Source organism: Mytilus edulis, chromosome 5 (assembly GCF_963676685.1).
Source record: "Mytilus edulis chromosome 5, xbMytEdul2.2, whole genome shotgun sequence".
Taxonomy (NCBI): Eukaryota; Metazoa; Mollusca; class Bivalvia; order Mytilida; family Mytilidae; genus Mytilus; species Mytilus edulis.
In genome coordinates, this window is record NC_092348.1 from 62,957,664 (window position 1) to 63,079,559 (window position 121,896).

At 31.3% G+C, this 121,896-nt stretch overlaps 5 protein-coding genes across 7 annotated transcripts in view; 3 read left to right on the forward strand and 2 right to left on the reverse strand.

Annotated features, from left to right (window-relative positions):
• Window positions 1-4,108, forward strand: part of LOC139522476 (kunitz-type serine protease inhibitor bitisilin-3-like) — a 4,135-nt gene extending 27 nt beyond the window's left edge. The window contains exons 1-4 of the mRNA XM_071315977.1: window positions 1-171; window positions 801-977; window positions 3,059-3,238; window positions 3,930-4,108. The exon at window positions 1-171 is cut by the window's left edge and continues 27 nt beyond it. Of these exons, the coding sequence (XP_071172078.1) occupies window positions 78-171; window positions 801-977; window positions 3,059-3,238; window positions 3,930-4,018 (540 nt within the window). The 5' untranslated portion in view covers window positions 1-77 and the 3' untranslated portion in view covers window positions 4,019-4,108. The remainder of the gene's footprint in view (window positions 172-800; window positions 978-3,058; window positions 3,239-3,929) is intronic.
• A 13,575-nt stretch (window positions 4,109-17,683) lies between these two features.
• On the forward strand, window positions 17,684-22,290 carry LOC139522477 (kunitz-type serine protease inhibitor bitisilin-3-like). The gene is made up of 4 exons (XM_071315978.1): window positions 17,684-17,844; window positions 18,819-18,995; window positions 21,257-21,436; window positions 22,113-22,290. Exons 1-4 carry the CDS (start codon window positions 17,751-17,753, stop codon window positions 22,199-22,201), a joined length of 540 nt encoding a protein of 179 aa, XP_071172079.1. The 5' UTR covers window positions 17,684-17,750; the 3' UTR covers window positions 22,202-22,290.
• Window positions 22,291-54,609: 32,319 nt separating this feature from the next.
• LOC139524167 (TBC1 domain family member 31-like) lies at window positions 54,610-95,011 on the reverse strand. Of its 3 annotated transcripts, XM_071318785.1 has the most exons (24): window positions 94,860-95,011; window positions 89,695-89,790; window positions 89,148-89,303; window positions 88,219-88,334; window positions 87,375-87,553; window positions 85,205-85,353; window positions 84,572-84,731; window positions 83,089-83,289; window positions 81,209-81,355; window positions 80,535-80,761; window positions 79,915-80,048; window positions 79,071-79,204; window positions 66,035-66,214; window positions 65,136-65,315; window positions 64,341-64,393; window positions 63,660-63,812; window positions 61,943-62,078; window positions 61,281-61,373; window positions 59,847-59,987; window positions 58,852-58,968; window positions 58,164-58,241; window positions 57,585-57,747; window positions 56,059-56,145; window positions 54,610-55,233 (listed from the first exon to the last, which is right to left on the reverse strand). In XM_071318785.1, exons 2-24 carry the CDS (start codon window positions 89,769-89,771, stop codon window positions 55,103-55,105), a joined length of 3,192 nt encoding a protein of 1,063 aa, XP_071174886.1. In that variant the 5' UTR covers window positions 89,772-89,790; window positions 94,860-95,011; the 3' UTR covers window positions 54,610-55,102. The 3 variants fall into 3 exon arrangements, with proteins under 3 accessions (XP_071174886.1, XP_071174887.1, XP_071174888.1); XM_071318786.1 differs by lacking the exon at window positions 54,610-55,233 and having other exon boundaries at window positions 56,079-56,200; XM_071318787.1 differs by lacking the exons at window positions 54,610-55,233; window positions 56,059-56,145 and adding an exon at window positions 56,344-56,420.
• A 192-nt stretch (window positions 95,012-95,203) lies between these two features.
• Window positions 95,204-105,163, forward strand: LOC139524168 (derlin-1-like). The gene is made up of 8 exons (XM_071318788.1): window positions 95,204-95,570; window positions 97,609-97,708; window positions 98,964-99,028; window positions 99,667-99,693; window positions 100,121-100,216; window positions 101,027-101,079; window positions 101,733-101,843; window positions 103,079-105,163. Exons 1-8 carry the CDS (start codon window positions 95,412-95,414, stop codon window positions 103,212-103,214), a joined length of 747 nt encoding a protein of 248 aa, XP_071174889.1. The 5' UTR covers window positions 95,204-95,411; the 3' UTR covers window positions 103,215-105,163.
• An 8,746-nt stretch (window positions 105,164-113,909) lies between these two features.
• On the reverse strand, window positions 113,910-119,576 carry LOC139524170 (uncharacterized). The gene is made up of 2 exons (XM_071318789.1): window positions 118,955-119,576; window positions 113,910-116,362 (listed from the first exon to the last, which is right to left on the reverse strand). The coding sequence occupies exons 1-2, from the start codon at window positions 119,454-119,456 to the stop codon at window positions 114,396-114,398; spliced, it is 2,469 nt and encodes an 822-aa protein (XP_071174890.1). The 5' UTR covers window positions 119,457-119,576; the 3' UTR covers window positions 113,910-114,395.
• Between the last annotated feature and the right edge of the window lie 2,320 nt (window positions 119,577-121,896).

Genomic DNA, 121,896 nt, shown 5'->3' on the forward strand with positions numbered 1-121,896 from the left:
ATGAAGAAAGTCTTGCCATCATATTCAAGAGTTTTTGGGAAATCTTGAATAATTGAAACGACTTTCTAGAGACGAAGATGAAGTTTGCGATTGCATTTTTGTTTTTGATCCTGATGGTAGAAGTGTCATTCTCATACCACTACAAACATAGTGACCATGTTAATTCATGTGGTATGTTATTTTTGTATGTTTGTAACCATTGCTATAATAATTTTGTACATACTATTCTCCTTTCATTGTTAATTTAATTGTAAAGTGATGATAATACGACATGAATGCCATTTCTAGCATACTGATTAGTCTGATTCCACATGAATTTTTGACGAAAAGTATAAATACAGCAGCAAATGATGCAAACATAAACATAAACATGTACAAATGTGATGGAAATTGGATATTTGCGCGTGATTTTTTTTTTTTCGTTTTTCTACAAAAGGATTTAAATGATTTTAAATATTTCACAGAATCGTATTTAATGACCGACCAAGAAGTATATTTAATTATCGTGAGGGTATGAAACCATAAGTGTCAATACCTGATTCTAAAACACAGGCAATTTAATTAGATTGAGACTCCTTGATATATTGTGCTGACAAAGTGATGTCATTAAATTATCATACAGTCTATTGTGTAATATTGGCTTTTTAGTAGAAAATTTGTATTATTGACTTTTTTTTTGAAAATTATATTGCAACAGTAAGGAACATTGCAAAACTGGAAATACGCTTTCTTAGGTATTTTTTTTCTTGACATGCTATGTAACAAGTTGATACTTTCGTAATCAATATCTTGTCTTTTAGTATGTGGACTGGAGAAAAACGAAGGATATTGCAGTAAAAAAGAACATTGTTATTCAAAGGGAAGGTACTTCTACTACGATTCCAAGTCAGGAAAATGTAGACCTCTACGTTACAAAGGATATGGCGGTAATGCAAATAAATTTCACAGCAGGAAAGAATGCAGACACGCATGTCGAAGTAAGTTATTGAAAATATGTATTAGCATTCGAATTTGTAATTGTTCAAATAATACATATGGCAATTTGATCTCGAATGTGAAATATTGACCAGTTTCCATTATCTAAAACGTTCTGAGCTCTACCAAGTGTTTATTGACAGTCAGATTTATTGCCCCGACACGACATTTTTTTTTCATTTTGTCTTTTATCGTGAAAACTATTATAGATAGAGAAAAACTTTATGAAGGAAATATAATCAGCAAAACAAGATTCACAAATGATTATTATGGTCAAAATCGTCAGTTGACCAAATAGAGTTTTTGATATTTTTGCGTTTTATTCTGAATCTCAAACATTACAATCGATATTTTGTCAAGAATTCTATCATTGTCTACAATGTTGGAGAGAGTACATTGTTGATTATGCACATATACCTAGGTGAGCGAAAAATATTTTTAAGACCTCTATTTTTCATTTTTTAACTTTATTCTTTACTTGAATTTGTTTTCATAAAAAAATAACCAAAATAATCATGGCATAATTTAAGGATAGTCACCTTTCATTAATTGTCCCATTGCTTTCTATGTTACATTGAGCAATTTCAAGCAGTAACATCTCTTTGTCTTTTGAAAGTTTAAGTAAAGTGACAGTCTAAAAATGTACGCACGGTCAACGCTTTTACAACCCTATAAAGTTACAAAAAGAAGCATTCAATACTTATAATTACATTTTTTAGCTAGGATCATGAAAACACGATTTTTATCAAGTTTTATTTCATTCACCTGTGCACTTTATTGTGGGACCTCGTGTCATCATGAATGATAAATTTTATTGTCTAATACAATTGCTTACGGAATAACATGTGTTGTGGAGTTAGCCAATCAGAATAACGTATTATAATGAAACATACATCTAATGTAATTATTTACATATAACAAAATACTGGTACTTGATGTCTGAAATCCAGGCATAATATACCGCTTTTTAATTTGCGTACATTTAAAACAATTCAAATTCATAGCAAAAAAGTGTTCTACAATGATCATCATTCATTCAGCTTTCATTAAATAAAATAAAAAAATTCTACATATTTTGAAAGCTACACCCATGCGTTCAACGGTTGGACCTATTTTGTTTGAAACATGTACCTCTTTCTGGAATGTTCTTTCAGACCGAACTTCATTAGTCGTGGTACAAGTTAAAGTTATGAACAAAATTGCCCATCGGCAGAAATTATTGTTTTTAATTTGTCTGTATATTCCCGATACTTCATTTATCTTTACTTTGAGAACGTAAAATGTTTTTTTATTGTAATTTGCGCATCAATATTCTCCTTTTTTATTTTACCGTTGTTGTAGTTATTGAGATGACAATTTTTTTTATTAGAGCGTCACTGATGAGTCTTTTTTTTTTAAACAAAATGCGAATGTGGCCTGAGTTTCTCTAAAAAGTTCTTAAAAAAAGGTGATGTTGATTCTTTCATATAAAAATATAAATAGATATCTATCAAAATAAATATCCGAAAAATAGAAGTGCCATGTAAAAAATATATCTTGAAGTATCGCAAATATTTTCAATGATTTCCTATATTATTGTCATACCAAAAATAGAAACTTGTACTTTGATTTTCTCTAACACTGGTAGTCAATTCATCAGATTTCCATTGTGTGTGTTGTCATTGATTGATATTGCGTTTGTATGTATTGTACGCGGCTATAGAATTAATGTCTCAAAGTAAATCTGTATCACACATTTATTGCTCATCTGTTTAGTTTTTTACAGCTCTCCAAAGGTTATCATAAATTTCAGATCATAATTTTAGTTCGAAAGTTAGTTATATACTTTGTATAAAAATAAACTACACTGTCCTTTTGTTTTATAGTATAAATGTAAACCAAACCCAATTTAAACGACAACCCCGCGTCAAACAATAAAGAAGTTCAGTTGGCTAACATATTTCATTTCAAACTCTAAATCTATAGTCAATGTATTTATTGATTTGAAAGATCAGATCTGCAACCACCAATAACAATAAAACATATGAGGTACATAACAATAAAACATATGAGGTACCTAAATATTTTTCTCAAATGATTTCAGAGGGATATGGTAATAAATGTGAGGTATGTCCAGCACCTACATACGTATACTATACCAAGTGTGGTTGCTATAGCAAGGGTGATTGTAATTGTTCACCTGGGTATTATTGCTGTCCAGTAACATGCGGCGGTAACGGTCAAGGTTCTTTTGAAGGATACTCATGCAGGAAGCCAATACAAGGTACGTCTAAGTGAAAGAACGATAAATATTTGAACATAAGGACAAAAAAGATATTAGATCTATATCAAACCAACCCTTTTCTCATTTTTTCAATCGATGATTGATTGATTGTTGGTTTTGAACGTGACAATCAGCAGTATATCGTGGTGGTCAGTTTTAATTAATGGAGAAATCTAACTGTCAGTAGAGAACAACTGACCATATCAAAACATACAATCCTTCTGAATTCAGATTGGTGTCAAACCCTCTATTAATGGAGGAAGCCGGAATACTCGGAAAGAACCACCGACCGTTATAGGAAAACTGTCAATCCCTGTCAATTGAGATTGAAGTCGAAACTGCCACATACAGGTTTCAAATAGTAACATAAATAGTTATATATATGAAGCATTTCGAAAAATAAGTCGCACATACTCTCTAACTTTGTTCTAAATATAACCTTTTTAATTTTTTGATTTGAGCATCACTGATGATTTTTTTATTGACGGAAAGTGTCTGGCGTGCACAATTTTAATCTCTGTATCTATGATTAGTTTTTGTACTATATTTTTTTGACAGTTTAACTTTAATACTATTAACATTATATTATCTGTATATGTGTTATTATTGTTTGAAGTTAGTCACGCATAACTTGTTTTATCCGTTGAACAACCAAACTATCGTTATTATATTGCTTTTATCCGATGTTTAGTAAAATGTGCCAGGGGTCATGGACAAGGTACATGTGGAGGTGGCGGAAAACATAAAGGCAACGATGGTACTGTTGGAGATAAAGGATAATTGAGCCATAAACCACATGTTTTGATTACGATTGAAGACAGAAGAAGTTATTTGGAACACCATCATAAGTATGCAAAGATTTAAGTCGATTGGAGATGAATAAAAAATTCTTCTAAACAGTGTTCATTTATTTTCACTGACTGCAGTACATACTTAAGTCTATAGTATTATTTATATTCAATATATATATATCGTAGTCTATTTTATGACCACATTAGGATTTGAACAGGTTCTTTTAAAAACTTTTTGTGGACATAACACATTGTTTATACAAAATGATAACAAACAAAAAACAAGAGAATGTTAATTAAACTGTAATTGCTTCTTTTTTGGAGATTTTTTTGTATAGATATAGGAAGATGTGGTGTGAGTGCCAATGAGACAACTTTCCATCCAAATAACAATTTATAAAAGTAAACCATTATAGGTCAATGTACGGCCTTCAACACGGAGCCTTGTCTCACACCAAACAACAAGTTATAAAAGGCCCCAAAATTACTAGTGTAAAACCATTCAAACGTGGAAAACCAACGGTCTAATCTATACCAAAAACGAGAAACGAGAAACACGTATAAATTATATAAACAAACGACAACTACTGTACATCAGATTCCTGACTTAGGACAGGTACAAACATTTGCAGCGGGATTAAACGTTTTAATGGTACCAAACGTTCTCCCTTTTTCTGAAACAATAGTATAACATTACAACATAGAAAACACACCATAAAATATCAATTGGTATGTATAGATATCACAAAAATATGTTCTTTAGAAAGCAATGTCTTGTGGTCTCGGTATACTTTTTTTCATTTTTTTGTTTGTTTTTTGTTTAGCGGCTTCTATTTCTTCCCCAAATCATTATTAATTATTCTTAGATTTGCAGAGCGTTTTCAAATTTTGAACGTTAATTGAAACCATTAAATGTGTATTGAAAATATGTACTTGTAAGACAAAAATATCTTGAGATTTATTTCGAAATGAAGTGATAGAATATAAACTGATGTGTTATTTTTTGTGGGTCAGTTGTTTGTTATTTTCCAACCTGAACCAAATAATAGCCAAATACAGTACGAATCTACTAAGGATTTATAGAGTTATATCATCTCTTCTAAAATTTTACATACGGCTTCTTGGTTTGGTTGATTGTTATCGAAATGATAAGACTTTTTTCCACTAGTAGAAAGACACAATTCAAAGACACCTATGAGAGTACATATGAATTCATCTCCGATTAGATCTTAGATGTTTCTCAATTTCAAGATTTCTGTGGTTGTTTTGTCTATTCAATGATTTGTTTTGGGTATGGTGTTGTCTTTGGGTTATTTATTAATGATATTTGATTGCTTCATAGTATATTTTTGTTTTTGTAACATGATAGGATTATGCAGTTTGTCAAAAATAAGTTGCAGAGGAATACGTTAGTATGTCCACATTTATTTGTGAATCCAAATTTGAAATTAGGAGATTATTTTGCTTATAGTGAAAGAAAAAAAGATTTATCATCAGTCTTTCAGAATATACCTTCATTTCTCACTTTATAATAATAAATACATATTTTTTCTTTTGGTAATTACATAAAAAGATACAATGAAAATATCTCGAAGATAAAACTTCACATTTTTATTTATCAAACGATATATAGCCAGTTTGATAAAGGTGTATTAGCTGTAATTAATGAAAATAGAAAACCGTATGATCTATCAGCATTTAGCTCGTATTTTAGCCTAGACGTCATCTAACATAAACATATATATAAGTAGACCGGGTTAATTTGTGTCATTACGCTCACCCACATCTGTATTTCATGCCATGAAAGAAATAAAACATAGATTTACCAGGTCATGAATGATTTCTTTTGGTCCGAATATGGTGTTGCCATTCTTTCATTCTAATAACTTAACTTGCAAAGTGCATGCGAAATCCATTTTCTGACATCGTTAAAGTTAGGGTTATGTAAATACGGGTTTGTCTGATTTTGAATTATTGACTTGCACGTCAATAATTTGGGATGAGTTGATCGTGTTTGACCAAATTGAATCTATCTGACGGCTTATAGCGAAACAGCGTTTCATTTTTCCGTGTTAATTTCTGTTTGAAACAAAAAAAATTGTACCTTAAATTTTGGTTTGATATGATATGGTTTGATAAATTGATATACTAAGTAATATGAATCAAAATGAGAATTTAAGTCAAACCTGCACTCATGAAATTGACAGCTTATATATATATAAAACAAAGAAGATGTGGTATGATTGCTAATGAAACAAGTGTCCACAAGAGACCAAATTACACAAAAAATTAACAACTATAGGTCGCCGTATGGCCTTCAACAAAGAGCAAAGCCCATAACGCATAGTCAGTTTGAAAAGGCCCCGAAATGACGAATATAAAAAAAATCAAACGAGAAAACTAGCGGCCTAATTTATATGCAAAAAATAAACGAAAACAAATATGTAACAAATCAAGAAACGACAACCACTGAATTACAGGCTGCTGACATAGAACAGGCACTTACATATAGATTAAACATGTTAGCGGGATCCAAATCCATCCCCTACCATGGGACAGTTGTGCAAAAGTACAACATAAAAACAAACTATAAATGACACAGGTGATTTTCTTCTAATATATTTAATGTTGGTAAAATAATAAACCCAAAACGGGAAAGATTGTGCTTGCTACTCATATAATGAAGACATAATCTTTTAATTAGTTTAATTGAAGTCTGGAGCCGGCATGTCAGTAACTGCTAGTAGTCCTATATTAATTTATGTATTTTTTTCATTTTGTCTAGTTTCTTTTGTTACCTATTTTGCAATCGGACTTCTCTTAAACTGAGTTTTACTGTGCGTATTGTTGTGTGTTTGTTTTTTCTACATTGGCTAGAAGTATAGGGTGAGAATTGAGATCTCAAAAACATGGTTAACTCCACTGCATTTTTGGCGCCTGTCCCAACTCAGGAGCCTCTGGCCTTTGTCAGTCTTGTATGCTTTTTAATTTTAGTTTTTTGTGTATAATTCGGAGTTTATTATGACGTCCATTATCACTGAACTAGTAAACATATTTGTTTAGGGGCAAGTTGTAGGATTCATCCGGGTGCGGGAGTTTCTCGGTGCATTGAAGACCCATTGGTGGCCTTCGGCTATTGTCTGCTCTATGGTCGGGTTGTTGTCTTTTTGACACATTCCCCATTTCCATTCTCACTTAAATCAAAATCAGTTTAAAAAGGCTTAACTCATCAGACGGATACAAATAGAAATACATTTAACAAAAACACAGAGTGGACGTAGCCGGGTACTTGTATATCCCAACAACAAAAATACACTAATTACTAATCTGAGAGTACTCGCAGCTACTGACAGCTAGTTCAAGGCCACTAACAACTAATAAAAAAATAATTCATCTAAGACTAAATTTTCAATCAGTACACATTTAACATTCAATGGATTTAGTGTAAAGACGTCAATAACATAAAAGATGACCTTGTGCAATGCCAAGATACAAATATCGACAGATTGTAGATAATGCTGATTATAGATGTTAACGTTTTTGAGGAATCATATTCTACCTTGGGGTTCAATCAGATGTGATCAGATTCACAAATAATCTCATGTTATAGAGCAGTTCTTCGTGTAGACCTTTTTGTGTAATCACTTAGCATCACTTTGACTAAACTTGGTTTAAATAGGTCGATAAGTTTAATATAAGTTATCATAAATTCTTTTATAACATTTTCCCGATTAATACGGATACAAAGTGATAGGTATATTTCATCGTGGGCATTGGGTCAGTGGATCTTAAAACGAGGTATAATAGCATTGGGTGAACAATTCGAAACGTATGAAAATACTTTTGAACCTCTAGTGTAAATCAAAGTAAAATCGTGCAAGTACGCTAACACTGACAGCCGGAAAAACGGATACCATGGATGAGTTACAGTTCAATTGCTGTATCATCAACCCTATGCTAGTAATGGAAAGCAAACGGAGTAAATGAAGTCTTCTAACTCATTTCCTTTAGGTTAGCAAAAAACCCCTGAAGCTATATCTACTGAATAGTAATACAATATGATACATAAACTATTGAGAACTGATTTTTATGCCTCACCTATAAGTATTATGAATTTTGGTTTGTGCTTTCGTTGGTCTGTCCTCCGTTCGTTCGTCCGTCCGTCCATCTGTTCGTCCTTTCGTCCGTTTGTCCCGCTTCAGGTTGATGTTTTGATCAAAAGAAGTTTGTATGAAGTGAAAGTCTTATCAACTTAACACTTAATACACATGTTCCCTATGGCATGATTTTTCTTATTGTAATGCCAAAGTGGAGTTTAGACTTCAATTTCGCGGGCCACCGAAAAAAGCAAACGATAGAGCGAGTGAGTCATCCGTGAACTACGGACACATTCTTGTTTCATACAAAAATTAAGCACAGATTTGTTGTAAACATTGAAAAATATCATCCAAAAACTCTGAGAGAGAGAAAAAGAACCATATTTGGATTTCTTTGATTATTTTGGTCAGCATAAGAATTACATTAAAAAAAAAGCATATTTGATATTTAGGTATACAACAACTATAATTTTACATATCAACAAAACATGTCATAAACTAAACAGTAAGCTTTGAGGTCTCTTATACAGTTCTTGGTAAAAATAAATAACAGTTCTTAACTTGTTAAAACGTAACGTGTTTTTTTTTAAATCTGAAAAAAAGGTCGAAAATTGAAACTTCATCAGAGTAACATCAGAGTAACATTGTTCAATTATGTCGTCATCCTTTCAACCATAGATATTTCTTAACAAAATTATACTAACAAACATGAAAAGTGACACGTTGTATTATAGATTCGTGTAATAACTCTCATCAGTCGGAAAAAATAATGTTAAAACGATATCTACAGTGTAATCTATTAAGAATGATTTCTAATATGTATTTTTGTAAAACATTTTTACATTTTAAAAGCCTTTATTCATTATGAATAAAAGAATTCAATACTTTTTCAACCATGGGAACATTGTATATTCAAAACTAATGATAACAGAATCTAAATTTCGAATTTCACCAATTTCAGACTCAGTCATCTTGTATATAAAGTCATATGATACTTCCAGTTCAAATTAAAGTGAATAAGATTTACCATAAAATACGTGTTCATGTACCTTCTCTTGTAAGAAAAAATCCTTCGTCTGATTAAAAGCTTCAGAAATGTACTTCTTTTGAAATGTGGCCTTTCCGTTCTCTAAATCGCCGATAGCTCTTCCGTATGCAATAAAATCGGAAACACGGGAACTCTTGTTGGCACCTCGATATCTACACAGTCTAAATAAGTAGGAAAACCCGCTAGGATAAAAAGAAAAAAAAGGTATTACACAAACGTGGAAGTTAGATAGTTTTAATTGATTTTGAAAGGAAAATTTTAATACACCAATTCATTACAAACCGTTACGACAAAGTTTAATCAACCTATAGAAACATATAGATAATGTTTAACTTGTTATTCTAATCAGCTTCAATACTACATGTACTAACATTTACATATGTTATATCTAGGTATATAATGACATTGCTTTGCTAGATCAAATTCATATGCCAAAACTTAATCTTACAAACTTATTTAAATAAAACAAATATGGTAAAACGTTGTTGCCACAATTCAAATGATAAATTCGGATAACAAAAATGTAGTTACAACAAATAAAGGCAAAAGTAGTATACCGATGTTCCAAATTCATAAATCGTTCGAGAAAAAAACAATCAGGGTTACAAACTAAAACTGAGGGAAACCCATCAAATATAAGAGGAGAACTACGACAGAACAGAAACACAACATTAAAATGTAACACACACAGAAACAAACTATAATATAACGATGGCCATTTTCCTGACTTGGTACAGGACATTTTAACCAAACAAATGGTGGGTTGCACCTGGTTTTGGGGCATGCTAAACCTCCCGCTTTTATGGCAAAGTTAAAAATAACATTAAAATGACAACATTAAGTGACATGACTACAAAACAAATAGACGGAAGAACACACGAATAATAGCTAAGAAAAGGTACCAGGTTTTAAATTTAATACGCCAGACGCCAGACGTGCATTTCGTCCACACAAGACTTATCAATGACACTCAGATGAAAACAGTTCGAAAACCAAAACAAGTACAAAGTTGAAGAGCATACAAAAACATTTACAATCTGTTTAGGATAATTTCTATGATGTATTTTTTGTTAATTAGTATCATATTCTAATAGCCGTCATTCGTTTAGAATGAACGAAAATCATCACTTGTTAAACCATGAAAATAATATTTTATTTAAACTACTGAACTCTTAACCCTAATAATATTGTTCGTTTAAAAGTTTAGAAATTTTTAGAAACTAAGGTTTCATCTCCTTCAGGCAAAGTTGAACTTAGATCAATGCTAATGTCCTTTAAAATCGTATAGCTTTTCAACTGTTTCGGTACTTATAAACCCACGGCTTAATATTTGCATTGATCGTTCCTATAGAATGTCAGTACAGAAGAGCGCTTCGGACGCAGACAATTTATAACATGTTACAGCCCTTTTCATAATGCTAGTAAGACACATGTTTGGTTTGGAGTCTTTGTTCACTCCTTGGTTTTGATTGTTATTGTCTAAATAAGACTGGAGTCGAGTACACCCGCACAAACTCTAAATCGCCGATAGCTCTTCCGTATGCAATAAAATCGGAAACACGGGAACTCTTGTTGGCACCTCGATATCTACACAGTCTAAATAAGTAGGAAAACCCGCTAGGATAAAAAGAAAAAAAAGGTATTACACAAACGTGGAAGTTAGATAGTTTTAATTGATTTTGAAAGGAAAATTTTAATACACCAATTCATTACAAACCGTTACGACAAAGTTTAATCAACCTATAGAAACATATAGATAATGTTTAACTTGTTATTCTAATCAGCTTCAATACTACATGTACTAACATTTACATATGTTATATCTAGGTATATAATGACATTGCTTTGCTAGATCAAATTCATATGCCAAAACTTAATCTTACAAACTTATTTAAATAAAACAAATATGGTAAAACGTTGTTGCCACAATTCAAATGATAAATTCGGATAACAAAAATGTAGTTACAACAAATAAAGGCAAAAGTAGTATACCGATGTTCCAAATTCATAAATCGTTCGAGAAAAAAACAATCAGGGTTACAAACTAAAACTGAGGGAAACCCATCAAATATAAGAGGAGAACTACGACAGAACAGAAACACAACATTAAAATGTAACACACACAGAAACAAACTATAATATAACGATGGCCATTTTCCTGACTTGGTACAGGACATTTTAACCAAACAAATGGTGGGTTGCACCTGGTTTTGGGGCATGCTAAACCTCCCGCTTTTATGGCAAAGTTAAAAATAACATTAAAATGACAACATTAAGTGACATGACTACAAAACAAATAGACGGAAGAACACACGAATAATAGCTAAGAAAAGGTACCAGGTTTTAAATTTAATACGCCAGACGCCAGACGTGCATTTCGTCCACACAAGACTTATCAATGACACTCAGATGAAAACAGTTCGAAAACCAAAACAAGTACAAAGTTGAAGAGCATACAAAAACATTTACAATCTGTTTAGGATAATTTCTATGATGTATTTTTTGTTAATTAGTATCATATTCTAATAGCCGTCATTCGTTTAGAATGAACGAAAATCATCACTTGTTAAACCATGAAAATAATATTTTATTTAAACTACTGAACTCTTAACCCTAATAATATTGTTCGTTTAAAAGTTTAGAAATTTTTAGAAACTAAGGTTTCATCTCCTTCAGGCAAAGTTGAACTTAGATCAATGCTAATGTCCTTTAAAATCGTATAGCTTTTCAACTGTTTCGGTACTTATAAACCCACGGCTTAATATTTGCATTGATCGTTCCTATAGAATGTCAGTACAGAAGAGCGCTTCGGACGCAGACAATTTATAACATGTTACAGCCCTTTTCATAATGCTAGTAAGACACATGTTTGGTTTGGAGTCTTTGTTCACTCCTTGGTTTTGATTGTTATTGTCTAAATAAGACTGGAGTCGAGTACACCCGCACAAACAGGTTTCGAACTCACAACCTCAGTGTTGACTGGCTAGTGATTCAGTAGTAACTACTTATACCACTCGGTCACCGACGCCCCTTGAATCACAGTGCAACTTTAAATTAAAATAAATAAAGAATATGTTACATGTTTCATACATTACATTTTTAAAACAAATTCTTATATTAAAATATGTTACAAAAGTAATTACAACAACATCTACAGTTTTATCTGTGCAGAATGATCAAATTTTAAGGTTTGCAATAACATGAACTATACGATGGGTACAACATGTGGAGCAGGATCTGCTTTCCCTTCCGAAGCACATTTAATCACCCCGAAATCTTGGTGGGGTTCGTGTTGCGTAGTCTTTAGTTTTCCATATTGGGTCTTGTGTACTATTATTTGTCCGTCTGTCTTTTTCATCTTTTGCCATGGCATTGTCAGACTATTCTCGCTTTATGAGTTTGACTGCCCCTCTTGTATCTTTCACCCCTCTTTGACTACATTTCAGAAGGTTAATTGATGCTGATAAAGGTTGCATTTCTGTAAATATTGACTATGCAATTTCCCATAGGAACTCCTTTTACGGCTAAAACTGTACCACTTTTACTATGAAGTTTTGAAAAAAATCTTATCCTAGAATTGAAAGTTCATATGAACCACAATTTTTTTCAAAGGTCAAAATATAGGACTGTGCGGCATATTTTCAACGTTTATATGCCCTGAACTTCTCAGAGTTTAAACTAACACTAATTTTCTTAACTACCCCTACCTCGAAAGAAAGGTTACCATAGATTTCAATGTTAACAATATGCACATGTCAATTTATTGGTAACATTCCCAAGTTATGTCTCTGTGAGATGGAACACAGAGAGCATAACTGGGAACCAGTATGTAAACAAAATTAATTTTCTATGAATATTGAAGATCTCCCCAAAAGAGGCGTGTTTTGAGAAACAGCTGTATTTCCAAAGTGCAACCCATAGGAATATTCATCGTTTGTTAAACAATGAAAAATATTTAATATTGAAACATATATAATTTGAAATTTGAATTTCGAGTTTAGTTAAATATTTTCCTCTACTCAGGAGTCATTTCTTAGGTTGTTTAAATGTAAAGAATCATTTTAAGCTATTGTTAGAAAGCTTGAAGTATATTTTTTAGTCACGTTAATAAGGTTTACTCAAACTGCAGTAATAAAGACCTAAGAGTATTATCGTAAATCGTAAGAAACATTCCTGAATTTACAATTGAATTCTTTGTATTTACTTTTTGATTCTGGTATTTAACATTTTAGATGGCTGCTTCCTTCCATTGTACGAAGGAAGTCGTGCTGCACCAGTTAAAAGAATCCAAAAATACAGTAGGGATATTCTCAAAATAAAAACTTTGAGAGGTTTTTTTTTATATCTTTTATTACCTAGTATGCTCCAAATTTATGTTTAAATTCTTTCAAAATAATTCACAGAAATTTTAATATTCCAGAATTTTCAAAATACCTGCATTTTTTTGCTGTAAATTTATATAATATTAAAAACAATGTATCGGTGATATTTTCATAAAAAATTCTTACACATAATTTGCTTGTAACCTATTTATGTCGAACTTTATTTAAAAAAGACAAGGGTCTATGTACATATTTACAAGCTATTTATTAGAATAAGTGCAAAACATTCATTTTCCAGAATGTCACATTTTGACGTCGCTGAAAATTACTAGTATATTTTATGTAAGCGACACAATGACATCAAAAGCAATGTTTTCGTTCGCTAATGCATTATTTGAATGTTAGCACGATTTAATATTTTAATATTCTCGTCTAAACTGCATGTTTATGAAATGACTCACCAGCATGTTACAAATAAAACCATCAGTAGTATACCGGTGTTCAAAAGTCATAAATCGATTCAGAGCAAACAAATCCGGGTTACAAACTTAAACCGAGGTGAACACATCAAATAAAAGAGGAAATTAAACAGTAACACCGAAGTGTAACAAAAACAAACGCCAACACACATATTTGATAACAACTACCATATTCCTGAATTGGTAAAATTTTCCCGATTTCTTTTATATGAACTTATGAATACTAGTATCAATTATCATTAATTATGACCATCCACGCTTCGAGTATAAGTGTTTCTATCAAAAATATTTATAAACGAGATTATATTGTTTTAATTAGAATAATGAAGTTTCATTTCAGCATGTCTGTTCATTACTAAAATAAAAATACCCTTTTAACTTTTTTTTTCATTTGAGCGTCACTAATGAGTCTTTTGTAGACGAAACGCGCGTCTTGCGCAAATACAAAATTTCAATCCTGGTATTTATGATTAGTTTATTCATATGCTTCAATACAACATTGTTTTTCGTTTGGTCACCACAGAAAATAATAGATCTGGCCCTTGGTCAATTCTACTTCTGTTGTCTCACGAGGGGATCATCGTGTTCAGTATTTGGCGTTTTTAATTGACATTTTTATCAGATAAAAGTTTTATTTGGAAAAAATCTATTTCACCATGCAAAAATGACCATACCCTAGTTTAACTGTTCATCTTTTTAGAAAAAAAACCCAAGCAGATGAGAGATTTCTGTCAATAGGACAAAGATCTAAAAAGTAAGATAGCAAAAATGCCGAATTCAAAGGAAAATTCAAAACAAAATCCCTTTATCAAAGGGTAAAACCGAAAGCTCAAACACATCAAACGAATGGATTACAACTGTCATTTTTCTGGATTGGTACAGATATAAAAAAATAAAGACAAGAATAAAAAAAAATGACCGTAGCTCAATAACACAATAAAATTCAAAGCAACGGCAAAGTATTTTCCAAAAATTGACTAAACAGTAAAGGTAGAAATATACAAAGACAGATGGTATATTGCTGCTAAGTTGGGGGTAAATGATAATTGCATAATTCAAATCGAATCGTTTGTCATAGATTTTGGTACTTAGATGATCGGTTCTGTCAAATTAGAGGTATAAGTCTTATATTGAGACAGCGGAAGGCATGAATGTAATTACTTGAATTCCTGGTTTATGTAAATGAAGACAGTTCAATATAAAGGACAAAAGTCATAGACGTCATACATTTGTACAATATAGTAAGTAATAGCCCGAAGATTACAAAATGGAAATAATGTCAAATAGACACTGTTTAATGACCATATAGTCGTCTCTTTGTCTGTCTTTCGGTCCTATGTTGTCGAATCAAATGGTTTACTGACTGTAACTTGAGTTTCCTTTTTCTTGAATAACAGATAGAGGGGGTCAAATATTAGTATCGCTTTCACAACAACAACAAAAAAAGGTTTCCACGTGGTAATTGATCTTGAAAGGGTTAAGTACACACACACATGTCTATCCCCGCCACATTCAATATGTGCATGTAGTCCAGTTGTTGTCGTTGGTTTATGTCTGTCATATTTGTTTTTTCGGAATTGTTTTGTTATAAACTAGACCGTTAGTTTTCTAATTTGAATTTACATCATTCATGTTGTGGTTTGTATAGCCTTTCCCGGATGGGTTTTTATCATTGTTGAAAGCCGTACGATCGCCTTTAATTGCTCACATTCACTTTATTTTAACTCTGTTGGATAGTTATCCCAGTGGAAGTCATATCCTATCTCCTTATTTTTATGTTATCTTTAAAATCTAAAAATTAATATCAAATCCTGTTTACATACAGTCGGACAACCAGAAGCCTCTGAGTGGGAATATCCTAATCATAAGTGTCTGTCAGACAAGTTGCAATGGCGGCCAATTTTGGTGTCATTTTTCAATGATAATTTCAAAATATCGAAGTTTCCAGATGGTATTCAAAACAAGTTATTGCTCTTCTTTAATTTATTTGAACAACTATTTATTTATATTATAATAGTTCATTTCAACAAGTAAATCAGCGAATAACAACGAACACTTAAAATTAATTTAAGACAAAACACAAATACAGCACAATCGTACACGATTGTCCTTAACCTTGGCTAGTTTTTTCGCATATGTTCAACATAACATTATTATATAATTAAAAAATGTATCTTTGAAATAGGTATAGCAGGAATTCCTGAAATAAAAAAGGATAGTACAACAAGCAAAATCAACCATAACTCCTTCCTTTTTGAAAAAGTGAAATCACAAAAATACTGAATTCCGAGGAAAATTCAAAACGAATAGTCGCTTAACAAATGGCAAAATCAAAAGCTCAAACCCATCCAACAAATTGATAACAACTGTCATATTCCTGACTTGGAACAGACATTTTCTTAAGTTTTATATCTAGCTAAACCTCTTATTTGTATAACAGTCGCATAAAATTCCATCATATTGTCAACGATGTGTAAACAAAACAAACAGACGAAATTGGTTGAAATGTCAAAAATGGGGTTCAGCAGTCAACATTGTGTTATTATCTTAATCACTATAAAATAAACACATATGTAAAAAAAACCATTGACACAATAACAAATAACCGTTTGTGTAGCTTTACTCTTGTTTTACATACATAATTAAGATTTGATATGAATGCCAATGAGACCAATCCCATCCAAGTCAAAATTTATAAACAGAAAATAATTAGATCTAAAGGTTTCCAACATGACTAGAACTAGAAAGCCAACGGTCTAAACTAGATAAAAAAAAACAAGAAACGAGAAACATATATGAACCACCCCCCCAAAAAAACGACAACTACCGATCAACAGGATCCTAACTTAGACAGGTTCACAAAAATGCAGTTGGTCTAAATGTTTAAACAGGCGCTAACCTTCATTCTAATCTACGAAAATAGTGTAGAATTACAACATAAAAATACTCAATATGCATTTAGAACCTTAGAATTAAGTTTTGCGCCGACTGCGAAAGTATGGTGACCGGTTAAGGCCATTTCGCGTTTTCGCATTTCATATTATATAAGGCGAAACGCGAAGTCGAAAACGCGATATCGAAAAGAAAAATATTTCGCGTTTTTGCGTTGTCGACTTCGCGTTTTCGCGTTTTCGACTTCGCGATTTCACCTTTTCGACTGAGAGAAGATGAAACGCGAAAACGCAAAAACGCGAAATGGCATTAACCGGCCAGCATACGACAGAGATGCATTATTTCAGTTTGAGCTATAAATTTGGTCATTAAAAGTAAATTTTGAGTATCAAACAAATTAATGTTATAAACATTTAAGGAATCCAAACTCAGAAAAAAATACGATCAGAAAAGGACACAGTCGAAGGAAGGGAGAACTGTAACAGTCGTCGATTGAAGACGATACTTCCATGGCATGCTTTATCCGATAAAGTATATTTTGGAAAAGTTTGATAATATTTTTTTCTCTTTTTGTAAAGCCAATTATCATCGTACCTTTTCACCCCCTACCTTTTAAATCTGTTGTTCACTTGATTTCAGTGCAACATAATTATGTAACACATTTTCTGAATTGTAAACTATGTATGACATATCGGTGAAGGTTTGGTACTACATGTATCAAATTACTCAAGTACTTGAAAGGAATTGTTTTACCAAATTAACCCTTACAAGACAGCTGTTGTCTTGACATTTGTAGTATAAAACTGACGAAGACAGTCTTGCCATCATATTCAAGAGTTTTTGGGAAATCTTAAATAATTAAAACGACTTTCTAGAGACGAAGATGAAGTTTGCGATTGCATTTTGGTTTTTGTTCCTGATGGTAGAAGAGTCATTCTCATACGGCTACAAACATAGTGATCATGTTAATTCATGTGGTATGTTTTTTTTGTATGTTTGTAACCATTGCTATAATTATTTTGTACATAATATTCTCCTTCCATTGTCAATTTAATTGTAACGTGATGACACGACGACATGAATGCCATTTCTAGCATACGTATCACAAAAGAAAAAACAAATTAAAAGGGAATTTCACCCGTCACATCCGATGTATAAATAAGAAATGTATCCGGATATGGTGAAATTACTCCCAAATGAATGACTTATATAAGAAAGGATATGTAAATATCTCACCAACATCTAATCGTTAGAAATGTAAATGTAATATTTGACACTAGACGTTGACCAGACGCCAATTAAATAGTCAAGTTCACTTTTTTTTAACTATGAAATAAATTCATATAAATGTCTGCTAAGGGAATATATTAATTTTATTTCAATTTCTGCATACTGATTAGTCTGATTCCACATGAATTTGTGACGAAAAGTATAAATACAGCAGCAAATGATGCAACAATAAACATAAACATGTTCAAATGTGATGGAAATTGTATATTTGCGCGTGATCTTTTTTTTCGTTTTTCTACAAAAGGATTTAAATAATTTTAAATATTTCACAGAATCGTATTTAATGACCGACCAAGAAGTCTGTTCAATTATCGTAAGGGTCTGAAACCATAAATGTCAATACCTGATTCTAATACACTGGCAATTTATTTAAATTGAGGTTCCTATTCAGAAAGTCTTAAATGGGATTATCTTTATTACTTATATGACTTCCATTCCCAATTTTAGATCAAAACTATTGAGAACTCCTAGATATATTTTCATTAAATACCAGACAGTTTATTATGTATTATTGGCTTTTTTGTAGAACATAAAATTGCAATTATAAGAACGGACGCGCAACTGGAAAGACAATTTCTAAGATGTTTCTTACTTACTTGACATGCAATTTATCAAGTTGATACTCTCGTAATCAATATAATAATTTAGATTTGTCTTTTAGTGTGTGGACTGAAGAAAAACGAAGGATATTGCAGTAACAAAGAACATTGTTATTCAAAGGGAAGGTACTTCTACTACGATTCCAAGTCAGGAAAATGTAGACCTCTACGTTACAAAGGATATGGCGGTAATGCAAATAAATTTCACAGCAGGAAAGAATGCAGGCACGCATGTCGAAGTAAGTTATTGAAAATATGTATTAGCAGTCGAATTTGTAATTATTCAAATAATACATATGGAAATTTGATCTCGAATCTGAAATATTGACCAGTTTCCATTATCTAACACGTTCTGAGGTCAACCAAGTGTTTATTGACAGTCAAAATTTCCATGGCGACGTCTCATAAGATTTATTGCCCTGAAACGATTTTTTTCCCATTTTGTCTTTTATCGTGAAAACTATTATAGATAGAAAAAAACTTGATGAAGCAAATATAATCAGCAAAACAAGATTCACAAATGATTATTATGGTCAAAATCGTCAGTTGATCAAATAGAGTTATTGACGCTTTTTGCGTTTTACTCTATATCTCAAACATTACAATCGATAGGAGGAAACTTGAATTTGAAAAAAATTATTAGCAAGACAATATCTACATCTACAATAGGAAGGAAATTTTCGTCGACTATTTATTGGATTCATTGCCCTTTAATGACAATATTTACTATTTTTTAGCGTCTTGCCTTAAATGAACAAAATATAAAAGATACATAAAAATATTAAAAAGCAAAAATTGTCAGCAGGTCAAGATCCACTAATTAGTCAAATTTTATTCATATTGTACATTGTCGTTAGTAGATCGTCACTCTTTATAGGAGCGATTTCCTTTAAAAAGGATTTTTACCCTTTTCTGTGTTTTGATTGAAAACTAAAAAAACATATGAAGAAACTAAACAGACAAAAAGGTCAGCATTACATGAACATCAAAAAAGAAATTTTTGACATGCATTCTATCATTGTCTACAATGTTGGAGAGAGTACATTGTTGATTATGCTCATATACCTAGGTGAGCGACACATATTTTTAAGACCTCTATTTTTTTTAACTTTATTCTTTACTTGAATTTGTTTTCATAAAAAAATAACCAAAATAATCATGGCATAATTTAAGGATAAACACCTTTCATTAATTGTTCCATTGCTTTCTAGGTTACATTGAGCAATTTCAAGCAATCACATCTCTCTTATCTTTTGAAAGTTCAAATAAAGTGACAGTCTTTAATTGCATGTTAAAGTAAACCCTTATGGAGTTTTGTACGGAAAACATCGACATACCTTTAATTACATATAACAAAATAATGGTACTTGATGTCTAAAATCCAGGCATAATATACCGCTTTTTAATTTGCGTACATTTTAAAAAAAAATTATTTTTCAAATTCATAACAAAAAAGTGTTCTACAATAATCATCCGTCATTCAGCTTTCATTAAATAAAAATAAGAAAATCTACATATTTTGAAAGCTACACCCATGCGTTGGACCTATTTTGTTTGAAACTTGTACTTCTTTCTGGAATGTTCTTTCAGACCGGACGTACATTAGTCGTGGTACAAAATAAAGTTATGCACAAAATGGCCGATCGGCAGAAATGATTGTTTTTAATTTGTCAATCATCTTTACTTTGAGAACGTAAAATGTTTTTATTGTAATTTGCGCATCAATATTCTCCTTTTTTATTTTTAACGTTGATGTGGTTATTGAGATGACAATTTTTTTTATTAGAGCGTCACTGATGAGTCTTTTTTTGTTAAAACAAAATGTGAATCTGGCCTGAGTTTCTCTAAAAAGTTCTGAAAAAAAGTGATGTTGATTCGTTCATATAAAAATATAAATTGATATCTATCAAAATAAATATCCGAAAAATAGAAGTGCCATGTAAAGAATATATCTTGAAGTATCGCAAAAATTTTCAATGATTTGCTATATTATTGTCATACCAAAAATCGTAACTTGTACTTAGATTTTCTGTAACACTGGTAGTCAGTTCATCAGATTTTCATTGTGTGTGTTGTCATTGATTGATATTGGGCTTGTATGTATTATACACGACTATAGAATACATGTCTCAAAGTAAATCTGTATCACACATTTATTGCTCATCTAGTTAGTTTTTTATAGCTCTCCAAAGGTTATCATAAATTTCAGATCATAATTTTAGATCGAAAGTTAGTTATGTACTTTGGATAAAAATAAACTACACTGTGCTTTTGTTTTATAGTATAAATTTAAACCAAACGCAATTTAAACGACAACCCCGCGTCAAACAATAAAGAAGTTCAGTTGGCTAACATATTTCATTTCAAACTCTAAATCTATAGTCAATGTATTTATTGATTTGAAAGATCATATCTGCAACCACCAATAACAATAAAACATATGAGGTACATAACAATAAAACATATGAGGTACCTAAATATTTTTCTTAAATGATTTCAGAGGGATATGGTAATAAATGTGAGGTATGTCCAGCACCTATATACGTATACTATACCCAGTGTGGTTGCTATAGCAAGGGTGATTGTAATTGTCAACCTGGGTATTATTGCTGTCCAGTAACATGCGGCGGTAACGGTAAAGGTTCTTTTGAAGGATACTCATGCAGGAAGCCAATACAAGGTACGTCTAAGTTGAACATAAGGACAAAAAAGATATTAGATCTACATCAAACCCACCCTTTTCTCCTTTTTTTTAATCGATGATTGATTGATTGTTGGTTTTGAACGTGACAATCAGCAGTATATCGTGGTGGTCAGTTTTTATTAATGGAGGAATCTAACTGTCAGTAGAGAACAATTGACCATCGACATCAAAACATACAATCCTTCTGAATTCAGATTGATGTCAAACCCTCTATTAATGGAGGAAGCCGGAATACTCGGAAAGAACCACAGACCGTTATAGGAAAACTGTCAATCCCTGTCAATTGAGATTGAAGTCGAAACTGCCACATACAGGTTTCAAATAGTAACATAAATAGTTATATATATGAAGCATTTCGAAAAATAAGTCGCACATACTCTCTAACTTTGTTCTTAATATGACCTTTTAATTTATTGATTTGAGCATCACTGATGATTTTTTATTGACGGAAAGTGTCTGGCGTGCACAATTTTAATCTCTGTATCTATGATTAGTTTTTGTACTATATTTTTTTGACAGTTTAACTTTAATGCTATTAACATTATATTATCTGTATATGTGTTATTATTGTTTGAAGTTAGTCTCGCATAACTTGTTTTATCCGTTGAACAACCAAACTATCGTTATCATATTGCTTTTATTCGATGTTTAGTAAAATGTGCCAGTGGTCATGGACAAGGTACATGTGGAGGTGGCGGAAAACATAAAGGCAACGATGGTACTGTTGGAGATAAAGGATAATTGAGCCATAAACCACATGTTTTGATTACGATTGAAGACAGAAGAAGTTATTTGGAACACCATCATAAGTATGCAAAGATTTAAGTCGATTGGAGATGAATAAAAATTTCTTCTAAACAGTGTTCATATATTTTCACTGACTGCAGTACATACTTAAGTCTATAGTATTATTTATATTCAATATATATACCGTAGTCTATTTCATTGACCACATTAGGATTTGAACAGGTTCTTTTGATAACTTTTTGTGGACATAAAACATTGTTTATATAAAATGATAACAAACAAAATACAAGAGAATGTTAATTAAACTGTAATTGCTTCTTTTTTGGAGATTTTTTTGTATAGATATAGGAAGATGTGGTGTGAGTGCCAATGAGACAACTTTCCATCCAAATAACAATTTATAAAAGTAAACCATTATAGGTCAATGTACGGCCTTCAACACGGAGCCTTGGCCCACACCAAACTATAAAAGGCCCCAAAATTACTAGTGTAAAACCATTCAAACGGGGAAAACCAACGGTCTAATCTATATCAAAAACGAGAAACGAGAAACACGTATAAATTATATAAACAAACGACAACTACTGTACATCAGATTCCTGACTTAGGACAGGTGCAAACATTTTAAACGTTTTAATGGTACCAAACGTTCTCCCTTTTTCTGAAACAATAGTATAACATTACAACATAGAAAACACACCATAAAATATCAATTGGTATGTATGGATATCACAAAAATATGTTCTTTAGAAAGCAATGTCTTGTGGTCTCGGTATACTTTTTTTTTATTTTTTTCATTTATTTTTATTTATTTTTTTGTGTTTTGTTTAGTTGCTTCCATTTCTTCCCCAAATCATTGTTCATTATTCTTAGATTTGCAGAGCGTTTTCAAATTTTGAACGTTAATTGAAACCATTAAAAGTGTATTGAAAATATGTACTTGCAAGACAAAAATATCTTGAGATTTATTTCGAAATGAAGTGATAGAATATAAACTGATGTGTTATTTTTTTGTGCGTCAGTTGTTTGTTATTTTCCAACTTGAACCAAATAATAGCCAAATACAGTACGAATCTACTAAGGATTTATAGAGTTATATCATCTCTTCTAAAATTTTACATACGGCTTCTTGGTTTGGTTGATTGTTATCGAAATGATAAGACTTTTTTCCACTAGTAGAAAGACACAATTCAAAGACACCTATGAGAGTACATATGAATTCATCTCCGATTAGATCTTAGATGTTTCTCAATTTCAAGATTTCTGTGGTTGTTTTGTCTATTCAATGATTTGTTTTGGGTATGGTGTTGTCTTTGGGTTATTTATTAATGATATTTGATTGCTTCTTAGTATATTTTTGTTTTTGTAACATGATATAGGATTATGCAGTTTGTCAAAAATAAGTTGCAAAGGAATACATTAGTATGGTCACATTTATTTGTGAATCCTAATTTGAAATTAGGAGATTATTTTGCTCATAGTGAAAGAAAAAAAGATTTATCATCAGTCTTTCAGAATATACCTTCATTTCTCACTTTATAATAATAAATACATATTTTTTCTTTTGGTAATTACATAAAAAGATACCCTGAAAATATCTCGAAGATAAAACTTCACATTTTTATTTATCAAACGATATATAGCCAGTTTGATAAAGGTGTATTAGCTGTAATTAATGAAAATAGAAAACCGTATGATCTATCAGCATTTAGCTCGTATTTTAGCCTAGACGTCATCTAACATAAACATATATATAAGTAGACCGAGTTAATTTGTGTCATTACGCTCACCCACATCTGTATTTCATGCCATGAAAGAAATAAAACATAGTTTTACCAGGTCATGAATGATTTCTTTTGGTCCGAATATGGTGTTGCCATTCTTTCATTCTAATAACTTAACTTGCAAAGTGCATGCGAAATCCATCTTCTGACATCGTTAAAGTTAGGGTTATGTAAATACGGGTTTGTCTGATTTTGAATTATTGACTTGCAAGTCAATAATTTGGGATGAGTTGATCGAGTTTGACCAAATTGAATCTATCTGACGGCTTATAGCGAAACAGCGTTTCATTTTTCCGTGTTAATTTCTGTTTGAAACAAAAAAATTGTACCTTAAATTTTGGTCTAATATGATATGGTTTGATAAATTGATATACTAAGTAATATGAATCAAAATGAGAATTTAAGTCAAACCTGCACTCATGAATTTGACAGCTTATATATATAAAAAAAAGAAGATGTGGTATGATTGCTAATGAAACAAGTGTCCACAAGAGACCAAATTACACAAAAATTAACAACTATAGGTCGCCGTATGGCCTTCAACAAAGAGCAAAGCCCATAACGCATAGTCAGTTTGAAAAGGCCCCGAAATGACGAATATAAAAAAATTCAAACGAGAAAACTAGTGGCCTAATATATATACAAAAAATCAACGAAAACAAATATGTAACAAATCAAGAAACGACAACCACTGAATTACAGGCTGCTGACATAGAACAGGCACTTACATATAGATTAAACATGTTAGCGGGATCCAAATCCATCCCCTACCATGGGACAGTTGTGCAAAAGTACAACATAAAAACAAACTATAAATGACACGGGTGATTTTCTTCTAATATATTTAATGTTGGTAAAATAATAAACCCAAAACGGGAAAGATTGTGCTTGCTATTCATATAATGAAGACATAATCTTTTAATTAGTTTAATTGAAGTCTGGAGCCGGCATGTCAGTAACTGCTAGTAGTCCTATATTAATTTATGTATTTTTTTCATTTTGTCTAGTTTCTTTTGTTACCTATTTTGCAATCGGACTTCTCTTAAACTGAGTTTTACTGTGCATATTGTTGTGTGTTTGTTTTTTCTACATTGGCTAGAGGTATAGGGTGAGAGTTGAGATCTGAAAAACATGGTTAACTCTACTGCATTTTTTGCGCCTGTCCCAACTCAGGAGCCTCTGGCCTTTGTCAGTCTTGTATGCTTTTTAATTTTAGTTTTTTGTGTATAATTCGGAGTTTATTATGACGTCCATTATTACTGAACTAGTAAACATATTTGTTTAGGGGCAAGTTGTAGGATTCCATTGGTGGCCTTCGGCTATTGTCTGCTCTATGGTCGGGTTGTTGTCTTTTTGACACATTCCCCATTTCCATTCTCACTTAAATCAAAATCAGTTTAAAAAGGCTTAACTCATCAGATGGATACAGATAGAAATACATTTAACAAAAACACAGAGTGGACGTAGCCGGACGATGACCTTGTGCAATGCCAAGATACAAATATCGACAGATTGTAGATAATGCTGATTATAGATGTTAACGTTTTTGAGGAATCATATTCTACCTTAGGGTTCAATCAGATGTGATCAGATTCACAAATAATCTCATGTTATAGAGCAGTTCTTCGTGTAGACCTTTTTGTGTAATCACTTAGCATCACTTTGACTAAACTTGGTTTAAATAGGTCGATAAGTTTAAGATAAAGTTATCATAAATTCTTTTATAACGTTTTCTCGATTAACACGGATACAAAGTCATAGGTATATTTCATCGTGGGCATTAGGTCAGTGGATCTTAAAACGATGTATAATAGCATTGTGTGAACAATTCGAAAAGTAACATCGTGCCAGTACGTTAACACTGACAGCCGAAAAAAGTTAAAGTTCAATTGCTGTATCATCAACCCTATGCTAGTAATGGAAAGCAAACAGAGTAAATGAAGTTTTCTAACTCATTTCCTTTAGGTTTGTGCTTTCGTTCGTTTGTCCCGCTTCAGGTTGATGTTTTGATCAAAAGAAGTTTTATATGAAGTGAAAGTCTTATCAACTTGACACTGAGTACACATGTTCCCTATGACATAATTTTTCTTATTTTAATGCCAAAGTGGAGTTTTGACTTCTATTTCACGGGCCACCGAAAAAAGCAAATGATAGAGCGAGTGAGTCATCCGTGTACTACGGACACATTCTTGTTTATACAAAAATTAAGCTCAGATTTTACATATCAATTAAACATGTCATAACCTAAGCAGTAAATTTTGAGGCCGCTTATACAGTTCTTAATAAAAAATAAATAACAGTTCTTAACTTGTTAAAACGTAACGTGTTTTTTTTTTTAATCTGAAAAACAGGTCGAAAATTGAAACTTCATCAGAGAAACATTGTTCAATTATGTCGTCATCCTTTCAACCATAGATTTTCTTCACAAAATTATACTAATAAACATGAAAAGTGACACGTTGTATTATAGATTCGTGTAATAACTCTCATCAGTTAGAAAAAAATACAGTGTAATCCATTAAGGATGATTTTTAATATGTATTTTTGTAACCTTTTTTACATTTTAAAAGCCTTTATTCATGATGAATAAAAGAATTCAATATTTTTTCAACCATTGGAAACATTGTATATTTAAAACTAATGATAACAGAATCTTAATTTCGAATTTCACCAATTTCAGACTCAGTCATTTTGTATATAAAGTCATATGATACTTCCAGTTCAAATTAAACTGAATAAGTTTTACCATAAAATACGTGTACATGTACCTTCGGATGCATAAAATTTATAACATGTTACAGTCCTTTTCATAAATGTTTTGTTGACTTACTTGCTTCGTTTGTAGAAATGTTTGACCAAGCATTGTAACTAAGATTGACATCTGCAAACATATAAGTAGGCGGAGTTAAACCTGTGTATAGGTAAATTTTATTATTTGATAATGTCTAATCAAATTTAAATATAATGTATACATATTTAAATCCGCCTTTTTATGTTGTTTTTAGATGTCAATCTTAGCCAAACAAATCTTGTCTTGCTAGCATTATAAAAAGAGGTGAAAATGTATTTTCATTTTAATAATTTCAGAATCGGTCACCTCGAATTTAATAAAGGTTATAATACCACCACATCCGAAATGTCAGAACAGTCACCTCAGACCGACTCCATCATATAAGTTTACCAAACTACGCATATTTTATATTCACCATTAAAATAACCTTGATTTGTAAAATCAATTAAACATGCCAAAACCTAATATCGAAAGTAGTAGCTGACAATAAATTTGTAAACCGATTTCAGTAGGACAAGTTCTAATCCCGATGTCCGAATTACGTTATTTACTGCAATATTGTTTGTATTGCTTGAAAAAAATCGCTGTGTGGGTCCCTTATAGCTTTCTGTTCAGAATGAGCCTAGGCTCTGTGTTGACAACCATACTTTAACCTATATAAAAAAACAAACACCTAAACACATAGAAACGAGCAATTTGATAGGAACTGTCATATTCCTGACTTGGTATAATTATTCCGATTTTTTTGTATATGAACTTATGAATACTAGTATCATTTATCATTTATTATGACCATCCACGCTTTGAGTATGAGTCTTTCTATTCAAAACATTTATAAACAAGATTATATTGTTTTAATTAGAATATTGAAGTTTCATTTCTACATGTTTATTAATTACTGAAATAAAAATACCCTTTTAACTTTTTTTTTATTTGAGCGTCACTGATGAGTCTTTTATAGACGAAACGCGCGTCTGGTGCAAATACAAAATTTCAATCCTGGAAGTTATGATAAGTTTATTCATATACTTCAACACAACGATTTTTTGTTGTTTGATCACGACAGAAAATAATAGATCTGGCCATTGTTACTTTCTACTATTGTTGTCTCACGAGATAATCATCGTGTTCAGTATTTTGCTTTTTTAATTGACATTTGACATACATTTTTACAGTAAAAGTTTTATTTGGAAAAATCTATTTCACCATGCAATGCAAAAATTACCATACCCTGGTTTAACTGTTCTTCTAAGACTTCAAGCAAAAACAAGGAGATGAGGTATGTCTGTCAATATGACGACAACGCGAAGATTTAAAAAGTAAGATATCAAAAATACAGAATTTTAAGGAAAATTCAAAACGAAAAGTTCTCTATCAAATGGTAAAACCGAAACGTAAACACATAAAACGAATGGTTAGCAACTATCATTTTCCTGACTTTGTACAGGCATTTACGTCTTCAGAAAATGGTGGATTAAACCTGGACTTATAGCTAGAAAATCCTTTCACTTGTATGACAGTCGCATATAAAAAAAAACATTGACAACAATGTGTGCACAAAACAAACAGACGTAATAGGTAAAACTGTCAAAAACTTGGATTCAGTTGTCCTGCAACATTGTGTTATAATCTTGATCACTATAAAAACAAATAATTATTTTAACAAAGAAAAAAATAAAACGACACACAATCACTCTATAGACAAAGTGCTGAAAAATGAAAGTCAAGAATAAAAGAAAATGACCGTATCTCAATAACACAATGACGGCAAAAGTATATTTCTTAACATGGACTGAACAGTTATAGTAGAAATATACAAAGACAGATGGTATATTGCTGCTAAGTTGGGGGAAATTGATAATTGCATAATTCAAATCGAATTGTTTGTCATAGATTATGGTACTTAGATGACCGCTTCTGTCAAATTCGAGGTGTAAGTCTTACTGTGAGACAGAGGAAGGCATGAATGTTATTTCTTGAATTCCTAGTTTATGTAAAGAAAGACAGTTAATTATATGGCCTTAAAGAGGACAAAAGTCATAGATTTATAAAATATAGTAAGTAATAACTTCAGCCCAAAGGATACAAAATAGAATTTATTTTAAAAAGACACTATTCAATGACCATATAGTCGTGTTTTGTCCGTTTGTCAGTCCTATGTTGCCGAATCAAATGGTTAACAGATTGTAACTTGAGGTTTCCCTTTGCTTGATTTACAGATGGAAGTGGTCAATTAATATTAATTTCACTTGTACAACAACAAAAAAAAAGGTTTCCAGAGGGTAATTGATTGATATGCAATTTATATAGGATGAAGATGTAGAATTTGAAGTCAATAGGTCAAAGTTCAAGGTTACTTAGTACAGGTTCCTGTAAGTTAACTTAATATATAGTCAATGCTCCGTGTTTAAGGTCGTACTTTGACCTATAATGGTTTAATTTTACAAATTGTGTCTTAGGTCCGTGAACTCAATTATTTCGTACTGCATTTCTTTTAGACAATAAATGCAAATTAAAAAAAATCCCACATGCGCTTCCTCAATAGAATGTTTACAGTGTGTTGTACTACTTTTGGGACAAATAATATCAAAATTACAGAAAATTTCATCTGCTTTAACTCAAAATACGGACACTTTTATGATAAGGGGGTCTTGAAATCTTTTGTCAGCTTCCGAAGTGCTAATTTTTAACCTTTTTCAACTGGACCAGATCACTACTTTACTTTGAAACTCATGGCCCAAATTTGTTGACAGTGTCATTTCATTCCTTGAATTGCTAATTAAGGCATAAAGCATGGACACATACATTTGGAAGGGGTATTAACAAAATTGGCAAGTAACAAACTGTCCACACTAGGGACTACATTCGTGTAAAACGAAAATCAAGGGACGACAATTATGGTCTCGGACCACTTGGATGGAGAGTTGTCAAAGCACCTGTTTTGTTTACCATTCAAATCATTAACACACTTAGAAATTCTCGATCTGATCAATACATTTAGAAATTATTCCGTCAATCAACACATTGAGAAATTAAATAACTAGCTTACTCATATAAGTTATTAAGATGTCTAGTTTGTGGTCTGTGAAAAGTTTATTTTTTGTCAAAACTTGAAAGATATATCGAAATGAATCATAGATGCAAATGTTGTGCAGTTATAGTGAAGAAGTTCTTTTAAAAAGAGGCAACAAATACCAGAGGGACTTTAATAATGGTCTATTATAAAATAGGTGCACCAATTTTTCTTATTTTTTCCATTTTGTAAATACAGCCGACACTTGCTTAAAAGAGGGACGAAAGATACCAAAGGGACAGTCAAACTCATAAATCTAAAACAAACTGACAACGCCATGGCTAAAAATGAAAAAGACAAACAGAAAAACAATAGTACACATGACACAGCATAGAAAACTAAAGAATAAACAACACGAACCCCACCAAAAACTAGGGGTGATCTCAGGTGCTCCGGAAGGGTAAGCAGATCCTGCTCCACATGTGGCACCCGTCGTGTTGCTTATGTTATTACAAATCCGGTAAATAGTCTAATTCGTTAGGTCACATTCATGAAAGGGAAGGGGATTGTAGTTACGACGTAAGGAACATATCCGATATCATTTGTGAAACGGTTGTTCCATAACGGTCAACCAACTCGTGATGGCGTCCGTAAAATTTACGAAGGGATGATTTCAACTTCACCATTTGGAACTCTTGGTTTAATAGCTTCCTTGTAAGCAGTAACCCTCTATCAAGAAAATCATGATAGGAAATGAAGCACGGGAATATCGTATCAATTGGGAGATATATACCCCGTATGCAGGTGCTGCTGGAATGTTGCTACTTAGAAATGGAAAGTTCACAATTGGAAAGCTGAAATCATCTCTTTTGTCGTAAAGTTTTGTTTTCAACCGACCCTCATTGTCAATGGAGGTGTCCAAATAATGACATAATCAGATTGTTTTGCCAATATAATCACATAATCATTCTTTATTTTTAAAAGAAGATAATTAAATAAAGAAGAATACTGTTTTCGATTATCAAATAATAATAAAGTTTTTGGTCTGGTAATAAAATAAAAACTATAAAAACAGTCAAGTAATTAACTAATCAGCTAACCCATGAGGAGGCTCTTCCTCATAGCATCACCCTTGTTACATTATGTGAACTCTGAGTATATATTTTGCGTTTTAATGACGTCAGTTACGTTTCTACTGTAAAAGATAATGAAATGAGTGTACATCTAAAATAAAGGGCGTACCTTACAATTTAAATGACACGTTACTTTTTGACAAAAAAACTGTATACAAAATATTATTTACCCTGATCAATTCAAATATGTAATAAATAATATACCTTCATGTGCTAACTTAAGAGAAAAAAATTGTAGAAATTTTAGATACATTGTTTTTTTTTACATTTCTATTCTTTGGGCAGATCTTTTTTTTTGTCATTTCAAATTTTTTTTATATCTGTTTTACATAGTGTGCTCCAAATGTGTGTTTCAATTCTTTCAACAATAATTCACATTAATTTTAAAATTCTAGAATTTTAAAAGACCTGAATTTTTTTTTGGTTGTAAATATAAATAATATTAAAAGCAATGTATCGGTGATATTTTCATAAAGAATTCTTGCACATAATTTTCTTGTAACCTATTTATGTCAACTTTAAAAAAAACAAGGCTATATGTACATATTTACAAGCTATTTATTAGAATAAGTGCAAAACCTACATTTTTCCAGAATGTCACATTTTGACGTCGATGAAAATTACTAGTATATTTTATGTAAGCGACACTATGACCTCAAAATCAATGTTTTCGTTCGCTAATGCATTATATGAATGTTAGTACGATTTAATATTTTAATACTGACTCACCAGCACGTTACAAATAAAGGCATCAGTCGTATACCGGTGTTCAAAAGTCATAAATCGATTCAGAGCAAACAAATCCGGGATACAAACTAAAACCGAGGGAAATACATCAACTGTTAGAGGACAATAAAGGAAAAACAGGGACACCGAAGTACAAAAAAAAACAAACGCCAAAACAAATAAAAACGAAGTTTGATAGCAACTGTCATTTCCTGACTAGGTACAATTTTTCCGATTTGTTTTTATATGAACTTATGAATACTAGTATACTTTATCATTTATTATGACCGTCCACGCTTTGAGTATGAGTGTTTCTATTCAAAACATTTATAAACAAGATTATATTGTTTTAATTAGAATATTGAAGTTTCATTTCTGCATGTCTGTTCATTACTAAAATAAAAATACCCTTTTCATTTGAGCGTCACTGACGAGTCTTTTGTAGACGAAACGCGCGTCTGGCGCAAATACAAAATTTCCATCCTGGTATTTATGATGAGTTTATTCATATACTTCAATACAACATTGTTTTTTGTTTGATCACCACAGAAAATAATAGATCTGGCACTTGGTCAATTCTACTTTTGTTGTCTCACGAGGGGATCATCGTGTTCAGTATTTGGCGTTTTTAATTGACATTTTTATCAGATAAAAGATAAAAATTTGGAAAAGATCTATTTCACCATGCAAAAATGACCATACCCTAGTTTAACTGTTCATCTTTTTAGAAAAAAAACCAAGCAGGTGAGATATCTCTGTCAATAGGACGAAGATTTAAAAAGTATGATAGCAAAAATGCCGAATTCAAAGGAAAATTCAAAACAAAATTCCTATATCAAATGGTAAAACCGAAAGTTCAAACACATCAAACGAATGGATAACAACTGTCATTTTTCTGGATTGGTAAGGGCATAACAAATGAAAGACAAGAATAAAAAACAATGACCGTAGCTCAATAACACAATAAAATTCAAAGCAACGGCAAAGTATTTTCCAAACATTGACTAAACAGTAAAGGTAGAAATATACAAAGATAGATGGTATATTGCTGCTTAGTTGGGGGTAATTGATAATTTCATAATTCAAATCGAATCGTTTGTCATAGAGTTTGGTACTTATATGACCGCTTCTGTCAAATTCGAGGTAAAGGTCTTACATTGAGACGAAGAAGGCATGAATGTAATTTTTTAAATTCCTGGTTTATATAAATTAAGACAGTTCATTATATGGCATTAAAAAGTAAAATCACAAAAATACTGAACTTAGAGGAAGATCAATTGGGAAAGTCCATAATCATATGGCAAAATCAAATAACAAAACGCATCAAAAACGACAAAAGTCATAGACGTCATAGATTTGTACAATATAGTAAGTAATAACTTCAGCCAAATGATTACAAAATTTGTGTTAATAATTTAAAAGAGACACTATTCAATGACCATATAGTCGTCTCTTTGTCCGTCTTTCGGTCCTATGTTGCCGAATCAAATGGTTTACTGACTGTAACTTGAGTTTCCCTTTACTTGATTTACAGATGGAAGGTGTCAAATATTAATGTCACTTTTACAACAACAAAAAAGGTTTTCAGATGGTAATTGATTGATATGCAATTTATATAGGATGAAGATGTAGGATTTGAAGTCAAAAGGTCAAAGTTCAAGGTTATTTAAAATAGGTTCCCGGATGTTAACTTAATATAGAGTCAAGGCTCCGTGTTTAAGGTCGTACTGTGACCTATAATGATTTACTTTTACAAATAGTGACTAGGATGGAGAGTTGTCAAAGCAGCTGTTTTGTTTGCCATTCAAATCATTAACACACTTAGAAATCCTCGATCTGATCAATACATTTAGTAATTATTCCGTCAATCGACACATTACGAAATTAAATAACTAGCTTTATCACCATCTTCATATAAGTTAGTAAGATGTATAGTTTGTGGTCGGTGACAAGTTTATTTCTTATCAACACTTTAAAGATATATCGAAATGATTCATACATGCAAATCGTGTACAATTATAATGAAGAAGTTCTTTTTTAAAAAGAGGCAAAAAATACCAGAGGGACATTAAAAAATGGTCTTTTATGAAATAGGAGCACCAAATTTTCTTATTTTTACATTTTGTAGATACAGGCGACACTAGCTTACCTATGATTAAAAAGAGACAAGTTAAGGTACCAGATGTAAAACTGAAGAACTCAAACAAACTTCAAAAGTAGCGAGGCCGGGTGCGTCGAGAAAGTGAGAGTATAAGGCTATGTATTCATCACCCGCAATACAAACTCTGAATAATATCAAAATGAGAAATCAAACACTATCGAAGGTAGGGAGAACTGTAACAGTAGACCTTTAAACCATATAATTTGTTACAATATCATGCTTGTAAATAACATTCCGAAAAAGTATATCAGTCCTGAATGGAAAAGTTTAAAATTTGTCTCTTTTTGTAAAACCAATTATCACTGTACTTTTTTCACCTCTACATTTCAATTCTACTGTTCGTCTGTTTTCAGTGCAAATAATGTTGTAACCCACTTTCTGAATTGTAAAATATGTATGTCATTTCGGTGAACTCTTTCAGGGTTGCTTTAGTACTACATGTACCAAATTACTCAAGTTCTTGACATGTATTGTTTTTACCAAATTAACCCATTTCAAGGCAGCTGTTGCCTTGACATTTCTAGTATAATATTGACCAAGTAAGGCTTTTCATCATATTTAAGAGTTTTGGAAAATCTTGAAGTATTAAAACGACTTTCTAGAGACGAAAATGAAGTTTGGGACTGCATTTAGTTTTTTGATCCTGATGGTATATGTAGAAGAGTCATTATCATCCGACTACAAACATAGTGACCATGTTAATTCATGTGGTATGTTATTTTTGTATGTTTGTAACCATTTCTACAATTATGCTGTACAGAATATTTCCCTGACATTTTCAATATAATTAATTGTAACTTGATGTGTCTGTTCGACAAGAATATGAATGAGACAAGACAAAATTTAAGATATTTTATGACAAAAAGACAGCTCAAAATCTGGAGGCATGACAAGAAATCACCAATTTCATCCATTTTTTTTAAACGTAAAAACAATAAGTATGCCAAAGGCAGTTAACTGGTAAAAATCGGAATTTTCATCCAGTTCTGCGACTGATAAATGTGGGCATTCTTATATGCCTTGGACGATATATTATTTTGTGTTATGGGGATGTCTCATCATGGGGGTTCATACAAACCTCATCTACTGGTGGTTTAATAAGTATATTGGTCAAGCATTTGTTTATTTAGATGATTATATTTCATTCTGTTCAATGAAATAAATATACTTGGCCATCATTATTTAGTTATAAAAATAATTGAAAGAAAAAGGAGAAAATTGAAATAAATTTTTTCGCATTCTTATATAGATTTTTAAAAATTAGTGAAATATGAGAAAATAAGCCTGTATCTTGATATTCGTATACTTTTCGATAATTGTGGTTCATTTGGAAGTCTAAAAATAAATCTTCTTGTTTTCACACGAGCACACAGGATTTTCGCTTTAGTTTCCGGCAAATTTTGATGTTTGTTGAAAGGTAATTTATTATTAAGCCGATGTAACAGTTGACCCTTCAGATTCAGTTGATGTGATCTAACCTATGAAATTATTATTTTTATGCCCCAAACGTTCGATACAAATACGTTTGAGTGATGTTGTTGGTTCGATTCCTAGCTTGATGATAACCTGCTAACCGCATCAGTGAACAGATGTATCAAAACTATACTTAAAAAAACCTTGGTTGGTTTTAATTTTAAATAAGAAATGTATCAGGAAAGGATGTAATGACATCTAAATTACTTTTATCTTGTCAAAAGTAAAACATTTCTCATGATGCCCGATATATGATAAACAATTAAGATCGAAATTGCGATTTAGGAAACCTTCAATATCATAATCTGTATTGATTATATGATTTCGGTTCCCCATTTTAGATCGCAACTATTGGCGACGTATAGATATGTTCCGCTGCCAATATGCTGTAAAGGGTTTGTTATATAGTCTATTATGTATCATTGGTGAATTTTCGGTAGACTTTTAAATTGGAACTGTAAGGACGTCAGAACAGAAAACCATTTTGTGTATTTTCTTGTTTCCCTTTTAATTGTCTATGAGACTTTGCAGGTTGGTTATTCCTTAATTAAGATATTTATTAAATTTGCTTTTTAGAATGTGGACTAGAAAAAGATGAAGGATATTGCTGTAATAAACATTGTTATCCAAAAGGAAACTACTTCTACTACGACACTAAGTCAGGAAAATGTCGATCATTAGCTTACCAAGGTTGTGGTGGTAATGCAAATAAATTTCACAGCAAGAAAGAATGCCGACAAGCCTGTCGAAGTAGGTTTATAAACATAGAAATAAAAATTCGTGGTTTTTCAAATACATATGGCAATTTAATCATCGAATGTGATATTTTCATCAGTTTGCATCATTGAATACATTTTTTTTCGAATGCTCCGTTTGAAATTGTTTGATTAAAAAAAAACGAGAGAAATATGACTTTAAAAGTTATGTGTAAAATGGCTACTGATCATTCCAATTTTGAAATGATTATGATTGTTTTCAATTAATCTGTTTCATCTCAGTACTTAAGTGCATCTTTACTGAAAGATCGTAAAATGTTTATTTGTATTTGCGCATAAATATTATCTTCTTTTATTTCAACGTTGTTGGGGTTATTGAGATAACATATTGTTTTACTAAATGACTCACAGATAGGACAATGTTGTTATCGGAATTAATAGTCCTCAGTTGTTAAAATACTAAGGATTTTTCACCCAGAAATAGATTTCCTTCGCTGTCTTTGGCAAAACCATTCGAAATGCTCTTCAACTTCGTTCTTGATTTGGCATTTTTACTTGTTTCATTAATTCGTCACTGATAAATCTTTTGTAGACGAAACACTCGTCTCTGGTATAAATATATAAGCCTGGTTTCTTTGATGAGAGAGGCGAAAGATACAAAGGGACATTGAAGCAGTCTCATAAATCAAAATAAACTGAAAACGTCATTGCGAAAACCAAACAGGCCAAAATACAAACAATATTATACAATACCCATCATGCAAAACTAAAGAATGAAAAACAAGAACCCCACTAAAACCTGGGGGATGATCTCAGATGCTCCGGAAGGGTGGGCAGATCCACTCCACAAGTAGCTAACATGCGGGGAAATTGTTGGAATGAGTTTATTTTAACACATCTTTTAACTAAAGTTGAGGTTGGTTCGTCTATATAAAACGGAAAAAAAATACATGTAACGATCAAACGCCTCGATATCCAACAAAATGAATATCCGAAAAATGTCAATGTAAAGAATACATCTTAGTAGCGGATAAAAGTTCAGTGATTTCATATCATACTGAAAATTTTCGATTACCTAACATTCTTTTGGAGATAATATTTTAGAAAGTCACTGATTTCGTTTTTGCTGTTTGCAAGTAAACCCAAAATCGTACCTTGTCCTTTGTTAAAGTTACCTTTTTGCCAATAATGGTAGTTGTTTTTTTTTTTGCGTTGTCATTGCTATAGCGCTTGAATTATTTGTACATGATCCTAGAAAAAATGTCACAAACTAAATCTATATCAGACAAGCAAGTATTAGGTCCTTCTGTTTTCTTTTAAATAGCTATCCAAATGTTTCCATAATTTTCATCTTAATTTTTTTAGATCGAAAGCTAGTAAGATACTTTGGACAGAAAAGAAATCACCCTGTCTTTTCGTTTTATAATACATTTTAAACGGCAACTCTGCGTAAAACATATAAGAAGTTTACAGGTTAACATATGTCGTTTCAAACTCTTAATCTGTAGACACTTTATTAATCAATTTGAAATAAATTACCTAAGATCTGTAAATAACAATAGCAAATATGAGGTGCCTAAAATGATTTTTTCAATTGATTTCAGAGGGATATGGTAATAAATGTGAAGTATGTCCACCATCTACATACGTATACGCTTCCTATTGTGGTTGCTATGAAAAGGGTTATTGTAATTGTAAACCTGGATATTATTGCTGTCCAGTCACATGCGGTTTACCAGACAAAACTCCTCATAAAGGATACTCATGCAAAAAGCCAATACAAGGTAAGTTTTAAGTGAAAAGACGACACTTTTTTCACTAAGGACTAACAAAGATTTGTCAAATACACCAAACCTTTTTTTCCCGCTTTTTTAAAATAGATTATTGATTGATTGTTGGTGTTTACTGCCACAATCAACAATATTAGCTATATCATGGTGGTCTGTTGATGGAGGAAGCCAATTGCCGGGAGAGAACCACCGACAATCGACCTTAAAACAGGCATACCTTGTGAAATCAGAACGGAGTAGAACCCTTAATTAATGGAGGAAGCCGGAATGCCTGAAGAGAATCACCGACCAACGATAGGAAAACTGGCTATCCTTGATAAATAAGATTGAAGTCGAACCTGCCACATTCAGGTTTCAAACAAGACATCATTTTCTTTTAATCTTGACGCTAAAGGTTTCAGATAGCAGTCCGAAAGGGAATGTAAAAGTTTAATACTTTTTGCTATTAAAAAAAAAATTAAATTAGAAACAAAAAACATATTGCTATTTGAAACAATTACCATCAGACCATGTCCGTCAACCAGATGAAAATCTCATATCGCGCGTATGGTCTAGGAAAATATAATCTTGATATCTTTGATGATTTTTTTCTGGGAACTACAAAAGTAAAAATACCAAAATGTCCCTTGAACTATTGCATCATTGAACAGATATTTTAGTAACATAATTAAATAGGAGCACTTTCCTTTACGCTGAAGCATAACATAACAAACATGTTTGTCATAATAAATCATAAATCATAATCCGGGTATTTTTAATGAGATTTTAAATAATAACGTTTAAGGTGGCTCGGGACTATTCGACTGCGCATAATTTCACGCATGAATTACAAAAGTATTTGTCGTAATTTTTTTTCATATTTTGATTGATTAGAAATATTAAATAATTGTAGTTATATGACTAATAGAATATTTTCGTTATTATCGGTATTTTTTAAAGGGTCAAAATGACATTTCACCCATTTTTACCATTTTTTACCATTTTCCCGCCAAAATTTGGGTTGTAAGGCAAAATATTTTTTTTTCCTTATCGATGACCTATTGGCTCATTCTTTCAAGCTGTATTCCAGCTTTTCATATTACAGATTTGGAACAATTGTCATAGAACGTTTTTTTGATATTCCGAAAAAAATATGTCAACACCTCTATTTCCCCTATCATTTCATTGAAAAATGGTCCCTTTTACATACCTGTTTAAAAGTAAAATTTTGAGCTTAAATGGTCCGTGACCCCCTATTTTTTTTCGACCAATTTGATTCATTTTCTTTAAAGAATAAAATAACCAAAAATACGGCACTTCTGATAGAAACTTCGAATACGCCCGAGCCACCTTAACTGATAATAAAGTTAAAAAAAAAAACTCCTTAAAAATTGTTTTTTCTTAAAGTAACGAAAAGTCAATTTACCAGTCGGCCGTTTTCTTTATTATAAGTAAACGTGATAAATTATCAAAAAACTCATCAAAGTATAACGTAGCATAATCAGGGCACCAGGTCAATCAAGAGAGTAAATACCTCGCGCCTGGTGTAATAAATTATAAGCCTGATATATTTGGAGAATATCTTTTTCCTCAGTAAAAAACAACATATTACCATAATTTTTCTAGATATATTTCATTATTTAACCGATATCAAAGATACAAAAACTCCATTATGCAATAAAAAGATTTTTCGTTACGGTATAGCAATAATAGCATATCGTTTCATAATGCAATACTACCCTTTATTGTTATGAGAGGGAGTATGGTAAAAACAAACTGCAAAGTCCATAAAAGGATTGTCTCAACATGAGGACAGATGAATGAGATACTTAGCTGAATTGCATTATGCAGAAGCTTCTAATTTACTGATACAACTACAAGAGTACATAAAAAGAAAAAGATGTAACATTACAAATAATTAAATCTCGCATACTCTTCAACTTCCTACTTTATATGGCAAGTTTTGATTCGACAGTCACTGATGAATCTTTTGGTGACGAAACGCGCCTGGCGTACACATTTTTAATCCTGGTATCTATATGAGTTTGAATACTTTTTTTGCCTTTTTGAACTCAAATAGTATTTAAATTATATTATGTGTATCATTATTTCAGAAAATTGGCTTTACATAGTTAATTTCGAATAATTTGTTTTGTCCGTTGAAATATCAACCTATCTTTATTATATCGTTTTTATCTAATCTTCAGTAAAGTGTGCCAGGGGTCACAGACAACGGACATCTGGCGGTGGCAGAAAACGTAAAGACAACGTCCGTAAAAATACAAAAAGGCATGATAACAATGGAAAAGGCAACGTCCGTAAAAATACAAAAAGGCACGATATCAATGGTAAAGGCAACGTCCGTAAAAAGACAAAAAGGCACGATACCAATGGTAAAGGCAAAGTCCGTAAAAAGACAAAAAGGCACGATAACAATGGTAAAGGCAACGTCCGTAAAAAGACAAAAAGGCACGATAACAATAGTAAAGGCAACGTTCGTAAAAAGACAAAAAGGCACGATAACAATGGTAAAGGCAAAGTCCGTAAAAATACAAAAAGGCACGATAACAATGGTAAAGGCAACGTCCGTAAAAATACAACAAGGCACGATAACAATGGTAAAGGCAACGTCCGTAAAAAGACAAAAAGGCACGATAACAATGGTAAAGGCAAAGTCCGTAAAAATACACAAATGCACGATAACAATGGTAAAGGCAACGTCCGTAAAAATACAAAAAGGCACGATAACAATGGTAAAGGCAACGTCCGTAAAAAGACAAAAAGGCACGATAACAATGGTAAAGGCAAAGTCCGTAAAAATACAAAAAGGCACGATAACAATGGTAAAGGCAACGTCCGTAAAAATACAAAAAGGCACGATAACAATGGTAAAGGCAACGTCCGTAAAAAGACAAAAAGGCACGATAACAATGGTAAAGGCAAAGTCCGTAAAAATACAAAAAGGCACGATAACAATGGTAAAGACTATGGCGGGCATGGTGAATATTATGAAGGCAGTGGATATGGGTCATAAACCACATATTTCGATCACTATTGAGCACAGATGACAAAAGACAAATATGTGGAATACCATCATACGTATGCAGAGATTGGAGTCGATTGGAGATATTAATAAAACAATTGTTTAACAATGTTTCTATATTTTCACTAATTGCTGTACTAAAAATTACAGTAGTATTGTTTATATTTACTGTAGTCCATTTTATTCAATTTACATGAAAAATACTCATTTTTGTCATAAGTGGTCGAAACAAAATATTATATATCCAAAAGATAAAATACAAAAGGACAACAAACAAAAAACATGTGAATGTTAATAAAACTAAAATTGTTTTTTTTTTATTTGGGAAATGTCTTGAGGTAAGTAGATGAGATAAAGAAAGATTTGCATGATAACTGGATTGTTTTTCTTACTGATATTATACCAATATGATATATTATTTCGTTCCCCTGAAAAAAATATTTATATCGCCTGTGTAAAAGCGTAAAACTAAAATAAAACTATTGCCATGGCAACAAAAAGCCAAAAAGTATCCCCGTTTCCGGGGTCCAACGTTTTTGTAAAAGCTGATAACTTAAGGATTTAACTATTTTCATTATAATTATCGACTCCTAGATTAAGAATTGAACGATGGACAGTTAGTGCGTGAATTTTTCTTGCTACCTGATTGGAAGATATTACGAGACGTGAATAATCAAAGTTTATTGATTGGTTAGGACAATCCAAACCTAGTAAATGTCCTTCAATCCCGTAGAGTATCGGATTTGTCCTCTCTATTTTAGCAATTAGATTTTGCCTGGTCATTAATCATGCATATTCATGATATTGGTACACAGGTAACTTTTATCTATAAATAATCGAATATTCTGGAGTTTCGTAAACAACAACGTTAAACGATACATACTACAACATAACGTGTGACCTCACGTGTGTGGTAAAATTTGTTGATTGATGCACGTGGCTATTCTAGTAAATGAATTAATCTACAAAGCAAGAGCACTTCCCATTTTCATCAGCTAAGAGTCGACTAGTCCTTTTTGAAAGGCTAACGCTTGTGAGCTTATAGAATCGATATGTCACCGAACTGGTTTTTACGGAAATGGGCGTTATATATTCATCATGTCATCTCTGTAAATCGCAAAAATATCAAAGAAGATTTTAATTAAAAGTCACAGCATCTTTTTTCAAAGTATCATTTTGTCATGTAACACTTTGGAATTGATCACAACCAATTAGATTCGTCATATTTGTGTATTACATTTACAAGTCTCTAATTTTGAAAGAAACACTTATTTTCTTTCAGTGCTTCAAACTGTAATATTTTGAATCTTAGGATAACGTTCTGTTTGCCATAAAAAGAATTTTCTTATGGCCCTATTTTTATTTTTTTTTGTATGCAGATATAAAGACATCCGTTTTGACTATTAAAGTCATGTACAGCAGTCGTGTTTATTCCATTCATTCCAATCTGTACCCAACAAATAGTTTACAAATATTTATGATAAGGCAGGGAAAATCCCTGTATGAGAAAAATAGATTACTTATATGATTTGTCTTATTGTTAAACCATGTTCATATTTGGAGTATTTTACCAAAGAAACAAACTGCATGCTCCTAAACACGATGAAAGACGAAAAATAAGATGCTCAAGACCCAAATGACCAGCTGTAAATGTATTGTTCATATATATAAAATAAGTAATGTCGTTATGTAGACTTATAATATGAAAATCTTTGACATAATTTAATAAATTAGAATCATTTCAATGTTAAATTTGAAATATAATAAAATTCTTTAAAAGTTCATAAATTAATTTGGCGCAAATACGTCAGGTTTAAAAGAGGGACGAATAGATACCGGAGTGACAGTCAAACTCATAGATCTAAACGCGACGTTATACAAATGAAAACTTAAAAACTGAAGGTTATAACGTTACTTCTACGTTTCAAGTTTGGATAAAATCACTTTACAATAGGTAGGTGTTGTTTTATTTTTGAAGATATTGTAGTAGTCAAACATTTGTTGTTCCAAGCATGGCGTTTACTGATCGTTACTCCTTAGTTTAATAAGTAGAATTCGAGTTACCTCTCTGTGTAACTTGATTAGTTGTATCAGTATCCCTAGGGGTACATTCACTATTTTCTTTATTGACACCTGAAGTCAACTTTGTACAAATTTGAGGCTGAAATAAGGGTAGCACCATTTATGTTTTTCAATGGATACTGTTTCATCTCATTATGTAGATCCTTTATGGTTTGTATGATACACGAGACCAATGTCAACCTGCCCATTCAACATTTTATTTAACGGAGTGTCTATTGTTCTGGCTAGCCGGAAGAATAGTATCACTATTTTCCAGCCGTTCGTTTGGGAATGCACAAATGTTCAAAATCAACAGAAGAGTCATGTAAGGTGTCGGATTGCAAATGTGCTTATGCATTGGACATTTTGAAAATTAGAGATCGTGATTTAATAAATAAAGATGTCATAAAGAAAATTAGAGATAGTGTGATTGCTTAAAAAACAATTTCTTTAGAGGTGACTACAGATAGTGCGTATGCATGTAAACTGAGAGGAATAAAGCATGAAATCAAACTGAAATTGAAATTTCCCCCATTATCTTTAACCTTTTCCATGGAACACATGAGATAAAAAGAGGAATATAAACATCTACTGATATCCAGCAAATACACTTTTAGAATAAAGTCACTCAGACATCGATTTTAAAAGATAAATCAAGATTTATACAAAAATCTAATCGAAAGATAATAATTACTGACCCATCGACTTATTACAGCCGATTTCAATGAGTGTGTATGCAAAGGTAATATCTTTGGTTAGCTTGCTTGCTAGCTGAACCGTGAAGTCATTCTTGGATTAGGTAAACTACCTTCCTTAAAGAGTAGACTAGTCCGACAGATAACCAAACTATCTGTCTGTAGGACTAGGCTACTCCGAAAGGAGGGTATTATACCTTACCTAACTATAAATTAAAATCCGTGATGATGGACAGAGTACATACGTGTACGTTAGATAGTGTTAATTGATTTTGAAAGGGAAATTTAATACAACAAATCATTTATAACTGTTATGACTAAGTTTAATAAACAAATAGAAACGCATAGAAAATGTATAACTTGTTATTCTAATCAGCATTAGCACTACAATTACTTAACTTTGCATATCTTACATTTATATTTAAACAACATTGGTTTGCCAACTAACAGGCCAAAACTCAATCTTCACAACGTATATTTAAAAAGTAAGGTAACACGTTGTTTTACAGATCTATAAACAAGTAACAAGTTTGGTTAACAAGAACATTTAACTTATTTGAACTGTTTTTTTATGCAAGCGTCATTAATGAGTCTTTTGTTTCTGTAGACGAAACGCACATCTGACGCAGATAGAAAATTGCAATCCTGGTATCTATACTGAGTTTATTTACAACCACTTGGTCAATGCTACTGCTGGTGGAGTTTATATTCCCCGAGGGTATCACCAGCCCTGTAGCCAGCAATGCTGTGTTGATATGAATTATCATAGATATTGTCATAATTATACCGTAAATTAACGGTTTACAAATCTTAATTTGTTTTAAATACTTAGGCTTTTCTACCTCAGTTATCGTATATAGCTATTCAACTGTTTCGGCTCTTATAAATCCTTGGCTTTCAAATATTTGGCATTAGACATTCCTGATGGAGGTTAATACAGAAAACCACTTCGGACGGATATAATTTATAACTTGTTTTTTTTTTGTAGCAATTTCAGAATCGAATTACCTTATTATGTAAGAATGGTTATAATACTATCATATCCGAAATGTAAGAATAGGTAACATCAGACCGACTCCAAACATGTTTAGATATTTGTTTTGAAGTTATTTTAGTCTGTATTGGTATTATATTTACTTATTTTTGCATATTTTATATTTAGCAATGAAATAACCATGATTTGTAATATCAATTAAACATTCTAAATATAATTTCAGAGGAAACATATCGACAGCTAACAATAAAGTTCGTACAGTAGGAAAATTTCTAATTCCGATGTTCGAGTTACGTAGTTTAATTCTATATTGTTTGTACTACGAAACAAAACTCTTAATAAAAAAAAAAATCACATTTTCTAAATTTTATTCAAGAAGTACACCTTTTAAATATTGAACACAAAAATAATGCTGGAAATGAGAACTTTATCTGAGAAATAAATAAATTGAACACAACCTTTGAACCATAGTGCAAACTTAAATTGAAATAAAAAGTATGTTACATGTTTGATTCATGAAATTTTTTAAAACAGATTCGTATATTAAACTCGGTTAAAAAGTAGTTACACCAACAAATACAGTTTAATTTTTTCAGGATAATCAAAATGATATGTATTTTATGTTTTGTAATACATTTCAGAAGGTTTATGAATGATGATAAGGGAACATTCATTAATGTTAAACAAAGAAAAATATTCAATAATGAAACTTAAAAAAAAAGGAACGAAAATTGAATTTCGAGTTTAGTTATTAGCAAAATCATACACTTCGGATCATAATGTGGCTACAAATTATAAAAGTGTCAACCATACAAGCATAACTATCGTTTAAGACAATCTCATATAACCCAGGCATTTATCGAGATATAAACCAACAATAGAAATGAACATATCTAAACAGGAATGCGAAAATTATACTCATTAAGCGTTTATTACAGCCGTTTCATTAAAACAATCTACTTTTTAATTATCATATTTACACATAAATCATATGTAGTGCATCATTGTTACGCTTTATATAAAAAATTGGTGAATCATTCAAAATGTGCACTTAGAATATAACCAATTTAAATCGGTTTAGGAAAATACATCTTGTCACCTTTATGTGCAATACAGAATGTGGGTGTTTAGATAATAATTAACATATTGCTACCCTAAATAAACTCATCCTAGATACCTGGAGTGAAATTTATATAATTGATAATTGACAATATCTAAGATATACAGGTGATTTCCATTGATTTTGCCATTTTATAAAGAAGTTTCCGTTTTGAATTTCCTTTGGAGTTCGGTACTTTTGTTTTTTGACTTTTTCTTATGTTAGGAATTATTCTTTCTTTCATTCAATAATGATAAATTAAAAATATAGGCATATAAACTATCTTATTCATGAAATGTCAACGAAATCAACTTTTTAAAAGAGAGATGTCGGGTACTCTGTTTGCAAATTTCAGGAAAACTAATTACAGCACCTGATCACGACAATGGCTACACTTTTCTTGCATATGATTTATTGATCAACTGATTGGTCCTTAATGCCACTTTCAGCATTATCGTGCTATTTCAATCATTTTGAAAATGATATGTCAAACCGCATCTAAGATATAGGATAACCTATTGTGTTCCTCGCTGAAATAAAAAAAATACACCAAGATACTTAATCCTTTCCTTATTTTTCAAATCAACATAGTTTTCTAACATGATTTCATAGTAAAGTAATGAAAAACTCTGAATATTCATAAATACTTTCGTCCACTTTTAAAAGTTGAAAAACATATATAAATAAGTAAGTATATTGCACTATTCAAGGATTGTTTTTAACATTTTTAACATGAATGAAAGCTGTTGTTTTGACATTTCGAGTATAAAACCTACAAAGAAAGGCCCTTTCGACATGTTTTGGGTCTTGGACATTCAAAGTACTGAACAGATATTTCCATACAGAAAGATGAAGCTTGCGATTGCAGTTTTGCTCATGGTGGTGTCGGTGTGTTTAGCAGACGATACACACCAGGGAAACCCATGCGGTAGGTCTATTTAAGTTATTTTCACTATATCTCTTTGCCAATGTTCCCTTCCATTTTGATATGATTCTAATTTAAAAAAAAATGTTATTTAATTGTTCTCCGCCAAGCACGTAGTATTTACGAGTTGTGGGAAGACTGTTAGTCTTGATGTCTGAATAGTGTGTTCTGGAATGGTTTCTTGTCTTCATGCAGAATATTTCCTTGCCAGATATATGGGTAAAAAATCTTGTTCTAATCAGATTTTTTGGTAAATTCAATTTACAATGTTATCGTCCTGCATGTGCTTGTATCCTTTGTGTATGGACTCAAAGCCATTTCGTATGTATGCATAAAGTCCATATATATTATTTGATTACAGGAAAAGAGAAATAAAACAAAACTTCAAATGATGCTTTCACTCCTGATTTAATTTTCAACCATAGTAATGTCAATATAACTTGATTCGAAGCACTGTTGGTTGACTTTCATCAAATGTATCATCATTTCGGTGTTTCTTTTCTCAACAGATTGTTAACACATGTTCTTGAACTCTCCGTTGATAAAATCATAAAGAATTTAGTCAAAATTTGGAATACCGATAAGTTATGGTTACGTATCATTGACAAAAATAATAAAATAGATCTTATTTTTGAACGATTATGGCACATACTGTTATTAAAACTTTCAGGTTAGCTTTAGCCTTCAGTATCTCTCATTGTTTTATTGTTAGTACATACAAGTGTTTTGTTCTGCTTTTATATTGTCCTGTGTTGTTCAGTTCATTAAAAAAAAAATTATAAATTTTATGCGACCAGAGCGTTTTTCTTCAAGGCCAAATATTTGAAAGCCAAGGATGTATAATACTGAGAAGAGTTTTTATGAAAGGACCTAAACAATTTCATATTGGTCAAATTTGCCCTACGGAGTTGAAACCTTTGGGGTTTTATTCATAATTTATAAATCTATAAACAAACAATTTTAGAAAGGTTTGTATAAATCAACTTTTTTAGCCTCATGGGTATAATGAATTCATATTTGTATTCTAGAATGTGGATTAAAAAGTAGCGAGGGAAGGTGTTGTAAACATGGACACTGCTATGCAAGTAAAGGCTACTTCTACTACGACTTTAAGTCAGGGAAATGTCGACCATTGCATTACAAAGGCTGTGGCGGAAATGCAAACAAATTTTACAGCAAAAAGGCCTGTACGCAAACATGCAGAAGTAAGTTTCGTCAATGATTTATTTATAAAAAAAAAGTAACAATTTAGTATATATGTCACTGAAAACTAAAATTCAGAATGTGGTTCTTTTGACCAATGCATTATTTATTTATCTGTCCTTCTCCGAAACGTTCGAACTATATTCAGCGACATCACAAAGACATTTTCCCTAAATACATAGAAACCTTGTTTTTGAATTCACATTTTTATGTTTGTTTGTTTACTTTTTGGACCTCAATCCTGCAGCAAATCGAAACGCCATTTTATTGCCATCATAGGGCATTCATGAAATTTATCATTTTTTTCACAGTCTACTCATAATATGAAAGGGTTCACATATCAGTAACAGCTTGCTTATCATATACCTCAGTTAACTTGAAAGTAGAGATACTACCGCAACTTTAGATCTGCTTATTGTGTGGACCTTGTTTCTTAATATTCCTGCTGATGGACCTCTTTACACTAAGATATTTGACACATGTGACAATTTCAGCTCTCCCATTAAAGGCAACTTCTCTTTTCTCAGCAGTAACATCTCCTATTGATGCGTTACGCGCGAACTACCAAAAACATGTTGACCGATACGTTAATTGGGTTTTCGTCACAAGTCATAAGTCACGCGGTCTTTAAAAATTAACGTAACCTGAATCCGTTCAATCTGTATATTTGCCAATTGTGTCCTTTTCCCTTTTGTGAGGTTTTGACTAAATGTGGATTCGCATGGCAGGTTATTTATGCTGCTCAACAGTTACCGATTACCGTGGATTAGCATGGCAGGTTATTTATGCTGCTCGAACCGTTATCGATTACCTGAGGTTGTGTTTTTTTTCATTTTGATTTGCATATTTTATAAAATAAACTCATCAAAAATACCAAAGTTGAAATTTTGTGTTTGCGCCAAACGAGCAGTTCGTCTACGAAAGACTCGTCACTGATGCCCGAATTACAATTGATCTTGCTGACTGATAATTTCCTTTCTCAGCAGAGTCGAGTGATATGTAAACGGAGTCAAGTAGTATGAAAATTATCGCCAGAAACTAAGGGGGCACGTGGCGTTGCGAATGAAATTGACATGAAATTAACAACGTCGTCATGGGTAAAATAGCGATCAACAGATTAGCATTGGTCATCTCAACTCGATTGCTTTTCTTGCTTTCGTCGTACCGGCTCAAGCGAGAAAATCAATCTCGTTGAGATGATCAACGATAATCAATAAGTATCTAATGTGTATATCTATTTCACAACTAGGAATGGTCAGGAATGTATTTATCTCTGAAAAACCTATAGATTATAGAACCTTATTATATATAAGTTAAGTACCAGTTTATATTTGAATTCTTAAGGGAAAAGTACATATTATACTCACATCGTCAGGCTTTAGCCGTAAAATTGTACGCTCAAACTATGATCTTGGAACAGTATGTCAATATATATGTTCCTGCTATGATAAAAAAAAAAGTGATACGATTAATGGTTTGTTTTAAACTCTTGGACATCTGAATGCGTCAGATATTTATTTTTTATGATATAACGTTTGCTATTAATTTCAGAGGGAAGAGGTAATGTATGTGAGGAATGTCCACCACCTTCATATTACCATTCTAGCAACTGTGGATGCCTTAGAAAGGGTCAATGTAAATGTAAACCCGGCTTTTATTGTTGTCCTGTCATGTGTGGTTATGCTGGACCTATGTATAACGGTTACACATGCAGGAAACCAGTACAAAGTAAGTACGAAAAAGGCAAAAGTACTAAATCGTTGGTCAATAGTCATAAATCTATTAATCGAAAACATATCCGAGTCACACACTAAAACCGGGGAAACACATCAACTATCAAAGGAAAACAACGGAATAACAGAACACTGCACCGCTACAAAAACAAACACCAACATACATAGAAACGGACTATTTGATAACAACTGCCATATTTTTTATTTGCTACAAGACATTTTCAGAAAATACAGTTGGTAGAACATGGTTTTATTAACGATAGTTTTTATCATTAACTTTTTTCACAGTGTGATGCTAGTATTTCAGATAATCATCCAGCATTTTAGAAGGTTTTGATACAGAAATGAATCGTTTTTGACAATTATTTCAAACATACAGCTGCTTTTAAGGTTAGGTTACGTCATAAACATACAAAATACCTCTATATTTATTGTCTTTACGTGAGTAGGTTTTTATATTTGAAAATTGGAGATTCACGTATAGACAAATTATGAATATTTTCGAAATAGACTACCAAATCACTGCCGAAACATCAAATTATATATTTAAACTTATTTGAAGCAAAAGGCTGCACTTAAAGAAAAAAACGTAATAACTAAATACAAATATAGGGTTATTCAAAACAAAATGTAATGTAATTCAAAACAAAATGTAATGTAATTCAAAACAAAATCAATCAATGGATTTTGTATTTCATAGAACTCAACAAAATACTGGCATATACGTATCATTTTCGACATTTTGATTTTGACATTAAGTGTTTTTCTTCAATTTTTTAAATAATAAACAATGATGCCGATAATTTTGGCAGTTTTGTTTTGTTTCGTACATTGGTTGATTGTTGGTTCCAACAAAGGAAGACGAATGGAAAATAGACTTATCATTATCTATAACGGAATAAAGACTTATCATTATCTATAACGGAATAAAGACTTCTTTATTCCGTTATAGATAGTGATAAGTCTATTTTCCATTCGTCTTCCTTTGTTGGAACCAACAATCAACCAATGTACGAAACAAAACAAAACTGCCAAAATTATCGGCATCATTGTTTATTATTTAAAAAATTGAAGAAAACACTTAATGTCGTTTCCTTTTACAATTAAAATTATATGTCATCGACATTCTAGGGTAAGTATTTTTCTCAATAAGGTATAAAATAAGGCAGAAATAAATCCAGGTATAAATAGGGTAAGAGTGAAAACAATCTGAATTGCATAATCTTGCAATTTTATATTTTGTGTGAAATTTTGTAAAATCTTTACATCATATTTTGTTGTATCAGCCATTTGTGAAATGTGTTTAAAAAAGTATGATTTGGCTAATATATTTATGTAATTGTTTTTGTCTTCTCTAATCTTCAAAAAGTTAATCAATAGTCAAAAATTATGTGTTTTCACAAGTAAACTGTCATGTTGTGTTGTATCTTTCGTTCAGAAAAATGTGCTTCGGGTAAGGGAAAAGGGAAAGGAAAAGGAAAAGGGAAAGGGAAAGGGAAACATGGAAAAGGCAACCAAGGTCGACGTCAAGACCATGGCAAGCAAGGTAACAGACACGGAAAACAAGGCCACAGCAAAGCCGGTAGAAAGTATGGCAACTTTGAAAAACGTGGATGACTAAAATTCATTTTGAAAAATATTGTACAAATATGAAATTAAAAAAAAATGAAAAAACTTCGAGTGACATAATGTATTTGCAGTTATATATGGATCTGAAAATTATACATAAAGGTGTTTCATACGTGTTTGCTGCATGATATACCTACTCCTTAATAAAGGTTCATATAATGTTCATGAGATATCTATCCACCAGAAATCAAATAGTGAGGATAGAACACTTTTGACCCTTCAAATAGGAACAAAACACATACCACATAGTAAGCTTTATAATGTGAAACAAACCCGAAGAGAAAATCTAAAGACTGGTTTGTGCTAAACCATCAAACAACTTTGTTTCAATCATGAAATGTAAGCCATTGATACTGTCAATTAAATGTACTTTTGTCCTTTTTGTCATCATAAAATTATCGTCTGATTGGTTGTAAGGGACGAATTTCTATATATACTAAAAACAGGACAAAATAGTTTACTCAATATCGCCTGAACGTAAAAAGGTGAGCCTGATTTGTTTTCTTTCCGATGATAACATTACTATCCATTTTCAAATTTATTTTATTCAAAACTGCTATTGACGGGGGCAGATACTGGTGCCGGTTAATCCTTTAAAAGGTCTATCTGTGAAATTTTGTTTCTTTCGAATTGATGTTTATGCAAAATTATTTGAACATGTAATAATCGATTGTAGTGTGAAAATGTTTCTTTAATTCTAAAGTTCACAAATATCTCTTGGTTCCTTCATTAAATTTGAGTATAAACAATTACATACATGGGAAAGATTAAAAAATCCTCAATTATGCACCTACATTGAACTTTTTAAGACAAGAGAAACAGATGTAAATAATCCAAATATACCGACTTGACCATTTGTACCTTCTCTAATAAACACTTCCGTTTCGTTGGTTTAATTTCAACTGAATATCAGCTTGCAAAGTACAAACGTCGGTTGATGATATTATGGAAGAAACATCTGAGCCAAATTGAAACAAATCTTGCAGGAATACATTTGGATGGTGTCTATGACTATTCCTCATTTCATTCTTATCAGATGAACAACATGGCCACCAGAGGCAATTGTTAGCTCTAATAAGTCAAATAAATATGTTCTTGTTTTGTGCTGATAGGTGATATGCGTGGTGGTTACAGTGGCGCTTGGTTTTCCATTAAAACCTACAGAACAAGAATGTATCCATAAATAAATAGTACACGGATGCCCCACTTGCACTATTATTTTCTATGTTCAGTGGACGGTGAAATTGGTGTCCAAACTCTAAATTAGAAAGATCATATCATAGGGAACATGTGTACTAAGTTTCAAGTTGATTGAACTTGAACTTCATCAAAAACTAACTTGACAAAAAACTTTAACCAGGAGCGGGACAGACGTACGTACGAACGGACGGACGGACGAAAGGACGCACAGACCAGAAAACAAAATGCCCCTCTTCTTTCTTAGGTGGGGCATAACATTATTTCGTATCATCCTTCCGAAACCGGATTTCTAATTTCATTCTAATCGGATTCAAAGCATGGATGCCAAAGGAAACTGATTGGTTTAATTTTCAAATTTCTTCTCTGCAATTACAATGCCAAATCTTTTCAAACGCTGTATACATGATTATCAGGAGATTCTACAAAACTTCCTCATTTTCTGCTGATGTGATGGCAAACCTAGTGGCGACAATTGCAAATTATGCTGTTTCCAGGTGAAGAATTCTGGTTGTCCATGTGCAACTGTCTCAATTGACATATACGACAAATCTTTCTTTTTTCATATAGATCAAATAGCTAGTGTAACTCTTGGGTACATCAGAAAAACCTTTAAGAGCGTCGGATATCTTATAGTGACCCTATAAAATATATGATTAAATATGAAAAAGTAAACACGTCTAAGGGGATGTTTAGACACAAAGGACATTTGTAATGATCAACCAATTCAAGATAAAAGCCATGGAACTATGTAATATTGTCAGAATGCTTTCTCCTCTCTGCACTACCATCAAAAGCTTTTTAGCATTTCTTGAAAGGCAATTTGGTAAAACATATTGCACATGCCACATTGTCAGTTAAGTTTAAGTAGGAATTTTTGCTATGAGGTGCAGAAAAATTAAACTATAACGGTCAAGAAAGTTTTTCTTCAAATCACTAACACTCACAACAAAATAAGTAGGATTATGTGTATGGTCTTTGAACCTCAAGTTTGTTTCATTAAAAAAAAACTCAATGTGGAATTTTTTTATTGAATCCTCTAAAACCCTTCTTAAATTAAAAATGGATATAAGGGAATGTTTCAAAGAGACAACAATCAGCAGAAAACAGCCCAAGGCCAAACACAGCGAGAAAATCATGTTCCAGGAGTAAGGCGTCATGTGTACTTTTGCAGTGAAAATAGACGCCACACTATCCTCCGAAACACATAAATGACCTAAAATCTAAATAACATACAGACTAACAATGCTTCCAACTTTGGACTGGCAAAAATATACAGCAGGGTCAAACATATTTTGTGAGATCTCAGCCCACCCCCATACCTCTAGCCAATGTACAGTAAATAAACACACAGCAATACACAGAGGAAAACTCAGTAAATAAACACACAACAATACACAGAGGAAAACTCAGTAAATAAACACACAACAATACACAGAGGAAAACTCAGTAAATAAACACACAACAATACACAGAGGAAAACTCAGTACAAAGAAGCCGAGTCTGAAGTTAGAAGTCAGAAAAGTTAACAGAATGAACTTATTAAAATGCAATGATACATAAATAACAAAGTACTACTAGCAGATACTGACATGCCAACTCAAGATTTTAATTCAACTAATTGAAAGATTATGTCTTCATCATATGAAAATCAACCACACAGCCCTTGCTTTAAGGTTTAAGTACATGTATCATAACCATCATAAATAATGATGCCTCACTTTTTTGTAATTTTGATTATGCAAATGTTGAAATTAAAATAGCAAAACTTAACATGTTACATAAGTTAACTACCACTTGTGGTTCACCACAAACTAGACCTAATCAAAAACTAATACATTGTTGACGCTGCTTCTGCCTCCTCCGCCACCATCACCACCATCACCACCATCACCGCAAACAGCATACTATCTTCCTTTTTTTTCCATCAAGCAAGACAAAAATATGAGAAAAACATAAATTTTTCAAATTGTTCAATTTCTTTTGAATGTTCAAAACTCTTCACATCATTTTAAATTGCTTTTAAAGCTATCTAAATTAAATTCAAACTAATAACATACAAGGATATAAAAGAAAAGTAGATACATTGCCAATGAAGGATCATCGGTAAAGAAATAGTCATTTATAAATTCATTATATTTTATTGTATTTCAAACTCAAACTGGTATCTCTTCTCCTCAGTGGAAAAGTCTCCACTTCAATTGAATAAAAAAAATCTCAGTCATAAAAGTCTCAACTTCAAATGAGTAAAAACAACTTTGTTTGTTTTTTGTTTTTAATACAATAAATATATACTATATACAACTTAATACAAACAATGAGAATTTACAATGATATACCAGCTGCAACTTACAGTTGAATTCTAGCCATTCTTATATACAATGTTACATAGATCAGGAAAGTCTTCCTATAAAGATATGAAGCTGTTTATTCAATGAGACAGCTACACACCAAAGGCCAAAGAAGAAAACACAATTGAGAGCAATTTTGTTTTGGCATTATTTTGTCATTATATAATTTCATAAAATATGGAATGTGACATTGAATTATATAATTTCATCAAATATTAAATTTGTTTAAACAAGAATATGTGTTAAGTGAATGGTGCAATTTTGGTTCAAACCCTAATTTGGCATAAATCTATCATAAAATATCATGGCAGTAATGTTTATAAATGCAAGAATATAATCTAGCTTGACAAAGATTTGTTCATTGGACGGATACTAAGTTCATAACCAAAATGTTTTTGTTTATTCACAAGGTACAGCTGGTGGCCTCTTTGATCTATTCTCTAAAGCAAGTCTTTGTCTTAAATTTCTAACTTCATTTAACAGAGCTATTTCCTTCTCATCAAAAGCACGACCACTTCTTTCTAAAAAAACTGAAAAATAAAGAAAACAAATTTAAAGTGTTACGAAATATTTATACGTGTTGAGGGCTTCAGTAGAAAATCCCATTAGGTTACATTTAAGCAAACTATACAGTTCTAAAGTGATCTGATATTTGGTTTGAATATTTTAAAGCTCACAGGTTCTGCAAATTGAGACAACAAGTTGCAATTCCCCTTGACAAACCTGGTCTTGTTCAACACGTTGAAGCCAAAAGTTAAGCAAAACCAACTATATTTACTATCTTTAGTTTCATTCCTGTGTCCATGAAGTTAAAAAGACAATAATATTTCCTTTGTTATTTACTTTAAAAAGTCAGTTCAAGTTTTCCAAGTTTTCCTAATGATGGTTAGATGTAAAACATTAAATAATCACTGATTCTAAAACAATCATAACAAAATGTTCTTAAGGAATATCACTTAAAAGAAACGCTAAAAATTCAAATATGGATACGAAAGCATTTCAGTTATTTTTGTTTCATTGATTTTCCATTACCTAGGTACACTTTTTTTGTCATTTAAATTAGTTGAAGCGAAATCTATCTTATAAATTAACCTGGCTGTCCTGGCATCAAAACAGTTAATGTTTTAGTCTTCTTATAGTTAGTATGACCCTAAACTTTGACCTAATGATAATAAAATCAAAAGATACTGCCCACTTCAAAGGGATTTCAATTGAATAAGTTCAGAAAAATGTGAATAAGTATAAACTGACCAAAATTTCCTGAAACTTCAGTCTATTTAATAAAGAATTGATCTTGACCTTAAAAATCATAAATGAAAAAAGTATCTCCACTGCCTCAACTTAGATTAACTTACCTCCAGAAGAATTAGTTGTAGTCTGTAAAGTCTGATACATATCCGACTGTTTTGTACTGTTTAATGTGGTATTTCCTAGCCTAGAACCTGTAATATATTAATTGTTTTGTACTGTTTAATGTGGTATTTCCTAGCCTAGAACCTGTAATATATTAATTGTTTTGTACTGTTTAATGTAGTATTTCCTAGCCTAGAACCTGTAATATATTAATTGTTTTGTACTGTTTAATGTGGTATTTCCTAGCCTAGTACCTGTAATATATTAATTGTTTTGTACTGTTTAATGTGGTATTTCCTAGCCTAGTACCTGTAATATATTAATTGTTTTGTACTGTTTAATGTGGTATTTCCTAGCCTAGTACCTGTAATATATTAATTGTTTTGTACTGTTTAATGTGGTTTTTCCTAGTCTAGTACCTGTAATATATTAATTGTTTTGTACTGTTTGATGTGGTATTTCCTAGCCTAGTACCTGTTTTCTGTGGAATATTTAACATTAGAATTTGTTTACATATATATAAATCCCAAGTTATTGTTTATCTCAGGACTTTAATTTGAATAAAAAAGATACAACAATGGCTTGTGTGTCTTTGATAGGACTTGTTCTTGTATGAATTGGGAATTATTTTATGAAAAATCTGTTCGGACAAATTTTTTTCTTGGAAATGTTAAGTTCCTGATTCAAACAGGCAGAAAACTATCAAAGAACTTATAAGTCAATGCTCTCATTCTTGAAAATCAAATAAAAAATATTGATTATTGTTGGCCTAATGTTCAGTGGCAAATATTTCAACCATCTTCAGAAAAAGAACAAATTTTAAAACAATAAGTCCAAGAAGTTGTTTCTGCAAAGTAGGTTGTTAATGATAAAGGATGGAAAATATAAACTACCACTGGAAAAGAGATTATGTTGGGAAAGGTTCAAAAATTTTGTTGTGCAACTAGCCATCAGGCCACAATTAAAAATATTTTGGTTTGCCCAAACCCTACTCAAAGGTGAGACAGTGGGTAGGTAGGTAGGCATTTTCTTTTTTTTTTCAAAAAGAGTAATTGAAGTATCGGGTGTTTATTAGTCTTCATGCCTATCTGATAAAAAAAAACTTCTTCAAACCAGGACAATAAAAGAATTTGAGTAGGCAGCTTTTTTCTGGGTAGGTAGCGTTTGGGCAAACAAACCTATTCTTTTTTATGGCCTCAACAGACCTCTCAAATTAATTGTGGCAAGGACTCTTATTTGTGAAGATGGCAAGGCACTTTGCTGACACAAGGAAACTAAATTGTGAAGAAAGTGTGGCATCTAGCCTACACACGGAATCTGATCTCATGTGTTCAACCCAATCAGACGTGGTTTTGAATGTGTACATCCAGCACAGCCAAAGCTATGGGTTTAGGTATCGGATGGGAGAAGTCCAGGTGATCATATTTGATATCTTAGTCAACACTTTGGATGCAAATGGGAGAGCAAAAGTTTGTAATATATATATATATATATATAAGTTGATTATAACATTCATATGCATACTCACTATTGTTATTTAGATTACATAAGGCGTCTTGTGTGAGAGATTTCCCATGCTCATGAGCAACATATCCCTCTTCTTCCAATAATCTTAACCGTCTCTGACCACTCTCAGCTGCATCCTGTTTCTGTTCATACAGTTCCATGTGAGCAACTTCTGTCTCTGTATCCTAAATAAAAAGAAAATAAATATAAACAAGAATGTTTTTATACTACACGGATGCCTCACTCACACTTTCATTTTGTATGTTCAGTGATCTGTGAAATTGGGGTAAAAACTCTAATTTGGCATTAAAATTAGAAAGATCATATCCTAGGAAACATGTGTACTAAGTTTCAAGTTGATTGGACTTCAACTTCTTCAAAAGCTTTGATCAAAAACTTTCACCTGTAGGCGCAAAAAAAGACAAACGAACTGACGTCACACATAGACCGAAAAACATAATGCCCCTCAATGGGGCATAAAAACATAAACAGCTATAACTTAAATAGCCCTTTCAACAAGTTAAAAAAAAATTGAGATTATTTGGTTTCTGTCCCAACAAAATAATTTGTACCACAGGAAATTCTTTTATTATTTATGTACCTTTCTATCTTGAACCTTTGTCATTAAATCTTGCACTTCTTTTTCTAATGACCTATTTTCTGCATTCCTTTTGGCAAGCTGGAAAATGAAGATAATAAAAGAATAAATAATAAGATACTTTGCTTACAATCTTGTTTTTTTTCTATTTCAATAAATCACATTTACAAAGTTATGAGAAATTCTGACGACCAAATGGCAACTAAAGCTATAACTTAGACGAAGTCAATCACAAAATCATGCATGGGATATATGGTCAAAACCAGCATGCAATATTTCTAAACCAATACACATTTCATTAATTAAAGGAAACCAATAAAATTCAATTTGGTTAAATTCATGACAAAGTTAATTGTGATGTATTAGTTAATTTTTTTGTAGAAAATCTGATGGAAAAGAAGCTCATATTTTTCAGCAGAATTAGCACACTTGACTAACAACTAATGCATTTACCAATGATTCAAAATCTTTTCCAAGATTTTACATACATATAAAATTAAAGTAACAAACAAATGACAGGCCCATAGCCAGGAATTTCCAAGGGGAGGTTCGTTGGACTAACAAACTCGACTTTAACAGTCACAATTTCGAACAGAACATTGACTTTAACAGTGCTTATTTGTTTTCAAGGGGGGGTTCGTCCAAACCCCCCGAACCCCCCCCCTGGCTACGGGTATGAATGATTACTTACTTGTAATGACATAGTCTCTCTTTCTAGATCTTGTAGCCTACGTCTAGATTCATACTCATTTGAAGCCCAAGCTTCAATATTCTGTTGTGATGACTTGGCTAATCCATCTTGTAATGTCTGTAAATAAAGGAATGATATATTGATAATTTGATTGATTGGTGTTAAATGACACTTTTAACCCTATTGTGATATTTCATGGGCAGTCAGTATTTATTCGTGTAGGAAGCCATAGTAGGAATGATATAGCTGACTTCTTAACCATTAAACATTGGCATAAAAATCATAAAAATAAAGATGTTGTTTTAAAACACCTGACTATAACCTATATGATAAATGCATGCAATTCAAATTATAACTGTGGCCATGTTCTCTTTTTTCTTTTAATGTTCTTTTTTTGGGGAGGGGGGTCAACAAATGAGCAGTTTTTCATAGTTGTGTATTATTTTTCAAATGCTAAATGATAAAAATGCTGATGCATGTACTTCCTTAATTTAATACAATTTTTTTTATCATATCTATGCATGCTTGTCATAGAGTGCTTACTTCTATGAAAGTTAATGAAAAGTTTCAGATGCAATATAATAATATATTTAATTGTTGTTTTACAAATAATGTATTTATAGCTTAATGAATTGTCATTTGTATTGATTTACAGTTTTTATTTACTTAAGGAATGACTGTAATATTTTTTCTGTCTATGAATAAATAACATCAAAAATGTGGTGCACACTGAATAACCTGCATAGCAGGTTATTTAAAGTGTGCGCCACACTTTTTATGTTATTTTGAATAGGCAGAAAAAATATTACAGTCATTTCTTATAATTTAATTCTTAAATCCATTTTGAACCGGAGTAAATCAGGAAAAAATGTTGATGACGCCACAGTCACATGACAAAATTATGTCTATGGGCTGATAAAGAAAACGATGTCAGCCAATCAGAAGATGCGTTACATTCGAAATTGAATTATACTAAAATAACAAAATGATCTTACCTTTCTTATTTCCATTTGTCTTTCTCTTTCAGCATCCCTCAGTTTTTCCTGTATTCTCTCCTCAAGCTCAGACTGTTTACGATGCATGTCTTGTTCAGTTCTGAGATGGTGAGATGATGTAGCAAATTCTCTAAATAAATCCTGTGTTGAAATAAAAAATAATTCTAATTTAATACTTATTTCTCTTTTTGTAATCTTAAATATCAACAATTGTTGACCAATTTCAGTCATTTGTGAGAGGTTGTGAGTTTTTCAATACTGTGGATTCATTTATTTTCGTGGGTACCAATTTTTGTGGATTGGAGAAAACTTGTGTATTCGTGGATATTTAAATTCGTGGTTTTGGCACAGTTTGCATTCATTCCTTTAGAAAATGCATTATTCGTTGAACATCTTAATTCGTGGTACTCCTGTACCCAAGAAATCCACAAAAATTGGTATCCAACGAACATTAATGGATCCACAGTACATGTATGAAACTTGAGACATTGTGGACCAAAATTCAAAAATAAGCATTTTTCATCAAAAGGTTAACCTACAGGTCATATCTAAATACCGATTGTGATTTAATAGGTAAAAAGTCAAAAGCAAAGATTAGCCTTGATTATTATTTCAATAAATAAGAACATCACAAAGTTTTAAAGAGATATAATAAGTTGAGATGTGTGCATTACTCTAGTATAAATGAATTGGTATTTTTATAATGGCCCTGTTATATGTCCAAGGTCTGTAATAATGGTCGAGGAAGTCTGTAATTTACAGACATCTGAGGCCATTATTATTGACCAAGGACATATAACAGGGCCATTATAAAAACACCCATTTCTTAATACATTTATTAACCAACTGAAAAAAGGTGTAACACGTTGCTGCCAACTTGATGTACTCTCTCACTCTTTTAATGACAGTTTAGTTTGAAAAAAATAATTTGTACTTCACCATGATCAAGCTTTAGATATACCAAATATCCAAGATATTAAGTTGAAAGAAGTTATGTGTTGAAAAACAGGATGGACAGTGATCCCTTTATATAATTCTTTAATGTTTGTTGCTGGTAACTAAATTAAATAAAATACAAAAAGGTATTATACTTTTTACAGCTTAATTTTATTAACTTTATTAAAAACCCTAACTGGGCTCAATACAGACAAGCTGGGCATTAATACAGGGCCATTACAGAAATAACAGGGCCATTACAGAAAAACAGGGCCATTACAGAAAAACAGGGCCATTACAGAAAATATGTTATTTTTAATAACCAGTCATTTTTGGCAATTATGTACTTAGTTGGTTAATAAAATCTAATAAAGAATCCACAGTAAAATAAAACGTCTCTGTTTGTACAACTCCTTATCTTTTCCAACTTTTTCATTTGTAATTGTAACTTCAAGTTTTCCATTTCTAAGTGTAGTTGCTATTGTAAATTTTCCATACCTGTTCAAACATTTTCTTTTGTAACTGTAACTCTAAGTTTCTTATTTCTGCCTCTTCCATAGCTGTTTCTGTTTCTTGGTCTCTTTGTAAGGCCTGAAAAAAACATAATAAATGTCTATTTCACAGTATATCAGCAATCATGTGATCATAACCTAGAAAAGCAAAAAATTAGTGAATGTTAGTTCTTCTGAGATGCTTCAAGATCAGTGTTTAATGCATTTTAGGTTTCTGAAAAAATGAACTTGTACTTGTTCAAGAAAACAGGATGGTGCCTATTAAATTGAAAAGAAATATTTGCTGCATTTCCTAAGTCAAACATTCTTAAAACGTATATGCTTTATCATCTTTATAGTCTGGTCAAGCTTCAAAACTTTTCATGTAGGGTACTTTTGAAAGACAGACATCAGCGTTTGCTTAACAAGACAAAAGTAAAATCACAAAAATTATTTCCCCTTGAAGCACTTGCCTTTCTGAAGAAATTAAAAAAAAAAAGGATTTATGTTTGTAAGATTTTAAAAGATGACCACACAAGTTAGACAACTTCATATAATTACACATCCATTTTCATCTAAATAAGTTCATTTTATTTCAGACAAATATTTGTGGTTACGAAATAGAAGAAAATATATTTATCCAACAAAATAAACTTTTTTTTTTTTTACCTTTCTTTGAACTTCATCATCAAGTCTCTTCAGTTCAGATTCTCTTTGTTGTTTCTGGAAATGTAAAAACTTTCTTCTTGCTGCATCTAATAATTGTAGCTCTTTTAATTTTACTTCCCTGTTCATGGCATACAATCTGAAAACAACAAAAGTAATTTTAGACATCTTTGAATCGTTACTGACTTCGACTTATCCTAAGGAGTGACTGTGTAAATTATTTAGCAAATGACTTATATTACTGAATACTGTAAATGCAGAAATTAATGGGAGGTTTTTATTATTACGAAAAATGTGACAGAGTTGTAAACGCAATAATTTGAACTCGCATTTTGAAATATTTTCTATGAATTAAACAGGATTTTTCTCAAAATCGTGAAATTTAAAAGTACATTTTAGTGTAGAATTACAAAATCGCCAAAAATAAATGCGCACTATAATTTGTGAATTTACAGTATATAAAATGGAATGTGTGGCTAAACAATAACAACTGACTAAAACTTTTATACAAATTTTATTGACTACTCCAGCATTTGTTCCTTCAAATAGATTACTGTGGATTTATTAATATTCGTTGGATACTAATTTTCGTGGATTTTGTGGGTGTAAGGTGACTACGAATTTAAAGGTTCAGCATATTACAAATTTTCCATAGGAATATATGCAGACTTTGCCAAAACCACGAAATATAATATCCACGAATATGCAAGTTTTTCTCAAAAAACGAAATTGGTACTCACCAAAATAAATGACTCCACAGTATGTATATATCTCAATGTAATATTGCTTTTATTTCAACAAACAGATTTCAAACAGCTCTAGACAGAATTTAATGTGAACAGACCCAAAGTCAATTGACTTGATTGGTGTTCAATGCAACTTTCAGCATAATGAGCTATTCTGTAGCTGCTAGTCCTGGTGGAGGAAGCTGGAGTGCTTGAAGTGAACCACAAACCTTCAACTTTCAGCATAATGAGCTATACTGTAGCTGCCAGTCCTGGTGGAGGAAGCTTTCAGCATAATGAGCTATTCTGTAGCTGCCAGTCCTGGTGGAGGAAGCTGGGGAGCTTAAAGTGAACCACAAACCTTCAACTAGAAAACTGTCAATCCTAGTCAATGAAAGTTAGAGTCAAATGTACTTGCCAGTTGTCAATGAAAGTTAGAGTCAAATGTACTTGCCAGTTGTCAATGAAAGTTAGAGTCAAATGTACTTGCCAGTTGTCAATGAAAGTTAGAGTCAAATGTACTTGCCAGTTGTCATTGAAAGTTAGAGTCAAATGTACTTGCCAGTTGTCAATGAAAGTTAGAGACAAATGTACTTGCCAGTTGTCAATGAAGGTTAGAGTCAAATGTACTTGCCAGTTGTCAATGAAAGTTAGAGTCAAATGTACTTGCCAGTTGTCAATGAAAGTTAGAGTCAAATGTACTTGCCAGTTGTCAATGAAAGTTAGAGTCAAATGTACTTGCCAGTTGTCAATGAAAGTTAGAGTCAAATGTACTTGCAAGTTGTCAATGAAAGTTAGAGTCAAATGTACTTGCCAGTTGTCAATGAAAGTTAGAGTCAAATGTACTTGCCAGTTGCAGGGTTCAAATTCACAACCTCATTGTTGACAGGCTAGTGATACAGTAGATGCACTACTTAAACCACTCATCCACTGAGGCCCCTAATTAAACCTGAACAGACCTGTAGAAAATAAATAAGGACAAAGATAGTGTTTACCTCTTTCTTTGATCTACAAGTTTCACTTCCTCGTCTTGGATAAGTTTACGTCTTTTATCTTCTGCCTCCAGGAGGAGCTGTTGTTGTCTGTACCATGCTTCTTCCTCTTGTTGTCGTTTCTGGGTTTCTTTCTGCATTTCCAAAGACAAATGTCTGAAAATAAGAAGACAAATATATACATGGTTATGGCTATAAAATTAAGACACAATTAAATTTAAACAAAAATACATAATACTTAGTTTACAATGTTTTGCTAAAAAATAAGACATGGTTAATCCAATTCTGAAATGTTGGTTGAAATTAGTTGTTTTGACTAAATCTCATATTGACATGCTGTTATTAACAAAAATTTTCAAAATGCAGATCATAAATTCTATTCTTTTGATACAAAATCATTACCAAATCAAAACTGACTTTACAAACAACAGTAATTACAATGTACAACTGTTCAATTTAACCATCATTTTTTTTATAATTCATGTTATGTAAGCCCCTATTGTTTATCCACTATTAGAACTGCTTTTCTTTTAAAATCAAAATCTATCAGGAAATTTTCAAGTTGAATACTGAGGATTAATTTTAGATCTTTGGATACAGAGAAAATATACATATGTTAGCATATGTTCAGGCATGTTCCTACCCATATCTCATTGACCCTTACACTGACCATCTGTAACTTACTTTTGTCTCATATATTCCATTTCTTCATGTCTTATCCTTTCTCTTTCTTGTACCTACAAGTATTTAATGAACACAAGGTTATTATCATGATGTGTAACAAATAAGCAATGAAATAAAATAACAGACAAAATGAGTTGCAGTCTCAACTATTGAAGTAAAACGAAAGGTCTGTTTATAAATTATGTAACTTTCTTTCTATTTTCAATGGTTTTTTTTATGGTACAGTGCTATTTTATAGAAATTTATATACAAAGGTGTGAAAAGTCAGATTTGTGGAAAAAAATCTCCTTACAATAATAACTGCAAGAATAATTGGTTGCATGGACTTGACAAGATTTCACAAATTTGTATTAACAATGAGGTTTTTTCAATGACCATTACTATTCATGAGAGTCTTGCACTGTCAGCTCACTTTTTTTTTTTTTTATAAAAGTCTGCAAAGAGCATATCATATTGCACCAAATGTATTTCTTAAAATGATGCATTGATAATTTGATTTATTGACTGAATTTTGTTCTTAGTAACCATGTAAATAAATAATCGTTTACACATTATCAATCAATTGGAGTTTGTATTTTGTGTCATGCATTTCATTCCAATCTTAAATATCTGGTATGAAAAAGATTGAATTCATTTTCATGAAGAAAATATGTCATTTGCTTTGCTCATTGTTGAAGGCTGTACAGTGACCTATAGTTGTTAATTCCTCGTTCATTTGGTCTCCTTTAAAGATTTCTCTCATTGGCAATCATACCACATCTTCTTTTTTTATATTTGTCCATTTTGTATTTTTACCTGATAATCTACAATAAATTTGGGATATTTATTGAAGACAGGATATTGTCCTACAGTAAGAGGTTTGAAATCTTCCAATGTCTTCTCTGGATGAATGTCTTTAGGGGTAGATTCCATCAATCTATACGCTTCCTTAACCACATGTTTAATATCTACTGCATTTCTATGGTGGTAAAAATACTGAAATAGAACAATCAAAAACATTGTAAGTTTCTACAGTTTCAAAAGCCAGTGCCCCCCTCCCTTTTAAGAAAAAAAATTGATTGATTATTAAAGGGAATCACTGAAACAAGACTTGAGCGGCCCCCTCTTAGGCAGTCAATGTGTCCTCCTTATGAAAATTTCTGGATCCACCACTGAATGTGTTAGTACATTGATATTTTAAGGTGATTAATCTTTAATTATCATTAAGAAAAATGTGCTTGCCACTATCAGAAGTTTGCTCCCTTTGTATTTCTCATACAATAATCGTGTTTATACATATAAATAAACATTAACTATAGTAGTCTTAAGCTCTCCATGAGGTGGAGTTTTTTCATTGCTTGAGTTATACAGTAAGCTTTGGTTGTTAACTGGTATTCATACTCTTTACATAAGAGACAGTTTTTGTTATATATTTACCACAAAACTTTTCAACCAAGATGAAATAGTGACAACAATATTTGTTTTATGTGATATTTTAATGCTTTTATTCATTAAGAGAATTGGTGTTAATGGCAGTTCCATTAAATTTATAAATAATGTTATAAACTTGTGAGGATATAGAGCTTGACATCTTGAATCGACACCTGTCTATTGTTGAAACTGTATGTTGACATCTAGATGTTCTTCTGATCATCATTCATGCTGTCTCATTGACTCCACATCTTGAATTGAAATGACAATTGATATACACTTACTTTAAAATCATCTAATTCTATACACTGCATAAGAGGACCTCTTGCTGACATGGCATAGGCTACAACGACCATCAGAAGGAAGGAGGGGTGGTTAGAGAACACGTTGTCAAATAACATCAACCATTCATCTCTTGTTAGAACTTCTGAGAATAACGTCTCCAGTAATGGCCAAGCATAAACCTGAAATAGACAATCATTTGTTGTAGGAATCTAATGAAATATCATTATCATGATTATTATGATTATGGTAAGAGGAATATATGAATCTGAAATTATTATGATTAATAGAACAGTATTTGTTTGTTCCTGTTTATTATATCCATGCAAAAAAGGATGATGATGATGATAAAAGTAAAAATTAAAAAAAATGAAATGGTTTCTTGAGAGGCCTTTGATCTTTATGATGTGGGTAGGGTAACCAACAAATACAAAATGTTCTGTCTTCTGAGTTCTTCATAATTTATATATGTATATTATGTAAACATAAAATAGTTCATAGAGAAATAAACATTGCAAAATTGCTCCATACATAAAATATAAAAGCAAAAAAATGGTCTAAAGATGGATAACAGATTCAGTGATTTTTTTTTTTTTAATTTGAAATATATATACATATGTCAATGATATTTTGTTAAAAATCAAATTCCATTCAAAATATATTCCCAAATACATGGACCACACAATATTTGATTAACTGCCACATTATAGTTTTTTTTCTATATTTGCAAACTGTGAATGGACAATCATAATTTGATTAAACATGCCAAACAAATAAATGAGCAATCAATTCTGAGTGCTAGTCAAGATGTCTACTTAAAAAGCTAAGCACTACCAAATGACATTACCAAAACCATAAAAACTGAAAAAACGCGGTCTATTGTTTGACAATGTATTCCAAATGTTCTCTGAATGCTGTCAATCAGTTCAAATGTTAGTTTTAACTATAACAATGTGAACATTACTGGTCCCAGTAAGTCTGGACTAAAACAGCCTTCTATGTAACAGTATGGGCTAAATATGTCCTCGAAACTAAGACAAAAAGTACAAAATAGAAACTAACAAAATCAATCAGTTTGCCTTTGAGTGAACTTTCAAACCGTTTTATATATTTTTTGGAGTAGAATAAGAAAAAAAGATGTAAATTGTATCTGTTGGACATAAAACTTGATCATTTTATTAAAAAAATATAGATGGATCATTTGCAGCTATATGAAATTAAAAATTAAATTGGACTTCAATCTAACTTAAAAATGCATTTACAAGGAAAATATTTATATTTCGAATTTTAGCTAACTAAGAACTGGTAGCTGGTTTTAATGCACTGATTTGAAATTAACATGGGTCCATATAGATAGCCTGATGCAATGCTAAATTTCAAATAAATGTGAACATGGTTTTAATGCATTGCTTTGAATTAACATGGGTCAATGCTCATAGCCTTGATGCAATGCAAAATTTATGATAATCCTGAACACGGTTGTAATGCACTGATTTGAAATTAACATGGGTCCATATTGATAGCCTGATGCAATGCAAAATTTCAGACAATCCTGACCATGGTTTTAATGCACTGATCTAAAATTAACATGGGTCAATATATAAAGCCTGATGCAATGCCAAATTTCAGACATTCCTGAACATGCAAAGCAGTCCAGGTCAATCCAATCTACATAACCTAAATAATTTATTGTATTATAAGTTTTTGTACTGAATATATAAAAATGAAGATGTGGTATGATTGCCAATGAGACAACTCTTTAAAAGAAACCAAATGACACAGACATTATAAACAACTATAAGTCACCATGCAATACAGCCTTCACAGTGAGCAGAGCCCATACCACATAGTCAGCTGCATGGAAATATGTTACTGAACCATAAGAAAACAATGAATCAATCTGCACTAGAAAACAATTACTTGGTGGTAATGGATGCACTGATAAAAAAAATGCCATGAAACCATTTTTCACAGTTTAATAATTTGTCTGCATTTTTATTTTTTGACCCATTTTTCTCTATCCTTAATTTAATTGGCCCATTATTATCTTTTCTGAAACCCATCCAGACTCTTGAGTTCTGCAAGTCTAGACACTGTTTTGATGTACAATGAAAAATATATATATATATATAGGTGTGCAGACTTATAATCACGTAAGGGTACAGCTGGCATGACCTAATATATTAATATGGTCTCACACTTTGGTGTATGCACTCCTAAGGTAAAGCAAAACTCTTTGTCTTCCTAAATAACATTGTTCCTGAAGGATGTTTAGATTAAATGTATGGATTAGATTAAATATAGATATTAATTGTTGATTTCATTGATAACAATGATACAATATATACTCTCATAAACCAGATGCAAATTTACAGAAAGGATAATATGCCATTGATAAACAAATATTATATATAGAAAGTGTGAAATACAAATGTCTAATATATATCATAATGTGTATCTGACCAATGATACTAATAATCTATGTTTTTAATCAAGTTTTTTACCCTTATTTCAGCTTTTGTGAACCATTATCCTCATTTAAGTAAGCTAGACTCAATGATGTTTCAAGAAGCCATTACTTTGAACAAGGTTTCTTCTTCATTGACAAATAACAACACATAGGCATATGTGATTTATGTCCAGTCTGTTATAAGAGGGATTGCTAATTTCAAAATTTCCCTTTTTTCCCCAGATACCACTTTTTTAATTCCTATAACCTTAAGTACCCATTACAACTCCTTAAATCCATCCAATTTTTTACATCTTGATATCCCTCATCTCCGCTTTTTTTCAATGATGTTGGGTATATGTAGTATGTGATTGCTCTGACATCTTAAAATGGACATGTAAAAGTCAGAAACTATGTATCAAAAGTTATCTGTATATAATAAAGTTTGCAGAAAAGAGCTAGTGCTGTTGATGCCACCAGTTTAGCATTTCTATGTGTCACATTCTGTGACTTTCATCACAGGTGAGATAAAAACTTAAGACATCTGGAGGAATAATGGTCTTCATAAATAGACAGTTGCCTGTACAATATGTTAAGATTGTAATCAAACTTACAATACATTTAAAGGTGAAAATCCCTTTTACAAAGGAACCCTTTAGTTACTAACCTTTAATGTCATTTGGTCTCTTTTGGAGGGTTGTCTCATTTGCAATCATTCTATATCTTCTTATATCTAAGATTCACCAAATTTCCAAATGACAAGAGGAATTAAGCAAAAGACAACCACTGGTGACAGAAATAAAAAGAAGTGGTATGAGTGGCAATGAGACAACTCTTCATCCAAGTTTATACAATTTGTAATAGGTAAACAGGTACAGCCTTCAACACAGAGCCTTGTCTCACAACAAACACCAAGCTATAAATAGCCCTAAATGACTAGTGTAAAACAATTCAAACAAAGAAACCAAGTCTAATCTTTATAAAACTTGAGAAACAAGAAACACTTTTGAACCACATCAACTAATGACGACCAATGGACAACAGGTTTCTAACTTAAGACAGGTCTTAACATTTTGGTATGATGAAATATTTAAAGCATGAAAATGTTGCTTAGTATTCTTGAAGCCTGCATATATATGTCAGAGTGTCCAGTTGTTAAGGCTGTCAGACACTCAAAGAAGTATTCATATAGAAGTGACATGACTAGGTCCTTTAATATCCAAAAACTGAACTCAGACATAAAGCTCAATTAGAGTCGCATAAAATGTAAGGTTTTTTTTTTGGTTGGAAATTGTAATACCCTGCATGCATGGTAGAATGATTATATCTTTCTAAGAACTGGCTGTAGCTTATGATGATATTCGACTTTAATTGAACTTGTAGAGGCAAACCAAAAAAATATCTAAGTAATAAAACAAGACACAATGTGATATGGGCTTCGTTCATTGTTCAAGGACTTACAGTGACCTATAGTTGCTAATTTCTGTGTCATTTGGTCTCTTGTGGAGAGTTGTCTCATAGGCAATCATAACACATCTTCTTTTTAATACAATATCACAATTTAACCATTTTTTTCACCTTTGGGAATATCCTAAAGTTCAAACAAAAATATGTATCCATATTACACCATCTCTCCTAATGCACCATTACCATGCTGAGTGAAATCTGAACATAACCCTATGGTAAAACCAAATTAATACTTTCCAATAAAAACTCATGATACAACCAATATTTTCCAATCAAAATTCTTGGTATAACCAAATATATTTCCAAACAAAATACATGTTCGACTAAATATTTCCAAACAAAAGTCATGATCTACCAAATATTGTCCAATCAAAATTTGTGATACAACCAACTTTTCCAATCAAAATCCATGATACAAACAATGTTAAACAATTTTAAGTTGTTTTAATAAGACATTTTTCTCTAAAATATAAGAAAGTTTAAAGAAATTTGTTTTAAAAATCACTTTTCAGTACATATGTATACTCAATTTATAGCATGCTAATGTAGCAACAAAAAAGTTATACCAATATTTCAGTGTTGTTGGGTTGCTGTCCCATTGAAGTGTACCCAACATCTCCTTACATTCATACTTATTTAAAAAACAAGTCCATAAATATAAATAATATTTATTTACAATTGAGCACTAAATATAAAAATAATAAACATAAAATATATATTACATAAATAGTTTGTTTGCAATACTGGTCATATTTGTAACGTGGAAAAATGTTTTTATCAAGTACTACCATTACTATTATCATCACTACTAGATATCGTAGAATCTGCAACTAAGAGTCCATGGCTGAAGATGGCCGTGTCTTGGTTGTGATATCCCTCTTGGTTGTGATATCCTTCTTGATGGTGATATCCTAAGTTCTCAGCAGAAATGATATCATGACTAAGAATAGGTGTTCCTGCATTAAACACAGTTGATCTGTTTATAATGTTAGAAAGTTTCTGAATAATATCTCCATACAACTTCGGTGTTCTTCCATCATCCCCAGCAATTTCTGAACAAATTGTCAGAAGCTTTTTCTCCACTTGTATTTTCTGTCTCTTTGGTTTCGTATTGTTTGTCCTGTTACGTTTATTTGCAAACCATGCCTTCACTTGTCCGAGAGAAACATTGCCTTCATCTGCCATTCTTTCCTTTTCAATTTCAGATGGGTAAGGATTGTCAAGATTTCTATCAAACCAATTTGTCATGATTTCGATGGCTTTCGCATTTAACTGTCGGCTTTTTGGTTTTGACGAGGTTACCATACTTCCAGACGGCATAGCTTCTTTAAGTAAATCCAGACTAGATGATACACGACTTGTTAAATGCATTCTTTGACGATCATGAAATGTGTGCACTTCGAATAGTTCTGTCTGATATTGAGTTTCATCCTGAAATATCTGTCCTTTAAGTTTAGCAATTGCATCACATCTCTGGGTTTCTATCTCAGCACACTGTGTACTATAAAAATTCTGTAGTTCGTGAACTTTCGGATTATCGTGAGACAATGTTTGAAACTGAGACTGGAGATGAGCTTCCTGTACGGCGGCAAAAGACGGATCAACAATAGGTTCTGCATCACTTCCTCCAACAATGCTCTGGTCGGAACATAACGTGTACGGCACTGATGCTTGAAAACATTCAGTCACTAATGTAGCCTGCAGATCCTGAAACATTGGATGAGCAGACAGTTTGTAGAGTCCTGCATTCGTCTCTTCTTGTGATTTGTCAGACTGTATCAAGGATGCCATTGTTGTCACTAAGTTACTTCTAGATAACAAACTTTCACTTTGAAATAACTTTTCACAAATAAGAACTGATAAATCTCACAAACAGGAACTTCTACTTTGAAATTACTTTTCCCAAATGAGACACAAACAGTGTTCAGTTATACATATTCTAACTTCTATTCACAGAAAAATTCAACCAATCAAAACAAGTCTTGAGCCAATCAGAAAATTTCTTCTACTGCTCACTAATTAATGACTTGTCAAATTTGTAGATCACAACCCAATAAACAAACAATTAGTGAAAAATAATAACAATTTTGTTTCCAATTGTCCAAACAAATATATCATGACTGCACATTGATTGGTTGACAATGATCAGTGCTAGGGAAAATTAAGGTGTGAACATTCCCAGCCCTGAGATTGCTGAGATACAGGTGAACTGTTTTCATCTACCTGACAGCCTTGGCAGACAATATGACAAACTGATTTGATTTGTAAATGATATTTTTATTTTTATATTATGATTTAATTAACAGTTTTTATTTACTTGTCTCCAAAATGTCTTCAGTCATGGGAAAATTGTGTAGAGTAATAAAGCGTAGTATTATTGGTAAAGCATGGTTTAATGAAAAAATTCAAACAGTTAAGTTGTTCAATATGAAAGATATATGTTTTTAAGATTCTTTCACAGTTTAAAATTTGTTAAATTAAAAAATATTGATATCATTTTGAACAATTCTCAAAATTCTGCTTTTTCTTAAGAACAAGATTTTTTTTCAAATATTTTAGCATTTTTTTTTTATTTCATATTCAAAAGTTACATATTTTTAAAAATAATTATAAAAGAGAAGCAGGTATTTTAATTAAGTCATTGATGTCATGGGATATTATATACAAGTATAAATAAAAGAATTTAAGTTTTTAAAATTAACCAACACAAATATTTTTCAAAAGATGTTACTAATGAAAAGTTTAAAGTTTAAACATAAACTATCAAATTTGGGATGTTCTTAAAATGAAGAAGCCAAATTAAGCTTAAACAAGTACTATTTTCTATTATCCATACATATCATAAAAAGTATGAATTAAGCCAGGTTTATAGAATATTTTTAACCATTGTAAATTTTTTAATTTATTTCAGATCACAAATCTATTAAACCATTTTTCTAAAAGTGATGACAAATTAAAACTTAGCCATAAGAAAAGAGTTTCCTGGAGGATATCTCTTAAAAAAAAAATTGTGTATTTTTTTTTTATTTCAAACTTATCATTAAAGGATGTTCAAAAGGTTAAAAATTCTACACCTAATTTCATGATATATGGAGAATTGGGCAGATATTCTTTGGAAATTGATATAAAACTCCGTATAATTAACTACTGGACAAAATAATTGTCTGGAAAACAAGAAAACCTTCCTGCGATTCTATACAAGTACTCATTGTATAAATATAAAAATGATATTACTTGGTTAAATCAAAGAGCTGAAAGCTCTGAAGAAAAATGATGCCACTGTCTCTAATATTGGGATAGTTTTTATGCAAGTCTTGATTTTCACATACCGTAATTAGTTTAACAATGCAACATGTATCGTAAGCATATAATTGATATTCGTATATGTGTGTGTGTGTGAAGTGAAGGTGACAACTGGCTGGTTTTTTTAAGTCAAATGAATAGGTCAAGACTAGCTGAATTGTACAAATAAATACCGTAGAAAGGCTTGTATATTTCTCACTGGTACATAGTCTGAATCTGAGTCCGTTCGCTTCCATTCACGTTTGCGCCCACTCATTTTCACCCCTTTCACTTTCACACCCTACATGTTCGCACCCAATCTTAATTGGTTTTGTGTTTAATAACTATGTAAGCAAGTGTTTTCTTATAAGTATAATTGTTGTCATTGTCTCAAAATAAAGTGAGACAGCAATTTTTTTTTTGTGTTGAATAAATCTTAATTATGTTTTGGATAAGGTATTGCTAAAAATAATAATAATCCTTTCTTAATAAAGTGGTATTTTGTCAACGTTTTATTTTGTGTTGAATAACTCTTAATCATGTTTTGGTTAGTGTATTGCTATAACTTGTTTCATTGACTTCTTTCAAAATGAAGTGAGATTCTGACTATGTTTGTTTCTGCGTGTTGAATAAATTTTATCATGTTTTGGTTATATTAGTGGATTGCTATATTTTGGTTTCTATGTTTTATTGTTTCGTTGTTTCAGATCAATGGGACCAAGCTGTTAAAAACAATTATCTTTTGTGTTTTTTCCTTTAAAATCTTCAATGTTTTACTCATACCAAGCTATAAATACATTCAGTATTTACACCAAAGCAATTTAAAACAACAACCATAATTATCCAATTATTCAACTTGAATTTGAATTAAAATTGGGCGTGAATGAGTAGAGTGTGAATGTGTAGGGTGCGAAAATGTATTGGGCACAATTTTTTTTGAAAGTTTGATTTATTGAAAGGGACTCGTAGTTTTCCATTTTATTTTAATAATTGACTTGTTTTTACAATTACACAAATTGTCTTATTGTTAAAACAACAGCTTTGGTAAGGGCTTCGTTGTTTACCTTTAATATACACTACATATCCACTTTCGTTTCGTGGTTTACCAAAATACACAACAACATATTCACTATGTACTTGGTAACAGTAATTAATTAATTGAATAGAAAATATTATATCAAATATTATTGGATGCCGAATTGACGTCGAATAGGTGCCGATTTGACTAGATGCAAATTTAACCAGGTGCCGACTTGACTTGTACGTTTCAATTCCTCTGCGATCGTTTGCGGTATTTTCTTGAGAAAACCTATTTTCCATCATCAAAGAGAAGAAGAAACTGCTTTAAAATGATTCTGGAACGCTTCATGATTGTTAAAATAAGTTTAATTCACTCAAAAACAATTTTAAAACTTGCGATTAAACAGGAAGTTTCCAAAGCACGTGTAAAAGAAGAAATTAACCGGTGAGAGTGGAAATCCGTATATGACAGATATCCCTATAGTACGACTTTGAAAGTAAAACAGTTCAATCCTTTTGTAAAACAATCTTTAATATACCTATCACATTAATGTTTGAATGGTCTTAAGCTTATTCAAACCATATAAGTCGGTATGAAACACCAAAACGGAATGAACAATAACCGATTACGTTTTGTAGTTTACAAATTCTAAAACTGGTTCCCGTCAAACTACAACACTTTGTTCGAGTGTAGTGGAATACAAGCAAAAACCAGTGTAAACTGGGTCCTGGCTGGTTTAATACTACACAATGATGCATAATGATAACACAAGCAGATTCCAGTTTGTTTGGAAAATAGGAAATACGAAACCAAGCGCGGTAGGCAGAGCAATGTAATGAAGTTCAGGTCGGCAGTTATGGAACAATGACTGCGTCATTTTCCAAAAATGTTAAATCCATTCTTGATGAATCGGGTTTGTCATTTGTATGGGTTACCCAATATTTTGTAAGTGATACATGGCTATATACTATTGTTAAACAAAATCTTGTTGATCAATTTAAACAGAAATGGCATACTGATGTGCTAGAATCGCTTTAAACTATCGTATGTATAAAGAAAACTGTGAATTTGAATATTATTTTGAAAATTAGATGATAGAAATATTATTACATTATGTAGACTGAGAACAGGAAATCTATTGGTAGATGGCAAAATGTTGCAAGGGAAAATAGAAAATGCTTAATTTGTAACTCTGGCGATATTGGAGACGAATTTCATTATATTTTTATATGCTCTGTATTTATTGATAGTCGTAAACAGTTATTGAGAAAAAAAATATACAAATCAATCAAATTTGTTGAAATTTAATGAACTGATGAATTGTAAAAATCTTTCTGATCTTAGCAGCTTGTGCAAATTTATAAGACTAGGCAATATGCATATATGCTCTCCTGGGTAGCTCATGTACTTGATATAATTAAGTTTAATATGTATACTGTAATTTAGGATATTTGATTCTCTCTTGCTTTCGTATAACTTTTGTATGTATGTACATATACATTATGTAATATTTATTATGTGTATCTCTATACCAATGTTATTTGGTTTGTTGAGAAATAAGGATATATAATTAAATTATAAGCATTTAACTGAAAATTTCAAGATCGATAGATTGTCGTCTATTAATTGTTTTCAACCTGTCATTTTGTTTTTATTGCTTAAGTTTTTTTTAATATATAAGTCTATACTGCAATTTAATTTAATCCTATCATCCTATGTTCTGTTTTACGTAACAGGGTTCATGTATGTTGATGAATCTCATATGTTATTTATCAATTATATTGGTTATTCTCATCGGATTTTGTCTAATTCTTAGTCCGTTTCTGTGTGTGTTACATTTTAATGTTGTGTCGTTGTTCTCTTATATTTAATGCGGTTCCCTCAGTTTTAGTTTGTTACCCCGATTTTGTTTTTTGTCCATAGATTTATGAGTTTTGAACAGCGGTATACTACTGTTGCCTTTATTTATATACAGACCAATGAACATTCACAAAAAGTTTTGTTCAAATTCGTTCATTGGTTTTAGAGTCGAAGACTTTGAAAAAATTTATATGGATTATGAGGGTAGTTTTTAACGACCTTGACTACCCATGAGGGGCTTGCACAGTATATAATAATGTAACACACACAAAAGTGATAGCTCACATGGATCTATTGGTCCAGGTGATTTAAAAATGTAAAATTCCCAAACATGACTAAGGGGGCATAACTCCAAATTATCAGGTACATGGATGATTCTACATGTCTAAACCTTATGATATTAATTTTATTGCACCAAGAGTATATTAGTGACGTTGTGATTGGTTTAATGCTGCCATGTGGTGACCCCTATGGATCTGTATGGGATCAGTAGATTAACTAGATTCCATAGGGGGTTCATGACCTTCTGTTGGTCTACTATATATTAATGAAGATACAATGTATCATCTTATTAATTTTATTAATTTTTATTGATCTATAAGAATTTTCAACAATGGTCATTCCAACATTTAAAACAAGAATATGACTAAATCTTTTTTTTCTACTTGCATTGTTGATATATTTATTCTGTTTTTAGTTAAATCTATTTAATTTTTTGCCTTTTATGCTAAAATTGGGTGAAAATTGTCTTTCAAGGGCCATAACTCCTACAAGAAGTAACCTGAAATTTCAGCAGAGTAAATATATATTTGTAGATCTTGTCTTTGCAGTTTACAATTTTTTTTCTTCTAAAAATTTATGCCAATCATTCAAAAAGCAGTAAAGATCATGATTTAAAGGCAACAATCCTGTAAAGATTTATTTGATCAATGATTCCAGCCATGTTGACCCTTTGGTCAAGTTGAGCTATAAAATTCCAAATTAAGCGTGTAAATACCTGGTTGTTATTAATCTTTCAAAAATTTTGGAATTTCCAAAGTCTTATTCTATTCAGTAATTTTAAAAACTTGCCAATATTTTTTTTTTTAAATTAATGAATTAATTATAAATGATGATTCAATGTTTCAGAAGGCACCTTTGACAGAAAGTTGAATGGAAATTTTATTCTAATGAATGTACATCATAAAGATTTAACATTGTCAATATTTTTTTCAGCTTTTCTTGTGTCAAACCCCATTTTTATACAGGACAACAATGGCACTATTGCTTAAATATCTATTAATAAAATGACAGCCCAATAACTAAATCACAGGATTTGAAATTATAAGCTTATAAACCCATATATGTTTTAAATTATTTTTAACCACCTGGCTGACTGTTGTATAAAGCATCCCATAATCTGAGAATAATTGATTTCACCACATCAGCATGTTGATTAAGTTATATATCAACTCTTTTTAAAAGACCATTTAACAATCCAGAGTTGAAAATATTGCAGTCAAAAATGTGGTGGTGTCTAAATTAAAAGTAATTCTCAATAATTTCATGGAAAATACAGATTGCAATATACAAATGGGAATGGTTAGTTTTCTCTTTTGAATTCTTCAACATTTGTTATTTCAAGGCCTTTTAAAGCTGATTAAGGGGTATGGGTTTTGCTCATTGTTGAAGGCTGCACATTGAACTATAGTTGATAATTTCTTGTGGAGAGTTGTCTCATTAGAAATCATACCACATCTTCTTTTAATATGATTGGAAATTACACACAAGACAAATTTATTCAAAAAGGGGTTTATCAAACTAGTCAGAACTAGTAAAAATACATGCAGAATTAAAGAAAAAAGTATATTTAAGTATTCAGATAGAGTATACATTCTGGCATATTAAATAAAAAAATCTGAATAAAACTTTGCAACTTTTCTTTCATAATTTCTCTGCTTCTGGTATTAATTGAGAGCAAACAGTTTGTTTCAACAAAATGATTTCATTTATTGTAGGTTTCACAGAAGCAATTTCAATCATTGATGGCTACAACAATAGGGTTTCAATTTTTGAAGGTTTCACCAAAACCAATTCCACCATTGATGGTTTCACCAAAAGCTTTTCAATCATTTACAGTTTCACCAAAACACCAAAATAATTTCAATTATTGATGGTTTTTCCAAAATGATTTTATTTATTGATGGTTTCACTAAAATGATTTCAATTTTTGTTGGTTTTCCCAAAACGGTTTAAATTATAATTTGTTTCACCAAAACCATTTCAATTATGGTGGTTGCACCAAAATAATTCCGTATATTGATTGTTTCACCAAAGTAATTAAAACTAATGATAGTTTTAACAAAACCATTTAACTTACTGATGTTTTCACCACCATTGGTTTCAGTTACTGATGGTTTCACCAAATTAAATCAATAAGTGATGATTCATAAAAAAAATCAATATTGATGGTCTCACCAAAATGGATTTCAATTATTGATGGTTTCACCATAACAAATTTAGTTATTGATGGTTTCACTAAAATAATTTCAGTTTTTGATGGTTTCATCAAAATTATTTCAATTTTTGGAGGTTTCACCAAACCGTTTCAAGTATTGATGGTTTTACCAAAATGATTTCAATTTTTGATGGTTTCATTAACATGATTTTAATTATTGATTTGTTTCCCCAAAATGGTTTCATTTGTTGATGGTTTGACCAAAATGATTTTAATTGTTGAAAGATGCATCTAAATAATTTCAATCATTAATTTGCCCATAAAAATGGTTTCACCAAATTAATTTCATTTTCTGATGGTTTCACTAAAATTATTTCAATTATTGATGGTTTCACCAAAATGATTTCTATTATTAATGGTTTCACTTAAATGATTTAACCAAATTAAATTCAATTATTGATGGTTTCACCAAAATACCTCAATAATTGACAGTTTCACAATTACCTTAGAAAAGACACTTACCTGAGATGTGACTGAGTATTTAACAAAATGTTGCAGTAAATATTTATCATGGTAAGCTAAAACATTCTCTATCATTCCCAGGATGTTGATTGGTGGATTAGGAAAATATTCAAACCAATGATCTGCCCAGTTCACTGTAGAAAAGATAAATATATAAAAAATAATCATTAAACAAAAGGCATCTATTTATTTTTAAAGTTTTAATATTAATATTTATTTTTTTCTAATAAGAATTAAACAAATTTGAAATTTACCAACTTGATTCTAATATTTATATACTTGAATTGAAATTCTTAAGCATAAATTCAACCTTTAATATTCATGAACTCTTAACATAAAAATATTAAAGATAGCTTAAGAAAGCATGTACTTTTTGAATTCCTTAAATATCATTCAGAAAATAATCATGTTATATTTCTAAAAGATAGGTGTGAAAGATATGGAAGAGTAAAATCAAGCATTATAAAATTTTGCAATATTTTCAAACAATTTCCAACTTGCCTGCTAAGAATACTGTGCCATGAATAGCCATTTAAGGTGGTACATAACACTACAGGGAGATAACTATGTAGAAATTGGCTTAATGTCTAAATTACATTTTATTGTGTAGGAAATATTAACCCTCTCCAGGATCAAAACTAGTATTTGCCAAACTGCTATATATATATTCAATGAAATGATTCCAATAAAGTATGTGATTCAAGATTTTTGAAATTTTAATATTTTTGTAAAATGGTCAAAAGTAAATATTTTGTCCAATTTTATGAAAATGAAGCAAAGCAAATTAACTTGAGTCCAGGTGTTTGGTATCACCTTAATTTGTGACATTACGTTACATACTTACTCATGATGGATGACAAGATTTCAAAACACACTAAATGATTGTTCTGGAATAACTTCACGAACGGAAAAGCTAGACATGGAAGATACTGTGTCTCTCCAAATATAGGTGACCAATGTGCCATGGCTGATAAGATTCTGAAAATTAAAACCACAATATTTTATACAAATTTAGACTTATCAATATTTTTGTTACAAAACTTAAGACTTGTAACCAAATTTAATACAAAGTTTAGACTTATCACAATTTTTCGATAAAAAGATTTTAATAGACTTTATATCACAATTTTTTATACAAAATTTAAAATTTTTTCACAATTTCAAGATAGTTTGCAAACAAACAAAATATAAAGTGGATTTTGCATTTCAGGTTTTCAAGAAATAAAGTTAAATTTCAATTTAGGTTTTCAAGAAATAAAGTAAAATTTCAATTTAGGTTTTCCAAAAATAAAGTAAAATTATAATTAAGGTTTTCAAAAAATAAATTAAAAGTTCAATAAATTTGCCATTCCCCATCATGAAAACATTTATTAAATACAAATGAAATTGAAAAATGTTATACTACAACTTGTGAGATGTATGCAGATATTAACTGAAGGCTATAAACTAAACGTGAACGCCTACCTTTGTAAAATGCGTAGAAGTCTTCGACTTTTAATTGGATATTCTTCATGTATTTTAGCATATGCAGGATGTGTTCCTTTGTCAACTAATGCTGCATATGCTGTGTGATTTTCTGGTAATCTTAAAATAGATCTCCATATAAACATTCTATATTTAGCAGGGTATTCCCCATACCCCTTTAAAATGGCTCTTAATTTTTCCATATTTAGTTGTTCTGGAAGTTCTTTCTGAAAAGAAATAAAATTTGGTGTGAATGTTTTTGAATTAAAAACAAAACGATTTAATGAAAAAATAATATAGAAAAAAAATATTTATAAATTTTAGTGATTTTGATTTATAATTACATCTGATACATGTGATATCATCTTGGCATTTCGTTCATTCTTCTTTTCTTGTCCTATTTGCTCATGATTTCATTATTTAAAAATTTCACATATTGAGTTCTATTGTAATTTAGAAACCCCTTCCCTTAAACAAAGTCAGAAAAAAGCACTGTTATTTGGAAAAAAAATATTTACTGATGTCTCTGTATCACAGTAATTTTTTTTTTTTACATAATCCTTATTTAAGTACTAATAGATTCATGATTAAATGAACTAGTAATGGCACATATTTCATGTGATAAATTGAAAATAATATATTGAGTTAAAATAAGAAGTAATCAAAGCACTTACTTCGATTTGAAAATCTGGTTGATTTCTCCTGTTTTCTTTGCCTTTTGCCCTGGCTCCTTTTTGTTTCTGTGCTTTCAAAGACTGATCTGATGCCACTGTATCTGACATTTTGTTGTCTTTTACTACCTTGACCAAAGGTGCAGGTGGCTAAAATATCAATAAAATGGACAATTAAAACAAATAGTAATCAACATCTTAAATAAATACAGAAACTATTGCTAGTATATTTCATCTTTTAGACACTATGTTAAGTAACAATTAATCCATATGTTAAATATATTCAATTACGGTTTTTTTAATTGCTAAAGCATATCCCATGTGGAATTGTTATAAAATATCCAATCTTATTTTGTAAATTTTTTGAAGGTAGATTATAATACGGTCATACATCAAACAACAATAGCAATAACTATTACAATTTGAAATTGGCCCAGAAAAAAGAAGTTGAATCTAGCTGGCAAATAAAAAGAATTAAAATACATAATAATAATTTGAATATGATTAACTTCAAAATCCTAACATGTATGTAAGATGTCTGTTTTGCTTTTAATTGTATATAAGGCCAATTAAAATTAATTGATAGATTTTCATCCCCGCCCGCCCCTCTGAAATCTTCCCGCCCCGATTTTTTTTATTTTTGAAAAAAATACAATTTCCGGATTTTGTTCATTTCCGTTACCGGTAACCGTCGATAATTTCGTTTCATGTAAAACTTCCTGTTTAAATTTTGGTTTTCTTATTTCGTAGAGTATTCTTACTGAATGATTAAGTCGATATATTCTGCTGATCTATGATGACAACATCATTTACCGAGAATAGAGATTGATTACGAGAAGGGCGTGAAATAGTCGGGTTACGAGTAATACGCTGTGTCCAAGAACGCAAATCGCCGTAGCGTATGTCACAAATGACACAAATGTTTGTGAGTAAAACACCTTGGATTTATTTTATTTATGCAATAACTTTGTGTCAAAAAATTTGGACTGTGAATGAAACCCAAAAGTGTTAGAATCGTGGAACACATTTGACCGGAAAAAAGAAAATGACACAAGCATGAACATTTTAGATTGGTGACCGTATATTGAGTTAAAAAAAAAATCAACAAACATACGCTTTTTTAATTTATTAATTCATAGCAAGCTCTTAGATTTAGATTTAGCTTTTATATTTATAATTTTGAGAAAGCGGAACCAGCATATGGAGTATATGTGTCTCAATTGATACGTTACTCTAGAGCTAGCTCAAAGTACGTTGATTTTTTTGAAAGAGGAATACTACTTTCTCAAAAGTTGCTTAGACAGGGCTATGAATCAATCAAATTAAGGTCATCACTCAAGCAATTTAATGGTCGCCATCAAGACCTGACTGGCCATTATGACAAAAGTGTGTCAGAAATCATGTCTCAGTGATATTCTTCCTCAGTAATAACAACCTTTCATCATTACCGAACTGAACAAAGAAATAACCCGGCGTGTGCCGTATACGGTGCAGGAAATGTTTACCATTCCGGAGCACCAGATTTCACCCCTGGTTTTTAGTGGAGTTCGTGTTGTTTCCTACTTATTATTTGTAACTTGATGTAAATGTCTTTTGGTTTTATGAGTCTTTGGTTACTCCTTGGTTTTGATTGTTATTGTCTGATACACGATACCTTATGGATGTATTTACATGATATAAGCTTATTATAACACTTGCATATATAAATAACACATGACAAAAAGGTTTCATATGAAATAAAATTTAAAAAATAAAATCCTCCCACCCGCCCCATTTTTTTCAAAAATTTGGATGAAAATCTACTTATTAATTTTAGTTGGCCTAAGGTTGCTGCCTTATTAGCATATACAAAAAAACTGTTCCTTTCTTAACATATATATTACCTTTCCTATTTCATCTGAGACTACATGTAGATCATAGACATGGAGACTACCATCTTCCATTGTAGAAACCATGTGACGTCCTGAAGGGCTGATAGAGAAGTTGTTGACCTTGTTATCAATGGTGCCGACATCAAAAAGTAGTTTACATGAGTTAATATTTATATATCTTACTATTCCATCCTGACTTAAAACACCAAGTGTCTGTAAATATAAACAAAGTGGCAATATTGGTATATTGATTATCAAAATTTATAACTCTAAAATTAGAGAACTGAAACCAATATTTGGGGGCGTAAGCGATGGATGTACAGGACAGACAGACAGGACAGACAAGTGTGACACTTAATGTCCCCTCTAGATCTGCCAGGACAGGGGCATAAAAACTTGAGGGAATCAATAAAACTTCAAATGTGTCTCAACAAGGTAAGACTCTTGCTTTCATTTCATCATGTGCAATGTGAATTCGACTTGGAAAAAATTGTTATGATGGGGAAATAATATACAATTGGTAAAAAATTTCTTATCAGACAACTAGTCTGGTGTCATAAGATCTAAGACAGTGAAAACATGTGTCTTGTGAAGTGAACCAGATTCATGTCAACAATCTACCACAATACTGTGGATTCATTGTTATTAGTGGGAAACCAATTTTCTTTAATTTTGTGGGTACAGGGAAACCACAAAGGAGTATGCTCTGTAAGGTTCTAAAATGGCCCCCTTTTTTAGCTTAAAATTCAAATTCGGATTTATTAACAAATATCACAATAAATTATAGCTAATACAGTGACTAGATACGAAATAAGCCATTTTGTTGAAAATTTTACGTTTCTGTGTTTCATTATGACGTCACAAATTGAACTCATATTGATTTTCATGAAAAATTCAATGAAAATGAGTAAATTCCCATAGATTATTGGACAGGAATCATAGAGCGCATACGTCGACAACAAAGATCTTTTAAAATAATGTTTGTGAAGACATTTCACATGTCTTATTTGAATATTGACTTTGTCGACGCCTGCGCTCTATGTTTCCTGGTCCTTAATTTGGTTGAAAGCCAGCTGATTTTGTCAAATTTCACCAAAGTCCCTTATCTTGACTTTTTTTGGATGTAAAAATCCACGTGTTAGAATTTAACTTTGACAAAAACAGTTCTGTTTAACTTTCTCACATGTCTTTAAGGCAACTTAAAACATTTATTGTCTTGTAACTATGAACTTTATAATTGGGGATAAATATTGCCCTTACCAAACTTACTCCTTCAAATGTTCAATGAATTGCAAATTTGCTTTTAGATTAAATGTAAACTTTTGGAAAACCATGATATCAAATATCCATAAAAATTTGGTATCAATGAAAAATGAATGAATCCACATTATTCCTTTTCAACATTTTTCAAAAAGTTTGCTAGAGAAATCTACTTTACTCGGCCAGGTATATCTGGAACCTTTCATGTTCCTTGCAAGTCAAAACTAATTATTACCTGATTTTGTCCTGCATCAAATTTGTCAGGAAGAAAGTTGAGTTGCTTAACTGATGTGACTTTAGTAGGCAGTTCAACAATGCGTAACAATCTGTGTGTATCAAGATCCCACAGGTGAATAAATCTAGATCTACCGCCTGCTGCTAAAACACGGCCATCTCTGGAAATAAATATGAAATGTTCGGATCCAGGTTTGGTTAAACATGAAAAAAAATGTAACAAAAATATAAAATATATAAGATAAGGTGATGCAATTTTTGTGCATGTCCTGTTATATGATTATTTTATGCATAGTATCTATGTAAAAATAAGATGAGGTCTGGTTGCCAATAATCAAATTCTCCACATAAACAATGAGAAAAACCCATACATCACAAAGTTTAGCTAACTAGTATCAGTGCACAGATATATTTACTGTAACTTGGTCATTTTTTCTCAAAATATTGGGACTATTATCTAATATGCAGCAAACTTTCTGTATTTTTTCTTTCCTTTTTAAGTAGAAATGTGGATCTGCAACATGTTTTCACTTGTAATTTCTGCACATCAAATCACTTTGAAGCAGCAAAACTTATGTCTCTTGGGTGGTTTCCCAAAGTATTGGCAACTGAATTTTACTGCACAGTTTCTTACTTTGTAGCAGCAAAACTTCTGTAACTTGGTTTCTTCCCTGGAGGAATGGGTAACTGGTATTTACAATTCAATGTATCCGACTCCCAAGCAAATATTGTGTCATCTTTAAATGCAGTGATGATTGTGTTACTCAGTGGCAAGAAAGAGACCTGTAATCATATTAAAGAAAAAAATTGCTTTTAGCCTACACTCGTGTCTGGTAATTCAGCCCATCTGATAACTCTACTTCCATGTGTTTCTACAAAATTTTTTTAGTCTGCTATATTATTTTAATTTTGAAGAAAACCATTTGCTTACGTCAAGCCAAAATGAAAGGGAGATAATTCAATTTTAAAACTATGGAAAGCCAAAATAACAAAATTCAAAACAATCTTAAAAATTCGCAATCATTTAGAAATATGTATATGAAAGTTTGACACAAGCTTTCTGTTTTTTTTTTTCGATTCTTAAGAATACAAATAAAATATATTAACTCTGAAAAATTTTTTGGGTTTTATATTTTAATTACTAGATTTACTGCACAGACATTAAACCCATTGACAAGGATGATCGTGGCTTAGCTGCATTTCAGAATACTGAATGATAGCAATTTTGTTATGAGAATGCTATTAACCATTCTATTGACATTCTTATCTTTTTTTATAATCATATTCTAACTTTTCTTTTTTTTCTGATCTTAAGGTGGCTCGGGACTATTCGACTGCGCATAATTTCACGCATGAATTACAAAAGTATTTGTCGTTAATTTGATATAATTTTTTTAAATATTTTGATTGATTAGAAATGTTAAATCATTGTAGTTATGTGAATAATAGAATATTTTCGTTATTATCCGTATTTGTTAAATGGTCATAATGACATTTCACCCATTTTCACCATTTTCCCGCCAAAATATATTTTTTTCCTTATCGGTGACCTATCCAATTTTTATTTGCTCATTCTTTGAAGCTATATTTAAGCTTTTTATATTACAGTTTTGGACCATGTGTCATAGAACGTTTTTTTTAATAATCCGATAAAAATATGTCAACACCTCTATTTTCCCTATCATTTCATTGAAAAATGGTCCCTTTTACATACCTGTTTAAAAGTAAAATTTTGAGCTTAAATGGTCCGTGACCTCCTATTTTTTTTCTACCAATTTGATTCAATTTCTGTAAAGAATAAAATAACAAAAAATACGGCACTTCTGATAGAAACTTTTAATAGGCCCCGAGCCACCTTAATAAAAAAAAAAGGTTTTTACATTTTGGTTAATTTTTCTTTTTTATATTTCGTTCTCCTTTCTTAGTGGTCCATTACTAAAACATCATTTCCAAACGTTTAAGTTCCTTAATATATGATAAATCGGTCTTCCATACTTGTTTACAACGCATGGACAGACTTACCGGACAACCACACTTCCGTGAAAAACACAGGTGACCCATTTGTCTTATTGATTTTCTAATCATTTCAGATATATGTCTTTGCAGAATTAATGTTAATATGCATAACATTGAGTTTTCAGTGAAAAGATTTAAATAAATTTTGAAGCAATTTTAATATAATAAAGAATAAATATAAAAGACCAAATCCTTAGGTGGGCAGAGTTACCGGACTGCATCATATGTAATTTTCTATCTATCTAAGAGATTTATTATCATGACAGAAACAAAATTTTAGATTAACAGCAGTCAAAACTTTGATTGAGGTTTGTCAAAATTCTACGTTTATACAAGACTGTTATATATAATCTCAAACATTAAATTTGTATTTTTTTTAAATCCAAAGATACATTTTTTGTAAACTATGCAATTTTTTACTATTATTATTTATTTCAAAACAACAAACTTTTCTTGTTTTCTTGTTTTCTTGTTTATTGGGATGACATGGACAAATATCATATAAAGGCTACATCTTATGTTTACTAACATTGGAATTTTCCTCTCTTTTTTTAATGTTTCAAAACTAATGAAGAAAGTTTTTTATTGCAAACATAAAGAAAGTAATCTCCTTTTTGTCAAGATATTCAAATTTTTGTCTGTTCTATTTTCCAATTGAACAAATACAATAGTTATTGTTCTCTGTGTAGTTAATTTACTGTAACAATATAACAGACAACATTTTAAACACCTTGACTAAGAGGAGATGACTCTGTGGAAAACTTTCATTTGGTTCACAATAAAACTACCTGAACAATGCCAACATCTTCTTTGATATTAAGTTTTCTTTTCCTCTGGAAAGTATCTAGATCCCACAGCTGAGCAGCATCAGTAGATGTTGTCAATGCATACCTTCCTGAAGCATGTACTGATATATTCCCTATCACAGATTCATGTCCTTTCATCCAAGCCACCATCTCTTTTGTATCTGAAATATATAAAACTAGTTGTAATACTGTGAATTCGTTACTGTTCACTGGATACAAATTTTCTTGGATTTAATGGGTAAAGGAAGGCCATGTTTTTGCTGACTTTGAACATACTATGAAAACCAAATATCTATAAAAATATGATTTTCCAAAACAACAAAAAATGGTAGCCATGACTATATAAAATGTATCAACAGTATATTTTCCCCAGATTTTCTTTGAGATTTTCATGTAATCTCATCCTAGCTCAAATTTAAAGAATAAAGTATTTGAAGATCTATATCAGATTTGCTATTTCAATTAACCATTTTGGTTTTTTTTAAAAACCCATTTAATCCACCATTTTCTACATTTGAAAATGCCTGTACCAAGTCAGGAAAATGACAGTTCTTGTCCATTCGTTTTTGATGTGTTTCGTTATTTGATTTTGTTATGTTATTATGGACTTTCCGAATTGATTTTCCTCTAAGTTCAGTATTTTTGTGATTTTACTTTTTGATCAAACATCTGGACTGAGCTCTGACTTACTGCCATGACACTTTTAATAGGATGAAAAGACAGCTGACTAAATCACATACCCATTAAAACATCAACAGGCCATTTTGTCTAATATAAGTCTGAAATTTAGATGGAAAATATTAACGCAACACAGATATCTACTTACCAACATCATAACATTTCAATGAGTAATCTGATAGTCCCACCAAAAACTCAGATTTCCTTCTCAAGTCAAACGCCATTGCTGTACATGGATGTCCTAGCTTTTGAACCAAGGAAAACCTGGAAATTTATAAAAAATATTTACTCAATAAATAGTATACATAAATTATCTTGGCCATATTTTCTTTTAACATTATTTGATTTATAAAAAAGGTATAACATCAAGAGATCAAACCTTCATAAAGGTTAAACATATTTTTCTTAATCTTAATATTATAGGGTTATTGCATGAATATTGGGGAATATTGTCCCGAGTAGAATATTATATTGCACGAGCTTGCGAGTGCAATATATGTTCTACGAGGGCAATATATTCCCCAATATTCATGCAATAACCCTTTTATTGTATAGCAATATAATATTTGAAAGTAAAAATTGGTTTAAACTAAAAAAATCGTTGATGACGTCATGAATTTTGAAGATTTATTGCACTAGTGCAATATTGGAATTTATTGCACGCTAACTTTTGGTTACTTTCTGTGGGAAATATTATATTGCTATACAATAATTATTGTTATTTGTTATAAGTGTAGTCACTGCAATTGTATTTTTTTTTCTGGATATATACTTTTTACTCACTTGGTCAAATCATGTTTTGGTCTATTTTAGACATTCATTCCTACACACATGCTGTAGGTGTACATAAACCAACATGGCCATCTTGAAGGGTATTACATTTTCAAATGTTAATTAAATAAATACAACAATATTTCTGTTTAAACCAAAAATTAGATAGTATAATGTTCCTAACCAATTGCCATAAGTTTAAAAAATATTTACTGCTACATTTCATGATTTTTCAATTTTCACAATTTTCTTTATGAAAAATAGAACCCAGATATTTTGTTTTACGTGTTTATAATTTGCATTTACCTGTTTTTAGTAATATCAAACATGAATATATGTCCCTGATGGTCCCCTGCGACAAAACTGTCACCATTACTGTCAAATGCAGTGTGAAGAAATCGGACATTTTTACCAGCATGTGATAATGTACTTGGCTGACTGTTAGTAATCTGTATCATTAAGCTGAAAAAAAATATAGGGTAATCTTCAAATATTAATACAATTAAAGCAACAAACAAACAAGAGAAGAAGCAATTTATTTCTTTACTTACAATTACAAATGTACTGGTAATTTTATTCCCAAAATACTTAAAAATAAAACTTCACTTATTTGTAACTAAAAAAAGAAACTGACTGAATAAATGTGAAAATTGTAACATTTTTATTTTTAAATTAAAAACAAAACTTTGAACATGTTGAACTACTAATCTAATTTATCATGTTTATTGTTGTTCAAACATTTTTTTCCAGCAGGAAGAGTTGAATCAGATTTAACATCATAGTTTTTTCATTACGAATTTACAGAATATGAAAGTGATATTAGTGATTGCTTGTTTTATTATTTACATCATACCCATTATCCGATGATGGTGTAGGTTTTCTGTGCCATACTTTACCAGATGTCTTTCTACAAACATCAAGGGACTGCATCTTAGATGGAACCTTGTACCTGCAAAAAACTAATATTTTTTTTGAAACTGCCACAATTTTCAACATATACACTTTGAAAAGAAAACCTTGTGCATCTACATTGTACATGTTATAAATGCATTACTTGATTTTTAGCTAGGAATTTTCACAACACATGCAAATAAATTATTTCTGATGAAAAATCAATTCTGTATACATGTATAAAACTTGAAACTGAATCTCCAGCAATATGCCTTGGAAGATATAGGTCACATATATATAATATATAAATGTAGAAAATGGTGGATTAAATGGGTTTTTTAAAAAAACAAAATGGTTAATTGAAATAGCAAATCTCATATAGATCTTCAAATACTTTATTCTTTAAATTTGAGCTAGGACGAGTTTACATGAAAAATATATATATAAGCTAGAGTTAGAGGAGGGGGATAAGGTCTCCGTGCAATGCTAGGCGGTGTTGTCGTAGAAGTTAAAAATAAAAAGTACAGGTTCCAGCCCCGGCGCCGGGGAGGAAGTTACGAATCAAATCTACTCTAACATCGTTAGGTTGATTTTCTAGGCACTTTATGTATGTATATATATACATATATATATATATAACAGCTTTTTTAAAAATAATTTAGGAAAATCATTGAACTGTGAACAAATGCAGTTTAATTCTATCTTAAATAACTTGCATCACATCCTATTTTTTTTCCAGTAATGTTGTTTGTAAAGCCTGTAAATTTAGATAAGATCTGTGTACACTCATTGGTGCTGTGAGTAAACTTACCAGTATTCTCAATGGATATCAAGTGAACACCATAGGAAAATCTTAAGAGTATTGTTTTTATCCATTCAAAAAATGATTTAGTTTTCTATAAATCAAACAAATAATTAAGGCAGTGGCTATTTGACTGGCAACGGCAAAATAGCAAATTTGCTATTTGACCGGCACTGGCAAAATAGCAAATTTGCTATTTGACCGGCACCGGCAAAATAGCAAATTTGCTATTTAGCCGGCTCTGATTAAATCATATCTAACTGGAATTAAAATTTAAGAATAATAATTAAATATCAAAATTTTCTATCTAAAAACATTTGTTACTGTTGCTCATATAAACACTTAAGGGGACGACCATTTGATATTCTGGGGGGTGGGGGGGGCAGGAGGATTTGTTTTTGATCGGTTATTTATTTTTGTAAACTAAGAGGACAGATTATTCATTTTCTGCACCGTTGAAGCAAGATTTTTCATTTTAATTAAAGCAAGGGACTGATTATTCATTTTTACAACTATATTTTTTATATTCGAAATTTTTTTTGAAGGGTTTTGGATCCACTGAAGGCCCAAGAAGCTATAGAACAAATGATGCAAAATCATGCTTTCTGGATGTTCCGAAGACCCTTTGATAATCTGAAAATTAAGTTTTGTTTAAATAATTTTTATGCCCAACCTACACTAGTAGAGGGGCATTATGTTTTCTGGTCTGTGCATCTGTTCGTTCGTCCGTCCGTCCGTTCGTTCGTCTGTGCGTCCGTTCAGGTTAAAGTTTTTGGTCAAGGTAGCTTTTGATGAAGCTGAAGTCCAATCAACTTGAAACTTAGGACACTGTTGCTTATGATATGATCTTTCAAATTTTAAAGCCAAATTAGACTTTTGATTCCAATTTCACGGTCCAATAAACATAGAAAATGAAAGTAGGAGTTTCAGGTTAAAGTTTTTGGTCAAGGTAGTTTTTGATGAAATTGAAGCCCAATCAACTTGAAACTTAGTACAATATGTTCCCTATAGTATAATCTTTCTAATTTTAATGCCAAATTAGATTATTACCCAATTTCACGGTCCATGGAACAGGATAGTGTGAGTGGGGCATCCGTGTACTTTGGACACATTCTTGTTTGACAATATTTTGGTCTCAAAGCAAAATGTATAAATTCAGAGTTAGACTGAAATTTCTAGGGACAACATCAAAAGACCAATGTGCATGATAAAGCAAAAATGGAATTCGCATAGTTAAGCCTATGGCTGCTGGTTTTTTTTTTAAACTCATGATCAAGTTCATAACAAAATTACTAGATTACAAAAGAAATGCAACACTAACAGAATACAGAAGGGCAATCAATGAACAAAAGACAAATAAATAAGAAACATTGATCCCGAAAAATCAGGGCTATAAGTCTGAGGGAAAACAGAACTTTCTTCTTGCAAGGTCGTGAACACAATTTGATATGGAGACAAGCGTTTGGTTTTGAAATTTTCTACATGTAGTTACGGCCCTGTTTAAATAAAAGTGAGGTATGTTTCCTGAGACAATATACCTCAAGTTAAATGAAACCAATTTTCAGAAATTTCAAGTATATTTAAATAATATTTATACTTTTGTTATTAAAAAATTTGTGAAGTGTTTCACGATTTTTTTGGGGGAAAAAGATGAATTGATGAAGAATCTGGTGCCATCTCATACTTTCCATTAGACCTGCTGAGTTATTCATTTTCTATACATTGCAAGTCAGGCAATTTATTTTCAAACTACCACAGAACAAACCATTTATTTTTGTGATTATCAAGGCCGAGTTATTTATTTTCAAAATCCTCCTTTTACACAGATTTAAATTTGAAAATCAACATTTTGTTATAAATATTTTAGAAAAAATATATTTAAAAAATGTATTTACAAATGTGTTTTCATGCTTTTAATTAATGTTATAAAGTTATAAATTATTTATTTATGAAAATCTTTTATTTTTTATTGTACTTTAATATTTTAAATGCTTGATATTGTGATAAAATGATTTTAAATTATTATTATAAAGCTTTTTTATTCTCCACTAATCACATCAATGAACAGTTTTATTTAGTGCCGGCTAAATAGCAAATTTGCTATTTAGCCGGTGCCAGTCAAATAGCAAATTTGCTATTTTGCCGGTGCCGGTCAAATAGCCACTGCCAATAATTAATGCTTCAAAACAAGCCATCAACTTTTAAATATTCAACGTGTTGTCATTAATTTCAAGAATGTATACCATTTAAATATCTGAATAAGTTTATTAACCTTTAACATGCTTAATCTCCTTAATATTAAACTTTTTTTTTTAAAGTAAGGAGTTGGTCTCATTGGGATCTAAGCGTGACACAGGATTGCTGATTTTTTGTAAGCATGACACAGGATTGCTGATTTTTTGTAAGCGTGACACGTGAAAGTCAAATTATTGTGCCATGAAGACAGGAAACGAAGTCTAGCAGAACACAGGGAAATTACAAAAAAATTAGAATTGCTAATGTATATACTGTAAGCGGGATACAGGAATCTGACAAAACAGTAAGCGGGATCAGAACCCCCAGTGATACCCCCTAAGGAGAACAATACACCTAATCGCTATTTATTCCATTCCGGATAAGTTCTAAAATTACACAACTTTTTCATCCAGTTGAAGTTATCTGGGACCCTGTTTGAACAATGCACCATGCATGATACTTTTTAATGAGACCTGTTTAAACTACCGTAAATACTTCAAACAAAATATTTTTTTACTTTAATTTTAATTTCGAAAAAAGTGGATCATACTATATCAAAGTTTCTTGATAATCACTTTCTAAAGTTTTTTCTCCCTCAGCTCACTACTGATGACCTCCATTTTTCGGCCGGTGACCCAAAACAGGGAGTTGTATAAATGACTGTTTTTCTCGGAATGGACTAAATAGCGATAAGGTGTATCCAAGGGCAAACCGACTCGATGGGCACAAATGAACTCAGGGCGAACATGTAAATAGGGTGGACAAACCCAATACCCATCTGACTATAGTCGAACGGCTGATTGATAAAGCTTGTCTAAAACAGTGTAAGTTCTTTATATTAAAGGGACTTGTAATTGTTAGGATAACAGGTAAATTTTGGACTTCCAAATTGATATAGATTTTTTGCTTTGATATTACATATTGCAGCACACAGGAAATCTAAATCTGTGCAGCTCATTGCTTGTTGAAAAGGGTAGAAAAGCACTTTTTAAAATAAAAAAAACAATTGGACTAAATAACCAATGCAAGCTATTAGAAAAATTATTTGACTCCCTAGTTGTGCCTATTGCTCTATACGGAAGTGAAGTATGGGGAATAGGCAAACAACACAGGGATTCAGATCCCTTTGAACACTTGCAGTATAAATTTATTAAAGAAATTCTAGGAATACATTGTAAAGCATCAAATGCTGCATGTTTAGCCGAGCTAAATAGATTGCCTTTATATACCAGAATAGAATTTTCAGCAATAAAATATTGGCTTCATATACTTGAATCAAATAATTCACTTGCCCTAAAAATATATAAAGCAACTGAAAAAAATAACTCTTGGATAATAAATATGAAAAATCTCCTTTCAAGACTTGGTTTTCATTTTATTAATCTAAATCCTATTGATATTAAGATGTATTTAAAACACATTCAAGAGAGAATCAATGATATAGCCTTCCAAAAGCAAGAGACTGACATCAATCAAAATAAAAAAATGAACTTTTTTAATATACTTTATAAACCAAATAAAAGACCCTCGTATGTTGATCAATGCAAATCCAAAAGTGATAGATCAACATTATGTAAATTGAGGTTAAGTGCTCATACTTTATCTATTGAAAGAGGGCGATATCTAAAAATACCAAAGCAGAATAGGGTATGTCTTTGCTGTAACAATGAAGACATTGAAGATGAACTTCACTTTCTTTTAAAATGTTCCTCCTATAAATATGTGAGAGATAACCTTATTAAAAAATTAAATAATGTTCTATTGAACAACAAATTTTCTTCCTTATCATATAACTTACTTATATCAATTCTAAATAGTAATTCCCAAACAATATTAAAAATTGTTGTCAACTATTTGAATGAATGCTTGTTGGTGAGAAACTCATTATTAAAAGGTACTTGATTTTTGTAATAATGTATATTATGCTTCTCATTTATTTTTTATATATTTCTCTCATAATTATCCACTGTCACTCCTTCATTGTATATATATGTTATTGTAGTTAGTCTTTAATTTGTTGCCATAACCATTTATTGTCAATGTGTTAGTGCTAATAAAGTTATCTTATCTTATCTTATCATATTTCATACCCTGTAAATTTTGAATTTTGCTTCCCTAACTTATTAGCATTGCAGCTTCATTAAGTGTGGTTAGTATTGCTCTTCTAATAAACAGTGATGTTTACTATTTTTCGGGACCAAACATGTTTTGATTTGTCGCGCTTTTATAAAATTATAGATTTTTTAAATTCATAAAAATACGAACTCTGCGGTAAATTAAGTTCATCATTGCAGTGATTATAGAATCTCATCTAGCCTTAAATATCAATTCATTTAAAGTTCTACCTTATAAATACATTGAAGATACATGTTATATTCGAAAAAAGAAAATATAGGTATCTCTTAATATTAATTCGTTTTATAAATTAATATATGAAAAATTTATACTTTTGTAAACTTTTGGGTTTAAGAGATTTCGTCAGAGAAAAGTCCCGAGCTAACCGATGAATGTTTACTTCCGGTGATAATCAACTTTTTGAGCGAAAGCCACGTCAGATTTACACGGTTTAAATATATAAAGTAGAGTTGTGTCTTAATGACAATTGATGATTTGATATACTGAAACTTCATTAAAGAAACAAGATGTCCTCGAATGATATCGGGGATTGGTACCGCAGTATTCCGAAAATAACGAAATGGTGGTTTTCAGGATCAGTTATTATACCAATAGCAGCGAAGTTGGGACTTCTGAATCCTATGTGGTTGTTTCTACATTATGAATCCTTAATTTACAAATTTCAGGTACAATGAATTAGTATTACATTTGAGTTTTTGTGATTTGACATTTGCATAATTGCTAGCCTTTATACACCTTATCGCTAATCCTGGGTGAACAGGCCGCTTGAACTTTTGACGTATACAACAATCACTTTTCCATTGTGGAGTCAGATATTTTGTTTATGACATTAAAATTTTACGGGAACCTGTGTGATATCCAGTAATAGTGGACATATATATAGCAATAAGGTGTATAGCTATAGATAGTCGGAGATTACTCTGACGTCCAACGGCTGTTTTGCCAGACAAGCTGGGGCCGTGGGACGTCAGAGCTTGTCCCATATCAAAAAGTGGATATTTGCCCACCCAAAATAGATGCGCTGCTTCGTCGCTTCTGGTGCCGACTGGCGGCCTTGGAATCATATAAATCGGGCATCAATCTGTTCATTTTTCATTTATCTCTTCATTTATGTAAGTTTCACTTACCTGCCAACCTTTATTTTCCCATATATATTAACAGTTTTCACAGAGACCCATCGATTTCTGCATTTTGACTTTCATTTTTAAAGATTATCACGTGACCACGAGAAAACAAGTGATGATTTATGCAAATGACCATATTCTAACACCTCATTCATTTACGATGCAAGTAATCTAAATGTCCGAGGGCTTCCGATTGTTATCGTGGTTGGCACTAAATGCTAAATACCGATCTCCTGTAAAGGAGGCGAAAAGTTGTGGTTGGTTACTAAATGTTAAATATCGATCTCCTATATATAAAGGAGGTGATAAAAGTATAATTATTTGCATATTTGAGTCTCGAGGTCGCAAAATCCCTCGTAACTTGAAGTCCATTTGAAAACAAAAGAAAAATGTCTGAATGGATGGGTCTCTGTGAAAACTGTTAAAATATGGAAACCTTTATTTTTCCATATTTTAATCGTGCCAACCACGATAACAATCGGAAGCTCTCGGACATTTAGATTACTTGCATCGTAAATGAACGAGGTGTTAGAATATGAAAACTGTTAATATATATGGGAAAATAAAGGTTGGCAGGTAAGTGAAACTTACATAAATGAAGAGATAAATGAAAAATGAACAGATTGATGCCCGATTTATATAATTCCAAGGCCGCCAGTCGGCACCAGAAGCGACGAAGCAGCGCATCTATTTTGGGTGGGCAAATATCCACTTTTTTATATGGGACGAGCTCTGACGTCCCACGGCCCCAGCTTGTCTGGCAAAACAGCCGTTGGACGTCAGAGTAATCTCCGACTAAGCTATAGACAGGTCCCCAACACTACATAAATTATTACCGAATGCAAGTAGACTTGTACCAGTTGTGGTCAACATTTTTTAATCAAAATCGGTTTGGCCGAAATCATATTGCTTTCATTTTTGTTCGCCCCCATTTAAGTTGGCGCCCCAATCTTAAATAAATTGCAATCAATGATTAATCATCTAATCACAAAACAAATATTTCAGCTTGTTTAAAGCCACTATAATCAGCAATTACAACTAATAAAAAAATCATGCATCTAAGACTGAATTAATTTGTCTATAAGTACACATCCATCGATCATTCAATGGATTTAGTGTAAAGACCACATTATAAACAGTTTGAGAAAAAGATGACATTGTGCAATGAAAAGATACAGTTATTGACAGATTGTAGATTAGATTGTATTAGCCTTTTTTTGAACATTCTGTACTTGTTTCCTCAAATATTAATCAAAAGATTCACATATATTTGTAACTTTATAAACCTTTAAAAGATTCATCATAACAAACCATCAAAAATGCATATGCATTTGTAGATACATTGTACAGCCAAAAAAATCATGCTCGTGCAGTTGGAATTGGTAAAGCCAAAGCATCCACTAGAATTCAAACTACATTTGTAAGAATCACTTTAATGTAATTTTTTAGTTTCATATTACTGTTTAACTTTCATGACTTTGTGATAATTATACTTTCACAATAATGGTATTGTGATTAGAAACTTTGAATCTAAATGAATATTGTTCTAAAATGTATCTTTTGTGATATCTATTTTCAGTTTTGGAGGCCATTGACAGCTGTACTATTTTATCCAACAGGATTCCCATATTTGATAAACCTTTATTTCTTATATTCTTATTCTATCAGAATAGAAACAGGTATGTTTACTATTACTACAAAAATATCATTTATATGTGCTAGTTCATGTTACAAACAAGTTGTCTGCACTGTTTACATGTATATGTCCTATCTGTATAAAAAAAAAAGAAGATGTGATATGATTGCCAATGAGACAACTCTCCAGAAGAGACCAAATGACACAGAAATTCACAGCTATTGGTCACTGTACGGCCTACAACAATGAGAAAACTGACAGATTTATTAATGAACAAAAAAAAATATAAAAAATATAAAAAAACATATATGTTACACAGCAACAAACGACAAAAAAAATTGCAATTTTGTTTTCATTGTCATGCTGTGGTTTGAACAGTGGTTCATGCATAAGACAGCATTTAGCAATTCTGTTTAATAATTATGTAAATACAGAATTTCAATTTAGAAAAATACTAGAGAAATTTCTAATGGCATCATTTCATGATGTACAAATGTAGCAGTCAAAAAACATACATTGTTGACTAATTTACACACTAGTTTTTCAACAGAGCACACATCAAGACGCAAGTGTGGCATCAATATGTCACCACATACTTTTTTGAACATAATGATGATTTTATCTTTTATAAATTTAATCAGATTTTCAAAGTTATCCCTTTTAAAATTCCTCATTCCCAATGCAAGAGTTGATTTCCTTTTGATAAAATTAATGACAGGGAATTCAAATGGTTTGTTTGATTAAGAGAGCTCTTCTACATGTACATGTACGTTTTGTACAAGGGCATGCTTGTTAAAATTTGGCTTGTTTACTTTTCAAGAAGCAAATTTTTGAGATAGCTACATGTAATAGCTTTCCAAAGTTGTCCCTTTTAAAATTCCTCATTCCCAATGCAAGAGTTGATTTCCTTTTTGATAAAATTAATGATAGATATAGGGAATTCAAATGGTTTGTTAGAATAAGAGCTCTTCTGCATGTACATTTGTACACAGGCATGTTTGTTAAAAATTTGGCTTGTTTACTTTCCAAGAAGCAAATTTTTTAGATAGCTATATGTAATGTTGGTTTGAAAAAATCCTCAGACTTACAAGATATACAGATAAACATTTGTATTCAATATTACATTTACAAGACAAAGAAATGAAAAAAGGAATAAATATGGATTGCCTACTAAAACAGGACAAGTGAAAGATCAAAATCAACATGTGTTGTAGTATGTTTTGGTTTCTTTTATTTTGATTATAGTTTAATGTGGTTTTTTTTCTTCAATATTATAGTTTATTATGTGTTTTTTTCAGGTATATATGATGGCAAGCCAGCAGAATATGCTTTTATGTGGATCTTCAACTGGTTAGCACTTGTTGTATCCTTTGAAATAAATTTGGATGAATAAAAACAAAATTGGGATAAATATCAGTTAGACATAAGTGATTGACAAGTCACCAAATCATATAGTAACTTCTGACATTCTTCTATGTCTAATGCTTAAATATGAAAAAGAACATCCACAAATGCTCTCAAGATTCAATACCTCCTTATCACAGTTTTCCAAAAAAAACATATAAAAAATACCCATGGTACCACAGTCCAATTTATTGCTTAGTATAACAAATGCTCTTTTCAGCACCTTTCTTTCTTTCAAAATGTTCTTGTAATAATTTCAATTGACTAGCTATTGGCAAAAGAAAATGGATTAACAAAATGAATGGTTGAGTGCTTACCACAGGCCCTGCAGCTCAGGCTTGTTAAATTGCTGTCAGGTCTGTAAAAGTCGTCTCTACTGGCTTAAAGGCCAACAGGATCTAACCAAAATTTCCCTAAAAATAGATATCATGGGCCTGTAGAGATAAAGTGTGGAATATTTTGATAATATTTCTGTTGATTTTGGGGAATTAAAATCAGAAATTTTGTTTTTGACTTTAACATGTTTAAAGAATGACCTGAAGCTGTTTATATTTTAGTGGATTTACATTTAGAGTTTCCCTTAACTGATAAAAACAGATAATTGGATTAGTAGCTGAAATATATGTAAGTACAAAAATAAAATCACTTGTAATACAGTATCTATACTCAGATAAAAGAGAAGCATATAGTTTTGTATTCAATCATGAAAACTAACTCAAATTAAATAACTATCTCTTAATTATCTACTGATACAATTGACAAGTTGTTAGCAAGTTGAATGAATGAAACTCAAATGAACGCTGTTCCTTTTGAATTTTTTGTTAATTCTTGGATTTAAATGCTGATTTTGAAAAATAAGAAGAAGAAAGAAAATAAATACAAATTATATGAATTTAAATTAATTTGAGCAAATGTTGAAACAACAAAATCAGAAACCATTGATTTTATCTCCAACTATAAAACTAATACATATCATTAAATGAAAGAATTATTGGAATAAATTATAAATACAAATACATCACTTTATAATTCTCTTAATTTACTGTTATAGTTACTGATGGATCCTATGGTGTTAAGTGTGTTATATGTGTGGTGTCAGTTAAATAAAGATCAGATTGTACAGTTCTGGTTTGGAACACAGTTTAAGGTGGGTAGTTAACAAAATTATATATTCACATATATGTGTGCAGGCAGACTAAATGTTTTTTGTCAGATACATCACAAAAATATGACAGTTTTTAAATTGAACAGAATATTTTTCTGAATCTCAAGGATAATGGGTAATTTCATTGTTTCATACCCAAAATTAAAGGAATGTCAAACATTGGTTGAATTTTAATTGCATTTGTCATTAGGACATTGTTAGACATTTGAATCTTTTTGGTGCACACTTTTGAAAGTATTACCCAGAAGATTCTGCCAACCATGTTACAGTATGTAAAGTTCCTTACTTTCGCATCTTCTTAGTGGCTAGTTAATACAAATAACATCATAACATAAACAACTATTTTACATTAGAGTTCCTGTTGATGGGTATCTGTTATTCTGTAAATCTGTCATAAATTAGTATTCATCTTGATTGCACTTGAATTTCATCTTATATTGCACTTGAATTTCATCTTATATTATATGTTCAAAATATATGGTTATTTTTGTTTATTCTGGATCACTTTTTATGGTGGATCTTTACGTATGAAAAAGAAAATGTGGTATGATTACCAATGAGAAAACTCTCCACAAATAACCAAATGACACAGCTATAGGTCACAGTACAGCTTCAACAATGAGCAATGTCTTTACCACATAGTCAGCTACAAAAGGTCCCAACATGTTCATTATAAACAGTACATTGTTAGAAAATTCACATTATAATCATTGAAAATTGGAAAACAACTGAACTTGAAATAGCTAGTACAAATGTACCACATTTAACTGTCAATATTTTTTTCTGTTTCAGGCCATGTATTTGCCATGGGTTTTGTTTGCTTTCAATGCTATTATTGGAAGTGGGTATGTAGAATCTTTATACTGTAGATTTAATGGACTGTTTTCTGCCAACCTGCCATTGATTTTCCAACTTTAATTTTCACACTTTTTTTTTTACATATAGGCATTATATGTAATACTGCTATAACATAGTATCTTGACCTCCCATGAAAAGTTATTCCTGTGGTATTTTTCCTCATTGAAAATTTATCCCAAGTCATTAAATTGAATGGAAGAACTATGTTTTACTTTTAAAAAACAATTCAATGCATTGGTATTTTTGTGGATTACATGTATTAGCAGAGCACTGATTACCAGTATAAATGTTGAATTACGAATTACAGGGCTCTCACTTAGGCATTGCTTGACTAGCATGTCCAAAAAGTACAAGTCCCTAGGTCTAGACTCCCTAAAGAAAATCCATCGTGAAAACCCTGAAATACTCAATTACACATTGAAATTGATTTGTTTCCATTTCATTAAAATTTGGTTCAATTACTTTTTTTTCTAGATTATTTTACTTTTAATAGGTCAATATATAAGGGACATGTGGGAATTTTGGATAAAACAGGCCTAAATAATCTGAAAGTAGTGACTGTTTCAAGATGATATAGTTATTTTTTTTAAATGATGTTAGCTAGTATGTAAATAAAAGTTTATGCCTATTTTTTTTCCAGTGGCCTGGCACAGTTACTTGGAATAGTTGTTGGACATTTGTATTTCTTCTTAATGTTTAAATATCCACAAGATTTTGGAGGAGCTACATGGTTAAGAGTACCAGCCATATTGTAAGTTTATTATCAGCAGCGTGATCAAATTCGTCAAAAGTAAATTAAAACTGAAATTTGCAATGGATGTACAATAAAAAAGATGGCTCATCTGGTGGCAGCATATAAAACACTATCAAATGAAAAAAATATATACTGTATTTAGTGGGTCTCATTTGGGTCTAAGTGTGACACGGGATTGCCGATTTTTTTGTAAGCGGGACACGTGAAAGTCAAATTATTGTGTCGTGAAAACGGGAAATGAGGTCTAGCAGGACCCAGGAAATGACAAAAAAATGAGAATTGCTTACGTACATAGTGTAAGCGGGATACGGGAATCTGACAAAACAATAAGTGGGATCTGGGATCGGAACCCCCCAATGAAACATCCTATTTAGTCATGTATAGTCTGCACTTTTTTACTCAAAATATGTAGTTGGTACAAGGGGTGTGGTATACATAACTATAGACATGATAGAAGGTTTTAGATTTTAAAAAAAAAAAAAATTATCACCAATTTTGATTTCAACAGATAAAATATTTGAAGATGGTACAATTGCCAATGAGACAAGTATCCTCCTTTCCAAAAGACATTGATTTAATTATAAGTTAATACACAATATATGTCATTAATATGCCTTCAAAAAATGGTTTTTAGCTGTTTGGTTTGTTTTGTGTTTTCAAATAGTTCGTCCAACAATAGAAAAATATCACATGCAAGTAAATACGTTAAGAGATGATTGGATTAGCATAAAGTTGATGTATAATGTAACACATGGTATTTATACCTGATAATTGTTGAAAAATGATTGATGATCTAAAGATGTCTTGTTTTGTTTAATATTGTGATGTATTGAAGCTCTACTTTTGTAATGTTATAAACATCTTCTTGTATTCATATGTAAACTTAATCAACTTTGACTATTAGAACATATAGATAGTTTTCTATTAATGTAATTTGAGTTAAGAGTTCTTTTTTTTCACATTGGAGTGCAACATAGTCATACACTAATACTTTTATAGATTAACTAAATTTAACTTGTAATAATGATAATTTTTATTGACAAAAGTCGTTTTTTCGTGAAATTTATATCTGTTTAAGGCCTTGTATAAATAATGTCAAGGATTTGGGAATATGTAATCAGATTCTTGTATACCACATGTCTAAATCCAACTCAAAATAGATGAATTGAAAACTATCAATTCTGTTTCAATATTGTTTTGATAAAAAATTTGAAAGTATTGTTTTCATGTAGATACAAATGGCTACCAAATAGAAGAGGTGGAGTGTCAGGATTTGGACAAGCACCAGCCAGCAGACGACAAGATGGCAATGATAATGCAAATGGCGGCAGGCATGCCTGGGGAAGAGGAAATCAACTTGGGGATTAAGAAGATCTGAAATATAGAAAACATCATTTTATTACACTGTAATGCTTGAATATATCTGGTGAAAAGTATAGTGTAAACTTCATGTTCACCAAGACCAGATTCATCAAAGACTGAACTATAGATATTTTTCAAGCGATTCAAATTTAAGTGTGTTAGCACTAAGTTTAACGCAATGAACAATGTACAAACATTGAAATTGAGACTTTTTTATTCTGTGAACCATGATATTTTTATAATGTTTTAAGTATCTCTATTGCCATGGTGGGAGCTTGATTCAAACAAGTTATTTGCTTTGAAAATTTGACAGAAGTTTAATAGTATCTTTCTAAAAGTATAAAATGCATATTTCTAAAATGGCCCCATTTACATATGCAGCTGTGCATGCATATTTTAATCATTATGAGGGTTTAAGTTTATTTCCATTGAAACCATATCATATTTTATTGTATTACATACTAAACCATGTATGTTTTTAATCAATGTTCTTGTTTCGTTTAATTTATCCTTAAAAACCAATCTGTGTATAAATGCTCAAATTATCTGGCTATTTTATAATTGTGGTGTATTAAGCATAAAATGCTATAAAACATTTCCAAGACCAAAGATCAGTAATTTTGCTTTTGCTGGTAAATGGAAGAATTACGTATACTTTCTCAGTTCTTCTGAACTTTGTACTGAACAAGAGATTTGTACAGATTGCAAGTTCATGCATCACTTCCTCACTTTACTTACATAAGAGATAAGGTATTTCCTCGACTACTTTTCAAACAGTTATTGAATTCCATTGTCCTGCACTGTGTGCACATTTACCTAGCTTAATTAAAGTGTAAAACTTGTGTGTCAAGATGAATCACTATTTATTGAATTAATATATATATAGGAAGGAAAATTTGTTATGTTTGCTACTAATGTACCAAAAATCATGTTTGTTATTTAAATTTCTTCTTCTTTGACATTCAATGTCATAACAGAAAAAAAAATATTCACAATTTGTGTCATGTGATAAATCTATTCACCAGACTATTTACCCCACAAAAAGAAAAACACAATTTGAGAAAATATTTTTTTAGTGATTGGATATATTTGGAATTATTTTTATCAACATTCATTTTACAGTTATATACTTGTGTATATGATTAGTTGTAAAATAAGCCGAAGTAAAATTATAATGTCATATACCTGGTTGGTTTTTATTTAGTTGTTGGTCAAAGCAGTATACTGTTGATAGCAAAACAGTGCACTCAGTCAACTGCTATTTACTCTTGGAAATTTCTCTCTTAGATACTTTTTTTTATCACTAGTTGTTTGTATAATGATTTTAAAAAAAGTCCTCAAAAGGTGCTGATAATGAAATACAAATATCCAAGCAAACCAAGAAGTAGATGACTTTATGTACTCTGGGAAGTAAATAGGTATGATAATAATGGTAAAATATGGAATGCTTTTTTAACATAATTTGGTGTGCTTATTGCAAAACTACTTAGTGAATTTTTCTTTACTTTTTTATTCTTTCATTCATTACTTTATTTGAAATAAACACAAAGACTTACCATACTCAGCTGTGTATTATACACACTTATTTTACCCATAACATATAATTGGTAAATGGGTGTGTATTATACATGATTTTAGACTTTGAAGACAATGTTTTCTTCACAATTGTATCATTTCAAAGTACAGGTGTGGAAACTCAAGAGACTTGGGGATATATATGGTTTATTTATTCTATTTAAAACAGCTTCAATTGTGTCATGTTCATATGTAAGTCCAAGTCATTGAGTTAAATTCAATAACCATAAGTGTTTTTAGCTGATCTCTTTTCAGTGTTTTTTGCTCCATTTAATCATTTTATTATTTCATGCCCATTTTTGTCAGTTATGTGTAACTGCTGTATTGTGTGTATGTCATCAAATAATATAATTTTGTTGAAATTAAATAAATATTGTTTATGTGTTGTGTTGTCTTTTTCAAAACAGTAGTGGTTTAAAAGCGTGGAATTAAAAAATAATTACAAAATTAGAAAAACCTTTAAACCTATTCCACTCTTTCAACAGCACCTGTATTTCTGAACAGGAATTTCATAGTTACCCTTTTACTTGGGAACCCAATATTTTATGGCGCAGGTGATATTAAGTGTTATCCTTGTCTGTCTGTACATCCGTCCGTCCATTTTTCTGTACACATTACCATAACATTATATTGCTGCAAAATTTTGAATCTGAATGAAAATTTTTAAATTTGAAATTTCCACACACTAATTTAGTTTGCCTCAACTATATATTATGAAAATTAATCACAATGCTTGTTAACACCAATATCAATATAAAGAAGAAGATATGGTATGAGTGGCAATATGAAAACTCTCCATTAAAATCACAATATTTTTGGTTGCATCACTTCACCAATATTTCCCTTTATAAATGGATTAAAATGTTCTACAGAGCGCAGCTCGAATTGTCCACAGAGCTCACACTCCAGACAGTTGGGAAAAGTAAGGACACAACATTTAAGCTCGATACAGCTCTGTATTTTTATTGTGATTAAATATTTGACATATCATAGCTATATATAGGTTACTGACACAGAATAAATGTGGTCTAAGAACTTCAAGATTTGATATTGGACATTTACCTATCATAGACTTATACAAGTATCTAAATATGTGGTTGCATTCAGCTTATCAAAGAACACCAGGATGTCATTAATGTCAGTTCAGTTCAGCTTCTTGTATTTTTCTCCATTAATTGTGCAGCATAGGGTATACTTGTAGCAACTATATACACCTTAAAATATAAGGGAAAATATAATCATGTACAGATAGATGAATTATGACAGTATTGTTTTTTTTTAATTCATAGGAGAGTAATTACAATTTTAAAACCACAAAATTGTTAAATAATAGTAATGTGCTGAGGTATGAGAAAAAGTTAAGTAATAACTGGATATATTTACAAGTAAAATTGAAATTTAATTTCTTTTATTAGTTTTACATTTAAATTCAATTGGTTTGTTAATGGTGCTTTTCTTAAATTCTGATTTAGAATATAATGATAGAATTATCTGAGAATTATCAGTCATTGAATATACAAGATAAATTAATAAAGTAAATACCTCTATTTATATATTTTTATAATGAAAGAATGACATGACGACACTGTTGTCAATCAATAATAAAGGAGAACGATATTAACCCATTCGCCCCCAAGAGATTTCTGGAAAATCAGGCATTTTCGAAAATTTGCAATCATATGCAAATTAGGGAGCTACCATTTGATTTTTATGGGGGGGGCTAGGATGAAAAATTTTGTCCTGCATTTTGTTTTAGCTGTAATCTCTCTATTTTATTTTTCACTCTGTTTGGTCCTGGTTTTTTTTTTTAGTTTATCCTGACTTTTTTTTTTTTGGCAATTGTCTCATCCTGCCTTTTTTTTTTAACTCAAAACTCCTGTCCTGCCTATTTTTTTCAAATTTCATCCTAGCCCCCCATAAAAATCAAATGGTAGCTCCCTTTAATAGCAGACTCTTGATGCTGTAACTGATGCTATATATTAAACTATATATTGGGATTTGGGGGCGGATGACATGGATGGGGGAGGGGGGGGATTAAGGTGGAATATTTTTTCGTGGGTTTGAACCCACCCCCACTGAAAAATTATAATTTTCCGATTTTAAAACGACCTTGAGAGGTGAACATTGACAAGACTGTGTTTCTTTGTCATTCAAGTATTACCCTATAGTTACAGCTGTCCATTCATGCTAACTGGGAGTATATTGGACTTCACTGTCTTGCTGGGGAATTATTAAGTCAGGTCTACCTAAATGTCCGTTTTTACGGATTTTTGACAAAACGGTGACCTAGATTTTACAGCCTAGATTCCTATTGGCCATATTATACCTCGTGTTCCTGTACCACCTATGCATACAGGTGGGATTGGGGGCTAAAGGGTTAAAGGTTTTTTTAAAGAAAAGTTTTGACTTCATGGTCTTCAACGATGCTGAAGGCTTCTGTTTTAAATCACCATCAGGAACATATCTAAAACTAGATGTTTCACAGTCTCAGGTGCATTGAACATTATTTTCTATATTGACTCTGATGTTACTGCTGTACAATTAAAACAATCAAACTTCTGCTGGTTTTTTCGTGCGAATACAAAATAAAGGTGGTTCTGTTTTATCAAATTTTGGGGGTATGTTGCAATGGATGGGAGAGTCATTGAATAGACAAGATAAGTTAATAGAGTCAATACCTCCATTTATATATATTTATTTGAGAAAATACAGTTTATCATTTTCATTTGTCTATATTAGGAAACTACTTGGAATGCCAAAGGGATGTTATAATACGGTTGTAATCATGCAACGGACTGACAAATAAATTGTATAACATTGACGTTGACGCTCGATGCTAAAAATTAAATAAAGTACTAAGTGGAAGAGAATTTAATTTGTATAATCAGGCATATGACAGTTATTTGATGTGTTTGAGTTTTTTTTATTTTGCCATTTGATTAAGGACTTTCCGTTTTGAATTTTCATCGGAGTTCAGTATTTTTGTGATTTTACTATTGTAAAAAACATTAGCTGTCAAATATAAAAATACAAAAATTCTCATATTTGGAAAATAGCATACTGAAACGTTTGTTCAAATTATTAAAAAAAAACCTCTGAAACAAACAAAATACAAAGCATTTACCCAGTCTAATGTATATGCATTTCGTGTGTATTTCATACTATATACCAGCAAATTAACCATCGAGATGACCTCTAAAGAATCACGACAGTCAATTGACCCGATGCTAACAAAAATATGTAACTTGATACACAGACAAGTTCGTGCAAACGTATTATGTCTAGGTCTGTTTGATTTGCTGTCATATAATTTGTTGTTTTCCTTTTTATTAACTGAACATACGTAACCCGTCTCAGCTAAGTCAAATTCATATCAAAATTGAAGGTCGTTTGAATATATTTTTAAATAAGATGACCTTACTAACTTGCAAACCAACAATACATGAACGACTTGCTGAGCTTATTTACTAGTATACACAAATGAACCAAATTAAACGCTTACAGCCAAAAGAATTTCACAATACCACTTTATATTAATTTGAAACAAAACAAACTATGTTTCAATGTATATTCCAAATCGTAGCTTATGCCTATAAAAGGATGAGAAATTCATCAGTTAACCTAAGTGAGATGAATTTTTATTACGATATTATCTTAAACAATATACAACGACTAAAGTCAATTTGCTTGAGGAAGATTGAATCGTTTTGTCTAATTTTGAAAGTTTATAAGAAAAATCTCTTATACTAAATGTGATAAATCAGGCAAATTCTGATTAACGGTGTGCAGCTGATGTAATCTGTGACTACGAGAGTTGTGGACTAAAGGATTACAAGTAATATCTACAACGTTGAAATTAAGAATCATTAAGAAATTTCATGTTACCTGTTTATTAAGCGATCAAAAAAGGTTAAGACATATAGTGATTCCCTGTTTTATATTTAACATAAATGTGGTGTACAAGTCCTGATGTTGTTAATGTTACAACTTATACAGGCAAATTGTACATGCTATAAGTTAAACGTGTACATGCAAAAATGTTACTAAAATACATCGGACATGTTGTAGCATGTACAAAATAATGCTAAAAAATGGGGTTGACTTGTACAAAATTTGAATATAAAGATATGTTTCTATTATAACAACACATGCAAATAACCTCAATAATATTTTAATCAATGTTAAATGGGCACTTGCTACGAGATATATATATATAAAATATGATTGTTTTTGTTCAATCATTTATGAAAGTTAAATGATGAAATGATAATTCGCTTTCAGCAGCCAGTATGGTTTTATTTTGTCAAAATAAGCTTTAAAGAAAGATCGATGATGAATTATTCACTTGTAAGTAAATAATACGACATCATTGAATCCGTATTCATGTGACCTTTAATTTAACCATTTGCCAGAGATGGATTACGCATGAATTATGCGTATTTAGTTATTAAAAGTAAAAAAAATTGTCAACATTAAAAGTGAAACGGAGGTGAATCATTCGTATATAGGTAAAACGACAATCTATCACTTTTAACCTATAACATGACAAGAAAAATAACATAGAAAATCCAATTGCACGATGTCGCTATCTATTTATATCTATATTGATGTTTATATCGTATTTTGTTACCGTAGTTTTTGGACGTCATCTCAATAGTTATTTAGATTGCGTTTGGACTAAAATACATGCGAAATTCTGGTATATATTATCTAGTATATGCATTGTTTAGTATTTTACTATTTATTTTAGAGTTTTTTTATTGTAATTTAGATATGTGTTTTAGTATGTCATAAATCAAATATGAGAATGCGAGTCAAATCTTTACATGATTTTGACAGGTAATGCCCCTTTAACATGTTTAATGTGTATTTTGTCTTTTTCGATTCCGTAAATAACCAGATAAATAGTTTTTATAATTACTTAATACCTTTTTAAAAAACACAGGTATTCAATAAACATTATTCAATATTCTAACCTGTTGAATTATAATTATAAACAATCTGATGTCTTATGAAAGGGGAAATTTCTGTTCCAATATAACATATGTATTGCCTGTGATACTCTCGTTAATTTATGAATTAATTCCAGTTTCTCAGTCCCAGTAACCTTGCTGTGGTACATAAGGCTCATTCAATGATCTTATTACTTATCAAAAGATAATAAGATTTCCTGCATGAAATTTGCACACTTATCAGTTATTATAAAAAAATGCTGAGAGCAGATTCAATCATTTCAAATTAATTCACAAGAGGTGTCCAATGGAAATAATTTTATATCTCCGTGTTTTAAAGAGTATGCATCGGAGAACTGGCTTTAATTTTTGCATGTTGAAAATAGAAGAAAACTGGGTATAATTCAAAATTCTAATGCATCGTTCTGATAAACCAAGTATCTACATTGTGGTCATTGAGGAAATGTATGTTTTTAATTTATGTATCATTGTCATTTTCACGTTTAGTTTTTTTTTGTTACCTATTCCGACATCGGACTCGGACATCTTTTAAACTGAGCTTAACTGGGTGTATTGTTTTTTGTTTGTTTTTCTACATTGCCTAGAGTGTTTTTTTTTTTAGCTTTTTACTGTTGCTCTTTATTATTTAATGAATTACAAATGTATATTCTGCTTTATTTATTTTCTGCTTTATTTAAATTTATTTTCAAATTTTTAACAAGTTAAAACAATTTTTAGCAATATTTTGTACATGTTATCACATTAGTTTTTGCATTTTGTCAGTTTAAACATGTGGAATCTTTCTGTATATGTTATCACATGTACAAAATCGCAACTTGTACACGAAATATACATTAGGTTTTAGGTTTTTACTAGATGTATTGTATTCCTATTTTTTTTTTAATTATTTTATTAAACTTTGTGTGATTATATATAAATATATTTCTGTTTATACTATAAGATTGCACTCAATGTTAACTTGTGCTACTTCAACAACAACTCAACGATGCAGTAGAGAAGTACTTTTTGATAAACAACTGTGGTTTGATAAAATTGGAATTACATTTCGTTTGACCGAAAATAACATCAAAATAATTAATGATTAAATTGTGTGTGTTGTTTATTGAATGATAACAATTAAACGAGACTAATAGTTTACAAATGCCATTAAACAGGAAGAACATAGCTTACTTTGTTTCATACTAAAAAGGAAATCCATTAAAGTGAAAGCAATTTATTTGAAACAATAATGGAAATATTAGGTTCAATATTTAACTAATTCCTTCCTGCAAAAAAGTATTGTAATACGTATTTTTATTTGAAGTGTAAACATATAACATGAAATTAAAACTGAAATTAAAACATAGTTTAACTCTTAATTTGGAAATTTATGCGATAAAATTTGAAAAATCTCTTACACTGAGTGTTCGTATGATATTTGAATAAAGGCAACAGTAGTATACCGCTGTTCGAAAGTCATAAATCGATTGAGAGAAAACTAATCCGGGTTTCAAATTAAAAACGAGGTAAACACACCTATAAGAGGGAAACAACGAAACAACAAAAACACTGAAGTGAAACAAAAACACCCAACCAAAACGACAATGCAAAACACACAGAAACGAACTAAAAGATAACAAATGCCATATTACTGACTTGGTGCAGGACATTTAAAAAAAAATGGTGGGTTGAACCTGTTTTTGCGGCTAGCCAAACCTTGCGCTTTTATGGCAACGTTAAATATAACACTACATGACAATGATGACAGGACTACAATACAAATAAATGCAAGAACATTACGGACATAGAAATACACAAATAAACATTACAATAGTATATTTCGACATGCTAATAGTTATCAAATGTACCAGGCTTATAATTTAATACACCATACGTGCGTTTCGTCTTCAATGGACTCAGCAGTGACGCTAAGATCAGAATAGTGAAGAAAGCTGAACAAGTACAAAGTTGAAGAGCACTGAAACGAGTTTATGTGAAAAATATAAAGTTACGTCGACGCATTAGATAGTATAGCAATAACTTGGATATTTACATAACACAGTTATTTGGACAATATATGATTTTTTTTAAAAACGTTTCTAATGAAGAAAGGTTGCTACATCATAAGTCCTTTTAATTCATTTCATAACAGCTAAAACACTTTCGTATTGTAAAATTTTAACATTCTAACGAGAGATAGTTCTTAGTTGTCGAATTCTGAATTATTGGTGTTTCAATGAAATATGTAAACATTTGAGTGAAATATATAGAAATTTAAAAATGTGTAAAGACTTTTATCGGGTCGTTGATTTTCTCATTTCGGTGTTGACATGAATATCCATAATGTGGTCATTTTTATAAATTTTCTGTTTACGAAACTTTAAAATTTTCGAAAAACTAAGGATTTTCTTATACCAGGCATAGATTACAGTAGCCATATTTGGCACAACTGTTTGGAATTTTGGATCCTCAATACTCTTCAACTTTGTAACTGTTTGGCTTTATAAATATTTTGATATGAGCGTCACTGATGAGTCTTATGTAGACGAAACGCGCGTCTGGCGTACTAAATTATAATACTGGTACCTTTGATAACTATTTAACCACTGGGTCGATGCCACTGCTGGGGGACGTTTCGTCCCCGAGGGTATCACCAGCCAAGCAGTCAACATTTCGGTGTTGACATGAATATCCATAATGTGGTCATTTTTATAAATTTTCTGTTTACCAAACTTTGAAGTTTTCGAAAAACTGGATTTTCTTATTCCAGGCATAGATTACAGTAGCCATATTTGGCACAACTGTTTGGAATTTGGATCCTCAATGCTCATCAACTTTATAACTGTTTGGCTTTATAAATATTTTGATATGAGCGCGTCTGGCGTACTAAATTATAATCCTGGTACCTTTGATAACTATTAAATTGTTCAAGTAAACATTTATCATGTCATGTTCTTTTATAACTTACTCATGTTACTATACAGTATGTATCTTTCTCATTGCTGAAGGCCATATCGTGATCACATCTTTATCATTCGGTTTATTGTGGATAAATGTATCATGTGAAGGCATACTTTAATTTATGTATTTCGCTTGAGTCACGACGTCGCGTTTTACCGGTTGGAACAGGATCTGCTTACCCTCCCGGGGCAGCTGAGATCACCCCCAGTTTTTGTAGTAATTCGTGTTGCTTAGTCTTAAGTTTTCTATGTTGTTTTTTGTGTTTTATTACTTGTCTGTTTGTCTTTTTCTTTTTTAGCCATGGCGTTGTCAGTTTATTTTCTATCTATATGTTTGACTCTGGTATCTTACGCCGCCCCTCTTTTAGACTGTGCATTCAAAATATTTATATTAAGTAAACAATACGGCTGTAAAAAATTTCGTAATACTAGGGATTTTCTTCGCCAGGAATAAATTACCTTAGCTGTATTTGGCAAAACTTTTCGGAATGTTGGGTCTATGCTCTTCTCCTTCGTACATTATTATACGGTTGAATTCGTTTGATTCGAGTCTCATTGTTGAGTCTGATGTAGATGAAACGCGCGTTGGGCATACAAACTGTTAACCCTGTATACCATCATTCCCCATGTAAAATTATAAAAAAAATTTAAACGTTGAACGGCAAACTTATTATATATCTATTCCTATGTGACGCTTACATTTTATGACGTCAAACGCGAGAAGCAATGCATGTGGTTTTTGAATTTGATGGATGTTCTTTGAGCTTTTTTATTAAATATTTGTTTATTTTGAGATTGTGACACAGTGATGACTGCTGTACCCATATTTTGACTATTTTACCTGTTGTGTCTGTTTTAATCACGCATCGTAATAAATATTATGGAATTTGATGCGACTGTCATACAAGTGAGAGATTCAGAGCTTTAAAACCAGGTTCAATTAACCATTTTCTACATTTGAAAATGCCTGTACCAAGTCAGAAATATGACAGTCGTTTGCTGAGTTTTATCATTTGATTTTGCCATTTCATTAAGAACTTTCTGTTTTGAATGTTCAGTATTTTTGTGATTTTACTTTTTTAATCCTGGTATCTATGATGAGTTTATGTATAACCTATGTGCATTTTCTAACTTTCCATATCAAACTTGCCTATTTCAAGGAATTAAATGCACTAAATACATCGTTATAATTTATAATCGGCTTTGACTATCCATTTCTTGCTTTTATTAACCTTTATTATCAAACAAGTTTACTATCAAAATGAACAAAAATGGCATTGATTTCGACGGACATCATCAATGAATCTCGCCCTTCTGCTATTGAAAATAGAAGAAGACTACAACAGGATGTAAGGAAGGCTTCAAATTTCTATCTAAATGATTTACAAGATTAAATGGGTTAGTACAGTTTCAGCAATATACTTTTTAATTTTTGCTCCCCTAGCTCTCAAGAAATAAATTCTTGTATTGCTGTTGGTTATAGAAAACATATTTCTGCTGTTTTCGAAGCCTCAAATGGAAAATAAGATGCTTTGTCTTTCTGTGATTGACAAAAAGTTAAGTTACAAGTGTTGAAAGTGATGATAATAGCGTAGCGTTATTTTGAGCTAACGGTCTTGCACTTTAATTGTGTCGTTCCCAACTTTCTAACGTCTTCTAAAGGAAAGTCTACCCCTTTCGTCCTCGTAAGTATGATTTGTTTATAATATCCTTGTATTTATTCCAAACTCTGCAATAGTGTCCAAAGAAAATTCAGTACTTTCAAATACTTGGTCAAAATCTATATTTTCGGTTTTTTCTTCGATAAACTGCTTACATATGTTTTCCAATATTAAATTGCAATTTTTGTTAAGATGGTAATTAGGACATTGTCTAAAGTATTGTACATTATGCAGATCTTTTAAAGATGAGGAACATTTATGATTTTTTTTCTGTTTATGATAACATAAAAAACGCAAAAAATGACTATATGTTTCGGCATGCACAAACAATCCGTAGTTATCAAAAAGAGCTTCTGACTGGAATTTGATATAATTCATATATTCTTTCATCTCTTTAATAGCACAGTTGGAATTTTGGAGAATCCTGTATGGTTCCAAATGAAGTTTCTTAGCCAGTTGTCTGAAACCGTATGATTGTAAAATAATTTTACTGTTGAATGATTGATTATGAAACAGTGTCGAAAATTCGAAAGAGTACACAACATTACTTATCCATTTAAGAGCGACATCAAGTACTTGGAGACATTCATCATATCTCTCATTGTTATAAAACCACGACGCTAAATTCAGTTTTGCCGTGATTTTGTCAACTTTATTCCCACGCAGCATAAACTGTAAAATTAACTTATTCAGAACGTAGTCATGTTTATTCGTCTTAGTATCTGTACATTTAAGCAATTGATAGCAAGGGTACAGTACTAGCTTTTTGAGAAATTTATGTATTGGCATATCACGTACGTCTGTTATAGAAAACTGACTATCAATGCTACATATTAGATGTTTCCACTCGAGAAAAAGAACATTTTTGTGATACGACAAAAACGCGAGACGATAGGCGTAAGCGTCATTTGCAATTCCCCATTCTGTGCCACTAATTATCTGGTGGCATTTGCTGACAGTTGAAAAGGCCCGAGCCTGCCAGATCAATCGTAAAATGTTTGAACTGACTGCATTTAGAATTTCTAAAAGTTCTGCAATTGATTCTTTTGGATATTTGTTTAGGTACATATTGCTTGTAAGAACGAAAAAATTAGGACAATTCATAGTTTTTACACATTTCCTTAGATATTCAATACATAACGTTATACATAGCATTATATTTGATGGCTGCCATACAATTAGTTCATGATCTTCAGATACCCAAAATACTGCTGTTTTCAGTATATATGACGCAAATGCACTTTCATAACCGCATCTCGTTTCATTAAAAATCTCTTGAAATAGAATTTTCAACGCACCATATGTCATTAACTGGGTGTGGTTAAATGATCTTATTAATGCATTTTCTGCTTGTGAAAATGATAATCTCCATTCATGGCCAGTTAGATTTTCTGCTGACGACTTTGGTACAATATGACACCCAGACTCTTTTATGTGAACAACAAGCTCTTCAGAAGGCCATTCAAAGCACCTATTCCTATTTGTGAATTCAGCTGCAATGCGAGGCCATTTGTCAGATTTTAAGCAATAAACATAGTCGACTTCTATTCCCGAATTCGAAATAGATATTGATGGCCCATGTTCGTAGGTCAAAATGGCACTACTAACATTATATCTAAACTCGTTCTTTTGAACTAATTTGAACTGGCTACTACTGTAGTCGCTGTCTGAAATAGTTCCCTCGCTTACTTGTCTTATAGAAATATATCCAGGTGAGGAAGTGTCAGAAGTTGAATCAAAGAGGAACCCATCTCGAACTCGGATTGTTCCATCAATTTCATCTGCATTATCAGTTACATACATATGATCAGTATCACTGCCTTTAATGTCGAGACCTTCAGCTTTACTTCCGCTAACAAAACAGATATCTAAAGCCCCGCATAAACCTACAAATTTGTTATCCAATAAAGTCCTTCTTGTTTCAACAAGTTCCTCATCACCTATGTTTTCTTCAAGAAATTTGTACAATCTTTTTGACCTTCGATTGTACTCTCTTCTGTCGACGTCTGCAAAAAGATATAAACAAATCAACATGAGTTATATGAAATTAAATACATCCTAACATTCATTAAAAGCCTGTAAATGTTTGATAAAAAACATTAACACCATCAAATAACAAAGCGGGACTAAATATACCCGAGGAACAGTCATAAATCGAAAATAAACTGACAACGCCATGGCTAAAAATGAAAAGGACAAACAGACAAACAATAATATACATGACACAACATAGAAAACTAAAGAATAAGCATCACGAACCCTAAACTAAACAAAGCTGACAGGTTATCATGGTTATATAGATACAAAGAAATGCAGAAAAAAACTGAATGAAATAAGCTGATTCTGCTGCAGAAATTGCTATTTGTTTCACATCAAATATAAATATGTGTTTACGTTTAAAGATTTAGGAGCATTTAAGCCCTGGTTTTGGTCTAGGAAATCAAAGTTTGTTAGCTACAAGTAATTCAGATTTACAAGAAACAATAATATAAACTAAGAGAATATTTTTGACATAATATAACCAAACACATAGAAAAATTGTTTCATTGGTGCGCACAAATTTTACCAAGCTATCATAGGATTAAAGTTGAAGTAAAACAAGGAAAACTGAGTAATTTTACAAAATATACAAATTTCGTCATGATTTGTTGCCATAGAAACTCGATGGATGTAATTGATTTCTGAAAACGTCGACCTAAGTGTATTCAGTTAGGACAAATAAGAGAATAGGCATGTTAACTTTTTAAATTTGTTCCAAAATAAGCGCCCTAGTATTTCCTAGCATTTGTTTCGTTGCTTTTTCAGCAGAAATAGAAAAAAAAAATACGTTGAGAATTATTTTTTGGCAATTTGGTAAAGTGTTTATATTGTTCAATTCTGGTTGAAGGCAATGATGTAGGATATCTTTAAAGTAACCTTCTGCTTATAAATGATAGTATTTTGGCGGGGTAAATTTTAATGTCATGTACCCGAACGGGTTTTGACGTTATGTGTTTTCTGTGTCATTTTCGACATACCCAGCTCTTCAACTCTTTCTACATAGAGTTTGAATCAGGAACATGAGTCTCTCATCCTTCATATTTGGCTAGCAGAACATAAAACTAACAAGTTTTCATAGTCTTCTTCATTTTCTTGAATACAAACATCAACATTTTCTTAAAGCATGTGAAAATTCACAACTAAAAGCAAGATTCGCTTTTTCGTTCTTAGACTTGTGTATATGCATAAAACGCAAATAGAAGAATGCCATCTAATCTATATGCATTGAAATGCCAATTTTTATGATACAGACGTTCAGATCTATACAAAACCAATACAACAAATGGAAGTTTTTAACGACCTTGACTGGCTATACATTAAAACCAATAGCTCCTTATTTCCTCTTTATATACAGAAGCAGACAGGTATGAAAAGACCACGTGACCCCAGGATTAAATCCCAGTACACATTTTAAACTCAAAAATAGAAACACAATATAACTAAATAATAAATCGCGAATTTAAAAATATTGAATATAGTCAATGAATAATGCACAAGAAATAAACTACATATTTTATCAATAATTTATATAAACGGTAATAATAATTTGTAATAGTCCATTATAAAGGGAAGTAAAACTGTTGACAAATATATAGGCTCTTCGTACGTTGAATTCATAATTTTTAAAATCTTAAATTAAATTAGTAATTGATGGTCTGAGTATGTTTTAGTTTTGCAAAAATCGGTATTGAAATAATGATAGACAATGATTTCGTCCTCTCTCACAGGTTACACCTACCTCATATCGTTTAACGAGAAAGATACCAATTCAAAAAAAAAAATATGGTATGATTGCTAAAAGACAACTCTTCACAAGAGACAAAATGAAACAACATAAATACATGTTTCAACAGGAACAGATACTATAGAATTGTTTTAACAAAGTTTCCAGAGAGAAGTACAAATGTATGTTGACAAATCATTTATATACTCATATATATATTCTTATATCTAGTTCTCATTGGTTGCAAACTACTGGCCGTTAAATGGAGTTTTCCTTTGTCCTCGTCAGGTTGAATTTACTTGAAATCTGATCTTATGAAGACGTCCATTTATATGTCCAATTAAATATTTACAACAAATCCATACTTACAGGTGGGCTTATTAGAACCCGGTTGTGTTTCCTCTCAGTCGATATTGTCTTTCGAACAGCGGTACACTACTATTGCCTGTATTATTCAACTCTTGTAACAAAGCCTTTGACCATTATAACATATACATTTGTACTAGAACTCCAAAGAAACCCCTTCAAATTTAATAAACAAATGAATTACAGAATTTTAATAAACGTGACCGACATCACAAAATCAGATGAAAAAAAACCCCATCAAAAATCAACCTACGGTATTGATTATACAAAGTGTTAGAACCCCACGTGTATAGAATATCCCGAGAGAATCAGTGACCCCATTTCGTTATCATCAAACTAGATATGACAGTTTCTACATTCGTTTATAACAGTCAAATGTTTAAAATATCGTTGACCCATAGAAAAGCATGATGATTCATGTTATGATATTTTGATTATGAATTCCTTGAATTATATTTTTTAAACCTACCTTTTGAAATTCCTAGACTGTCTAAAAATTCATCTGTGTAGAAGAACTCCCCATTTGTATAGTAAAATAGTGCAGGCATAGAATTGATATTATCTGTGTTAAAGCGTTCTGCCTGAATACCATTGTCGTTGTTTTCTCCGTCAAGTGTGGAATCTTTGTGACAACTTCTAAAGATTTTACAGTTTGATTCAGGAATACAATTCCAATCTGCACTCTTTGAATTATTCTTTACTGTACAAGAATTTAAGTAAAACTTAAAATCCCTAAGTCGTTTCATGAGGTATCTAGAATGTTTCTGGTTTCTTTTATGAACATATTCCACAGAATCTAAAGATATTTCATTCAATTCAAAGGTAAAGCTTTTTGTAAAATCGTTAATGTAGATTTTATTATCACTCCCTCCAGTATAGAAAGTGACAACAGATTCATAATCCAAAGACTTCCATATATCTCTATAGAACGATAGGTATCCAGGATCTACATTTTTTCTTACATATTCCATATTTTGTTATTTTCTTTGACATTTTACGAAAATAAAACGCATTTTATATTATCATTTGGTATTATGTCTTCGCTCACATATCATAACATGGCGTCCAATTAACACAACAACTAACCTTCGATATATCTAAAAGGTAATGTATATAACTGTTAAAGGTAAGATACATTTATAAAATTTAGGTCAAGACATTCAAATAAAATTCTAAAACATAATATTGAGTAGATTCGATATATTTGCATTGAAGATAATTGAATGCACTTCATTGCGGTAGTAAGATTTATAAATGCTCAATAAAAGTATATTTATACTTATAGTGTATTTCACAAGCTTAAGAAGAGGGAAACAAGACAAATCTAATCGTGATTTATTTTCAACTGATTTTTACTGTGCATATCGCTGTGTGCAGACCCGTTGGTTTCCTTGGGCTGTTTTCTGCTCCTCGGTCTTGTTGACACATTCTCCGATTCCATTCTCAATTTTATTTTACTGATTTCGTAAGGAAAACAATTGCAATTTCCATTTTCCGAAATTTTAAGTGCATTAATTTCACCGCACAATTTCATATTTAGCAGGTCGTTTGTGGGACAAGATATAAAGACGATTCAAACGATTGTTATTGATTTGAGAAATAAATCATAGAGGCTTGAATTAATTTGATTTTACCACGGATTTGGCTCTTTATATAAATAGTTTACCACGAGCAATATCAAGGGGTAGTATATCCACATAAAGGAATAGCCCGTGGTTAAATTATTACAAGTTCAAGCTCCAATAAATATTTCTATTCTAAAAAGACAAAGACAACACTTAGTGTGTTTTGACGCGCTTTGGATTACACTACTGGGTCGATGCCTCTGCTGGTGGACGTTTCGTCCCCGAGGGTATCACCAGGCCAGTAGTCAGCACGTCGGTGTTGAAATGAATATCAAAAATGTGGTCATTTTTATAAATTTCCTGTTTACTTAACTTTGATTTTTTCGAAAAACTAAGGATATTCTTATCCCAGGCATAGATTACCTTAGTCGTATTTGGCACAACTTTTTGGAATTTTGAATCCTCAATGCTCTTCAACTTTGTATTTGTTTGGTTTATAGCCTTTTTTTATATGAGAGTCACTGATGAGTCTTATGTAGAAGAAACGCGCGTCTGGTGTACTAAATTATAATCCTGGTACATTTGATAATTATTTGGGTGAAGGGAAATGTTTTCTTTTCTCGTATTAGTAAACAAAACGAAGAAAACTGAATGAGAAACATAGGCTATTTAAATGATTTAAATAAAATACTTATGTGGTGTACGGATTGATAGTTTAGTCTAAGTTGCATGATTTTTTTATTAGTTGTTAGGGGCTTTGAACTAGCTGTCAGATAACTGCGAGTACTCTCAGATCTGTTCATTGTGTCTTTTTGTGTCGGGGTGTATAAGTACCGGACCACGTCCATTGGTATTTTTGTCCATCTGAGGAGTTGAGCCTTTTTCAACTGATTTTTATAGTTCGTTCTTATGTTTTACTGTTATACCACTGTCCCAGATTAGGGGGAGAGTTGGGATCCCGTTAACATGTTTAACCCCGCCACATTATTTATGTATGTGCTTGTCCTAAGTCAGGAGCCTGTAATTCAGTGTGTGTCGTTTGTTTATGTGTTACATATTTGTTTATCGTTCATGTTTTTACATAAATAAGGCCGTTAGTTTTCTCGTTTGAATTGTTTTACATTGTCTTATCGGGGCCTTTTATAGCTGACTATTCAGTATGGGCTTTGTTCATTGTTGAAGGCCGTACGGTGACCTATAGTTGTTAATGTCTGTGTCATTTTGGTCTTTTGTGTATAGTTGTCTCATTGGCAATCATACCACATCTTCTTTTTTTATATTAGACAATTTTGGTTGAAATTGATCGATTAACTAACTTTTATTTCCGAAAATGAAATTTCAACAAAAAAAAGTTTTATCTCTTTATTGTTTCCAATTTGAAAACAAAAGTTTCATAACTTGATTACACATACAATTCTTTTTTACGGAGACAACAGTAAAGAGGTAACCGCTTGGTCGATGCCACTGCTTTTGGACATTTTGTTTGTTGATATGCCTCATAGGGATGGACCAGATAAGCCGAAAATCAACAATGACTCACGTTTGTTAATATGTCAACGTATAATTGTTCCGCCTGACAGAAGTTCCACTGAAACTTGATTATAAATTATGTGATAATATCTGTTTTTTTTGGAACAAATATTCTATACCTTGTTATACCGTAATATTGATTCCAGTAGAAATTTTCCAGAATATTGTTTCCAATTGGAACTTATTATGAAGGAACTTCTATTCCTTGACAGATAAAAGTGTTATTGTTCACTTTTAATTCTGTATGTAAAAGTGGCCCTACTCTGACACAAAATAGTGCCTTTGATGTTACTGTGTACCTAAACTAAACAAAACA

Bases quoted from the DNA above. Each gene is read 5' to 3' on its own strand.
- LOC139524168 (XM_071318788.1), top strand. From the start codon at position 95,412: ATGTCCTCGAATGATATCGGGGATTGGTACCGCAGTATTCCGAAAATA. The intron at 99,029-99,666 runs GTATCCTTTGAA...TGATAAAAACAG, and splicing joins TCAACTGGTTAGCACTTGTT to ATAATTGGATTAGTAGCTGA. The intron at 100,217-101,026 runs GTGGGTAGTTAA...TTTCTGTTTCAG, and splicing joins GGTTTGGAACACAGTTTAAG to GCCATGTATTTGCCATGGGT.
- LOC139522477 (XM_071315978.1), top strand. From the start codon at position 17,751: ATGAAGTTTGCGATTGCATTTTGGTTTTTGTTCCTGATGGTAGAAGAG. The intron at 18,996-21,256 runs GTAAGTTATTGA...AAATGATTTCAG, and splicing joins ATGCAGGCACGCATGTCGAA to AGGGATATGGTAATAAATGT. The intron at 21,437-22,112 runs GTACGTCTAAGT...TTCGATGTTTAG, and splicing joins ATGCAGGAAGCCAATACAAG to TAAAATGTGCCAGTGGTCAT.
- LOC139524170 (XM_071318789.1), bottom strand. From the start codon at position 119,456: ATGGAATATGTAAGAAAAAATGTAGATCCTGGATACCTATCGTTCTAT. The intron at 116,363-118,954 runs GTAGGTTTAAAA...ATCTTTTTGCAG, and splicing joins CAGTCTAGGAATTTCAAAAG to ACGTCGACAGAAGAGAGTAC.
- LOC139524167 (XM_071318785.1), bottom strand. From the start codon at position 89,771: ATGCAGTCCCTTGATGTTTGTAGAAAGACATCTGGTAAAGTATGGCAC. The intron at 89,304-89,694 runs GTATGATGTAAA...ATTTTTTTTCAG, and splicing joins ACACCATCATCGGATAATGG to CTTAATGATACAGATTACTA. The intron at 81,356-83,088 runs GTAATATATATG...TTGATATTTTAG, and splicing joins TCTCAGATGAAATAGGAAAG to CCACCTGCACCTTTGGTCAA.